Source organism: Vanellus vanellus, assembly GCF_965231255.1.
Source record: "Vanellus vanellus genome assembly, chromosome: 6".
NCBI lineage: Eukaryota > Metazoa > Chordata > Aves > Charadriiformes > Charadriidae > Vanellus > Vanellus vanellus.
In genome coordinates this window covers 7,840,004-7,984,182 of record NC_138911.1, presented here as the reverse complement: position 1 = coordinate 7,984,182, position 144,179 = coordinate 7,840,004, and the positions used below count along the sequence as shown (strand labels likewise).

Genomic DNA, 144,179 nt, shown 5'->3' with positions numbered 1-144,179 from the left:
TATAAAGGAACATGCAGAAATATATTTTCTTTCACACAGATTTGTATATGAGGAGCATCAAATGATGAATGAGCATGTTTTAGAATACAGATGCGAATTTAAGGCATTGTGCTTATCTTCTAATAGCCAAGCATTTGCATAATCAGGATCGTATCAACTTCACAAGTAATGTATGGAATCCTGAAGTCAGCTTTGACAGCTATAGCGCAGGGAGCTACCTCAATCTTTTGGGTTTGATGTGCCTTTATAGGCAGTGCTAGAGTATGCGATAATGATAGTGCAAATGAGCTTCTGTAAGACAACTTGTTCTTTCAATAATATCATCATTCAATTCTGTATAAACCGTCAGTAATTTTTTTAAGTTTCTTTTGAATTCTCTAAGGCCTTTATAAAACTGCCCAGGAATATGTTTCTGTTGACAAGGCTGAGAATCTGAGGCATAGCGGATGAGGGTCTGTGTCACCACAGCGCAGTGACAGAGCACTGCGCGCTGTAAAGCCGCAGACAACATTATCTGATTGTTTTTTTTGCCATTTTATGCTCAAAAATTACTCTTGAGAACTAGGAATAGCAGCACTTCCCTTCACAGGCACGAGTCTGAAGTAAAATTTTCCTTTTCCAAAACGGTTCATAGGAAAAAAGGACTAATACAAACTGATCGATATTTGGGGAGGGGGTAGGCCTGATGGGTTGCTGATAGGCCACGTGTCACTGGTTATAAACCGCTGGAAGCTGGTAGCCACTGCGCTAGTCATTCTCTGACAGCTTTTGATAGCTGTGTAAACCAAGTTCATGCTTCATTCAACTCTTAGTTGACAAATGTCCTGAATTTCAGAAACTACTGTGGTGGTTGTCACCAACTGCGATGCCTTTCTCGGTAATCTCGCACTGAAATTCAAGAATGAACGAATTACAGAGACTTAGGTGTTCCTTTGCTACTAAAGTTGTAGTGGTCCTCCTCTCTACAGCTGGAAGCGTCCATATGGATTTATAAAGATTCGTGGGATTTGAGCATTAGCTCTGTTAGGCTTGTGGTAGAGTCTCTCCCTTTACGCTTCTCTGCGCAATTTTCTTTCCCAGCTTTTCCTAGTGTGGGTTTACTGACCAACCGGAGACACTTCGTGAGACTCCATGTGGTCGCAGGAGCAGGACAAAGGTACAGCAAAGGGCTACAAAGATGATTAGGGGATTAGAATATCTCTCCTATGTGGAAAGGCTGAGGGACTTGGGTCTCTTTAGTCTGGAGAAAAGAAAACTGAGGGGGGATCTTATCAATACTTATAAACACTTAAAGGGAGGGTGCCAGGGGGACGGGAACAGTCTTTTTTCAGTGGTGCCCAGTGATAGGAGAAGAGGTAATGGGCACAAACTTGAACATAGGAAGTTCCATCTAAACATGAGGAGGAACTTCTTTCCTTTGAGGTTGGCAGAGGACTGGCACAGGCTGCCCAGAGAGGTTGTGGAGTCTCCCACTCTGGAGACATTCAAGACGTGCCTGGATGCCGTCCTGTGCAACCTGCTGAAGGTGACCCTGCTCTGGCGGGGGGGGTTGTTGGACTAGATGATCTCCAGAGGTCCCTTCTAACCCTGACCATTCTGTCATTCTGTGACCTGAAGCGAGCTGTGGGTCAGGCTGAGAGAAGGCCCTGCCTCCAGGCACCGTCCAAGGAAGAAAGGTCTTTCCCTCTGCTGGGCTTGCTCATGAGGGGAAATAAGCTGCTGCCTCCTTAGTAATTATAGGACCCACCACACCCACCCACCCCTTCTTCCTATGCTATGAGGTGACTGAGATGTTGAAGAAAAGCTGAAGTTCATTTCTTTCAGCCAGCATTGTGCCTGATATGGACGAGGAGATGTGAACCTGCAGCTGTAATTCCCTCTCTGCAGGTGCGCACCGTACGAAATGAAACAATGCTGTGGGAGTGCGCGGCCTCTGCGGGGCTGGGGGGGCAATGCGGGGAACCAACCTGGCAAAAAACCCCGCGCCCTCCCAGAAATGACAGAGAATTTACGCTAATACTGGGCGAAATGGTTCAGCAGCAGCAATATCTAGATTTAAACAGCGGCTTACAAAGTCAGTTCAGCAAATCAGAACTCAGTGAAAGGAAGGGTTTTGTAAAAATTTATTTTTTATTGGATGCACGATATTTTGAGACGATTAAAACTAATTCGGAACAGAATGCGCTACCAGTGAACGAAGCCTGTTCAGGAAGACCCACAGTCGCAGTTAGTCCGTGGGTGTGTTTCCCAACATGGCCTTTCACACACCGCAGCTCTTTTTTCCCTCCCGCTCCCCGTGCCGGGACGCAAGCAGTGATTGCAGCCCGGGCTGAGGCAGGCAGAGGCCCCGCATCTGCTCTCTGCAAAAGCTAAAGTAGTTCCACTTACTTTAATGGTGTCAATCCTGATTTACTGTGGCACAACTGAGCTTGTAATCTGGCTCTGAAATAATAAATTGATGCACCCTTGAAGGGGAAAAAGGTCTTATATAAAATCAGGAAAACGCTTTCGTTAAAGGACCGTGAGATGTTTAGTTTTGGTTTGGTTTGGTTTTTAATCTCTAGTATAAATTTTGGGTTTTTCCCAGCTCCAGCTTGTCCCATCAGAGTAAAATATAAGAATATATAGTAAATAATACTTTGGGCTTTGTGGAACTAAATGTAAACAGTGTATTGTTTATGTCAGTGAAATGCATGCCTTTTCCAACGTGTCAGGGCACTTCTGATACACTTGTGTTGGCATCATTATAGTGTGGAAGGAGGAAGTCATTTATTTATTCCCTTTTGGCATCCATAGGATTTAGAGATGAGACATTGCCCTTCTGGGTAGATAATCCAATTCTGATGCTTTCGTTTTTTCCAGTAAAACATCAATAATTTGATATGTTTCTATTGTCTAAAGCGGTTTTGCCTTGATGAAAGACATTTTAAGTGGGCAGCGTTTCGGAACAAAATTTCTCTTATGTAGCTTGTCATTATGTGTAAAATACGTAAGTAAATCTTATCTATTAAATTAATGAGAATGTGGGGAGAAGGAAATATTTTTTGATCAGCGGTAACCAAACTCTGAGAGCGGGGAGGAAAAAAAAGATGTGCAAAAAGCTTCAAAATACAGCGCCGCATTGTTTGCAAAAAGCCTGCTGTTTCCTTTATGTCTAACTGATCCGTGCCAGAAGCCCTCTTGAATTTCTACAAGAATAGAGCTTCAGATCATCTGCATTCAGTGCCAGAGTCATGGCCCTGGAACCGATAATTGCCTCTGACAGGATTTAATTACCTTCTCCAGGACCTTTTCTCTGTTTGATTGGAGACCACCCCCTGCCTCCGATCAAATCAGACAGTAATAACACGCCGCGGCGCCGGAGCCAATCCCGAGCCCGGCCGGCGCGGTGACCTTGCCGAGCCGGAGCCGATTGGCGGCGTGGGCCTTGTCGGCGGTGGCAGGCAGCCGTCACCGGCCGGCCACCGGGAGATAAGAGAGCAGCATTAATGCTAATGGAGTCTGTCAGCGTGCCGGGCCCCGGGTTGCAGTCGGAGCAGTCACAAGGGCTGCCCAGACCCGCGGCCGTCTCGGCGGGCTGCTGGCCGTTCAGCGGCGTTCCCGGCAGCCGGCCGGCCGCGTGCGCTTGGCGTGACGCCGTCGTTTTTGGGAGGGCGCCCGCTCCCCTCCTGAAACAAGCGGGGTGAATTTCCCGGGGTGAAACCCGCCGGTATTTTGTTCCGTAGATGGAGAACGTCGCTACTTGGTATGCATCGCACAGCCCCTGTTTTTAATATTAACTTGACACATGCAGTCACTATATTATTTATGGTGGTTTTAATGTGGAGTCTAAATGTACCCTCGGCTTTAAGAAAGAAAACTGCGTTCCTTTAGCAGTCGGCTTTCGGAGGCCTAATGCTTTTGAGGTGAAATGGCGGCAGAATTTAGAGAGCGGTAGCTTTTAGCAAATATTTTCTCATTCTCAGAAATTAAGCAAAATCTTTTGCCCGCACCTCATTTAGCAGCTGGATGTCTTGACAGCATTACTGCTTTGAGAGTTTAATTGGCCGGACTTCGACCCTAAGGTGCGCGTAGCAGCCAAGAGTTAACAGATATTCTTTTGTTTTTGTTCAAAGTTGTGTTGATCTTGGTGCAGGTAAAGGGCTTGTCCCTGCTCCGGCGAGGCCAATGGCCGAGCTCCTGGTGGAGCAGGGGCAGGTCCAGGCTCATTTCACGCTGTATTTGTTGCTTCGTCTGTTTTCACCTCGAAGGGAGATGTAAATGCCATGTAGTGAAATGGAGGGGAGGGGGTGATTTGATGTCATGGTAACTTCTCCAACTATCGGTACAGCCGTAACATAAAATCCAGCGCTGCTAGAGGCGATGCGTCTCATGGCATCTCAGACAGCAGCGGGGGGATGCTGATGCCATTCTTTTCCTCGCGGCTCCCCAGAGGAGAGCAGCAGTTGCCCCGGTGAATGCTTTGCCTCACGGTATCGCCCCCGCCGATTTGAGAGGCCTGGCAGTACAAACGGGAAAAAGGATCACAAACAGCGCTGCAGAAGCAGCGATACGTGGAGAAGCAAAAGCACAGAAGGGGGGTTGGTGGGGAGCTTGTTCTCTATTAGATAATCTAGCCCTTTGTGCAAACGCCCTGTCTTCGTTTGGTCTAGTGGGAGGTGTCCCTGCCCATGGCAGGGGAGTTGGAACTAGATGATCTTCAAGGTGCCTTCCAACCGAAACCATTCCACGATTCTGTGATTTTTCCAGTTACCCTGGTTTTCCCTTTTCCTAAGTTTCCATATAACTGAGGATCCAAGATATTTTCATATGCTCTAAGCAGGAATTACGGGGACGTAGGGCTCTCCTATCGCAAGGCTGTGAAACTTCCACAGGAGAGCATTGTTCAGTGAAAACAAGTTGTGTTTCTACCAAGCGGCAGATAACTGTGTGTGTGTGTGTGTGTGACTGGTCTGAAGGCCAACGTAGTTGGGAATTATTTCAGCCTTCTGTGGATGGTCTGGCAACCCAGCGGTCTTCTGAGGTGAAGAGATGTTAGAAAGAAAAAGGTGGAGGTGCAATTTTTGTCTTTTTCTTTGAAACCTCTGCTAGCGTGTAGCAAAGTATGCGGACTGCTTGTACGGACTGAGGCAGCCCACAAATGCTCTTAACTGCAGTGCAAAAGCTCTTCCCTTTTCTCAAAGCGAAGTACTGAAAGATCAAATAGACAATGAACCTTTCCGAACGCCCGTCCCTCCAGAAACACGGAGGGAAAATCCACTAACTCTGACACTGTAAAAGTTTTAATTTGTAGAATGGACAAAACCACTCAATTTTTTCTTATTTCAGCTGATAACAGAATAATACAGAGAGCGCGCGCGCGTGTGTGTGTGTGTGTGTGTGTGTGTGTGTGTTGGGGGAGGGTGGATGGAATCTGAGGCAAGTAGCATTTTATTTTTTTTTTCATTTGCCCAGACAGATTCCACTGTGAACATGTAATGGTTTTCAGTGAGGCACTGTGTTATTTTAAGGTAAATCTGCTGACTTCAGAATGCATAATCAGTTTCATGATTGTAATAAATTATATCACAGCTATCTCTGGTGGGAAAATGGAAGGAGATTCACAAAGCAAGAGTGCTAGGACAGCTTACTGGCTAGGATGCTAGCCTAGAACCCAGCTCTTTGTTGCTTTTTTTAAGCAAATAATTTTGAAAGCATCTAGTTCAATTAAAAGCTCATTTTGAAAGCATTGTAGGCACTCAGAATTTAAGTCTTTAAGGATTTAAGATATTTTTGAAAACGGTGCTGCAGTTCAGCTCCATAGCTGGGTATTGCAGCGCTTCTTGCAAAGGTGGTGTGTGAATAAATATATTTGAAAGAAATTGGAACAAAATAGAAGCTCTCTAAGGACCTAGGATAGACAGAGAGGCTACACAGGCTGTGGCACTGAGAGCATTTATTCACTAGCCATCATAGCTTAAGCAGCTCGGGCATCTATCCCCCTTCCTGGCGGGTTCTTCCCAGCTCTTGCGTTTGCTGCCACAACTGTTTGCACAGCGGTACAGTGAACTTGATGAAGGAATAGATCCAGCTGGTAAAAGATAAAATATATGCTGACTACATGGCAACACAAACGTCTGCACCAGCCAAAACACTGGTTGGCACATGGGGCGGAACGACGGCTGGGATGAGGGAGGATGGGAGCTACTTAAGCAACCTGCTGCTGAATGCAAAATCGCAGTCTATTCTTAATTTCCAAGTACCTTAAATGTTAATCTAGAACAGTAAAGGTTTTGTTCTAATGCGCAAAAAGGATTGACTGTGGTCTGATGAGAAAACTTGGAGATTTTTGTCACTGATTTCTGTACAAGCAAAACTGGCCTTCTGATTTATATACCAAAAAATATATAAAGTAAAATAAAACAAAACTTGTTAACGATGGCAGTAGCCCATGAAAGAGATGATTTAGGAGTCATACTGTCAAGTGTTATATTTTGAGTTTTCTGAAGAATTTAATAGAAAACATACAAATGGAACACTGCTTTTAGAAAAGACAGCTATATTTTTTATAACTTTTCTTAGAAGCTTGTATTGTATGTCTGCTACAGTATTACTTTTTTAATTACCACTGCCTAATTGTGAGATAAATCATTGTTGCATTACCCTTTTATATTCGAGACACAGAGATACTCATACCTCAGGTTTGTCTTTGCAGGCTTCAGTGGCGGTATACTAAAGATGAATTTCATCTATCCCATGTGACACAGGTTGTTTAACAGGAAAATGTTTTTATTAGAAGAGCTGGGTTAAGGGTCCATCTGGAACCAATTGAATTCTCTAATGGCCTAACCTTCTATTTCTAGAGGGAGAGAGGAGAAAAAGCAGGGAGGAAATTCAGGCTAACAGCATAGTTCTGCAATGTGAATTTAAGAACTTTCCCCTCTGCTCCCTCCAGCCTCTTGTTCCTGCTCTCTTGCTATAATTTGCCACGTCCTCAGCTTTGTACATACAGCTACTTCTATGACTTGCTGTAAATGATACTGTTCAAATATCTGCTGTTAAAAGTCATCATCAAAAAAGGATGGGGGGAGCACTTAAATAGGACAAATGAGGGAAGAGTAAATTGTGCTATGGGAAAGAAAATGAGTGTGGGTCTATGAGGGAAGACCAGGAGCTCCTCAAGCCATTATCACTTGATCCAGCCATCACTAAAGCCCCTGTGCCATACGATTACAGACTCACTCATAGACTTCTTTAGATTACCAAAGTATCGCTGCGTACCTCCCAGAACTGCATGCGAAGGCTTTAGCAATATAAGAAGTACTGTAAAAATAGAAGGCTACATATTGAAGCCTGATTTAAAGGCCGGTGACAATCCCACATGTCTTTCCGTTATTCCAAGTGGCTTTGGCCAGAACCTGTGTGCAGCATTTCCACCTGAGATGGGAGGAATTCTGCCCATCATGTGCTACAAATCAGGCCGAGCTGAAAAAAGGGGAAGAAAAAAGAAAACGGAGATTTGCAATAACATATCTTTGAAGAACTTTTTCGTATCAAAAGGACATTGAGGCAGCACTTGTCCTGATACTGTGTTTATAAACCCAGAACTTACCCAGCTGCCCGTTTTGCAAACCCGTTCTCGCATTCAGGCACAACATTAAGCAATCTCTTTCTCCAATGCAGGCAGCCTGTAAGACAGCAAATGATTGCTACTTGTCCAGGACAAAAAGGGCTACAGTACATACATTAATATAGGACGTGGGATTCTGCACTTTTTTGACTGCCTTACTTGTTTAGTTTCAAAGCGGAGCTGTAAGAGTCTTATTGATATATGACTGTGTTTGTCTCTGCTCTTTTGGCAGCGTAAAATAAGGTCTCTGCCCCAACCGCCTTAAAATTTTGTTGGTGAGTGATACAGAAAAAAATTCTCCATCAAGAAAATACTTTCCCTTTTTGAGGTTGACCGTTGAAAACATTTTATTTCTAAGTCATGTTGTATTATTAACTCATATCAGGGCAGACTGATAGCGAAACGTAGAAAAAGAATATCACGTTGTTAACAGAAACAAACAGCTGTGAAGTCTGAAGCTGTGAATTCTGTGTAGCTTGTGTTCCTTAGTTCCACATCCCTGGCAGAAACGGTGCAGGGTAGAGCATAGCTAGAGGAAATGAACATAGAAAGTGTTGATTGTAAAATATTGGTGAATGTATTTGTGTATGTGTTCGGGGAGGAGATAACTGCACAGTTCACTCCTAACCCCATCTGCTTAAGTGCACCGCACAGTTATTTGAAAAACCTTATAAAAAAGATAAAATCCTGAGTGCAAAGAGCCTAAAAATGCATCTATATTGAGAAACTGCAGCCAATTGATTATTCAGCTGGCAAAATGGAAATTTCAAGTTGCATAGACGGCTAATTGTGGCCTGCCTATGGAATGACAGGTCTATAATTTTTAGTTTTGTGCACATTCAAAGCCAGTCACCTTGACACTTAACAGTCCATTATCTGCCGGCCACCGACCATATGATGATATTCAAAGAGTGACAGGTCTTTTCCATTACAGAATGATAAAATGCACCACGCTTTATTTGGATAAAGCTGTCTTCACAGACAGAACAAACCAGGTGCTAATCTGATCCTTGCATGCAACAATGACATTGGGACACCTTTTACTTCACAGGGCTAACCTCTTTTTTTGTCACTGTTGTTCTTTTGGGATAAAGATGAGTGAAATGAGGGAAATTGGTATTCCCGGTATTGCTTTCTAGAACAGGTAAGTTGGCATTCGTATCTATGATTTCTCTCGGTATTAAATAAGATAGATTGCAGGAAGCCTTGGGACCCAGGTCATGCAACTACATGATTCATAACCTAGGGAGAAATGTTTATTTTTTTTTTTTTTTCATAGAAAAGATTGTTGTGTTTTCAGCATGAATCTAGAGCAAGGTCAGGAAACATGTCCCAGGATACTTGCTATCAAATAATAAAAAACAACAAACCGCCACAAATCAGGCTGAGACCTAGCATTTAATTCAGACTTAAGCAAGGGGCTGGATCCTTGGATTCCGCTGCACCTCCCCTGGATGTGGTAAATGCTTCCGTGGCTCTGTCCCTGGGCTGCAGCAACAACGCAAGACTGGTGACCATCTCTCTTTGTAGGAGAAACGTAGCTTGAAGAGCAGACGGTGCTTGAAGCTGGTTCTTGAGGTCGGGGAATTCCCTGCCTGGGCATCTCTTCAGGGGGTTGTGTCATGCAGGGAGGGCAGGGAAGCGGTGCTTCTCTTAACGGAAGCTCAAACCCCAGTGGACATAGGGGGTCTCTTCCTTGTACCTTGTTGTGCAGGGAAAGCCGTACCTTTGAGCGCTACAAACAATTTGAGCACAAGAGCTTGCGGTTTTCAGGAACCTAATGGGAGATGGGCCCGCGCCAAAGTCATGAACTCTGTCTTGGCCTCGGCACTGGTTTCTGTGCCAAATTGTTCTCAGCCAATTTTATTTATTTATTTCTAAATGTGAATTTTTTAGTTGGGAATTCTGAATGTGCCTTTAGGACGCCTGTTTTTAACTATTTCTGGAGTTTTAACAAGAGTCGGTATTGTTTTTCTTTGCCGGCAGGGCCTGTTTCAGCTCCCAGTGACATTAGCGCAAAGGCGCTCACCGATGCGTTGTGTGCTGGAGCAAGTGCTGCCCGAGTAAGCGCGCAGAACTTTGCAAGAGATAAGTTCCACCAACAGTTCATTTTGAAATGACCTTAAAATGGTGAAAATCCTGTGAATTACCAATATACGCAGCAATTTTCTCGAGCGTTTAGAGTTAGCAATAGAAACCTTTGCCACTGGAAAAGATGATTGGAGGATTTTCCAAATGATACAGAGCTGCCATTTCAGTGTTAAATATTATTCTTTTAGCTCCTTGCTTATTCAGTAATGATCTACAGTATTTCTGTGATTTTTTTTTTTTTTCCTGTACGAAATGTGCTTCATATGCAAACATTCAGTCTCCTATGTTCTCCTATGTACAGTACATTGCGTGTATTTATAGCTCTGGAGAAAAGGCTAATGAAGAGAGCATACTCTGAAGAGAACAGTCATGAGACTTCATTTGTTCCCTACGTGCTGCAATAATCCTAATGCACCTTTTACTCTGCAGAATGGCTTGTACTTGGGGAATTGTGTTTCATCCAATTTTCTTGCAAATAATGAACAAGTTCCCCCAGGTTTATTGGCACTACTTTGTGCGCCCTTTTTTGGTGTAAATTATTTATTCTACTAATTTAACAGCAAACAGTCCTGGATCGTGAGCTTAGTGAGGCAATTTCATAGATATTGGTTGTAGGTTAATTATTTAGGGGCTGAGATATCTCTGGTAATGCCAAATAAGTACAGACCTAATCAGAGAAAGCAATTGAATGTGTCTAGGTTTTCCAAATCTCAGATCATGCAACCATTATTTGATGGTCATTAAGTTTGGTGTGTTATTGCAAAAGAACACGGATGTGTTTTGAGGAAGTCCACAAGTTAACCCTTATAATTCCTATCACTTCCCAGGCGGTGGACCCTTTGGTCATTACGAGCCAGCTGACCAGAATGTTCAGGTCTACCTGTTCTGGAAATGGAGATGGTTAAGGATGTTTTTGGGTATGCGTCTCGAGGGATAGCTTAGCGGTTTGGAGGCTGTTGAAATATGAACGCTGAAGAATCTACAGATAAATCATATTTAAGGCTAAAATAAACATCCTCTGCTGATTTTTTTAAAAGGTGATGTGCAGCTACACAGAGGAGATAGTTTAACTGTTATAATTGTCACTACTTTCTTTTTATAGAGACATTTTGATGATAATCACTTGAAAAACACGAAACATCTCAAGTCCTATGTAGCATCACTACCCACTGTCAATTTAATGGGAATGGGTATTGTGTATTTTTTTTTAATTCAACGAGGAAAACATTATTGTTAATTGGTATGATTTTTTTTTCAGCTGACATAAAATAAGTTGGGCAATTCATTGGAGAGAATTGTAAGCTCTGAGTAGAGCCGAGGAAGACAATGAATGAAAAGCAGCGTGAGGAGAAATCTGTGAGCAATGCTTGGTGTGGATAAAATGTTGATGTTAAGGCATAGTTGTTTCCATTCTGTCATCTTTATTTCTACAACAAAATTACTGCTCTGTGCTGTGCTTGACTCCTTAAATGGCACTCAAAGCGGTCTTTTGGAAGGGCTAGAAACTCTTTATCCTACGTCTATGTTCTAGCACCTCCTTAGTAGTTGTTGGGGGGTGGGGGGGATTTTTTTTTTTTAAGATCCCCAAATCTCCAAAGGAGTAATCCGCTCCTGTAGGCTGTTTGTTTTGGTAGAGTTTGTTTTCATTTTCCTTTTATATTTGTTTTTTTTTTTTTTAAATACGCACGTGGATTCCTTTTTAATGTTAAATTTAAAGCAAGTTCCTAAAATGTGCCCTGAAGTTGGAGCAGATGGTGGGGAATATTTGAGATGATCCCTTTTTTTTCTAAGGCTGTTCATTCCACAGTTTTAGGTCAGCCTTCATGGAAGTGCTTGCTCCCTTCCAGATGAGCCCTACCTTCTTGCTTAAGAATCAATTTTGTTGAAGGAGTGAGTAGTTCATTGCAAAGCTTTAGGATTCACAGGCTTTCCGCTGTAGACGGTAGAGGATGTGATGGTGAAAGCGGGATAGTTTGCATTGTCGAAGGGATGTACTGAAGCATTCTGCACTAATTGAATTTTCTTTAGCACGAAAGCCTTTGTGCCAGATGTGTTGCATTGGTAAGACAGATGAGTAACCGAAGCCAGATCATTAACAAGCAGCATAGGCTGGAGTCACTTAGTAGCAGATTGAAGGAAGCCATTGGTTGCCACATAAGGGCATTCTGCTAGCAAGGATTTCAAGAGTACAACTAAACATGTTTCCCATTTCACGTTCAATTGATCTGAGGTGCATCCTAACAATATACTACTTTTCTCCATTTCAAAATAAATACAGTCCTTCAAGGAGGGTGAAAAGCTCCGATATATCAACTGTTCCCTGGTAGGAACACGTGGTAATCTGCAAAATTTTCCAGTTGCTGTGGGATTTTTGCATTTCTAAGGAAAGAGCTAATAAACCTCACGATTAAGTGAAGAAGATCAGAGAACCTTGGCTAGTGCTTTAATGATGGAGTGCTTCAGGGAAGCAAAGAGGAGACCTGGGGCTACAGCCTAATGGCCAGCTTCTGAAAAGAAGCCCCAAAAGATTGGTGTTAAAGTCTGTAAAAGGTTCTACGTAACTATGGGGTGGAATAAAGAGATACTTCCAGCCATGAGCTTAGACATCATTCAGCAACTTATATTTTATGGAACCATGGAAACTAAAAATTAAAAACATGAAAGGAAGACTGTAATAGTTGGAAGAATATATGAGGAATCTTGGCAAATGTATGAAATAAAACATTTACAGCTGTGTTAAGAAAAATATTTAACTCAATTTTAAATGCCGTGAGTCATTAGGATGTGTTAAAAGGCAAAAACCAGTATAGTATGGTTTTCCAGTAAAAACTAAGAAGGAAAGCTGCATCTCCCTTAATTGTAAAATGTTTTAATCGTGAGAGTATGTTGCATTTCTGCATAGGTGCAGTCCCTGTGCTTTAAAGTCCATCAGCTTAGAATTGTGCGATTACATGTGGAAGTGGAAACACAGATAATCAAAGGCTTCATAGTTACACAGGGTGAATATAGGAAGGGCTGAACGGGTTATGTGGAGGATTTGGAGCGGTTGGACGTGTTCTGGTTCTTGTTATTTTAGAATTTTATTTTGTTAAGGTGCCAATGACAAGTAAGACTAATGACTTTTTCATAATTCAAGAATTACATGACCTGGTAGGCTGGAAGAAAAGAAAGAATCTCTTAATATTTGGCTTCTGTGGACGATTCATGCAGTATAGCTATTTTTCCTACGAAGTTGAGAATGTGTAGGAAACTGAGCTGTGCAGTTTAATTCGAATTGAAGAATAGCGCATCTCGCATCTAATTTTGTGATACTGGTCTGGCCGGTGAGTGAGAGCGACAAATGAAAGACACAACTTCATAAGAGGAATGCTTTTCTGACTGTGATAAACCAGTACGTTCATTCAGTACGACGAAGAAAAACGGATATGGACTTAGAGAGCAGTGATGGATCGGTCTTTAAAAGCCTCCTACTTTGGGAGAAAAAAAAACCCAAAATATTTATTTTACTAACCTAGATGGGGACACTTTAGCTAGTCCAGTGCTAAAAGTTATGCCTGTATTACACATCGTGGAGTTCTGTAAGGAGCTACCTGAAACAGAGGTAAATGAGCAAGCCAGGTACTGGAAACAATCTGGTTTCTAATAGAAAGGAACTCAACAAGCCCTAATTTATGCTGTTTAAGGAAACATTGGTTTTAACTTTCCCAGTTTGTTGTTCTGGCGTATACGTTTTAAGTCGTCAGTGCAGGATGCGGTGAAATTAATGGGTTATGACGGTGTAATTTTGTTGGTTGTGATGCTGCTTCTGGATGAGTATTCAGTAAGAAACCCCTGGATCTGCCCCACTAGGTTCCTTCCTTCTGCTTTGCTGATCTGAGCTGAGACGCGCTTGCTGTAATATGACATGAGATCCAGCGCTGTATTTCTAGTGACAGGCTCCTTCGAGTTCCCCCCGCTTTTCGTGGCATTGACTTGAATTTTTGCAGAGAGGATATTGCAGACAGGCACAGCAGTAAGGATTTTTAATCTTTTTCAGAACAAAACTCAATGGAAATCTTCAGAAACTCAACATACCTTGTCTGCTAGGCTTTGTGCAGTAGTTACCTTTTTATTTCTGCCGAGAAGCAGTTCTTAAACAGAGTGCGAACCAGTAGGAATGGCCGTACAAAAGGTGCGATGCCTTTCATTTTATTACCGAGCTGTTTGCCAGTTTACTTTCTGGCATCTCTAATGGTGTGGAGACAAAGCTCGCAGCGTACCTACGTGAAAAGGAGGGCACGGAGCTGGTTTGGATACAGCCAAACTGATCGTGCAAACTTGAAATAAGAACACCTGACAGATTTCAGGGGGTTCTGGGTGGAATAGAGCCTTTAAAAGTCTCAAGAGAATAACACTTTGTCTTTCAGTGACATGTCTTTCAATGAGTCCTCTCATTTTAGCATTGTTCTTCAGTATGAAACGTTAAACACAGATTCCACCTGCCTGTTCCACAAGTAGGTCAGCATTTGATAACTGCATTAAAATTGGCCTTTCCTAAATCCTCTCTCTCACTGTAATCCTTCCTGTCCCTCTCAATTTTCCTACGTTCTAATGCTCCATTGTGGAGAAAACGTTGAGGGTTTTTTTCAGATTATTTCCAAACTTTCACCCACAATGGAGCTGTTTTGTTTTTGTTTTGGATCACATTTCTTCCTCAAAAGCTTCTGAAGGCAGACGTCACAGATAGGATGCCACACGGGAAAGACATTTTTTTTTTATGCTCATGCAAAACTCGGTGTCTTTTTCTACCGTTCTGAAAAGGAAAAAAGTAACCCCAAAATAAAAACAACCCCAAACCACCCCGTACTGTTTTGGGCTTGTGAAAATGTCTTAAAGACTGTATTCAGAATATTTAAATATATTTGGTGATTTCATTCTCAAGCCTAACATCCAGCTCATTTTCAACATGGCCTATCACTTCTGGTGTGACATTACTGAAAACCTTCTGATTAAAGCCAGCTCTCTTATGCATACTTTACCTCTGTGACCTATGAGTAGCTTGAAACCATTTGAACTCTGTCTAAATTGGATCCCCCTGGTTGTAAGTGTTACTGCATGTCAGTTCTATGTCAGTTGGATGGAAATCTTGCTGCAGAGGATGAAAGTTCACAGCTCAGTATTAATCTGCTGGGCAAACTACATCTAATGCCTTCAGTTTTCTTGAAATACAGCTTCTGATGACCTCTGACAGGTAAAATACAATATAGGATTTTCTAATACTCATCTTTTAGTGTAGATATTAAAAACGTAGCATGTATCATCCTTCTGTACCAAATAAATGCTACGACAGACAAAATTAAGAATAGTGACAAGTGGGTTATTAGATATGGAGACTTTCGTTAATAAAATACGTCTAGGTCCGCTACTTCACAGTTGTCCAGTTCTCTACACAGAAAATGCAAATCCCGGCTTCAGTAAAGGAGGCTGCGTACCCATGAACTGCTGGCTGGGATTCCCTTGGTATCTGTCGGATGAGACTTTCAAACTGGTGTGTGAAGAGGAGTTTAACGACAAAAATTCCTGAAGCTGCGTGGCTTCTGGAGCAGCAGCATAAATCATGGAGTGCCGGCGGAGTCACAAATGAGAACTTCAAATTTAGCACCGGCTACTGTTTAAAAGAGAATCTGTATAGATTTGTGCAGCTTAGATGACACCGTTATCAACATCCTGTGTTAGAGAGTGACACCTTCACTCTGCTCTTGTCAGTGTTAGGGGGTTGAAAATTGCAAGTACATTATGTTTGGGTTTGCTTTTGAAGTGACCTTTTGTACATAAAATTCCAAGGTAAAGAAAAATAAAAAATCTAATAGATGCAGGTTGGTAAGTCTGCAACTTCATCTCGCTTCTGTTTAAACTAGCAGTAAAATTCATACCTCTTTCAGTAGCAGCAAGATTGACTTTTAAATATTTGGTTAGTATCTGAAATGAAACTGATCCTGTGTTCCTTGCAAATCCCAAATTGTCTCTGAAAATAGTGGGATTTGGTAGGAGGAAAGAAATGGAAGATTCAGCTCTGGTTTGTGATGGGATGATGCTGACGCTGGTAGGGATGCTTTTTAGGCACTAGACATGGATCGAATTGTCTTTCTCAAACCCCCGCTCCAATCCTGCTGAGGAGAACTGAGAGAGTGTGCTTGTGCTGGCCCGGAACGGAGCCTTTGGCTCTTCGAGAAGCCTGTGCTTCAGCCCCGTGTTTAAAGGAGAAATTTTAGTCTAGAGAGCGTGTACCTAGTTGTTAGTCTCTTTTGAGCCCTTCCAACTCCTCTTATTCTGTAACTGCCGTTTGTTATGACAAAACAGTGCCATTTGATAAGTCAATTAAAATATCTCGCCTGATGACTCTTATCCTGTCATTCCTCTTAGGGAAGTACAAAATAGTAATAAATCAGTATGGGTATGGCCAGAGAGAGGTATTTTAAGACAGTGGCTATTGGATCTGTTCTTGGACAGCTTAGGAGCATATTTTCCTGTTGTTTCCATTTTTAAACCCAGACTTCTAAAATCCTGGGAGCCTGACTCGTTTTCCTGAGTCACACAAAGTAATAAATTTTTGATTACAACGTGTGCAGAGCCCAGAGTCCAAAACCTTGGAGTTCTCTTCCATCAGAGGCTCTAACACCTGCCATCAAAAGATATATATCAGAAATGAGTGAAGTTCCCTGTGGGTGCAGGGTTTGGGTCATGCTGATCTCTGGGAGACCAGAGCTCATTCAGCAGCAATGCCACAGAAGTTTTCTATAAGTACACATGCTGTATGTACACACGTTCTAATATAAATTCAGAATAACAGCATAGGGACTCTTGCAATGATGTAACAAGAACGAAGTATAAAATAAAAAAAAAAAAAAGGAAATTTAGCAACTTGAAGAAGATGGCAATCTTGTGGCTTGTGGGCTTTAATCATTGATTTTTGCTTTGTTAATTTGGCAGTATTGAACGTAGGTAACCCTAGCGTTCTGGGCCGACAAATATGTGGAAAAGAGCGCACTGATGAAAATCCATCAGAAGGTAAGTGAATGTTTCAAAGTAACATGAGTGCGCATAGTTAGATTCTGAACTGAAAGAATTAAAAGTGTGAACTGACAGCGGTGATCTCTTCCTTTACTGTTCATTGGTTCACACTATTCTTTTTAATAGAGACCCTCAGATATGAAGAAGCAATTCACCCATTGTAGAACTCCCATGTGCGGTACATTTTCTGTTTAAGCTTATAGGGTGCTTTATGATAGACTAAACTTGAAAAATTACAAAGAAACAAACAACAACAGATGAAATAGTATGGTGGGATAGGTTTTGCATATGAAATAGCTGGCTAGAAACCGCGTATACTTTAAAAAGGGCTTTTATATCAACAGTTAATATCTCATCTCAAATATAAGGGTCTGATCTCAAGGCAGGGCAGAACATCTGCTCCTTTCAATTTTATCAATTTAGCTAGAAGTGAAGCCAAGGATTTCAGTGGGATGAAGGTGATTCTGTAGCTTCTGCTCTCTGACCCAACAACATAAAGTATAGCCCTTAGTCTGAAGCTCGGGCAGAAGCTTAAATATACATTTGTCCAGGTGTATTCTAGATTTTGACCTTCTTAAGGTTAACGGCTTGTTCTAGACGGAAAAGAGTCATTGTCAGACCATTAGTTTGTCTTGCATCCGGGTAGAGGCATCTGGGGAAGTTTTGTGTCTGGATTTGCTTTAGAAGCTATAGAGTTTTGTAGGCTTAGCCCCACGCTTGGGGCTTGTGGAAAGTCGGGATCTGAACCCCTAGTTTTCCTTTGTCTTTTGCACGGCCATTTTTGTAGTTGTAATTTTTGTCCCTTTTCGCTTCTCCTTTCCAGAGGTGAGACATCTCCATGGATGGGGCTGCTACAAACAGACACTGCCACTCTGCTTCTCTCAGCTGCTGTCAAAGGCTACGCTGTGCGCAAGTCGGAACGCCCAACAGGCACCCACGGGAACCCTAGGTGGACGGAGAGGTACCCTGGTTAAATTCTCACTGAGATGTATAAACTGATTTTATAAATGGGTTTTCTTTTAGAAGGCATTTTTTACAATAAGATCACAGTTCTGAATTTGCAGTACTAATATCACAAAGGGCGGCATTGTGGTCAATAGGTCTGAGGGGGGGAAAAACACTTACAGAAGGAGGCTCCTCAAGTGCATAGTTTGGGTTAACAGTAACTGACAAGAGAAAATGGCTTTTTAACACGTAGGTTTTGAGATCACCTCATGGGAAAAGATGACATCAAAACCCGTGGAAATCACGCCTAGATTAGTTTAGAAACTTGAATGTATTACCAGAAAATCCTCTCAAGATTCCACTTACCCTTTTACTACTAAGCCTCCTATCTGTATACTTCCTAATAGAAAGAAGTCTTCTATATATTTGTTAGCACAACTTTCTAATTAGGCTTATTGATAATTAATCTGGATAAATCCACGTGCAGAAATTTCTTATTACCCTTCTAGTAAAGCATGATACAGGACCTTTAAGAGATGTTTGTCTACAGATATTTTCCATTTCATGGTTTCTGCTGTGTGCATGCCGTGGCGAGATTGTGGATGTAGTTTAGTTAAATTTCCAAATCGGACTACATTTTAAAGAAATTAGTGCTTGGTATCCACTGCTTGATCTTGATGATTGTTTTGTTGTACATGAAAAGGTTGATGTGACTGTAATAAATACCCTGACATAAATATTTTCATTTACAATAGCACGCTTTCTATCATTTCTGTGTCTTTTTTGTTTTGTTGTTTGGTTTGGGGGTGGTGTTTTTTTTGTGACTTCCTGGTTCTTGTTCAGCTCTACAAGCACACTGCTAAGTGGCAGGAGGAATAACATATAGCTCACAGTCCATCATCTGCATTCCCTTCGCATTAGGTGTAACACTGGCATGAAAATTGGAGCCCCTGCTCCAATTTTTCCAGCTGTCTCTGTCTCTCTGTGATCTTTTTGTACAAATTTTCTGGCAAGTCTTTGCATATGCGAGCTTATATCTCTTTCTTGAGCAAACATACACATGTTGCTATGTCAAAACACGGGTACAACTGAATAGAATCATTCGTGTTTTTTTCAGTAATTTGGGTGTGCTTACTGATGTAGGCAAATCCTTAAAACATACAACTTCTTCTTCCTTTGTCCTCTTGCTCGCAGATTTCTGTGTGAGTTTGTTTTGTTTTCATTCAAAATATATGAATAAAGCAATATCAGGATCTTTTCACTGCCATCTTCAGGTCTTATTTATAGAGTACTTTTACGGCTTCAGGAATTGTTAACTTTTAGGCAATAAATGTCATCTTACTTCTGAGGTTACGTTTGTTTTATTTTTCTTAGCAATATTATTGCTTTAAAACTGTAACGTGTTTTCTATTTTGGTCTTTTTTTTCTATTGCCCCGAGGGACTTGAGCTATAACTCGGATTTGCATTGGCCACGGTGCTGTTCTTATTCTGCACATGGTTACGGCTAGACAGGCGAGAGTGCCAGGGCCAAACGTGGTATTCTATTGGAAGGGCTTGTGCCAAGATTTGGGCTTGAACAATTTGGAGGAGACATGATGTCACTGTCTCCATAAAGTGAATTTGGACAGGAATGTTGTATTGTATTTTGGGCATGTCTTTCAAAAATAACAATTAAAAGAATACCTTGTCTGTTTCCTTAATTTTTATATTTACTCTCTGGTTTCACAGTCCTTGCCCTGCACTTCTTGTGTCCTAGTGGTATTTCTGTTTCATTATTTTTCAAGCAGAGTTTGATGACACTGATTTAGCAGTTTCTCACAGTTCACTGCTTCGGTTTTCATCAAATTATACTTCTAGTCATACTAGACACTTTCATCATCAATTTCCATATGCCTCAAAGACACGCAGGGACCAGTTTGCCAACACTGGACTCAAATGCTAGACAATAACTGGAATACAGGATTTTTTTCCTAGGGTGTCTGAGACAAAGAGGGTAGAATCCCTCCGTTCTTAGCAAGTGTTTTCAGCCGGGATTGATTAAAAATCTAGACAATAACTGCTATGGAATATTGATTTTAAAACGTCAAATCGAGGGATAAAAATCAACGTGAACCAGAGGCGATACCGTAAGATCTTATCCATTTCTTTCCAGAAGCCTGTCTTACGTTAGAGACCGCGGCATGCGAATTCAAGCTTCGCTCTTTTCACCACGGAATGGGAGGATTCATAAGCATCCTGACCTGTATTTTCTGTACGACAGCGTTTGATAATTATGATAGTTAACGCATAATAAAGATTTTGGCTGCGGGCTCTAGGTTTACATGTACCTTCAGATCAGCGGTGTCACCGGGGACATTCGAAGTGACAAGACTCCTGAGAATCACCATGAATGTCTTTTCCTTTCTTTAGGGAGTCTTTTTTTGACATCATGCTCAAACTGGAAAGATCTCCATGTTGGAAAGCCTGACCCCTTTAGAGGCTTTTTGTTACATTTATCTTACAATACCCTCCAATTTTCTATAAAGACACCACGCTTCTGACCCAAAAGTAATTTGGGACTTGGATGTAGATGAGCTGGTGACCATGGTTCTTATGTCTGTCAAAAGCGTAAAGTTAATTATGCAAGGCATGAAGTGAAGCTCTGGGGCCTATTTGTTTAGATGTAAAGAGGCTAACTCTGAGTAACTGTTGACAACAGTCATCATCATCAGATGAATTTGCTGTTTAAACCTGTAGCCTTCAATCTTCAAGATATCATAGGAGTAACGTTCCCTCTTCTGCACCACCATGTAAACTGCTTTACGTGCACTGTGAGTTAAGGTCTATTCCAGTTTTGCAATTTGCTTTCCTTGTGGAATTTTGACTGATGTTGAGAATTTCATACATAACTTCCAGTGCCATAGGGACCTCTCGGGAACAGAGAGGAGACTTTTTCTCTGTCTGCAGGAATTTCAATTTGTGGAGTCTGCCATTTGCAGAAGGCACTCAATGTGATACAAACCCACTTCACGGAATCTTCTGTCTCGAGTCAGGAGGCCATGGGTGGAGGCAGAGCGTAGGCAGGAAGCTGTCTGATATCGCTGTGACTTCTCAAAACTCATGGGGACGCAGTTCATCTTACATCCAGGAACAGAACTGTAGCGTGGCCGCAGTCTGCCACAGGAGGAGATAAACTATGTGATGAAGAGGGAAGGGAGTTGTTGAGCAAGTTAAAGGTCAAGGAGAAGAAAGGTTTGTAATACTCTTTACTGTAGTACTAAATGCCTGTTTCCTGACAGAACTGAAGTTTTGGAATTATGTGGTACAATGGGCTTTGAGTGCCTGAACTGAAGCTGAATTAAACTGCGGGTTTTCTCATGCATTGGCTTTGCTTCAATGCGTTGTAGACAAATAAAGTGATAAAATGATCACTTGAGGAAAAAGGCATCCACCTTCTCCTAAACCGGTAAATTGATATGCAATAAATAGGATGTTTGAACACCTCACGTTACTCCCACGGTTGTGTATTCCCTGCCACAGCTCATTGACCAGAAGGTGACCACCAAAAACCCTTTGTGCCCTGAGCCTTCAGTATCTGGGAGTTCCCGCAGTAATGTCTTTGCAGTAACTGCTGTGCATCGAACGACACTTGCATCTTTATGTACATACACAACTGCAGTCACTGCCTGCTCTGTTATGAAGGAATAAATCGCCCATACATCCTTCTCAACTCTGAAAAAAAGAACATTTGGTGGAAAGTTCAAAACAAACAAACAAACAAATGATAGGAATGGTTTCTTCTCTGGTACCTTGGCAAGCAGCGACACTGGGAGTTTTTAGAAGGGCAAATGCTTCACCTACAGCTGTTTTGCATCACTTTTTATTTCTACAGAGAGCAAGTAGGAAAGTTCCAATCAAATATTTAATTTAATTTAATAGGGGCAAGGCAGCAGACAACCATTATCCTGTGAGAATGTTCTGGTCCATCGAATATAAAAAGAATGCCCAGAGGACAACTTAGTGATATTTCCTTCAGAAGTCTTACCTGATGCTCTGTCAGCATGAGAATGACGTACTCCTCTCTGTCTGCGAATTTTGATAGGAGCCTCGAGTTTCACTTCCTTTTGAGAATTGTCCTTTTTCTCAAAAAGCTGGTGCGTTTCTATGGAGAGGCCACGGATGCTTCCTGAAGATGTAGTGTTTGCTGGAGTGTTGAACAGGTTAGTGTATGGGCCCGTATTTGTGAGAGAAAAAGTCAGATAAAAATTCATAACAGTAGAGATTACAAAAATCAAAAGCCACAAGGCTTTTTTATTATTATTATTATTCGATTTTTAGGGTTTGATTAGCTACTAGTTCCAGTTTGTGATTTTCTTAAGGGAAAGAAACTCTGAGAGCTAAAACACCAGTTTGTGTCTTCAAAATTGGAATCCTGGGGTTTTTTGGTTGGTTTTTACATCTAATACTATGTTTTTCTGTTGTTTTTGTATTGTTGGCCAGCATGCACACCAAATACTCCCTGACTTACAGGCCACAAATGGAGGAAGACGGCAATGGAGAACTTTGAATCTATCCGACTGTATTCTGCAAATTTGGAACGTAGTATCTTCTCAGTGGGGCGTGAAGCCGAAACTAACACAGTTTTCTCCATTTGTCTTCTGTTTCACAGTTACCGAAGAATTTCTACTTTAATGAGGAGAACGAGGCTGTTAAAATACAGTTTTTGGCAGAATCGCAGTGGTCTATTGGAATATGGTGAGTCCCGTGACTTTCAACCTCCAGTGGTTGTCCACTGGATCAAACTCCACTTTCTTGAAATGTTAACAAATCAAAATACGCATTATCTAGTACTGTAACTGTAGCGTACCAGCGTGCCCCAGTCTCTCTAGACTGAAAGTGAATTCTGTCTGCAAGACAAATGAGAACCCTTGATGCTCTGGTCTTAAAATGGCTAAAAATCCAGGAACTACATGTACAAACAAAATCCTTTGGATACTGTGTCCAAACTAAAAGGTAGTGTGAAACAGTGACCTAACTTTTTAGGAAATGATACTTTTTAGGAAATTATATACCCTGTGCCGGTCTTAGTCCTGCGCTGCAGGCTGTGGCAGTCCGTATTATGCCAGCACAAGCATTCAGGAGACCGTGCTGTGGACTAGACTGGGGAATTGATCTGCCTTAAACCACCTTTTGCCTTTTTGGAAGGAGGCTTTTTGAAAAACTGAATTTGTTCTTCTTGTGTGGTTTGTATCCCTGAAGGATGGGAGCAGAAGTAAGTGGCAGAGGAGTGGGGGGAGTTGTGGAAACACCCTTAAAGTAGCACTGTTGATCGTTTTATACAGTGAGACACGGTCTTGTAATCAGGTCTTCCTTCCTTTGGTCAAACGATGGAATATTCTTGAGACACCATACTCCGAGAGTACCCTCAATGAGCAACGTGCAGCGGACTGTGGAGCACGGTAATGCGCCGCATGATGTAGTACATCCTGACCAGGTAGCGTCTGTGTCAGGACAGTACTGTAATCGCACACCAATGTCATCATACACGGTTTGAAAGGGTTTTAGTTTTTTTTTAAATTGTTTTCTGTGTAAAATATCATGCAAAAAATCTTATTATTTAAGGAACAAGTTCTTGGAGGTGGACTTTAAACGATACCTTTCTTGTATTGCTTCACACATACTTAGGGAAGGTTCTCCCCAAAAAGAGCGAAGCAAGATGGGTGTCCGTGGCTCAGTCTGGACTGCCCTCTGTGTGTCTCAAAAGTTGTTAGCTCATTCATGTGCCTGGCAGAAACTGGACGCAGTGTATAAGAGATGGCATAACAGATTTTGAAGAATCTGTATGCTTTTTGTGATACTGTAGTGCATTATAACTTTTAATGTGCATCTGCTGCATCTGTACATTTGATGATATTCACTTGGGCTTTGCAAAAGTGAAAAAACGAATTCCAGAGCAAACTCTGAACATGACTAAGGTTTCATGTATAACATACACTTTTAACATTACAAATAGGAAGTATTAAAGTAAACAAAAGCTGCTTGTTCACTATTTTGAATTTCACCCAACTAGAAAAATCAGTCCTGTGACACTCACAATAAATAGCTTGTTTACTTTTTAAGTTTTCAAATTTATCTCTGAGATCCTCTTGTCAAGTGTGTATTAGTAAATACACATTCCAGCCAAAATAAAGACATTTTCTGTATTTACAGACTTGCATTTCAATGCTGTTCTTGTGAATTAGAGACGAAAGGCAACAAAATGCAACTCTCTTCCTCAGAAAACCCTTTAATCAATTTGAGAAAAATATTTTTTCCTTCTTTTAGTAACTCCAGGGCCAGCAGATTTCTGAAAGTGGGTACGTCTTTGGAAAGGATGCTGTTCTCGCAGAAACAGAAAACAAGTAGTTTGTAAAAAAGGAAGAGTTTTCTTATGTGCTCTTGACAGAAAACGTTTCAGAGTTTGTCAAGGCATATATTAAATGCAGTGCTCCTGGTGGCTGTATTACAGCTTGGTGGTGTTGCTGAACTTCTGCAATTATCAAAAAGATGTGAGCTTAGAATCAGGTCCCACTTTGGATTCACACGAGCAAAACCCAAGTACCGCTAACTTTCAGGCCACATTCCTTGCTTTATGTAAGGACTAGTGAATTAGGTAAGTGCTTATTTCGGTATTAGGACACTGAGACGCTGCGGTAATGCCTGATTTGTCTCTCACCATACAAGTATCCGAGAGAAGGTCTGGGTCACCTACCCAGGCTTCTACCCTGTTTCTCGCTCTGTGATAAAAGCTCATTTTTGTTACGCTGGGGGCTCTAGATGTGGCATGAGGACACAAATACAGGAAAAGTCCTTCTGCTGCAACTGCAGAGAAGGGATGCGGCAGGTTCAGGGTCAAACCTGCTCCTCCTCACCCCTCTCCATGTTTTTATATTTAAGCTGGCAGCGGTACCAGTGAAGCTATCCTGTCTTCTTCATGTCCCCAGTTGCTCATCTCGCTCCCTGCCTTGTTCCAGCGGAAACATTTGTGCAGTTATGAAGTGGATCAGATGAGGAGACTGACCCGCACCAAAACAGACTGCTTTTCCCTCGTGCTCGCTGGATCGGTTTCCCAGGCGGGCTTCCCCATTCTCACGAGGGCTGGTGCAGGGACAGAAGTGGGGTAAGTGGGCTGAATGCTGGATTGCTTATTTTACAGCAGTGTCAGAGTAAGTCAGCTAAAAATCTTTGTGGAACTATGGCCTCAGACTCCATTCCAGGCAAACATTTCCTGGAAATGTTGCTTTGATTAGGTGAGGAGGACGACTCACCAGTGGGTCATTTCGTCTGAAACAGGAATTTTCCTTTGGTGATTCACAGTGCGTACTTCTATTAAAAGGGGAAATGACAATAGTAAAAAAAAAAAAAAAAAAAATCAGACTGAAAGGTCTAATATAAAATTAGACCTTATGCTATTTCGTCTTTTTTTTTCAGGTTGATTTTTCTTAATTTGCTATGCTTCTAAACAGGACAACCCATCCTAGTGGGTTTCTGCCTGGCAATACTGGAGACCCTTCTCATTGTTTTCAACAACAAAGAAAAACCTGCCTAGTTGCCGTGCATATCCAAAGGTTGGCCAGAGTCAAAATTGCTTGTTTAAAATACGTAGGACACTACTTACTCTTAAAGGCCTGCTAGAAGCTTTTATTTTCTGTCAGCTCGATTATTCCAAATTATCTGGAATTCTTTCCTCCTCTTTTTTTTTTTTTTTTCTCTCCATTGTAAGGGTATGACTGTGGAAGTCCCCCCTTGTGTTTGCTGTCTTGAAAGTAGAACAAACACCTCTCATCTTTACTTTGTTACTGTTGTGGCTGTTGACACAATTGCTGTGGGTTTTGGAGAAAAAAAAAAAAAAAGACAACAGCAACCTCTCTGATACTACCTCTCCATAGGAAAGCCCCAATTACCCTAAGAAAATGTTCAGCCTCACAGGCTAACCCTACAGTAGTGTTTCTTTATGTATTTTTTTTTCCTGGTTGCTGAGGGTAGTTTATCTACAGAAGGAGCAGAGCACTGCATTGATACCTAATGGTGAAAGGTGCGGGAGGTGGGAAAACCCGTTTCGAGGATTATTTATTTTTTATTATTATCATTGTTGCTGTTGTTATTTATTTATTTTCTCATTTATGTAGGCAGGGGAAGGGCCGGGCGGCGATGCGCGGTGCCGGGCCGGCCGTGGGTGCGGGCTGCGGGCCGGGGGCTACCCCGGGGGTCGGGGGGATGGTGTCCCGGCGGGCTCCCGGCACTGCCCCCCCCCCCCCCCCCGCTCCCCCGGGGCTGTGGCAGCCCCCCAGCCCCCCCTTGACCCCGGCGGGGCGGCAGAGCCGCTGGTCTCGCCGGCTCGGGGGGGGGGGGGGAAGGCTGTGCCGCACTTGGGAAATGCAGCAGCGATTGCTCCCTCCCTCTCTCCCTCCCTCCCTGCCCGCCCGGGGGGGTGAAGTGCGAGGCAGCGGGAGGAGCCGTGTGTGTGTGTGTGTGTGTCTGCGAGCAGCGCTCCGTGGCCGCCGTGTTTCCTGGTGCCTGCTCCCTGACCCCAGTGGCAGCCCCGCTCACTGCACCGCGCCCGCCGCCGCCCCGCACCCGGCCCCGGCCCCGGCCCCACACCGCCGCCGCCGCCGCCGCCGGGCACCGCCGCGGGGTCGGGCGCAGGCTCTGCCCCGGCCGCGCCCCCGCAGCCCCATGGAGCGGCCCCGCCGCCCGCGCTGAAGGCATCCCCGACCCGCCCGCAGCGGCAGCCGGCGGAGGGAAAGGTGAGCGGCCGCCGGGGTCGGTGCCTCCGTGCCGGGGGCGGGCGGGGGGGGGGGGGGGGGGGAATCCGGCGGCGCACAAAGCGGCGGGTTAGAGGTGCCGTGTCATGGACGAGAGCGGGGGGAGAGCGGGCGGCAGCTCCGGCGGCGGGGCCAGCCTCCTGCAAACAATAATAAGGATAAAACCGGCCGCCCGCTCTGCCTGCCCTGCCTCCCCCGGCGCGACCGCCCCGAGCCCGCTGGGTCGGGTCGGGTCGGGTCGGTGCGGCGGCGGCGGTGGTGGTGGTGGCGGTGGCGGCGCTTCCCCGCAGCCGCGGCGGCTTTTTTCGGCGGCGCTGAGCCAGCCCGCCCTGCCCTCCTCCCCCAGGCCGTGCCCCCGCTGCCCTCCGCCGCCGCCTGGCTTCTCGGCCGGGGTGGGTGGCGGCGGTGTGTGGGGAGGGGGGGTGCGGGCAGGGCTGGAGGTGGGCTGGGGGCGGGAGGCGGTGTGGCGGCGCGGGGGTCGGGGCGGGGGGCGGCGCGGCGGGGCCGGGAGGGTAGGCCGGGGAGCATTGTGCCGGCCGGGGCCAGCGGGAGGGCGGCAGCCCCGGCGGGGGGGACGGGGCTGCCGGTGCGGAGGGACCCGGAGGTGGAGAGGGAGGGAGGGAGGGAGGGGGGGGGACACACGGACACGACACACGCCGCAAAAGTAAAGAGGGTATCGCGCGTTGCTTTGCCGTTCCCCCGGCGGAGTTTCCCCCCTTCTCCGTTTCACCGGCGGGAGAAGCCGCTTTGAAACCGTGATCTCGGAGGCCTCAAGCACTTGGAAGCGTTCCGGGGGTGGGGGCGAGGTGCGGGGGGGCGGCGCGGTTGGCACTGCCGGAATAAAAAGCAGCGGGCACCCCCCCCCCCCCTTCCCCCCCGCGGTGGAGTTTATTGCATCCCTCCCCCGAGCATCTTCTCTTGCCCCCCCAAAAAATAAAAATCACTTCGGTTCTGTGGCTGGGGGGGTGGGGTGGGGGGGGGTGTTGTGATGCGAACTTTGTGCGCCACGGCACGTACCGCACTAAAATTGCGGCAATGCCCCCTCGGTGGCAGACCGGGGACCGGAGGGGGGGGGGGGGTACACCGGGGCGGGCAGGGGGCGCGGGGCGGGGGCTGCGGCACACGCCGGGACGGGGCCGCGCCGGAGCCATTGGCCACCAAGAGCCATCAATCACCGGGGGGGGGGGGGGGGGGAGCGAGCCCGGCGCCCCGCGGGGCCGCGGCCGGGGCGGCCCGGGAGGCGGCGGCGGCGGTGGTGGGGAGCGGCGGGGAGCCCAGGTACCGGGGGTCGGTGATTTATTTTTGGGGTGTCGGGGTGCAGCTCCCCCCGGCAGCCGGCGGGTAGGCTGGAGCCCGGAGTTGGCCGCGAACTGCAGCGCAGCATCGCGGGGGCTGTCGGGGCAGTTGCGAAACGACCCCCCGGGGGTACGGCGCCGGGGGCACCCGGAGGGGGGGGGGTGTGAGTGTGTGTGGCAGCGGCCGGTGCCCGCGGTCCGCCTGGGTGTAGCGGGTTTTGATGGTGTAACAGTGTCGGGATAGTGGATGTATCCGCGGAAGGTGTTGACACGCAATTAACCCTTTCCGTCTCCCGCCTTTCAGCGTTCTCTCTGACAACGCCGGAGCAGCCGGGAGGCAAATTGCCGAAATTCAGCCGAGGAGGGCGTATAAATTTTATTGAGGAGGGGAAAAGCGTGTTAGTGTGTGTGGGTTTTTTGGGTTTGTTTTTTTTTTTTTTTTTCGCGTGCCTGTGTGTGCGTGTACATAGGTAGAGGCTGTGCGGGCAGCTCGCCCCGGCATGTAACCTTGCGCTTTAAAATTACGTACCCGCGCTTATTTGGTGATAAGTTTTTTTGATACGGCAGTACTAGGGCGGTTTAAAATCAGCTGCGCGTAAGTTTGTGTCAGCCCTTTTGTGAAAAAGTGCGGGTTTATACCCGTAAAACGGAGCAGATGTATATACAATAGCATATCTCCCGTTTCCCTGTCGGTACGAATCCACGCTGGGAAAAGGGCTGTTGCTCCCAGGATAACAGCTCTGTTTGGGAGAACAGAGGGTGCTAAAAAAAAGAATAAAATAAAATCTTCATTTAGGTTTTTAATACAGTCATTCTTACTCAAAACTGCCACATAAGGCATAGAAGATATTGCACATTGTTTTACTTGACAGATGTGAAAAATAATGCAAGTTTTATTCTTTTGTACTCCTCTCCTGTATGTGATCTTCAAAGAGCGATTGCAGTTGGCGAAAGAAGAACGGTACTGATTCAAAGTAGCCTTTTTAATTTTTTTTTTTTTAATCTTGGGCCTAAAATAAATTTGTTTTGAAAGTTTTGAAGTGTTCGGCTCCTTTTGGATATTTTCTTCACAGAAGTTCACAGTAAAGAAGGTAATAATTAAATACTTCTGGTAGGTGAACTGTAGTACTCTGTAGAGCCCTAAACGGAAATTAAAAGAATTGATAGAGAAGCCAGCTTCAAATTTTACTTTTTTTTCCAGTCCAGCATTTGTTGTTGAACTTCATTTTAAAAGGATGCTTTTGTTCGGCTTTGTCTTAGTTTAAGTATAGAGATTTATTTTTAAGATTAAAGATTGGAACAATGGGAAGCGATTGCAGCTTATATACTTATAATCTTATTGTAAGTCAACTTTAAAGTATTTAATACAGCTATTCAAGGATCCTCTTATCATTTGTTTTATGCCGGTTAGTTGTAATTTCTTTCTGTAGCATGGATTGTTATAAACCTTGTAAAAAAATGCTTATTATCTTTATGTATAATTCACTCTCATGAACAAATTGGATTTTTTTCCATGAGTGAACTATAATATGAAATTTAATGTTCTGACCTTTCTTATGCTAGATTACTGAAAATAGTGTGATTTAGCTTCTCTGAGAGCCCAAGCATATTTTTGTTGGTGATTTAATGTGTTGTTTTATATTGTAGCTTTTAATTATGAAAAAATAACATTAGACATGTAATTTTCACACTACTACTTAATTTACGCAGCCACTGAAGTTCTTGTTGGGTAAAAGAAAAACTTAGTTGTTTTGTGTTTGGTTTTTTTTTTTTTTTTTTTCCCTGGGAGCTTTGATGGCTAGTATTCTTGTTAATGACAGTCATTTCTCTAACAGGAAGATGTTTTCATTTGTCTTTACTTTTCAGTGCAGGGCAATTATGCTGCTCTGTGTTGCACACTCTTGGTAGTTCCTATCTCAAAAGAATTACCGTACTTGGAACAGGACTGCAATTTGAAGCAGGTGTTGTGTTTTACTGTTATGCAAAATAACACTAAAATATAATTGTAAGGGAAATTAAGGAAACAGCTGCAAACTTGGTATGGTAACCGCTACATTATGATTCGCGAGCAGTTGTTGCACGCATCTTACATCACTTCTAACGCAGCAGAGATTTGGGTTAGTAAAGCTCACCGTGCTCATTTTTACTCCTGAAACTATTGTGCTTATTCTTACGAGGCAGGATCAGTGCAAAGACCAGACCATAACCTTAGTTACGGAGATGTGCTGTCTCACTAGTGACTCGGTTTTTAAATGGGAACTTTATGGTTTCGTTTCTTTTCTCTGTTTGGTTTTTTTTTCCCCCTCCCCTCCAATGATCAAGAAGATGAAGGATAGAACCCAATTACTGGAATGAAGGTTGCAGAATGTCTTAACCCAACTAACATATGGAAGCCTACGTAGGCCTGAGGTTGTAAAATAGTAAAATAAATGGCCTATAGCAGGCCATCTGCCATTTGCAGGGCATTTTGATCGGTCTTCGTGCCAAACTGGAAATTAGTCTTTGTATTAAAAATATATTTTGAATACAAATCAAAGATTCCAAACGCTTAACGTTACACGTGGCAAACACATTTCTGTCTGGGAGCTAAGAGAAGTCCAGGAAAATCACACTGGAAAAATACTGCGCAGTTTGGTGCTCAGGGCTTAAGTTATTCTCTTCTCTTTCGATCTCATTGTCTTCCCAGTAAGCAGTGGTTTACGTTTGTAAATTGCACACTGGATACGAAAAATCTATGGCGTGTGGCAACTAAAGGGGTGATAGCACAACTGATGCAAAGCGTCATGGTTTCGTGTAAGTCCTCGGAGCTGGGATAGCGTGCCCCAGCTGAGGCTCTGCCTCATAAATGGCTTTTAAAGAGTTGCTCATCTTGAAAGTGTTCTTCAAACATCGGCTGATCAATTTTCCCAAAGTCCCTCTGAAAGGAAGGCAGCTGAGGTATCCTCGGTTTATTGATTGAAGAAATTGAAGCGCAGATTCTGTGCGGGGAACTCGACAGAGATGAGGTTTGGGAAGTTTCGGGCTATTGGGCTTACGCTCGTGTTATAGAATGCTTCCAGTCTTAATGCAAAATATGTTTAAGAGCACTTTGAAGAAGTGAACGGTAGGAATGCCTAGAGAGGGAAGAGCATATTTCTTTCATCTTATGCAGAAATATTTATGCAGAAAATTGCACTTAAATCTGTCAGATAAATCATTACTTACTATCTGGTGATGAATCCAAACCAGTTTCATTGCTAGCACGCTATAACATGGGCATTTTGATAAAGTTGTCTTGATACTAGGCTTTTTCTGGCCAGATAAATACTGTGATTCGAATGTCTTTGGGTGTACCTTTTGCTATGCAGTTGTAAAATTTTCTGCTTTGCATCAGCTTCTTATAAGTCTCTCAGATGTAACATTTTGTAAAGCTTAAACAGGGCCTTGAAAACAAGCGTGTGTATTTGTGGAAAGCCCTTTGTCCTTCAGGAAACTGGGTCCACTTGTTATTTTCCGTGGTCGCAATTAGCACAAGACGTTATTTAGAATAAAGAATAGTAAATGTGGAGGTTTTAACTGGAGCTTTCAACACAAGTTGTTTGGTTTTTTTCTGAAGGTAGAGCATTCATCCTTTGGATGTATTTAATGATGGTGGAGTTAAATGATGAAGTAATTAAAGAAAAAACGTGAATAGTAACGCTTAGAGAGTAGGGCGATGGGTACATCAAAAATACAGAAAAAGATCTTCGGATGGAAATTGGGAGAGGATAGAGGGATGTGTCTCTGTGTGTTTACATCTCCTTTGAGTTGATGGCAGCGTGTGCTCTTTCTCTCCTGGCAGAGGTCCGCGGAGTAGATGAGGAGCTGCTGGGAGTCGGGAGCCGCCTGGAACACAATGCCCTACCCCGCTCCTGGCCTTGGGAAGTTGTGAGCTGCTCATGTCCATAAGGAGGAAGGATGGCTCATGGAATTCCTTCACAAGGCAAAGTTACCATAACGGTGGATGAATACAGCTCCAACCCAACACAGGCGTTTACACACTACAACATTAATCAGAGCAGGTTCCAGCCTCCGCATGTGCATATGTGAGTATTCCTGACGTCGCCTGCGTGTGTGCCTGCGTGTGCGGCTGCCTGTGCCTTGGAACCGCCAACCGCTGCTGGCGGAGCGGGTTGAAAACTGGTAACCGAATTGGTTAGTCGCGTTAGCTAATAGGCAATGCGGTCATCGAATTTCGTACGCGGCGTGTTTGAGGAACACTGCTCCATCATCTCCTGGCGAGGATGACTTGTGCCTGGGGCTTGGGGAAACGTGGCCCAGCGATGACTAATAGGGGACATTTTCTGAAACTTGTCACATCGCTGATCTCACATGAGCTCGCCGGAGGGTCCCATTGCTTTAAGATTGAAGTTCCCTTCCCCCAGCCCTTACACTCAGCTGCGAAATAGGCCTAATTGGGACTAATTGTGGTCCCCCCCCCCCCTCCCGATCACTGAATCCTTTGTCCTGCTGGTTGCGAGTGGAACGTGTGCCGCATGCTGCCATCCCCGCTCCACTCGCAACCCGCCACAGAGGCGGCGGCGGGGGCTGCCCGGTGCTTCCTCCCCAGAAATACAAACCCCTGGCCCGCGCTTAAACCAACAAAAGCCTGGGAAGTGGGGAGCTGAGGGCTTCTTCCCTCACCTGCGCGTTCCTGGGGATTGGGTGACCCGCGGGATCTGCCGCACGCCGCCCAGGCACAATGGGTTGCCCTAAGAGCTGAGGATCGGTTTGAACGCCGAATTTCCGTCCCATTGTTTAGTTAAGTTTGATCTTTATCGGTTATTTCTGCTGAGGTCCTTTTTCTTTTAAGGTTAGTAGACTGAAAAGCACGTGAGACTAAAACAAAGGCGACATCTCTTGACCTCCTGCCTGCCATTGTTAGGCAGGATTTTGAACGATGCCACACTATTGAATTTGATAAGGGTTTTGCATAATAAGGGAGGGAAAGTTGTATGGTACTTCATTGCATTTTTGTTATGTAGAAGCTTGCCGGAAGAGTCACAATGTAGGAGTTCAGCACCTTCTAATAGGATTTCGTGTGGTTACAATCTTCCTAAAAGGCAACTTTCCTTTCGGAAGGATGCCGAAGAGCGCCTGTTGTGCATGTGACTTTTCAAGGTGGAAAAAGTTTTCGTTAATTACACTCCATGTATGACTACAACGGTGATGTAACTCCTTTTAGAAATGTTTCCATTTCTCGATTCACTTTTCAGACCTTTTGTCAGCAAATTTCTGTTGGGCGTTTTGCGCTCCAGACTGCACTTCTGACTGACGTTAAGTACGTGTCAGAACAAACAAAAGAAACGTAGAAAGCGGTTTTAAAGAGCCCCTTCTTATTGACATCGATTTCAGTGGGAGCTGATTTGAGGACCAACTGAGTGTGGCATTCAACATTGTAGAAATTGCTCGTGCTTTGTTTCAAAAACTCACAAACAATTCCACAGCTACTTCGCTACTAATTTGTGTATTTCTTAAACCGTATTGACTTGGCAGATGTTTTCAAAGATATTTTACTTGTTTGGAGAAATTGTGTAATTGAAATAAATACTGAAACGATAAAGTACAATACAGTGACGGTATTTTAAATGCTTCTTAACTGAAATGCCGCAGCTCTCTTAAAATCAGTAATTTGGTTTCAAGGAAGGGTGTGGCATACCAAAAGGGAGATCCAAATTTAGAACAATCGGAAGGGGATTGATTAGTCTCAGATTTACCATGGACGCAAAGAAAACAGTGTTGCAGTGCGGGAGGTGAGTTCAGGTGTGGGTCGGGATAGCAAATGATGGGGTGTACAAAACCCGTTGAGGAAAAACTTGACAGGATGCTGCCAGGTGTGTGGGGTTGTGGGTGGGGGAGAGCGAGGAAGGGAAGGTACGGCTGTGGGTTTGTGTGATGGTAAGAACAGTAGAGTTATTTCTGGGGAGGAGAGACTGGGTTGCGTGGTGGCTTCAGAAGGGTCCTTATTTGCCTTCCCAACACGTTGTAATGGAAGCGTTGAGCGTATTTCTGAAAGAGGATAATCAAGCAAGAAACCTGGACAGAAAATTGGTAAAAGCAGTATTAGCAAAGAAAACATGATCTTTTTTTGCCATGTTGTGTCTTTCTGGTGTCACATTGCTGTAGCTGCCAGGATTGTTTAATTTGATTTGCTTTTACAGCCTGCTTTTCTTTTTTGCTATCTGAAAGTAATAAGTGCTTTTTTTTTTTTTTTTTTAAGAGGAAATTTGAGGAAGTTTTATTAATTAGTGAAAAACTTATTTAAAAAAATCATGGGATGATGAGAAATGAGTAAAGCAACAGGGGAGCTGAGCGATATGGCATGTATTTGAATAGCGGGGCAGTATATCGTTACAGGGCCCTGCTGCGTACCATAAATCAGTGGCTGGGTGCAGCTTAAGGAAATATTTCCTAAAGGAAATATTATTTTTTTTTTTAAAGCAATTTCTTCATGGGTATGCATCTTCACGTGCAAAAGTGAGATCCGTGGCGTACACTGAGCCATTTCTGGTTCCAGTATCCTCTGGGCCCAACTCTCGGCTGGAGCAGAGTAGATGGAGAGTCTGTGGAACATCACCAGCATAAACCTGCTGGTTAAGGCTCTACTGGCGTTACTCTGCCTGTTCCGTGGGACACGCGTCCTGTGCTTTCTCCCGCTTTCATTTTGTGCCTTTCATGTGATAGTGTCATGTAGTTCAGTCAGCAGGGATACAGTTCTCTTTTATCATCTTTATATGTATTTTTACACCAGCACTTCTTAGTGAATCTGTTTTAAGTGTACTATTAGGTAAATTACAGTGAATTAAAGCTCCCTTTGCTTGGGCTGGCTGCGACAGCAGCTTTGTCAGTTACTTAAGCTCTGGTATAGTATGACTTTTCAATCAGTTTGTCCTGTCTTTGTATTTTATTTCTCTAATAATTAATGTTTGAACAGGTGTTTTAAAGACATTTTTTACTGTACGATTATTTTGGATAAAGGGACATCATGTTAAATATTTTGTCATCTTGAAGCAATGCTCCCACCCACAGGTTTCACTTATTTTCTGAAGATGCTATGAAATTCCTGTATTTGAATGTTTTGTACAAGTCACGTTTACTTCCAGTTAGTTTTAATTAACAGCATCGCCTTAGTTCCTTGCTTTAAAGGTCAGCTGCAAAATAGTAACAATTATAATATGCCTCCCTTTGCGTCTTAATTATTATTATTGTTTTGAAAGTCTTCATGCTTTCTTATTTTTTGTCAGGAATCGTGACTTCAAGAGACAAATGCTTCTTGTTCCTTCAGTGTAGTGCTGCCAAGTATTATAAGTTGGTTTGTTTTGTTTTGGGTTTTGGGTTTTTTTTTTTTTTTTTTTTCGTTAAAAAAAAGAGGAAAGGAAAAGCTTTTAATCCTGTTTAGACCCTAGAGATGTTGTGTATGAGGCTACGGTCAGCGGTGCCAAGGATAGCGGTGAGCAGCAGTAGGATGCAGCCGGGGGACAGGATGGGCGCGCGTGGGAGGAGCTGGCGGCAGGTACGCCTTGAGCGGCGGAAGGCTTCGTTCTCTGAAACTACGGCCTCAAAGTAGAGAGAGGGAGAGAATTTCAACTACTGTAAGCAAACCGTAGGAAAAAAGTGAGAGTGACTAACCTTAGAAGATAATTGAATTCATCAGGTATATACGTCATTTGCTTAAGGTGTACTTTTTTTTTTTCTTTTACCTCTGCAGCTTTACAGTAGGTCACCACAGCGGGTCCTTAAACCGTTTTATTTAACGGGAATTACTGAGGCTCGGTTTTGCGGAACCTTCTCGTCTCACCCTTTTTTCTCCTCAGACCAATGGAAAGGAGCTGAGAAGGAAATGGGACAAATCCAAATGGAAAACTATTTTCTTAGGTTTTAACCAGAGCAAAAAAATTCTTCCCCATTTACTCTCAGGGGGAAAAAAAAAAAGGGGGAGAGTGAGATAAACTTAGTGTCTTTCTTGTGGAAAATGCCGGTTTGGACAGGCGCAGCTGGTGAGGGCGAGGGGGTTTTGTGGGGCCAAACTAATTGTAGCCCGAGCTGCCGCCGGCTGAGCCTTTTGGGGGAGTTCATTGCCTTTCCTCTGCTCCCACCAGAATGGCACGGTGGCTAGTTTTTAGGGTACCTGAAATACACGATAAAATGCTGGTACGGTTTAAATTCAGTAGTAGGGGAATAAGAAAGAGAGAGGTTCCTGTGCCGGCGCGAAAGTCTTCTAAATGAGTTTATTCATACCTGGAGATACATTGAACAATCTGTAACTATATAATTTTACTGCCTTTTCTGTACTGGAGTAATTCCCTGTGTGAATATTCTTAGTTTAAAACAAAGAGTATAAACAGAGTTTTATATCAGTAGAAATATATATGCATAGTTGAATAAAGTATTTAAGTGTATAAGTGTGTATAAATGTGTATATATAATAGTGGTAATATAAAAATATAGCTGTATAATCACAGAAGGAAAAACTTTCAACTGTGACAAAGCCTTAAATTGTTAAAACACAGAGATCTTATTAGACTACTAACCTTGAGAAATAGGATCTTGCGTATTTTCGTTTTTTTCTTGAGGAAACCATCCTACATTTCATGAGCTTTGTAAAATCCCACTGAGATTAGAGGGAAATCGTCCATTTGATTTGTAACGTTCTCAACTTTTGTTTCATATAAGGTGTGTGATATCTAGGGGGAGGGGGAAAGAGTTGGCAGTAGTAGAATATGGGGGGGGGGAGAGTGGAATTGGGGGTTCCAGCAGAAAGGCGGGAGGACGACAGCTGTGGGTGAGAATCCTTACAGCTGTCCCCAAATAAACAGCCCCCCTTCAAAAAGAGGACCGTCAGCTAATTGCGTTTTCAGATTCTCCTGCAACAGGACACTGGAAGATGAGTTGCAAAGAGGCTAATTTTAACTGTCATAAAGAAAACTTTTACTGGAGCGTGTGCGTATGTTTGCCTGAGTTTAAATAATGAAAGATTTCTACTGATCTTAATGATTTTGTTACTGATTTTGCAAAATCTAAGCATAAAATAAGTTCTGAACTTAAATTCTACACGTAAAATGAGAATGGCAACTTTTTCATGAAGATAAATTTATATTTAAAGCGTTTTGAGATGCTTGAGTGGAGCATACTGAAAGTAAAGTGTTCACGTAGTGGTGATACACGGCTTGGATTGCAGTTTTGTAGTAGAATTTCAGATTTCGGCCCCTTATATTGTGTTTGTGCAGTGTAGTTATGTTACGCCGAACTCTTTGCTGTAAATTAGTTAGAAAAGATGGATATACGTTACAATCAGGATGTTGTACTGTCACTGGAAGCTTGTCGTTTCCTCTTTTGAAATATGAGGGCAGTAGGGATGTTGTTGCGGAAGCAGCAGATTCTTGATTTTGTTCAATGCTTGAAGGGCGAGAGTGCAGTCTATCCCGTGAAACAACTCCTAGAGCGTAGATTTCCAAGCAGGGAGTTAATGCAAGCCCCACGCTGCAAATCCCATCGTAGAGTTTTTGACCCGTGATTTTCTCCTGGTGGCAGAATGGGGCTGGTCCTCGCTGCCAGCGGTGATGACCACGCGTGGCTCCTGTGACACGTGGCCATTCCAAGCCCAAGGAAAGGGCTGTGCCTACCTAACATGCATCTTGTTATTTTATTTCACAAGTCCTTGGTTGACTATCTCGTTGGACAAATGAGCAAAAGGAAAGCCCGGTAAACAAATGTGGATTTAGATGTCTACGTTAAATTACTATATGCGGCTTACTTCTGTTTGACGCAGGACTGAACATCGATTCTGTACTGAATGTTGCACGGTAACTTTTGGGGTTTACATTTCCGATCTTGAGCTACCAGAGTGGCTTAATTTACAAGTCAGTTGCCTAACGTTGGGTATCTATGGAAAAATTTAGAAATGGAGGGGCCAGCGTGTCATCTTCCCTAAGGAGCACCTGACGAGTTTTGTTTTGAATTCGGTAAAACATTGTGGCACAACTTGAGAAAATAAATGTGCTTAGGCGTAGTAGAAATACAGCGAGGCAGGGAGATTTCTTTAAAACGTGCATCTCCTACTGCAAGCTGTAAAGTTACTTCTTTGAAGATACGGTAGAGGTTGGCCCAGGGGTTGGTTACCGGCATTGCCCCAGGTGGTGGGTACTGGCAGAGAAAGTGGGGCGCCAGCAGTGGGTAGGAAGTCCCCTCGGTCTCGCATGGTAAAATCATTCGCCTCTTAATTCCTGCCAGGTTTTTCCAAGTCCCTAGAAAGGATTGGAGCAAATTGTGAGCTTTGGTCTTTGAAGCCATGGCTTCTCGTTTCCAGTGGTTTCAGGTCATACTTGGCATATGCAGTTGTCGATTCCTGGATTTCCTCGTGGTTGGTTGTGCTCGCAGAAGGTGGGATACTGCCTTTCTCATCTCTTCTGTGATGCGCACGTGCGGAGCAGTGCAAAACAGGGGAAGGGGGTAAGCGTGTCTGCATATATACCTGCACATCTTTCATAGACCATACTTCAGAAGATATAAAGAGTTTGCTGTTTTGATGGGATTTGGAAATTCAGGTCTTGCCCATTTATTTTAAGTTTTGATGTGGGCCATCGAGATTGCAATTTTTAGGTTTTATTTATTGCAGAGAGCAAGTTTTGTGATCCTGTGTTTGGTTGTTGTGATAATAAAATGAGGAAGCCGGGCCAGACCGTGTGTGTGTGTGTGTGTGTGTGTGTTTAAAATGCTGAAGTCACAGCAATTCTATCCGCAGTAAATGCGAATAGACTTCATTTAATGATTTGTATTTTGATGACTTTTTCAAATGAAAAGACAGCGCGTGATAGTCTTGTACCCGTTAGCGTGTACGGTAGCCGGTAACGTGCCTGGAGCAGTACCAGGTGGTTAGAGCAGAGAACAGCAAGTCTCATTCCAAACAATAAACTTCAGGTACCCGGAATTGCAGTGCTTTTATTTCTCTGCTGAAGAGTTGACCGTGAAGCTTGGTCTTAACCTCCATAAACCCGGAGATTTCTCCTACCACGTCGGCTGGCCCTGCGGGATCTGCTGCCTGAAGGTTGGCTGAAACAAACCGCTGGTGGTGGGTGAGCGTTGGTGTTGGGTGCTGCTGCTGAAGCTTTCGGGGTGGGGGCAGAGAGGATGGTTAGAGAGAGAGTCAACCCCTAATCCCCAAATACGGTTGTCCTCTTCATAGCTCTGATGGATGAAGCCCGTGTCGTGTCTTTCTCTTCTCTTGTAGATTGGAATGCTGTCAACAGTTCACCTGTGTAGACTCCACTGACAGGGAAATGCTTGCCCCTATTTTTATACGTCTTATTTTATAATGGGCAAGTTTTCTAAATTTAAATCATTATCTCGAGGGGAGAGACAAATAAAACAAAAACCATCCCAACTCTCATGATTATTTAAATAATTGTGCCGTGTGGTGTCTTGCAAGGTGTGTTTTTGTCACAGGTTGTGGATTTCGTATTCCCAGCCCCTCTCTTCCTTGCATGCTGCTTGGCATTAGGGCTACAGAGATTCCACGGGATGTTGACAAGGAAAAAAACCAGTACTGGAGGCTTCCTCGCAGCAGAGTCCCCACTTACTGTACTGGGCATTAACTTATATCCAGCGCATTAGACTTAAAAGCACACAGCCATTAAGTGTAGCACTCCTTTCCCAGGAGGGCAGCAGATGGAGAGAGAATGGGGGAGGGAAGGAGAAAGGAGTATGATAGAGGGACTTTATCTGATGTATTTGTAAGCTAGGAAACTTGCTATTTACCACGTTTACAATTTCTCCGGTATAAGGAATTGAGTGTAGTGACTGGGAGCATCAGGGTCAGCATATTACTCCGAAATGTTTAGCTATTGTATCGGTTTATGAGAAGAAAAAGGTGCTAGTCCACTATATCTCTTCCCTGGTGCTCCTTTTATATAGGGAGCACAAAGAAAAAAGTCATTACTTTTTAATTACTCTAGGCTTCTTTGTTTCTTAAAGCGCATTCACTTTTGGCCAGCAGTGGGAATTACCGAAGGTTATTTTCTTTCCCGTGAATGGTGAAGTAGTAGTTTTGGGGAAAATCATCGTTCAGAATTAAAATTTCATGTGATTCAGCATATTTAATAAATAGGAGCCTTGTCCTATACTTGTTAAACGCAGTGATTAGTGACACTCTTATTGCTTCCAGTGGGACAGACCAGTCGCTTAGAGATGCCGGATTAAGTGGCTCCCTCAATTTTAAGCTATGATTCTTTCGGGGACTTCTTTTCTCTGGTTGTTAGCAATGTACATATAAGATGATGATAATTAATAGATAGTAAAGAAGAGGGAAACTTCATCTTTATGGTTTGTTTATTTTGTAGATTTCAAGTCAGCCAGGCAGTCGCTTTTCCTCCTGGTGGAAAGGAGTGAATAAATTAAAACTAAATAAATACGTAATTGTACATAAAAAATTGTCTAGAACTCAGGTGTAATCTTTGAAATGACTTGATTTTTTTTTAATAAATTGTTTTCATTTTGATTATATTTCTCTTGACATTAGTTTGATTTTCCATTATATTTTGTTTGTTAAAGCGATGTTTGCAGCTTTGAAAGGAAGTCGTGTTTAGAAGAACAACAAATTTTGTTCTTCTATAATTATTATTCTATACCTTGAAAGTTTCCACTTTGGACACCCTCTTTGGGTTACTGAGGGAGAGTTATGAGTCATATTGCAACTCCTGAGATATTTGGAGGGTATTTAAGTGTTTGCACAAAGTTCTTAGATGCTTTTTTTTTTTCTGCTAGAAATGTTGTCAGTATAATGAGGCTGCACAGATCAAATACTGTAATATGAGTTTCAGACACCCTCTGAGAATTAAAATGCTGATGATAATCCTCTAGGGGTGGGGGTGGGATATGATTTTTTTTTTTTTTTTTTTTTCCTTTTTGGCGCTGTGACCTTTGGCGGTGTTCCGCTCGGCTACTTTGCATTGCTGCTTTGTGAGAGTGCCGCTGCCTTCATGGAAGGATCACACATACTGTTCCGCTCAGAACCTGATATATCATCTTGGCAACAAAATGAAGACCTTTAACTCTTGGAGTTTTCATCATTTGTTGCTAGTTATCTATTACCATAAATTCTATGCCTTGAAGAAAACGGGTTGTTTTTTAAATATATACAAGTTAGAGTAGAGCCTTCGTTTTCTCTGAGCCAGAGGAGGAAGGAAATCCTGGTATTGGTTTCGAGGAATTTAAATGGTCTGTGCTTAGGGGGGGTTGTTTTGTTTTCAGGCTCGTTCATTTTAGATATCATTAATACAGAGTGCATTTTGCCAAGAAGAATCTTTACTTTCAGTCTAGATTGGCAAGAGCGATATTAAGTTGAAATTTAACTTTGGATCACCTGGCTTCCTTGATAGGCTGTTCACGCCATCATTTATTACTCTGATACACAAGGGTCATTATTTTCAGTCAGTATTTCTCTTAGGTTTTAAGGTATCATTCTACAGAACGGGAAAGACCTTTTATGAATCGTTTCATTCAGTGCGGAGTTCAAAGGTATGAACTGAAACAGAGTCAGGAAGTTGGTAGAGGGGTTTATTTTTGATCAGTTAGTTCAGATTAAATGGGAGGGGGGGGTCTGTAGAAGATTTGGTACAACAAGTGGCAGTTTTCTGGGTATCTAGTTATAAAAAGGCAATGCGATTCCTTTAGGGTTCAGACACTTGTCCAATAGAATGCAAGAGGAACGTCCTGGAGGTGACTAACACAAAGCAAATGGGAGACGAGAAATGGATAAATGACCTCAAATACCCAGACGTAACCAGAGATAAGGTGTTGGCCTAAAGTATAGTTCTTGGCACGCTTTGCCCCTGCAGCTGTATTTCATTTGTTACAATTTTACTGTCTCCGTGCGTATTTAAAGGCAATCTTGCTCTAGTGTGAAGCGCAGCGGTAATACATAGCCCGTTGCTGCTGCAGCAGTAGTGTCGGAGTCCGTCTTCCAGTTAGTTTTGTATGTGTTTTATTATTTTCCTAACAAAAGCTTTTTTAGATAGTGAGCTTCCAGAGTTATGCCTCGTAGCTGTTCGCAAGGGAGTGTGGCAACGCTGACCAAGAGGTTGTGCCGTCACGTCCTGCGGCCAGGTCATTTGAACCTCTCCACGCTGTGCCCAGAACCAAACGGCATTAAAGGCACGATTTTTTTTTTTTTTTTTTAAACAATTTTTCTTCTGTGGGCCTTAGCGTGCTTGTGAGCCATGTCAGACAGTGCGCCGGGAACAAATCCTCTTTCTCCGCGTACGCACGCAGAGCTATTGTAGTTCCTGTCAGAGCTTCCCTCATAAGTTCCCCACAAATGACTGTCCTCTCTTACCTGTAGGGACTTCACGTGGAACCGGGAGGGTAGATTAGTCTCTGCCTCCATTCAAACCAGAGTTTCTTCACAGAACGCCAGTTTCCGTGGTGGTCTTTGTTATGTGAACATCTTTATAGGAACTAAAGCAGAGTCCTTTGTGGTTTTTTTTTTGGTTTTTTTTTTTTTGTTGTTTTTTTTTTTTTTAAGGCACTAAACAGCTGCCGGGGGTAGAATTTCTGTTTGTTTAGGGTCAGATTAGACAATGAGCTCTAAGTGAAAAATCGAGTATCCTGCTATCTGTCCCCTGAGCCATTTAATTTTGAACTCTATACTGTGCATTCGTAGGGCATGAACGGTGCTGGCAAGTATGTTCAAAGAATTTATGGATTTTTTTTTTCTCCCTCTGTTTTCCAAACGGAAAAAGGCAGAGAACTAAGAGTTAAAATGTTGACCCGCTGGTGGTATAACTTTAGTATGTTCTGTATCAGCCACGTGGGTGGCGGCTGGAGTTGCCATCCCCAGCCTTCCCATTTTAGCACCCTCCTGAAGGCCCTTATCCCGCAGAAGGAACAATTGAACGGTGCATGCAAGGAGGCATTTCCTGAACTGCCTTAGTTTGCACTTCAGTATAATACTCTAAATGATGATCGCCTCTAGTTTACTTGAATACTTTGACTTGAAACAGTGATAGTCAAGAGCCCCGCTATGTGGGTGGCTATATCTAGAAGCATGGTTAGGCAGCGCAGCGTGGACGATGACACTCGGAAGCAGCAGTGCTCCGAGTACTCGCATACTCACGTTGCATCAGGCAGCATTTAAAAAAAAAATATGTTTTAAAATGTTTACCTAACTTTGGCAGTCATTTTTGGTCCAGTACTGTAGGAGGGTTGTGTTACTGTACGTGTGACTACAGATGTGACTGCCTGTGTTCTTTGAGCATGACGGAGTTGAGGTCTGTCTCCGTGAACATGGTGTCATTGCGTTCTTTGCCAGTCTGTGGTGTTCGTACTGGAGTATCTGCTAGTTGTAGGAGGCGTTGTGGCTACTGCAGCAGTTGCAACTTGAGATTTTAGTGACGTTGGTTCAATGGTTTTTGCAGATCTCGTAACTGAAAGGGCTTTTAAAAGCAGGTGGGTATAGTATTAAAGCAATGACTACATTGCTTTAGCAAAAAACGTTTTCTATTTGTCTTACCCATGCTGCTGCCTGTGTCTTTGAAATAAAGTCTTCTGATCCGTTACACAGCTACGCTTCTGTTTTCTCTGAGGAGCCTTATGACTGTATTTTGGACACGTCTTCTGCAATGTGTGATACAGCTGCCAGTGACCTGGCAGCTTAATCAAGTTAGGAGTTCAACTGTCAACTGTACGAAGAAAAAAAAACCCTCTTCTTCATTAACCCCCATGTATCTTTTTGGTAATTAGTACAGTTGGTACGTGTAATTACAAAAAAGACTTGAAGGTAAATTGAGACATTTTGGTAGGTATTTCCCCCACTGTGAGAATGTGGCTTTGCGATGGCATGGGGGGACACCAGTCCACATGTGCAATTTAAATAGGTCTGGATTCCGCATTATAAATATGCGCCGGATGCAGGGGAGAAAACCAGCACATTCTCTCAGGATGCTGTTAGGGCCAAGCGGAATCTCATTAGGGACAACTTCAAAGATCGGTTCCTCGTGTCCATAAAAACAAGTGTAAATTATCTTCTGTGAGCCTGCTGTTAGCAGTTGCACTGTTACATTATGCATGATTCTAGACTGCACACGGTATGAACAAACCGCACTATGTTTCATTAGTGTTTCTCGGTTTTATGCTAAGCCTGGCACCTTTGCTATTTATTGGGGGTGTTTTGGCTAATCTACTATTTGGCTTAAAATTTCCTCTTATATTAGCTGTTCGTAGTGACGCAGTGTCGGAAAAGGACTCTTAAGGTTCTACAGCGCTTGTGTTTTTTGCCGAGGAGCAGCTCATAGACGACTCCCCGCATTGACAGGTTTACTTCTTTCTCATTCTTCTGCTCCCCGCAGTTAGTAAGAAGGAGCTGCTCCTGACTCTCTCGGAGTGAATCTCGAAGGAGCTTTCTGTGATGCTGCTCTGCAGCACTTGACCTAAATGCTTATGAAAGTAGTGAGTAGAACTTCGATAACTTGTGTTTTCGTTGAGATACGTACCCCGTCATAGACATCTGAAAGGCCGGTTTGTAACTGAACTGTTGCTGGGAAGATGTTTTGAAACAGTGAAGTGCAACCTCTGTTTTGGCATAAGTTTCAGTGAGATCAGGGGGTTTGAGTTTTAAGTCCTCATTATCCTTGCAGAAACAGTAAGATGCTGTGGAATATTTTCCTAAACTGAGTTATATTGCTAAAAAGGGCAAAATACCTTTTTATAATTTTTCCTTGTGGTATTTCTGCCTTTTTTTTTTTTTTTTTTATATGGCTTTTAATCACTGATGAAGCCAAGGTAGGAGGGCATTCGCTTGCACACCTAGTCAAGGTTCACCACTGCCTTCAGGTGTGGTGTGAAACTCCCAACCGGATCAGCAATCTGATTTGCACTGTGGCTTCACAAAGAGCTGTGACCTGCGGCTGCCTTAAGCTGCTCAAACCAACATCCCTTGTAACACCCACCGTGGTTTAAGAGCTTGTTTAAGTCACTGCTTGTTAAATTCATAATGACGACGAGTGCATGAAGCTGTGGTTTTATGAGGGCTTTTTTGCCCCCTGTTTTTTTGGGGGTGCTGGTACTGCCAGCTCCAGTAGCCCTCACGCCTTTGCTCTGCTCTTCTGTTCTCCCACGGGTGTCTGTGTTGTACGTGTAACCTAATGGGGAATCCGGAATAATCCCCTGGAGTGAGAGGGAGAGAAACTCTGTGTAGCCCAGTTCTGTTCTCCAGTCCTGTTCACCGTCTGTCCCTGCAGACAGCTCTACTGGCCCAACTGGGGAGAGTGCTGAGGCAGGAACCAGCCACAGCGAGCGGGGACGGGGAGGTGCGGAGGCCGGCACTGCTGCCAGGTTATCAAACTATAGACCCGCACTGATTAGTAATGCTTCCGAGGTTGATGTGTGGCTGACGTCGCTGTTCTTTGCAAAAGTACTTTGTGAGATGTAGCTATGAAGTTGGTGGTTTACGTGTCTTGTGTTGGATGGTTTAAGGGTTCAGCACGTAGGTGAATTGCAAAGCCGGAATGAACCCACGTGAGGCTTTTGTGTAATTTCCAAACAAGGAGTAAAGAATTCCCCAGCGTTGTTGAAAGCTACGAGTATAATCCGAGAGAATTTCTACATCCTGAAGGGCCTGAGTGTACCTGTGGAGATCAGTGGGAATTTCAACTCTCCGCAGGGCCGGAGTAGTGCTTCAAAGCACGGGCAGTGCTGAGCTGCCAGCTCTCCTGCCTGCGTTGCCACGACGAGCGCGGGTGCAAGGCACCGATGCAAGGGTTGAAAAGAGGTACCCCGTGTTGAACGGCAGGAGAGCATCTCTGGACCTTCCCTGGTACTGAGGCCTCTGGGGCGCTGCGGGCGGTCAGCGTGGTCCCACCTAAATCTGCCCTGACTGGGCGGGATGAATGAAGAACGGTCTTTCTCACGTGGAACCTTGGACAAGATGTTCTTCTCTCCTTGAAACCCCTTAATCCTCATTTAGAGCTCCTACCTGTGGATCCCCTGGAAGAAAGGGCACTTGCTCTGACAGCCTGAACAGAGGCCAAATCTATTTTAGTGAAGTTTGCTGGAATAGTTCTAATGTTAATCATGTTAACAGATCCACCTAATGAGGACACAGATTGTGCTGGTAAAAAAGCTTATACTCTTGACAGCAAGCAGCGAGATGGAGGAAAAGCTATGGAAGCAAAAGACTTGCTCCTTCCTGGGTTTAGGGTTTTTGTTTAGTTTCATGTATACCAGATCTTTTACTGTTAGAAAAACATTGCGAAAATAATTTTTGCTAAGTGACATCATTTTCTAGTGCAGAGTTGTCTGCATTTTAATGAAATTAAAAAATTTGGGGTTCTTTACTCTGGAAAACTCCCAGCCGCTTCAGCTGCCTTTTAAAATCTACTGGGCCAAAAAGCCTCCTTAAATTTTTTTTTCTGCTCACCAGGTGTAACAGAGGAGAATTTGACTGATCTTTTTTTTTTCTCTGATGAAAAAACGGAATCAAGAAAGTCCACATGGTGTGTGTATTTGTTTCTACATGTGTGTATGTATGTACATATACATACAATTGGTGCTTACCTGTTTCCCAGAGAAAAGGTTTACATGCAGCAATAGCTTTGCCATTCTCTTGGCTTTGATTTTTAAAGCCTGGAAAACCCTGAAGTGTTTGTTTATTTTTTATTTTTTTTTTTATCTCACCAAGGAATGATCAGTTTCATTAGAAGTTCAAGACTGCATTGGGAGGAAGTCTTCATTTGCCATCATTGTTTAGGTCTGGCTCTTTGTCTGACCATAGCAGACAATGTTTGAAACGGCGATAAGATAAGAAGTGGCAGTGATAGCCATGCTGCAGGGTTACTGGAAGGGCACGAAGCAGCGTCTGGCCATTGGACTTCAGAGGTCTGATTCTTAGTTGTAATGGGTGATTGAAATGTTCTTCTCGCAGAGTTGGCAGTTAATGTGGCATTCATGTCAGTGCGCCCCTCGGGGAAAAAAATGAAGTGGTTGTAGGAAAACAGAAAAGAAAAAAGTAAAGTCTGTAAAACTGGGCAGAGCATTTTTCATATACAGCGTGGGCGATGGCTGCTTTTAAAGTTCAAATAAATACATGAGACCATGTAAGGATACAGTTTTGTTCGAGGAAAACATATATATATATATATATAAAAGAGTAACAAAAAAGCATGGATGGTTGGGACTGAACCTGGGAAAGGAAGGTGTGAAGAAGGTTGTGAAACACAGCCCCTTAGCACAATAGAGAAACTCCAGTCAGGGCTCTTGTTATCTCAATATATTAAAGTTAATTGCTTTTTTTTCTTCTTCTTCTTTCTCCATTCATTTTGTTTGTTTGCTTTTAATTTGTCTGTTTAGGAAGTCTGTTTCCCGTCCAAGTCTATTACTGTCTCTAACAAAAGGAGTCATCTAGAAGTCGAACATATAAATACATATAAATATAAATAAAGATAAAAATAAGCAGCTCCTCGGTCTAGTGAGAGTTTTCTCTATTCCCAGACGCAGCTTGAGGGCCAAGTCTGTGCTTGTGTGTTTTACGCTGTTAGGCTGCGAAGAGCGGCCTTTACCAGACCTGTGAATGGGATGGATGGTAAAGGCAAGCATCTTGATAGGCCTCCCGATACAAGTTGTTATCTCCTGTGAGTCAGAGCTTGGTGGGGCACTCATGAAAGAGAGAGTCATAGGCTGGGAACCACCGGGGAAAATCCAGGAGGAGGCAACAGGTCCTCATGGTTCACAGTTTCCTCCGTTTTGCTTAGTGGTGTGAAAAATCACGGCGGAGTTCATACAGTCAGTGGCACTTCCCTGCACTTACTTCAAAATATAAAAGTGGCTGTACGTTGAGTTATCCTCCGTGCGCAGCTCTGACATCTTGTTAGGCTGGGTGGCAGGCCACACCTAATGTCCCAGGGCTGAATTCCCTTTGTACCATACCGCAGTTGTCCCTCCGCATAGAAGCATGTCCCCATCACGCTCGGATTGCAGTTGCGTTTTTGCCACCGGGCTGGGAACTGAAAAGTGAGTGGCACATGCCAGGAGTCAGAGACCTTGTTAAATTCCCGTGAGGCTAGATTCCCGTCGGATAGTTGGCTTCTCCGAGTCGGGCGCGGCGAGGCAGACCCCTGCTCGCTGAGGAGGTCTTGGGGCTGGCGGTACGTACACCTGGCAGGTCGCCTCATACTGCGAAATAGTTCAACGGCAAGTCTAATTCGGGCTGTTCGCTGGGCACGGTTGTTTAGCAAAGGTCAAGGGCAGCGCGACTTACTGGATCGCGTTTGGGGTGTCTGCACGGCGGGCGAGTGGATAAGGAAGGGGGTATCGTGACACAGTGAATGTCATCCATCTATATGGAGGTGATTGTCGGCCCCTTTAATTAGCTGATTTACAAAAAATATACACCCGGGCTTGTTAAACTAAGTCGTATTTGCTGCGGTCTTGGTGGCACGCCGTAAAGGGTGTACAGGCGTTGAATCACGGTAGCAGCAAAGTATCACTGCAGTGAGGAGTGGTCTTTGGGAGATTGTGATGCTTCAGTCAAGAAAATGTCATTTGTGTGGGCACGATCAGCGTAGCTTTTTGGAACTGCTCGATGTCCTCTTCATCAGTTAAAGATGATCGTCACTTTAAAAAAAAATAATCTAACGTCTTATTTAACAAGGAGAGAAATATATGCGATCCTTGTTACTATAGGTAATACCAATGGGAAAAAAAGCGAGCGCTAGAGATGCTTTCTTGTGCAAAAATAGTTGCTACTGGAAAGCTTCTGAGTGTGTTACCGCTAGGTTTCCACAGCAGCCTTCAGACAAAACCATTCTTGAGGAAAAGCTCAGAGCAGTCGATTTTCCAGAAGGCAGATTGACCAGAGCCTCTTAATTCTAGAAAACGCCGGTTTTGCCCTTTAGGGGTGTAGTTAGTTTAAAGTCTTCACAGTCTGCAGAATACGAAGGAGCTTGGGATTTCGTAGGGCAAAGTAAGCCGGTAGAGGAGAACTAGATGGAATAATCAGTTGCAGAAGGGATTTCTGGAACAGACTGAAGTATCTTGCCAGTTTTGCCCTTAAGGGCAATATTTGTTATGAAACAGTCTGTAAGTCTGTTCTTGATTGCCAAAAAGTTTGGGGGGAGGGGAGGAAGGAGGAGAAAGGTTGCAGGAAATTAGGCACTTCAGTCAAAGAACTAAGAATCTTAACTGCTAATTTTGTTTCATACAGATGACTCTTAAAGTATTGATGTGAACCGAATAGCTTCACTTCGCTCACATTCCTGTGCCATTACGGTCGCTGTGAACTTTGACTTTCCTGACTTCAGTAAGCGGGAGCACAAGCCCTTCGTGCTGTCCAACTGGAGATTTCGGTGGCAACGCCAGAATGCAGAAATGTAAAGAAAACTAAAAAAAAAACCAACACATGGATCCAGATGTAAAGGAAGAAATGGTTGACAGCTGTTCCCAGGTTTTAACAATTGCAGGGTTTTTTTTTTGTCTCCTTGAGCAACTTAGTGAATGAGCCCGTTTCCTTACTTAGAAAATACCCAAACAGTTACGAGCGTGTCAAAGATAGTGGGAAGTTTTAGGCAATATCTTTCACAGAATGTTTAGTAATGATTTTTTTTCTGAAAACTCATAGAAACTTTTTTGGTTTTGTTTTTAATTTGCAATTCCCTGTAGCCTTGCAGAGCTGTTGTGGAATTCTATCGTAGTCTGTCCCTGGAAGGTATCTTTTCCTGCTCCGTAATGACAAGGAAGAGAAGTGGCATTTCATTTGCACGCTGAGAAAAAGTACTGTGGATGCGTAAGTGGGTACAATTTTACACATATTCTTAGAGAAAAAAATGGGTTTGCGTGTTAAAAAAAACCAAAACAACACAACAAAACAACCCACCCAAGTTAGTATAGCAGACGATGAGTGCGCCCTGATGTTCCATATATTTATGTGTTTTGGTTTTGCCAGTTTGTCAGTTTTACTGTGAATTTTCACATAGCTGAAGCTTTCCTTATTTTTTTTTTATTATCAGAATATATATAAAAAACATTTAAGATTCTTTTTCTTTTAAGTACTAAGAGGAGTATGAAGATGAAAACCAAGACACTAAGTGTGTATCCATACAGGGAAACTGATTCAGATAGTTCCTACAGAAAAGGCTGTTGTGCAGCTGGTACTCTGAAAGTCCTTTTGCTGTGGATACTCATATTCTCCAGGAGAAGTGCTTAAGCTAAATCAGAAAACAGAGAAAACAGGACTGTGCCTAATAAATAGACCCCCTGGGGAGTCATATAGGAAAAGCTATAGTACTTTTAATTCGCGTAGCCTGTCCTACTTCAGAGTAACCTCCTCGTGTTCTCAAGCTTCAAGAAACCAGAAAATAAATAAAAACATTGAAAAAGAATCTTTTGCGTAAGAAGAGTTGTGGGGTTTTGGTTTGGGGTTTGGTTATTTTTTTCTCTCTGGTTAATTTTTTTTTCTGTTTGTTTGTTTGGTTTTTTTTTTTCTTTTTTTAACTCATGGCTTGGGGGATCTGAGCTGTGATTTCTCTGTCGTGGTTTAGGCCAAAATCCACTACTGGGGACCCCAGATGGGGCGAGCAGATGCTGCCCTCTACCCCTCTTCAAAGAGAGAGGCAGAGGAGGAAAAAGAGACTTATGAGTTTAGAAGAAACTAAAGGACTTTAATGAAATATTAATAATAAAATAAAAATAAATAATGAAATATATTCAAAACCGTATCAAGCTCCCGAGATGACAATCACGACACCGGCTGGCACTGGGGCAGTCCCAGGCTGGACTCAGTGATGGACGGGAACTGGATTCCGGATCTGCATTCAGGATGGGGATCACAGGCAGATGAACAGAGTCCTCCTCAGACGTCGGCCACTGAAGGAAGAGCGCTGACCCTTTGATCCCTCAGCTTTTATACCGAGCATGAGGCAGATGGGATGGAATACCCTGTTGGTCAGTTTTGGGTCACCTGTCCTGTCCGCTCCTCCCTGCAGGTGGGACCCCACTATGCTTTTCCGCTTCCGACCCTCCAACGGGGCACATGCCAAAGTTGGCTGCCCTTGGGGGTTATAGCACTGAGTATAAGCAGGAGCCTCTCTGCATACCGTGCCTGGGCATCAGCTATAGACATAGGGCTTATCACTCTGGGAGTGAACGCTGCCTGCACGATATGCAGTTAATTGCAGTAGTTAGAGAGGCCCAGCTAAGAAGCGAAGTTACTGAACAAAATTGGTTCTGTTTTACCTCAAACCAGGACATTACCTTATCAATGACAAGTTTGGTGGAATTCATCTCTGTGCATGAGACCTTTTGTACCGCCGACTATGTGAGCTTAAATGTTGCGTTTTTCAGTTTATCCCTTACCAACACCCGCCACAGTAGGATGAATTTCACCCACCTTAGTTATTCCCATCTAAATGTGAAATGATGGGTTTTATTTGTTCTGCTGCAGGTAGGATGTTTCATAATTTTTGCCTGTCTAACGCATTGGTTGAAGTAATGAAATTCCCCCTTTTGTTTTGAAGTGTAATCAGTGAGACGGCATTTGCATCCCTTGTAACTGAATCGCGTAAGTGAAATGCCATGGCCCACGTCTCATTTTGGATCGTAAAATGTTATGTGGTGCAGCTTGTTTCCCTCCTTCCTGGAGCTTTTCATGGTGATATTCTTTCTCTAAATTTCAAAGCTGAAAAGTAATTGATTTTTGTATTTGGCATAGAAATTATTTTCTGCAGTGCACTATTGCCTCAGCCATGTGAACCAAAATTTTGATAGTGTGCAACACAGGGATTTGGAAAGCAGTTAGTTTGTAAAGCTTTCAAGGTCTTGTGTTCTGTTGCATATTAAGTGATTACTAAGTAGGTTTGTGCAATTAGCAACAACCTGTGAGTCATACATGATACTACCTTACTACTATTCCCATATAGAAGCTGCATATTGAGGGGGTTTCAGCTTATTTGGCTTTGGAATTGACTTGTAGATAATACTGAAATCAAAATGATTCTGTTGTTTTTCCCTGTTTTCCCCTGCCTTTGTTACAGGCATAGAAGCGAAAGTAAATGTATTTTTAAATTGAGTTTTCTAAAAGTATCCCTCAGGTAGATTTCTGTCTTGACTATAATTCATTTTTTGATTTATTTGATTTTTGGGGATACATCTTTGGAAATAAATGGTTTAACACAGCAAGAATAATTGCTAACTGCAGAAGTCAGTAACAATTCTGATAAATATGAACGTCCCGGATACTCCCACTGAGGACTTTTAAGTCATTAATTTTTATGATAGGAGTATAAGCAAAACAAAAATGTTCTTAGGTAACCTATAACACTGTGGTTGCCCACAAAACCTCTGCCTCTTAACTACATTACTGATAAAACCTCCTGATCGTATATGCAGCAGCGCTTCTCATAATATTGCATAAATGTGACGTGTGTCAAATAAATGCCACAGAGAAGTTATAGTGACGGTGCAACAAAAATACTCGGTGCTGGGTTTTTTTATCCGTAAGGTATTTTTTTTTATTTTCTGTAAGAAGGCATTGGTGCTGAGTTCAATGGCCTCTAATATATATTATTGCTTAGGAGAAAGTGTGTGAGGACACCAAATAATAAGAAAATAAAGGGGGGAAGAAAGTAAGTCAGAATGAATTGTGCATTTCTAAGGCGCATCTCCAGCTGAAGCTACCTTGGTGCAGTGTTCTGCTAGTGCAGACGTGAGATTTTATTTCTCCCCCTGCTATGGCTTTATCTGCCAAGCTTTTTCTCCCCCGAACTGATGTTTGTATCTCGAAATACTGTGGAATGCGTACTATTTGACCCGCGGTTGCCTTGTCATAAGTTGTAAGAGGGAGAAAGCTATCTGGTATCATCTTTTTAGCTGGGAATGTATTTGGCACAATCTTTTACGAATAAAAGATCCCACTTTCGGTATCTACGGTACAGCGCACCGCGGCCCAAGCTCTCCAAGCCAGTCACCAAGGAATTGCGGCATTTTGTTGACTGAATCCAGTTCTGTCCGCGACTGGCTTTCATGTTAGACGTGTATGTCAGGGAGACGGTGTTAGCTGTAATGAAGACGATTGCGCTAGAAAGATAAAGGATGGAAAGATAAAATTGCAAAATTCTCTCCAGTAGGCTGCGGTGCCCGAAGTCTCTTATGTTTCCAGCAAAGATACTGTGGGGGGTTGAGAGCATATCTAAGAAAATTATACGAAGTAAATACGTGTTCTTCTGTACATCCTGAGACTAATTCAGATCTCTCACTAGAATTCAGGTTGAGCTAAAGATGACTGGTGTCAAAATTTGTGGCAATGGGCTTACCAGGAGTATAGAAATATTAGGCCAGCTGCGTGACTACGCAACATGAAATCTTGCGTCATTTCAGTCAGCCGTTTTAACGCACCGAGCTTTTGGGTAACCTGGATGCTGAGCAGGAACCTGTATTTTGGTGTTGGCAGAAGCTAGTTAATAATCTCCTCTCTCTATTCCTGTTAAAAACAGGAACTTAACTTCAGAAGGAGAGCTAAATTGCCATCTATATTTTATCATCTTCCCTGCAAAAAGCTTCTTAAACCTTAAGGGGAGCTAGGGGCTGAAGCCTTTGAAAAGGGCTGAAATAATTCATATACGGGAGACCGAGTGGCAAAAGGCCTTTAAAGACAGCATAGCTGTTGTGAAGCCTTTTATTTATTAGGAAAATAGTGTTAGATGCCCAGATTTCGATGGGAAGTGTTTTATTATTAATATCTTCAAAAAGTATTTTGGCGCTTAGATGCAGGAGAGAATATACGCCCTAATGGAGACAGATTTTTAAACTGGTTCAGATCCACAAATGGATTTTGTAGAAAACATCCAGTGTCTGCCAATTTACTTCCTTAAAATAGTACCTCATGCTGCAGGAATACTAGGAAATTTCTTTTTATTTGAGTTACGTGTTCCGCTCTGTTTGTTCACCGATCTCCTGCTAACATCAGTGACAATTTCATAGGCATGTTGATGGCACTCTGCGCCCTTGGTAACTTAAAAATGGGAACTGGTGGCGTTTTGCCCAGCAGGAATCGTCCTTCCTTTGAACAGATTTTTTTGGACTGGGTTCCGTCGCCCCTGTGAAAGTCAAATCATAAGGCAGAGCAGCAGAGAGACCCGTGATTAGCACTGTGTTTAGGAGAGGGCTAACGCTTTGCTTGCGCGGAGATTGAGTTCCATCTCATCCCCGGAGAGGGTGATACCGTCAGGTCAGAAAGTAAAGCGATTGAGAAGAGTGCGGAGTTTCTTACTTGCGCTGTATACTTAACTTGTGGATTAAAGAACACCACTTGTATTTCCTGAGCTGCAAGTCAGTAAAATTTCAAGTAGTTTCTGTACTTCAGACCAAACGTATTTTGGGGAAAACAAATGAGAACCGACCTTAGGTGTTTCTCAGCAAACGCTGTAGGCTCGGTCCTGTGGGTATCTAAACACTGAGTATTTGTTTCCGAAACGCGAAGATAGATTTTTAGATTTGGTAGCAAATTCTAAAAGATAATCAGTTCTCCTCAAAATTCTGTGTGCCTTCAAGTCCAGTTGCCTTATTACATAAGATTTATTGTCTATTGCTGAATTTATCATCTCCAAGAAAAAGTATTGAGTTACACTTATGAATTCTGTACATTTTAGGACATTGTAGATTTCATCTTAATACAAATGGGCATAAAAAATGGGAGTATATGCTGCAATACGTGCTTATACAATTCTTTTTTTGACAGAACCTTATGATAATAAATCATCTCATTAGTTTTCTATATTTGTCCCTCTGACCAAAATCACCCTAATTTCTGAGAAATACGGCTTTTTTGATGTGTCAAGTTAGAGTGAAACCAATTAAATGTAATCTGTCCTAGAGATCGGCTTTTATTTTTTGGGGGTTGTTTTGTTTTGGTTTTTGGTTTTTTTTTTTTGCATTACAATTTGAAAAACTGCTTTACTATTGAAGCAAGGGCTAAAGCCTTCTCTGTATTCTAGAAATAAGTGAGCCCCATTTTATGACTTGTGCAATTGAAATAATTGGAGGGATACCATGCATTAATTTAACCTCACTCTTGCTGAGATACCAAAATGTGAATTTTTCAAATCTCGTTGTCCTTAAATTAAAATTGGATCTAAATTTACTTCTCTTTGGGGTTTGGGATGCCAGATTATACTTTGAGTATACTTAATCAGCCAATGTTTGTAGAGTTTATAGTAGGGAAACAAAAACCAGCCTTTGGTGTAGAGAGCTTATTGACGTACGTTCCTGGTAGGTGTGGTTTTATCAGCAAATGAGTTCTTTCAGGGTGGAGGGAAGGCGTAATTTATAGCAGCCCCCCAACAACAACAGCAAAAGAATGTGAGAAAAGTGCTTTTAATGACTTTTAATTGAAACCATACCAGCACAAAAATGGCAGTTTATTGTTTCATTTAAAGGAGGAACTTTTGCCCGGGCCATAGAGTGATGCTGATACTGGTGTTGATACTGTTTTCAGTTCTGTTTTGCTTCTCTAACCTTTAGAAAGCCACTTATACCTTCTAAAATTTGGGTATTTCATTGACGGAAAAGAAATCTTGTCTGCAAAGGGATGATTAATAGGATTTTCAAAAGCACTCGAGCAATTCAGTTTCTCAATTCCCATTAATATCAAAGGAGGTTAGGTCCTTCAGAAAAAAAGACCAACTGACTGTTTGCCCCCAAAGAACACCATAGAAAATCTGGATTTTACTTCTTTCTGGTTTTATTACTGACCAGAATCTGGGATTAACGGAGTTTGGACTCTTAATTAGTTGAGGTTTATATCAGGCTGAGAAGATGTATTATTATAAATTCCTTATAAAGGAGGGTTTTCTTAAGTTTGGCCAGATGATGACAGTGGATAATACAGGTCTTTTCTGTTTAATCTCATAAATCTCACTGGAAGTAAAACAACTCCAAAACCTGTAATAAAAAGATCCATCATTTCCCTGCAGCTATAATTGTTGGAAACGTTTGCAGTAAGCTGCTGAGTGGTGCGTTGAATCCTCCTGTGTGTTTGTAAATGTAGTTTATTTTTTTTTCCCCACATTGCACCGAGACACACTTAATGCCATTTCTGAAATAAATATCAGACCTCTGTTTTACAGTTGCCAGAGCTCTGAGGATTTGATGGGTGACACATGTACCTGGAGGTTTCCAGAAGAGGTGTGGCTTTCTAGGTAATTTGGGGTAGTCCATTCTTAAATCGTGTGCTTGTACAAATAACATCTACTAGTGAGAGTGTTGAAAGGTATTTGCATCCCTTTCTTTTTAGTCAGAGAAGAAACCAGATGTTTTCTTGGTGTTTGGCCATACTGGAAGATGGAGTCAAGTTAACAAAAGCACTAATATGTATGATTTAAGCAATTAATGGCTGACAGCGGCCAACTAAAGCAATGCTATATTTTGACATTCATTGTGTTTATTGAGAGGAAATGAGTATTTGGCTTTGTGTCATTTAGCATGTGTTGTATCACAAAATCAGCTCTGTGTATGTGCATGTGCGTGTTTTTCTGGCTGGAGATGTCTGGGTATCTATACGATGCGCTGAATTTATGCTGTAAGAATTTGTAGATAGTCCACCTTTCGTTGGAGGGCACAACGTGATCAGACAACCTGCCTGTCCCCTTCATCACGCTTCTTGCAGCTTCCCTTTCAAAATCAGGGAGTCAGTTACAAACACTGAGAAGTTAATCTATTTGCCAATATTTGTAGGTGTGGGAAAGGAGCTTCTGGAAGGGGAGGCAGAGATGCCAAGGTGGCCCCGTGGAGATTGTTGACTTGAGGTCATTTTCTTACCTGGTGCGTTGGCTTTTGCCTCTCCTTCCAGACTGCAGGCGTCCGGCTGAAGCAACCATTGCCACCTCTGTGGTGTGCCGATACTGGGAGCGTTTGCCCTGCTGGATTTCCTTCCAGTCCCACCACCCCACCTGGCTTTTTCTCCAGTTTGTTTGCTACCCTGTTGGCTGAGGAAGGAAAGCCGTGGTAACCTGTGGCGTCTGGCTTTACTCATGGGTACTAGGATTTCTTAAGCAAGAAAATACAAATAGCGATTGACAGCTGGATGTGGTGTTCTCCTTCACCTCCTCCCCCTTTTCCAGGCGTGTACTTTTTTTTTTTAATCCCTTTTGATCAGTTTCTATCACTGGGCCCTCATCATGTAGAGTCTCATTTAGGAGCGCAGTCTGCAGCCATGCTTGGGAAACCGGCATCTACCCTGTGTTCGAGGGCAACCATGGTGAGCTGACTCAAGGAGATAAAGATGCTGGGCCCTGCTGGACTCGGGGAGCTGAGCCAGTTCAGGGAGCAAAACCAAACGGACAGAGCAGCCATCTGCTGGGGCTGCATCACTCCGGGCATGGGTGGCTGAGCCTGCGGCAAAGGAGGGACAGCCCTGGATGAAACCCCTGGGGCTGGTGAGTCCTTGGGGAAAAAGAAAACAAACCCAAGGTCTCAGTCCCCACCCCAACCAACAGTGTCATAGCCTCCCTTTTTCTGGCCTTTTGCCACCCAAGAGCCTTGGTCTTGACTGTGCACTGCTGGCTCTGGTGCGTGCCCAGCGACGGCCTGTTCTTTCGCTGGCGTTCCCTGGTGGTGGGCCAGGGGAAGCGCTTGCTGGGCCTGGCCGGCCGTGGGGTGTCGCGGGTGGGCAGCGCCTGTGGGGAGGTTGTCCCCGGGCACGCTGTGGCTGCCGCGGCTCTGGCTGCCAGCAGAGTTGAAGCGTTGGGTGTTGAGCTGGGTGCTGTCACGGTGGTAACTGTAAGACGTAAGAGTGCTTCAGTAGGGGGAAAAAAGAAAGGGCCTGGATCTTCCAAGCTGCCTTACAGATTTAGGGAACCCATCCAGAGCAGCTGTGGCACAGGGAACCTGCTGCCGTGTTGCTTTGGGAGAGTGAAGCAGCTCAAAAAGTTCTGAGGAAGTTTTCATCAAGGAGAGGGGACTATATCTGTTCCACACCCGATGCTGGAGTTTTGGGGTTTATTCTGTATGAAGTCTGTAATAACGTATCCATGTTCATATCAGCCTGATCAACTTAACGGCACGACAGTACGTTTTAAGACTTACATTAATGTTTTGAGCTGAAGATTTTAAACTCGGATGTTAAAATTTTTGTTTCAAAATGTGGACATATTTAAAGTTTGATTTTTAATGTAGTCCTTCTGGCCTGGGGCATTAAAAACTGGTTCTAAAATTATGAAGTTGGCCCCAATAGTCCTGAGATTTTTTTAAAAATGAGAACAATTACACATCTTTTATTTTCATGCCATTTCTTGAACATCTGCAGGGCATACAGATGCATTTCATGCATTTTTCTTCAAGTGAGAGACTTAGTGATATATTTTGACAAAAATATTTAAACCACAGGTCCCATACGATCACCCAGTTCCAGGAATTGGGACTGGCTCTACAAGAAATAACAAATATCGCAGTATAGCTAAGCTGTGAGATTTGGCTACAGTAACAAATATTTTAAGAACTGTAGCAAGGAGTTTTCACAGAAATTCCCGTTCTTCTCTTCTCCTGAACTTCCCATGCCAGAGGGAGCATGTCTAGAGTCTAGGGGCAGAGGTGTGAATTCAAAGAAAGAAGAAGTTGAAGGTGCAGAAAATATATTGCTTTTGTTTTCCGGTTTCAACAAAATCAACTTTTGTTGTCTTAGCTGAGGAGGGGGAGCTAACAGCACTTAGAAACAAGCTTTTTAAAGTGGTTTTTTTTTTCTGAATTTTTTTGTATTTTAATCCTGAAATAAACATACCAAGCTAACTGGCTCTTTGAAAAAGTATTTGGGTTTACAAATTTTGAAAATGGGAGTAGCAGGAAGAGTATGATTTTGCAAGATTTTGCAAGATTTTGCAAGAGGAAGCTAAACTGTAAATAAATAAAACTGACTTCATAGAGAGTATGAGTAGGTGGTTTTTTTAAAGGCTAGTAATATAGATATGTTTTTAATTTAGAGTAGTTACTAGATAGCTTGTCTCCAAATGACTCCCAAAACAGCAGAGCAAGTGCCAACAAGACATACAGATTTTGTGGTACACAGACTTGAAGTCTGTGCTTAAATAGATGAATAATGAATACTAATTTATATGTCATAAAAAACAAACACACAAATTCACAGATGTAGCCCAATGGAGAAATTATTAAGCGATGAAAAGAAGCATACGATGTGACAAAGTCTGGGAAGGACATGGGCCCGTATGTCACAGGGCTGTTTGTGCATCTGCTGAGTCTGGGAAAATGTAAAATTAGGTGGCCTTCTGCACTGGCCGCTGAATTGTTCACCTGTACTAAATCTGACAGAACCAGCTTAAAAAGTAGCAGACTTGTAAGCTGTTGGAGTTGTAGGGTTTGGGGGGAACATCTGTCTGCATCTGTAAGTGTTTTGTTCGGCATAGGTGCTGCATTCATCAGAGTGATTTATTCCACTCAAGGAACTGGAAATTCTTCCTGGCTTAATGTTTAAGATTTTTGTTTAGTTTTCAGGGATGAATTGGTTTCTTGGGAATTGTTCTATAAGAGGGGGATTTGGGGTCTGCATATCTCAAACCCCAAGAGAGCAGGGAGGCGCAGAGGCGTTCCCGGGGACCGGCGAACCCAGCCGGAGCGCTGCCTTTTCAGCAGTTGAACTCACCCATGCAGAATTATCCTCTGCAATCAAAACTTCTCTTTCTCTCAGAAAAATGGCACTCGTTGTCTTTTCTAAATTTTCTTTGGAAACAGGTTCCCAGCGTAGTTCTGCCTGCGGCTATGTCTCTTGGAGGGCTGCACAGCCCTTTCTGTCTGGGAGGTACTTTCTAGCGCTGCTGATTTATGAGACATCATGATGAGCAACTAGCGCGAGCTTGGGCTGAAATACACAGCTAACATGTCTGTTCCCTAGCATGACATCCTAAATCAAGTCCTCTGCCTCCGTGCAAGTGAAAGACCCGATGTTGTCCTCCACCGTGAGTTTCTGAATTTAGCCCTCCTACCTCGCTTGATAACTTCCTGCGTTGCTCGTTGTTACTTATTCACTTAATCTCCGCTTTTTAAAGCACAAAGCCGTGACCAAATTGTCTGTCCGGTGGATGAGGACAGTGTACAAGCCCAAATCCGCGCAGTCCCCAGGAGCAGCGGCGGGGCCAGGGCCAGCACCAGCACCTGGCTGGCTTAGGTACGTACAGGGCTCCGCTGTCTTGGAAGTGCCATGGTAACCGTGGTTTTGGAGGAGGATACCGAGTAACGATAGCTGAGCAAGCCAAATCGGAGCCTGGTTTGTGTTGTCGTTTGATTCAGCTGCAGCAGTATGTGCGGAACGGTAAATTTGAGGTTGGTACCTGAGGGACAGCCCTTACTCTCAATGGAAACAACTGGTGGTAAGGGCAGTTTAGTAAAGCCAAGTAATTATCTGATAAGCCAGGTCCTTATAGAACTGTATGAAGATTACATTGTCCCTTCTGATTTCTAAACCCTTGTCATAAACGCGTTAAATCTGACAGATCTTGCATTACTGTCGTGATCTTAGGAAGTAGTCATTGCTCAGCTGTCTTACGGGATTTCATTCTGCGTCTTACATAAACTTTTGAAAAAACACCTAAGTGCCCGATTTTCTAAGGTGCAAAATGTCTTAGGATTTATAAGTACCTATTAACAGCTGTCTGTAAAGGAAGTTAGGTGCCCAAAATCATTTACTAACTTAAGGCAGAAAAGGTCCTCATTCATTTTGGTACTTGGCTGTTTTGTTAGGCTGTTTTCCGTTTCCCGATTGCTGTAATAATCCTAATGTATGACCATTTAAATTATTCTGGAATAACATTTACTGCATCTTCCCATGAGCATGCTTTTTTCCCTAATGCAGTCATCAAATAATCTCTAAAGCGTTTCAGGCCGCTAGCTCAAGAACCAAGTATCGGTGGTGATGGAGAGTGTCAAAGTTGGCTGGATGCACTGTGTCTGGCGCAAATGGTAAAGGATATGTTGGAATTTTTAGGTATGTGCTCTGATTCAGCAGAGACTGGTGGTGGGCAGGACCAAAATAATAAGGTGTGTAATTATTACAGAGCTTTTAGAAGTGTCAGGCTGTAATCCCCAGACGGTGGGTTGTGAGGTGAGCAGACCGCCAGAAGAAGGGATGATGTTCACAGCCCAGGTAGAAGCCTGCCAGCGAGCCCTGTGCCACCAAAAGCTGTGAAAGGGTATCGCCTTGCCTGCTGCGGTAGCTGATCTCACGAGTTCAGGGGCCAGTCCTCTCGTGGTGTAGTGGAAAAGAAAAACCTCGCGTTGCTGTTTGCCATGCTATAGCTGTGGATGAAAAGAAAACTTGAGCCTTTAGGCCTGTCAATAACTCGGCTTTTATTAAGTTTCTATTGAAGGACTATTTTGAGTAGGAGAAATTGATGGGCTGAACACAATAACCTTCGGTATCTCACTTTCAGATACTTAGTAGGCAAGCACTACTGAATAAGAGAAGAAATTAAGCTAAGATGTAGAAAAAAAAGGTTACTTGGCAACATCATACTGTTTGTAAAGAGGAGAAAGAAGGGTCAGGAATTTAATGAATTTTGAGTATAGAATTTTCTCTAAGTCAGTCATTGCATGGATAGAAAAATCCTAAACCAGATTTTGGTGTCATAGTCTAATAGAGATTGCCTAAAGCAAAACAGGGTTTGTTTTGAAACAAAGTGCAGAGAATAGCAAAAGCGTAGCTGCTGTGTAAGAACAAAATTGGGCTCCCCAGAGGCAGGCAGTGCTGGTCATAGCTCAAGCAGAGGTGATCTGAACCAAGGTATGTGGTACTGGTGGAAGTTGGTGTTCATTTTTTGTGTTGTCTGGAGCAAATGTACCTGGAAGTGTGGAAATGCTGATTTGGAGACCCTCTTGTTTACTGTGCGACGTACTACTAGAAAAGTTTCGGCTCACTTTCAGTAATTAGGAGGAAGACATCAAATACAAAAGCTCTATGGACTATAATTACGGTTCCGCCCAGCTTGCCAGTATGATTTGAATGGGTAAATGAATTTCCCTCTGTAATAATAACCTTATTAATGTCTGACCCTTGCAGAGAAGAATCCATTGATTGTCGGAGTTCATATTTTTGCTGTGGGTTTCTGTACTGGTGGTAACCAGTTGTATGGCTCAAATAATCTCACCTGGTGCTTTGGTGAGATACCAAACCCAAAAGTTATGTACCAAACTGCTCCTTCCCCTCCAGTGAAATCTGCAGTAAAATTTTACTTCCCTGCAGTAAAATCCATTTTTAAAGTAAAGACCAAATTAAAGTAAATATTATCTTGTAGGGCCTGAATTTTTCAAATTAATTCAGTGGACCATGGCAACCAAATGTGGTACATTTCTGGTAAATACAGTTTGATTGGAAATACTTAATTATGGTACCTAGGAAAATGCAGTCTAACAAATAATATCGCTCCCCCTCTGCCCCTCGTGCTAAGATTTTAGCTGTTAGTAAGCATTCTACCAAATTTAAAAAACTCAGTAAAATCTTGTTAGTAAGTTGTCCTGGTTTCAGCTGGGAAAGAGTTAATTTTCTTTCTAGTGATTGCTGTGAAAGGAATGTCAATAATACCTATTGTTTTTTAGTTGTTGCTAAGTGATGTTTACACTACTCCAGGACTTTTTTCAGCTTCCCATAGAAGCATAGTCAGGAGGATGGAATGGTCGACGGAATATTCCATACCATAGGTGTTATGCTCAGTACATAAATGGGGGTTAACTGGGGGACGGGATCACAACCTGGACGGTGCCAATTCACCGAGCGGTGAGTGACCCGTATCATTATTGTTGTTGTTGTTGTTATTTTTCCTTTTCTGTTATTATTCCTATTAAACAGTCTGTATCTCAACCCATGAGGTTTTTTCCTTTTTTTTTTTTTCTTCTTTTTCTCTTCCTCTCTTCCTCCCCACCGTTCTAAGGGGGAGAAGGAGAGGGGTGAGTGAGCGGCTGCGTGGTTCTAGTTGCCGGCTGGGGTTAAGCCGTGACATAAGTGTGTTCCCGTGGACATTTTTCCATTGGAGACCAGCACAGATCCATACGGAGTTTGATTTCTTGAACCACGATAAACTCCCCGGTGGAGGGAGCCGAGTTGCTCCCTGGAGGATGCTTTTGGTCTTTCTCACCTACATCGGGAGCTGAAGTTTTCACACAGTTCAATGTATAGTAAATACTAAATACTAGTTTAGTTTACTAAAAATAGTAAATACAGTTCAGTAAAGAAAGGCATACTTCAAAAGTGTATATTTTCTTAGGATTTGTGCTTTATTTTCTATTACTGATTGTACATCTCGTGACAACTATGGGGATTTAAGAAAAACATTCCCAGTGATGTGTGCTAGTTACTTGTTTTTCTTTTCATTCAGTGTGGAGAGCAAAACTAATCAAACCTGTTTAATTTTCTTTTTACTTTCAGGCACGGATTTTTGAATGTCTGTTGTGCCAGTTTGCTTAAATAGCATTATTTTGTGGGTGCTTTAAAATACTTAGAGCTTGGTTTCACTTTTCTGATGATTTGAGATCTAAGTGGACTATTATTCTGACATAACTCCTAAATACCTCAAAATTTCTAGCTGAAGCTAAGCTGTAACCATGATCAAAGTGGCACATCAATGGAATGGGCTGAAGTTTTGTGGAGTTGGGATGAGGTTTTCTGTGGTGTTAATCCAGCTGCTGTGCTATTCAAATGTTGAGTAAGTTGAGCAAATCAAATTCCAGTAACTGCAGAGAAAGAATTGCTATTCCAAAGTAGGCAATGGGTTGCCTTTTGTATTTTAAGTTATTCTGTTACAAATTAGAACTTCTAACCGCTAAGTATGCATAAAGCACTTCTCTTCCCCATTATTTTTCTCCGCTCTGCTTAAATCTATGAAAAACAAAAAAGAAAACACCTCAAAACCAAACTTCTGTGATGGGTCACATATAGTTGATGATTAACAAATTAACAAATGTGGCTTGCGCATCACCAATTGAACTAAAGTTTTCGCATCATTGGCTATAGAAAAAAAATGTTTTATCTGTGGTTGCTTAGTGCTCTACCACATCAGTTCCTGACTTCATAGATTTTGCGAAGATGAGCTCAGGATTTTGTATGAGAGAAAGAAGTTGTTATGAGACTCAGTTCTGCAAGTTCCAGGCTTCATCAAAGCACTCCTGAAAGGTACCTGATTGTGTGTAAACAAATATTCCTGCCGGAATCTGTAGGCGTGGCTATGCCTTTGAAGAAAATCAGATGCTAAGCTGCTCAGCTCAAGCGAGAGCCTGTTGCTGGCCCACCTGCGAGACCTGTTATTTAATGGCCCGTGTACCTGTTCATGTGTAAGGCAGATGATGGAAAAAATCCCTGACTTCAAAGTCTCTCAAATTCAATTTTTTTTTCCAACGTCTAAATTACTTTAGGATGAGGAACTGGCCCTATCTGGTGTATTTTTTTTAACCTTCCTTCCTTACCAGGTAAGTATTTGAGAAGCACTGTGGTCCCTTCTGGATTTTTGGCAGCGTCGCGGTACAGAGTCGTCTCGTTCAGCACGGTGTGTGTAAATGGATGTGTGTGTGTGTGCGTGTGCGCTTATGTACAAAAAGAACTGAAATAATAGATGTGAGGGTTTTAACCTTGTAACTGTTACGAGATCTTTATGTGTCTGCTTTAGGGTCGACCCTATCCCATATGACACTCCAAAACCAGCGGGCCACACACGATTTGTCTGCGTCTCAGACACACACTCCAGAACAGATGGCATCCAGATGCCTTATGGGGACATCCTTCTCCACACGGGCGATTTCACCGAACTGGGACTGCCCTCAGAGGTTAAGAAGTTTAATGACTGGTTAGGTAAGGAATTACTGCGTTTTGGTGACCCCAATTAACCTCTCCTGTCCAAGTGTCAGTCATTGCCTCCTAATTGAATTAGAGCACTTGAAAATCCCCCCCTACCCTTGCTTCGCTTGTCCTCATGTGATGTGCTGTTTCTAGCCTCAGTATGATTCTGTTAATTAAGACAAATGTAGAGACTTTGTTGTATTTCTGCGGTATCTTGGGGGAAAAGATGCTGTCGTTCCACAGCAAGGGCTGTGTAGCCTTCTGGGTCCGTTGGGAAGGTGGTGGCACCTGGTATGAATGCATACAGCGTCCTATTAGTGGATGCTGTGGGGTTTTATGTCCACAGCCGAAACTATTGCTCACTGTATTTTGGGTTTATCGTAATTTAAAGCCGTGCTGAAAGGTGCAGCATATTTGGAAATTATGGAAGTCCTTATTCCCACAATATAGTATGGCAAAATCAAAAAATATTATTTGGAAGAGGAGAATTTTTTGGGGGTGGCGTTCACATGATTGCCCCTTGGAGTTAGAGTACTGACATTTTAACTTTGAACACGTGCACTCAGCGCCTCTTCGGTAGAATGCCTTTCATACTCTGCTGTATTTGGTAGCAGTGCCTTGAGAGTGTGTTGCTACAGTTGAGGGCAATTAAATTGCAACAGCGGAAGACCAAAACAAAGGAGGGGAACTCATGCAGGATGCTGCTGTTATAAATGCCACTGGTAGGCTGGCTGTGTGCTGCCATCTCGCCACTTCCACTAGAAATATTCAGAGGTGGAGGTGTCTCGGGCAACTGATCTTCAAGAAATGTTAGAATGAATTTACAGCATTATGTAAAAACCTCTGAAAGCATGGCTTTGCCACCATGCTTTACCTCCACCACTGCACTCTCTCTTGCCTGCTGGGTGATGGCCACACTTCTACACGCCTTTAATAGCCTCATTTTATTCCGTTGGAGTTCCTTGGCTGACCCTTCAAGAGATAAGTGAAGAACATTTGGATTTATAAAAGGAATTTTTAAATAGAAGAGCTTCCGCATTCTCCATCTTTTCACCCTCCTATGCATTTTCTCCACACTGTTCTTTTTATCTTCCTTTTGACCTCCTCTGATTTCTACAGCCCAGTTTTAAAGAACATTTTTCCTTTTTATTGCTGTGCATGTGGGACTGGGGCTTCCAGATACTGCCATATTACTGTAATTTAGTTTTATAATTCTTACTTCTAGAAAGCAGTAGTAGATTTTATGGGCTCAAAACTACCCCTTTTCTAGGAATGCAATTGCAGGACCGGGAAGTAAGAAGCGGTACGAGAAGTAAGTGGATATGTACATAGGTTGAGGGAAGAGACATAGTAGGAATAATCTTCCTCGACTTTTGTGTGTTCTTTGAGATTACCTGTAAATTTTACCGTTGAGGAGGAGGAAGAGGAGCAAGCAAAATAAGGGCAGTGGGAGGCTGCACAGCTTCCCTGGGAGCGGGTGGTGTGGTCCCACTGAGCTTCAGTCCTGGCAGAGAAGCTAAGCAGCACTGCTGTTCCACAAGTTTCGGTTGTTCCAGACGCCAGGCATCTCCAGGAAAGGAATTGCTTTCTGGAGAGCGTAGACCTCTAAAGTCTACCCTGAACACACTGCTGAAAGCAGTGTCTGGTTGCCAGAGTTCCTCTCTGGACCTTGGGTCATTCCACATGTTTTGGTACAGCCGGAGCCCGTGCCCAGTGCTTGGCATCTGAAAACGCTAACTCAGGACTGCCGAAAGCCAAAACAAGTGAGCTGCTCGTGTGTTTTCAGCCTTTTGTAGGGAATCTTAAAGTATCAGCAGCCACTTGGCCATTCCTTGTATTTAACAGGTGTTTCACGGTGATGTTATTTTATGACATACGTCCTTGGTTTAACGTTTTCAACAGAAGAATTATAACCCTTTGAATAGGTTTTGTTCCAGCCTCAGCATTTTATCATGGGGCTTTCGTAGCATATATAGAGAGTTCTTGTAGAAGTCTATGGTATTCATGTGAGAAGGCAGATTTTGCATTCTTTGGCAGTCAGTGTTGCTGAAACTGGAAGCTTTGACTGTGTGAGGACCTACTGGCTTTGGCCTCGGGCTTTCAGGTACAGAGAAAACTTCTTTTGCTATTTCCTTTTTTTTTTTTTTCTTTTTTTTTTCTTTTTCTTTTTCCAGGCACAGAGTCCGCTTGCATTTTCATATATATAACAATACCAGTTACTAGGTTTCTGGCATAAGGTGAGGCAGCAAATTGATTCCTCTGTGGAATCTTGTCGCATTGGTGAATAGTTAGAATCGTAGAATCATAGAATTGTCTAGGTTGGAAGAGTCCCTTGGGGTCATCGAGTCCAACCACCTACTCTACAAAGTTCTCCCCTACACCATATCCCCCAACACCACATCCAAACGTCTCTTAAACACAACCAGGGCTGGTGACTCAACCACCTCCCTGGGCAGTCTATTCCAATGCCCGACCACTCTTTCTGGGAAAAATTCTTTCCTAATGCTCAGTCTAAAAAAAGTTCAGTCTAAAGTTGCCCCGGTGCTGTCCTCTCCTCATCTGGAATCAAAATACCATGAAGTCAGGCATGTCCCTTTGCCACTTTGTTTCAGACTCCTGTCTGCAAAATGGGAGTAATCGTATTTTACTATTTATTATGTATATTGTGAAGATTAATACAGTCAAGGTTGTGAGGTGATGACATGCAATAGTATAAAAAGTCCATACCGGCGGCAGGCAGAAAGAAGCAGGATTCCTTTTTCTTCTGCCATATATTGGGAAGCATCTTTTTTCACCGTAGTTGGCAGGAACCTTATTCCAAAGCAATGCGCTGAGAACTCCCACCAAATACAGCGTTGTCCTTCTAGAAAAGGGGTTTTTGCATCTTTTGTGTGCCTGGTTTCTCCCTTGGCAGTTGTGTTGTGAAGCAGTAGTGAAGAGAAGGCGTCTGCATCGCTTATACCTCGAGGGAGAGGAGCGAGATCACAGCTGGGCTTCATTCCACAGCCTATCCCACCTTCCCTGTGGTAAAACAACAGGGCCTCATCTCCACTAGAATTGTAAAACGGGGTAACTAAGACACAATAACTGTCCATAATTTTCTTGGCAGTAGACCCAAGGGAAGAGTTAAAAGATGATAATTCTGAGCCCCCTGCCTGGCTTGTACTTGAGTGTTAACATATGCCAGAGTTGCACAGGACTGCAGGCGCCTCCGTCAGCCCTGCCACTTTGTCTTTTGTGGGCCTTGCGTCCCTTTGCAACTCTCCGGGCGTCTCACCTGAGCGGTACGTTCAGCACCCTGTCCCTCCATCCATTTCAGTAGCATTCATCCTTCTTCCTTGTCCCTGCAGCCGAATCACAGGACACGCTTTCCACACCCCCCTCCTCCCCGCTCTCAGCCCTTCCTGCCACTTTTACTGGTTCTTACGCTTTTTTTTCCCTTTGGCTGATAAATTTTCATTATTGGTTTTGCATGAAAGTCGGCTGGGCTCGTACATTGAATAACCTCTGTGGTCACTTAGTGATTACATGCGCTGGCTGAGGTAATTTATTCACTTTGTTTTGGTGTGAACATGTCCCTCGGGTCTTGTAACTGCTGTAATCACTTGACCTTGGTGACTGTTAAATGCTTTAAACACAGTTATTTTAAATTTATAATTGTTTTCATTAAAAATCTCTTATAGTAACTTAACTGACCTTGCAGTAAACACAGCATTACGTGCTGAGGAAGAAGTAAGACGTTACTCTATGCCCAATATGTCTCTTACTGAATGTTTCAAGATACTATTATTATCACTGTTCATATTTTCCCCATCCATTCTCATTGTCATATATGGGAAATGAAATACAGGAATATCTAATTATAGCTCTGTCTTCATAGTGCAATATTTCCTTTCCTGCGTGATGGGAAGCGATTGAATAACTCCTGAGAACTGAAGAGAAAGCAAAGAGAAATTCAGGCAGATAGATCTTTAATGAGTGACGCTATGTTTATTGTGCTCAATTAGTATGGGCCTGATTGAGCATATTCGTACTTGTGTGAATAATTTGCATCTGGTTTAGTCATTTTTCTCAAATAGCCGGTTTTGTTCTTCAGACTTTTTTGTCTAATGGTTGTGTCTTTTGGCCTGACTGTGTTCTGTTGAGGTGGGGGCGGCGTTGGTATTTTGTTTTTTTTTTTTTTTTTTTCATGCAGTATTTCTAATATAAGGTTTGTAACTCAACAAATTGGGGAAAATTCTACAGTGGTAGACGCGGACAGATCCAGTAGGTGAAATCACTGCTGGTTAACATCTGTGGAGCTGAGAATAGGTGTTTCCTGAGTTGTTCTGGGATTTGGCAACTTGACTGTTTCATGTTTTTTCCTTCATGCCTTCCTTTTGTTTTGAATGCAAATTTTAATTTCTGTGGGATAGTGACTCGAGGAGATGTGTGAATAGTGGCTAAATGTACATGGGTTAGTGCTGGAACAAATTTTTCTTTACCTGTAATGTATCCTTGCCTTTAGTATAAACATTGTTGATGGAGGTAAAAGAAAAATTCAGCTTTTTTTCTGTGGTGTGGTTCCTCCATCATGTTACTTAAAGTGAGAAGAAAAGAATGATTGTACTGTTTTAACGTGGCGATTTTCTTGTTACGCTTTGCATATGTGAATGTGGCCCTCAAATGTATTGCCGGTTCTTTGAAAGTTCATTTTTGTGTCAGTGTTATTGAAAATAGCTGCTTCAGCTTGGAATTGCTGGCTGTTAGGTGGAACAGGCGACAACATGGGAAGAGCACTGCAAATGGGGTGTTGCTCTCGGAGGTATGGACAGACACTTGGTTCCAGTCTGCACTTAGATTTCTGCATTAGTACTGAAGAAACCGGAAATTATATTCAAAACTGTAAGCCAGGCGCCTGCCAAAATAGTGTTTGATCTCAAAGATAGTTTAAATTTATCTGAAAAAAAAAAAAATAAATAAAAATGAACTGTCACAAAATAGTATAATAGTAAGATCAAGCTCTTTGCTTATCACTGTTTAAAAATTCAGGGTCACATTCCTCTCGTATCCTTTCTCAGTTATTTCCTCATTTTATCTAGGCTTCACCTCCTCTCCAGGCGTATCTCATTCAGGGTTTTGTGTGACCGTGTTCCTCTTGCTAATGCACACTGAAAACAATTTCATTGTGATGAAAGTATTTGTTCTTGAGAACTTCTGCTCCTTAAAAGTATGTTTATGATGTGAATTATTTTAGCATCTGACATGACACTTTTATAAAAACAAACCAGTAAGCTCTAATTTTCTTCAAATTCAGAGGGGGATTAGCTCAAAGAACTAATTTAGAACCAGAAGGAAGCTTACGAATATTTTAAAGTAAAATTATGGCAATAAAAACAAATCTCTTCTTATTTTTATAAATTGATTTATTTCCGATTTGTGTCTTTACCATCTGGAGCACATTTTGAACCCTGTATTGCTCTACTTGTTAAAGCTAGAATGAATAATTGACTAAACGTAAAATACCATTTTGATGAACAAAACCCTTAGCCCTTGGAAAAAAAAAGAATTGCATTCATTGCAAGTGAAAGAAAATGCTGAGGTAGCTTTAATCCTCTAAGTGCGTATGAGTTTTGCACAGCTGTTCTGGGAGAGAGGGAAGCGACTCCCTGGAAAAATCTATGAGTCTGATTTTGAAAACAGCTATGTCTTCTGTGAGTGACTCTGCCGAGGAGCTTCTTTAGGCTTCAGGCACGGGAATGGGATACACCTACCTTAATAAGCGGTTGAGCTGGCTGCTGAGGACGGTTGACTCTTCTGTTGGTGCTGCCGTTGTGCTGTCCATCCCTCTGATGCCGGTAGCAGTTGCCTGTGACGTGCAGCATCCAGACCGCGTTGGCTGCCTGTCTCAGAGCTCATAGAATTGTTCAGGATGCTCCGAACTGGAGAATGTTGGAGACCTGAAGGTGCACTGGCAAGCCTGTACAGACAGTGTTGTTGGGTCTACTTGCTTATTAATTCTAGTTGCTAATCGATGCCGAATATGATGAGTTCGGAATGTATTGATGCAATTTTGTTAAAAAACAAACAAACAAACAAACCACAGTTATACAACGAAAACGAGAGTCTTCAAGTTTTTTTTTTGGTTTGGTGGGTTTTCTTTACTTGGTTCTCTGGGGTATGTACCTCACTCTGTCTTTATGGTAAAGGTTATAAAAGCTTCTTCCAAGCTTATTTAGATTTTATTGCAGTATCACTACTTAAGAATACTTCCTTTGCTTTTGTTCTAACTTGAACTGTGTTTAATGTCACTATTAAATTTGCATTTGTGCTTAGTTTTAAATTCCCATATGGCTTGACTAAATTAATCATCAGTGCTCAGCTTTTATTTGCATGCACCTTTTTAGACACATTAATAATGATTTTAATTATTTTTTTTCTTCTTCTCAGAGGAATAAAAAAATAATTTGAATGTTGCATTTTATTGTATTTATAAAATAGTGGGAAAATACAGCCATGTGGATTTTTGGTAATAGGTTGAATAATGTTTTCCTGATGTAGCAATCCACAGTGAAATATGAAAGCAAAAGGGGAAAAAGTGCAAAATTCTACTTTTGTGCTGTGGTTAGAGCTGCTTAGTCATCTTTATCCTCTGCTCTGAGTCAGATGCTTTGTGGAAAAAAGAACCCTAGAAGTACAACTTAAAGGGTAAAATAGAAATTGTATAGAAATGTCAAGATAGTAAAATTTCCACTGACTAAAGCGGAATGTGTGCATGAGGAGCAGTGTGAGTTTATTCATTCTGATCAGTTGTTTTGTGTTTTGCTCTTGTTATTCCTGGCAACTTTTCATATTAACAAGAAACTGTTTTTACTATCTCTTAATGGCATGCAGAGAAGCTTTGAGCTTTTTTTTTTTTTTTTCTTACATTGTAGCCCCGAACTTACTAGAGATACAGTGTGAAATTCTCTATACAAGTTGTGTACTGCCTGCCCTGATCAGACAAACCAAACATTGAGGTGTTATTTGACAGCCATTAGAAAACTTGGCTCAGGTGAAATGTGCTTTCAAAGAGAGTAACGTTCTGGATTGAGCGGCTCTTTATATGTTTAAACCTAACATAGTCATTTGGTAGTTTTCAATGAAAGAAAGGAGCCAGCGAGCACTGGAAAGTATTGCACAATTCTTGGACAGGACTTTCAATCGCAATAATTGCTCAGTCGTTTCTTGGATCTGCTTCCCTGGACTGCTGTTGTCTTAAAAGGGGGTCGGGATGATCAGGTTTCAAATAACAAACCATAACCAAAACAAATTTATAAAATAACCAAAATAATTATTCCTTTCCATTCCCTCTTTCCCGCAAATCCACTTTAAAACAGACCAGAGATTTATGGTTGTTGTATTGACCAGGCATGACATAAGTAATGCCACCCAAATAGAAAGTTTTACAGACATTGTCGTCAGATTCTTCTTCCAGCTTTGCTGGCGCAGCCGCGTATTGTAACACGAGAATGATTTAAATGGAAAGCAGTCAAAGTATATATTCTTTGTACGCCATCAATTTATTTTGTCACTTACAAATTAAATCGTGCATCAAAAATACAAAGTGCAAAAATGCCTCTCTCCTAAATTTTCACATCACGCATACCATATTAACAATATCTAATTAAAATAAGCAGTCTCTCTGCTGGTAGAGCGTCACGTTCCTGCTTAGAAAGAACAATGGTTTCAGGGTGGAGGAGTTGCTTTGAGCAGAGAGAGGTTGGGGCTGGGGGGAGAAAGCGCTGCAGATTTTAGTATAATGTGTAGTGTTCAAAGAAATTTTATTTCATCATAAAGACTAGCAGGCTGTGTAATTCAATTTAAAGCTGGTTGGCAGTGTCCTGTCTATTATAAAGTCGTCTTTTTTTTTTTTTTTTTAATCACCACTGGGTTTTTTTTTTATTTTTATGTTGTATGCGACCACAAAACCTAGCAGACGGCAGGAATGATCTTTGGGTTTTGTGCTTCCCACCCCCCTTTCCTCTTTTCAGTCCTGCGTGCTAGGAAATGTGTGAGATTACCTTAAACCGAGCTGAAAACCAGTATCTCGGTGAAATGCCGTCCTGCATTTTTTTGGCTTGTATAAAATGATATTTTTTTTTTTTTCATGGCCAAACAGCCACTGAAAGTGAAGTTCTGCTAAAAATGTGTACATTGAGGGGGGTTGAATCAAGCTTAAAACTCAAATGTTAGCATTTATTCAGACTGTTGGGGACATTACTATGCCGTAGAAAAGCAACGTGCAGCACTTTATGTTAATGCAAGACTGGCAGACCTTTATCTTACAGTAATTGCCCATACTAGGGGGTTAATAAATGTTCCAAGGATTACTGACTTCTTTTTTTTTTTTTTTGTTAGAGAAAAATAGATTGTTGCTCCTTGCTGGCTATAACCAGCCTGCATAGCTTGTTAATTAAACCTCTTGTTGCAGTAGGCTGAAGCCGAGTATTTGAGCTCGGACAAATTCTGCATGCGTTTTATGTATCGGGAACGATGTGTCTTGGCACAAAAGGGCTGCAAAAGAAAGGCCAGTGCAACTCCACGTCTCCCACTCATCCCCCTCGCGCCTGTTAGGAGAGCTCGAAACCTTTATTGGCTGTATTTAGGGGAGCATATTGATTTCGGAGGATGGGTGTTACGTTCTTGGGCAATCTGGTACCACTGGTGGGGAGAAAAAGGAGAAGACAAACCCCTCTCCCAGAACTAAAGGAATGTGCGTTTTCTTTGTCCTGTTTTGCCGTCCTGAGCGTGACGGTGTGAGTACCGGTGCTTGCTCCGTGGGGTGGTTACAAGACCCACAGGCAGCGTCTTCTCTCGTAAACCCCACTGCGAGGTTGGGGTGTCCCGTGGCGCCGGGCTAGTCTGGGCGTTCGGCTCATGTGCGGGACGGTCCGTGGTGGCCCTTCCACGGCTTTGGGAACTGAGTTTCTTGGCACTTGAGATCGCGTCGAGGCTCAGGTCGCTTCAGTGCCTCGCTTCACCGGGCTGGGCTGGTCCGGTCCCTCTTTTCTCATCCTGCACCCCCAGGTGGGGGTTACCAAACCCGCGCTCACTGCCGGCGGTGCAGTTAGTAGAGAAGGAACAGAGCAGCACAAAAGGGGACAGCAATGTAAGGAGAGCCACAAGAAGATGCTAAGCCAGCACAGAAGAGGACAAAACAACATTAAACTAGGGGAGGGACAGCGGCTGGAAAAGGAGGGACAGACAAATGAGAGCAAAGGGGTGTAAAGTAGTGGAGATTTACTTGCTTTTTCCAGAGCTTCATTTCTTCCCAAGTTAATAAAATGAAGAAATGAGAGCTCGGGAACACTCTGGACTTTGAATTTCCTGTAACTGTTGATAAGCGAACCTTAAAGATCTCAGAATTATGTACGTCTTTTCTGATGAAACAGAATCTTTAATCTTACAGGCAGGCTGAGTATCAGAGCGCAACAGCTCCATTTCTCCTGAATCTTGCCATTAAATTTTCTTCTTTTTTTTTTTTTGATGTGACCAGCCACAGAAACATGGGGAGTTCTACTTTAAAACGGAGCTGTAAATGCCAAGTTACCCACATTTCCTTACTTCTACCTGAGCTGCTCTCCCCTGTACATTCCTCTTCGGTCTCCCCGCTCCCTAAGCAGCATTTGGCGTTTGTGTTCGCTCCTGAGAGATGAGCAGAAAAACTGCAAAGCGAACGCTGAGGTTTCCTGCGTTTTTGTGCAGGAGATTTCTCCTGAGCGCTGTGGGGAAGGAGTTCGTTCCTTCTGCTCTCCTCTGTCCCTGCTGCAAGCTTCTATGGTCGCTGGGAATAAAATAAAAGTAGCGATGCTCGTGGTCCTGAGAGGAGAGGTCCTGGACTACCATCCCCTCTCCCAACCCCTGGCAGAGCAATTCCCAAGGGTGGCCACCGCTGTCCCTGGGGCCGGGGGGAGGGAGAGCCACTGGGCTGGTGGCTGACAGCTCGGGCTGGAGATGTTGGAGCGGGTCCTGGCGTCGGAGCAAGTTCCTAGGGAGGATGCATGTACAGTTATAGTGGAAGCAATATAGCCATTCATAAACAAATGCTTCCGTGAAGCCAGCTGTAAAAACAACGCTGCTTGCCTTTGGGGTGAGAGGGCAGAACCTTAGCAGAAAGGAGTATAAATAAGAAATAAATTGTTACCTTTGTGTAAGTGACTGAAATAGCTATTCTCTTAGCGCTTCGCCTTAATCGCTGGCTCTGATTAACTGTAGCTGTCACTTTATTCAGCAAAACTTAAGGTCTGCATATCGTGCTTTTTTATGGTAGCTCTTTCATTCCTTTTTTGTCCTTTTTTTTTTTTTTTTTTTAAGTCTGGAAACAATGGCTAAAATGGGTAAGTCAAGAGACACCCCGCTCTGCAGAAAGCACAGTAGATGAAAAATTGCAAATGCTGCATGCCCCAACAGTTAATGGTAGCATTTAATTACAGAGAAATAGTTATTCGTGTACCGGAATCCTGGTACACAAAGGGAAACTACAGCTGCTGCATCGTAGAGATTTTGCAGCATCTTGTTGAAAATGTTACTGTAAATTCAAATGCACAGATACAGGTACCATGAATTGCACATGTCTGTTTAAGTTGGCTTAAAAACATTTCCCTACCGTAGTAGGTTAGGTGCTTACTATTGTCCTTATTTTATTACGGAGCAGAGATGGCTGCAGCAGAGGTCCTACATACTTGTAGTAACAAGAGAAGAATTTCACCTGAATTCTGTCAGAAATAAAGCACGCAAACTCTTTATATCGCAGAATGTTGTTTACGTTACATATATTATTTTTCATTTATCTGTTTTGTCTGTCCTTCCTTTGGAAGGACAGTTAGGAGCTATTTCAGCACACAGGTTTGCCCACTGAAATTCAAAGAGCGGTGCCTTGGATTTTTAAAATACTTCAGTCTGAACTGTCTGTCGTGAGGTCCTGGGATGCTGTAATATAAATAATTTGGTAATTGCAATTCTGCAAAGCCAGGAGAAGAGAGGACGTGGTGAGAAATAGTAGCAGAGGTGAGACTTGGAGCTCGGAAATCACTGGCACCAATTTCCATACTTACCACTCTAGACCTTTATCAGGCTTGAAGTTTCCTTCTCTCTCTTTTTTTAGTGTTTGGGGTTACTCTATGTGCTTAAACTTACAAGGAAGGTATCTGAGGCTATGTGCCATCCTGCTCAAGCAATTCTAGATGGCTAGGGGGAAAAAAAAAGCCGCATAAGAGGAATTCAGTTCCTTGTAATAACATGGTACAGCTGGAGTGATTTGGTTGTCTCCTTTAGTAGCTAAGAAACCTCTCTGTGGGCTGGGTTATTAAAAGGAATTTCCTTACAGGGCTCAGGAGATTCCTGGTATCCAAGTTCATCTTGAAAGACTATAATGGAATGTTTTGGTTTATTTAGAATAATAAATTTAAACGTGGGCTTCAGAAAATAGTACTGGAGGTTCATAAAGACCTGCCTGAATATATTTGGTTGACTTTAATTTCTCTTTGCTTTTTCTGTGTACTTTCTCTTATTGACTGTAAAAATTTCAGGAAAGGACCGTGGAGGTAGTTCTGAAATACAGTACCTAGTGCTGTCAGATGGATATCGAGCTGCTTCTAGAAGGGGAGCTTAGTTCAGGTTTTGGATTTCTCCTCTTCCGACTTAAAAAAGAAAGAAACAATGCAGTGCTCCCCACCTGGAGTACTGCATCCAGCTCTGGAGTCCCCAACATAAGGACATGGACCTCCTGGAGCGTGTCCAGAGGAGAGCCAGGAGGATGATCCGAGGGCTGGAGCACCTCTCCTATGAGGAGAGGCTGAAAGAGTTGGGGCTGTTCAGCCTGGAGAAGAGAAGGCTCCGGGGAGATCTTATTGCGGCCTTCCAGTCCCTAAAGGGGCCTACAGGAGAGCCGGGGAAGGACTTTTTACTCAGGCATGTAGCGATAGGACGAGGGGGAATGGCTTTAAACTGGAAGAGTGCAGGTTCAGATTGAACATTAGGAAGAAGTTTTTCCCTTTGGGGGTGATAAGGCACTGGCCCAGGTTGCCCAGAGAGGCTGTTGAGGCCCCGTCCCTGGAGGTGTTCAAGGCCAGGCTGGATGTGGCCTTGGGCAACCTGGTCTAGTGGGAGGTGTCCCTGCCTATGGCAGGGGGGTTGGAACTCGATGATCTTCAAGGTCCTTTCCAACCTAAACCATTCTATGATTCTGTGAATTACCAACAAACATCAGCACTGCCATTGGAAAATATGTTTAAAAACACCTTTGAATACCAAACTTGCTTCTTATACCCTAAATGTTTACAAGTAAAAGCACAAAACATGATCACAGGGTAAAATTTCAAAAGCAGCTAATTTAAAAAATATTTAATCATATTTCTTCTTTTTGCTTTCACTTTATTTTCCTTGTCATTATTCCTGGTGTCCCTGCTTATTATTTTTCCCCTTATCATTATGGGAATTTATCCACGTTACATTAGTATTGGTAGTCAGTTAAGTCTGAGCCCCAGTATGTTTTGTAGTTTACCAATCATATACTTGCAAGTTATAGTTTTGAAAGGAAGCGTTTCCGTTCCCTGTATAAAAATTGAGAAGTTATGTAAAATATACTGTATTATAGAAAGAAAATTAAAACAGTTATCGGAAGTTTCTCATTTATGAATTTGAGATTTTTCTTGTCAGAAGAAACGCTCTGATCACCTTCCTGGACTACAGAAAAAAAGGAGGCATTTGGAGGCATTTTTTTAGAAATACTGACTGGGCTTTACCTGCCTGCGGGGTACAGGGAGATGTGTGCCTACTGCTTTGTGCATTTGTTAAGCCTCAAAGACTTTCATTTCAAAATAAGAAAACAAATAATGGGAACAAGTTCAGCGAGGAGAGAAACAGGAGAATGTTTTTGATGACTCTGTGTTTCCTGATTGATTATTTGTTTATCTTAAGATAGGTAGATATTGGAAGTATCCTGATAGAGGTGTGTCTTTCAGTCCTGTGGACAGAAAAGGAAGTTCTGCTGCTCACATAATGGTCCCTGTCAATAAGGCAGAAAAATTTGGGGCAGGATCTAGATCTGGGTCCTGTATTCATAATTTCTATTTCCTTCAGCAAGCAGTGAAGAATTTAGTAGGTTTTCCTTCAGTAAGTAGTGAAGAATTGGTATCCAGACTTGTTTCTCTTTTAAATAAAGATTTTACTTTGTCTGGAAAATCTTGTCCTTAGCATTTGCTGGCCTTTTGCAGTGTGAACATACATGTACATGAAAATACCAAGACATTGTCTGTGATAATTATGATTAGCTTAATTACTTTCTGTATAATTGTTTCTCAAGATGACCTCCTTTTTGATGGCTTTTATTCATTTATTTTAGAAAAAAAAAAAGACTTAATTGGAATTGTAAATTAAAGAGACAAAGGGTGTGTTATGGGAAGTAGGTCCAGATCTGTTTGTGTCAGACAGTCACTGTTGGTTTTTATATTCTTAAGATGCATGAAGAAAAATCATTTAAATTGATACAATATGTGCGTGCACAAGGTAATATCAACAACCAATATATTATTTCAAAATCTGGTGAGTTTCTTTATAGAGGATTAGGTTATATAGTGTGGAGACTCCAAAAAGAAAATAGGATTGTGTATTGATGCCTTTAGAAATATTATTTGAGGGCAATAAAATGTTCCCTGAAATTCCCTCCTGAGTGGAGAAAATGGAGTTTGTTTGCAGTAATTGCATTTTCTAGCATTTGCTTTCGCACTTTCCAATATGAGTTAAGCCAATTGGAACCTGTGATTTCGTTTTGCTTATTGGCAAAAGTACCATGTAAATTGATCTGTGATGCATTTATAGAGAATGCTTTGAAAATTTTGAAATAGAGATGGCTTTTTCTTATTAGATTTAGATAGTATTAGGGTTCATTTCTCTATTTTAGCCTAATGTAATAGTAGCCAAAAATGTTCCTTTTCAATTTAGTCTTAATCAAGTTCAAGGAGAACATTTCTACTTAGCTCCACTGGCGATGGGAAGGCAGAGTTTATGTTCCCATTCTCAGCCTTGGTATTCAGAATTCAGGATCGGAGCCACCTGAAACCACACCGAGCTGAAATTGATCTAAAACTTGTCAGCCGTGGTACATTAAGATCTTGATCACAAGAGAAAAATGTAAAATTCTGTTGGACAAAACATAGCATATTTCAATATATTTGCAGTATACATGCACCATAGAACTTAAACTACAGGGGACTAGGTGCAAATCTCATTATGAGTGTAAATATGGGGTAATTCTGTTTAAAGGAACGCCCTTCAGCTCTGCCAGACAAAAAAGGTTCTTGCCTGAAAACCTTCTATATTTTCCCAAGTGAGTGCTATTTCACTTACAGAATCTCTCTGAAAGTGTGCACATGACACCAATGCAGTTGTGGTAGTCATTCATGTATTGCTTTGCTATGGGGAAGAGAAGAGTGGCAGGAACTACCATTTCTGCAAGAATTTTTTTTTTTTTTTTTTTTTTTTTAATAAAAGAGGAAAAATAAGGCTATTGTGATTTGCAAGGAGGGGGTTGTTTTCAGAATTTTCTAAATTTAAAGGGAAACTTCACAGCTGTCAGCTTTTTCATGTTAGGTGATTTTTAATTTTTTTTTTTTTCCTCGAAAGCTCCATCTTTTAGGTTACACAATTCCAAGCCTGAAAAGAAAGCCTTTCCAGGGACTAGCAAGCAGAGAAATCTGTGCTGCTTCTGTTTCAGATTTCATAATTTTAAAGTCAATTTGGGGGAGACTTTTTACACCTAAAGTTGGCAGTGCTGTGAGCTGCAAAATCTGGAGGCTTTTCTGGTTGTGAGGTTAGACTAAACAAAACCTTCACATTCTGTCTGTTTCAAAACAAATAAGTGTTATGTATTAATTGATAAAACTTTAGGGAAGCTTTCCGTGTTTCAAAAAAAAAAAAAAAAAAAGTTTCATTAACAGTAACCCAGTGGAATTCAAAACAACTTTGAGATCAAACCCCAGCACATGCAACGTCAGAATAACGTTAAGGAAGCCGTGGAATGCTGAAGGGAAACAAAAGATTGTCGCTTGTGTTGTGCTACGTTTTTTTCTTTTAACAGGGAGGAGAAGGATATTAATCACAAACAGTTACATTAGAATAATGTTATGGTTGAGACATAAATACATAAAAGCAAGGAGTTGTTACCAATGCAGAGCATCGTTACATCAGACCCCTCGTTAAGCAGGTTGTGCAGCGCGCATGGCCCCGTCGCAGGGTTCGTACTGTGCGTGGCGGCGATGTTACGGACCAGCGTTGTGCAAAATTCGGGATATTCACCTACGGGAGAGAGGAGGAGTGGAAGCACTCGGTATTAGGTACCGCTGATTCTGCAGTGTCAGACCTCTCCGAAGTGCCCCTATGGGTTCAGTAGGACCTGGATCTGCGGTCGCCGGGAGAGGACCGTGTTTGCTGCCCTACCTCTGCACCGTGTGGCTGAGTTAAAGGTGCTGAGGCAAGATTCACTCACTACTTCCTTGCTTTCATGGGTTTATGACTCAACCTTGGCGTTATTGTAACGTAGTTTTTTGTGTTTAATGTTTCTTAGACTTGGTTTTCCATTGCCAGCATGGAAGAAATCCTAATGCATGAGTTTGAGAGGAGAAGGTAGCAGTCTCAACCTGCTGTGTGGCTCGATCCGCAAGTGTGAGTATTAACGCTAGAGCTGTCAGGCCTTGTGAAAATTAATGAAGCCTGACGGTTACAGAGTGAAAGGTCAGAGGCAGAGCTTGCACTTACCTAACATTTCTGTTTTGTTGTGTCTAACAGCATTTTCAACAAAGGGGAGCTTTAATGTACAAGCTTTAGATTTATCACAGGAATTCGAGGGTCTCAGCCTTTGCTTCTCCCTGGGCTGCGGTCTCATGTTTTCTTTGCATAAAGGCAAAACAGTTAAACTTCCATTCATCTACTCCTCTTGCTGTGTTGCCCGTGTGTGTTTTGCCTCTGTTTTCCTTTCCTTCTCCAAAATTTTCTTTTGGAGGAGGAAAAAAGAAAGAGGCATCTGAACAAATGATAGTTTAGAAAGCTGGTGGAATACTTTCCATCAAGAAGATTTTGAGAGATCTTGTACTTCAGTTCTTTATACTTCTTTCTTTAGAAGCATGTTCTAGTTTTGTGCATGTTCTTTTATTTGCCTGCTCTTTTGCTTTTAGTGGTTTCATTCTGTAGATTTCGACAGACACAGAGGGGTAAAACTCATCAAAATTTGTGGGTTACGCTTTCAGCCAGTATGTTCGTTGACATCAGTTTTAGCTATTCCATTGAGGACCTTTTGTGAAGGCTGTTTGATTAACACAGCCAGGATATTTTCACAGTCAGTTGTTCAACATCATCCTAGAAAAGATGTTCATTTTCCCTGCCTAGTTTTGGATCTCGGTACCTGCAGTTGATTGTTGGTGAGATAAGCTTATCATTTGAAAGCTTGAGTCTATATTACTGTATTATACAGTCCCTAACTCATCTGTTGCTGCCGAAGGAGAAATTGGAACCTTTGAGATACTCCGTTGTCGTTTAAAAAGCTGACAGGGGCCTGTGTGTGTTGCAATTGTGCTGTAAATGCTGGGAAGAGAGAGTAACCATGGCCCTCAAACGCAGTGGGCGTTCCATGAGAGACCTCTATGAAGAGTTATGGAGCTGCTGACCAGTAGCAGGTTCTGCTGGTTGCCCTCTCCTGCTGCCCCTGGGTGGGCAGCTTGGGTAGCTGCGGCCAGACACCTGATAGCAACCTGTGCTGCTCTGGGGAGTCAAGTCCATAGGAACGACACATAATCTGCTCCTTCAGTGTGTATCTCTGGACATGTACATGGTTGGCTATAGGTGAATGCTGCATGACCGGTTTTGCACTTTTGAAGCGTGTATGATATACCATAAATTCGAGATGATTCACTTGCACGGGCAACTCGCGTGTACAAATTTCCCTCGTTTTTGAAGCGACTAAGATTTGTACTTCAAGGTTTCTCAGCCCATTTCTCAACATACGGCCAAAAGGTCTATGAGGCGATGAAATGGGCATGAAAATGCTTCACGTGTTGTGTGGTTTGAATAGTTAATGCGTGCGTATGCATATTCAGAGCTTCACATCAAAAGCACTTGTATAGCATCTGTATCCAAATGCAGGTTCTTACCCCACTATATAGACAGCTAGTATCACATTATTTCTTATTACCCTACTTCCCTGTGGGTTTTGTAGGTAACAGTAGTCAAAAAATAATGTGATTTCCTATTTTTATAGGGACTCGGCAGTCAACATTCATTGCCAGTCAGACTCCTTTTCATGTCTGGCAGCTCTACAGAGCTTGGGGTTGTGTGACTAAATTGTACTCGTATGAAGCATGCCATTAAAATGGGAACAGTTGTTCAACAGATTAAGGACTCGTTGGATCCAGTACTTAAGGTGAACTTAAAACCCCAACAACTTAAAACAACTTAATAAAAGAAAACAACAGCCCACCCCTCCCAGCTTCCCCCCTCCTCCCGTGTAATAGGTGTATTTGAAGTCAGTCTGTTGCTCAGCTAACACTTTAAAGTGATGTAAGTGGTTGCAGCCAGCAAAAGAAGTCCTGCCTTACTAGCGTTCACAGAGCCTCGCTCCTTTTTTGTTTTATCAGTTTTCAGCTGGATCAGTTTCCTGATCCACTGTGCTCTGCGGCCACCAAATCCGTGTGTTGGCAAAGAGGTGGGGTGGCACAGGAGTGAGGGTGAACGCGGGCGGCACACAGGTACGCGGGGCTGTCGCTTGAGGGTTGATTTGTTAAACAAGAAGTCACAGAAATCTTCTGAGACTCCCAGATTAATGTATTTACAGTAAACAATTCTGTTCTTACAAGTTATTCACTGTTAACTATCTTTGCTTTTATTTGAGCAATACTGACCTTTTGCCTTCCAAAAGAGAACAACTTGTCTAATTGCAGTGTTTTCTTGATCAACGATTACACTGTGCCCTTGCTTCTACTGTGGAGGACAGATGTTGAAAAACATCTTAGCCAAAATAGTATAAATGTATTGAAGATACACACGTGCGCGCACCCCCCCCCCCCCGTGTGTGTATACACATATAGGATTTCAAATACTCCACTGAGTGACTCTACTTCACAGACTCGGTGCCCTAATCATTTTTAGTACCTATAATGTTAGCCTTCTGAGCTCGCCTGTTAAACGGTTAAGTATTTTTAATCTAAACTCACTTATTACCCTGGGAGTTGATAAATAGGGGTTTCTGAAGTCCCAGCAAATAGATCAAACTCTTTTCCTAGTTTGGAAAGTGATTCTGCTATCTGTTTTCCAGCTTCACAGTATAAATTAGAACACACAATATTACTGGTGCACGATGGGAAATGTAATAGTTGGGAAATGCGGCTAATAAAGACCAAATGTAGCTAACAAAAATTTAGTGAAGGAGAATGAGGAAATGCCTTTCAACCTGGGTATTGTGCTACAGCGTCTCTCTCTGTCCGGCCAGCAGGGATGTGGATATGCAGAGATTAATCTGGTCAAGATGAAACTGAAATACCACGGAGTAGGAGATTTTGTGTATGACTTTATGCTCCCATATTAAACGCAGAAGGTCAGCAGATTAGAGGCAAAGGGCAGGACTGCCAAAAGAAAACACGCCAAGATATTTCATAAATCGTATCACAGAGAATGAATGTTGTGCACTGCCACAGGGCCTTCCAGGAAGGCAGAGCCTGGATGTGCTGAATAAATAGCTAATCTGATTGCAGGTAATTTATTACTGTGATTAGTGCTATATAGTCTTCCCTCAGGGAAGAGGGAAGAAATGGATGAGACTTCCTCTGGCTGCCCCCCTTTGCTTGGCTCTGGTGTTTGATGTGTTTGCGTTTTGATGAGTTGTGTTGCCCATCGCTAGCTCCCAGGCCGGCTCCGGGACAGGAGGGCGAAACGTGACTGGTTATAACGTCAGGGAACTACGTGGGGAGCCTGGTCAGACCCTGGTGCCCATCCGACAGCAAATATTAAAGTATGTACAAATACAGAGCAAAGCACATCTCGTCTCGTTGCTGGATGAGGGACATGGCTCTGCAGCCATTACCTCCCCGGCAGCGCTGGTTACCCTCCAGCTCGCAGGTGCAGTACCGCTCAGCTCGAGCTTACCCGTAGATGTTGACGAACTTTGGTCCCCATGTGGTTTCTCCTCTGGGGCTTGTTTTGCCTTATTCCTCAGTCCTGGTGTTGGGTTTCATTGGTGTGGCCGTGTCCTGAGCTCCCCGGCGGCCGTTCCCCCTTCCTGGCTCTCAAGAGCTTGACCAAGCGGACTCTCTCTATGTAGTCTTAATAAAATCAACGGCTGTCTTGACACCGATTGTGGTAAATACCGTTTGGTTTTCCTTACTCACTTCAGGTGCTTATATAACATGTATAATGTTACATTTATGTGTTTTAATAATCACTGATGCCAGCGCTGGTTTGTCTTTTCATGTCCTGTGCGCTTTCAAATTACGCCCTCTCTTCAGGGTGTCGAGATAAAAAAGCGTTGACTGCAAGCAAGGTGTTCAAGACTTAATTGGACATAATATCATCAAAATGCGCCGATTTTCAAATCTATCGAAATACGTGGGAGAAAGTGCAAAACCCAAACATTTACCCAGTAAGATGAGGAGTTTTCTCTGCTAAAACTGGCAATTGTTGATAACTTGGTAGAAACCCGAATTTAACTTGTCCAGCCTACTTCTCCAAGAATTTAATCACATCTAGCTTGTTTTGGGGGGATTGATAGTTATGACAAGTGTATCCAATTTCATGCCAGTGGTATCTTTTATGTTTCCTGAGAGAGGAGAAAATAGCAATTTTACCTCGTGCCCAGGAGTCACAGAGAGCAGGAATTGTAGGTACCTGCCACATCCAGGTTTTAAATAAAAATGAATTGCAGAGCAGCATGTAGCGGGGATGGGAAGGGGGAAAGGACTGAGGCATAAACTGTAGAGGAGCGTTTATTGCATTCCCCCAGCTTTTAATTCAAGGCAGCACCGCAGAGAGTTATGAATATGTATGATCTGCGTTTTGTTCAGATGTGAGGTGTCTATGAAGATGTCTGTCTGTTTTTTTTCAGGGGATTTATAGCTTTTTGTTTTTCTATCCAGAATTAACTAATTTTGCAAAGATGATGCTTATATACATATCTCATGTAATTCCTGTTTCCGTGCTGTAAATGTTGAAAAGCAGAGGGTTTTGACTGGTTCCTCTTAAGTCTTATTTAGGAAAGTTAATCTTGTTGTAAATACTTACAGCTTTACTTTGAAACTTACTTTTGAAAAAAACCCACAAACCTGAACAGTTTTGAATGTTGAAAGACAAGTTTTAAACTAGCAAAGCCACATCTATTGAGGAGAACTGTATTCAGGATAAATACATGGATCCAATTCTGTGTTCCCCGGGGGCAGGTGTTGGGAGTGCCAGAACTGGGAGATGGACCCATAGATTTTCACCTACATTTTTGCTGCCTTTATGAAACAAACGAAACAAACCCAACCTTCTCTAAATGATTATTAGGATTATACACCAAAATGAATGATTTGGTATAAGACTAGGAAATCAGGCTTATGGTGAAGGCAGTAGAAGGGAGATGCGAGTCCGGTTTTAGCTTTGATGGAAACTTACATGTGATGTTTGGCAAGTCACAGTGGGACAGATTTTGTAAAAGAAGTTTTGTGACACCACAGTATGGGACCATATTTTTAAGGGAGGTCAGCACCCAGTAGGTTTATTTGGAAGATCTGGCACTGATTGTTGGTACCAAGTACTTGAAAATCTGGCTCTGAACTCCGAAAATCTGGCTCTGAACTCCAAAAATCTGGCTCTGTGGACCTGATCCTCGTTCCAAACAAGGAAAACAGTTGCCCTGATTTGAGGCGATCAAGTCTGTACTCTTTATCTGTGACCCTCACGGTAAATGAATGAACCACGTTTCCTTTTTCCTACCCGATATCCTACTTGCTTGAGTTTCGTGCTTTCTTCTATGTGGGTACGTCTTACTGAAATGAGATACTACCATAAACCGAATTATATCAATAAAGTGAAAGTCCACTGGAAGTGAATTGGAGCTTTGAGGAGCAGGCTAGGTCTGGAATAAATGCCGCTTCTTGTTGGGTTCCGTACAAACTAATCCAAATAAGTGCCTAAGTTAAAAACCAACAGCACCAGCAGCCCAATTCAGCCCTGCGGGCCTGGTACCCTCACGGCACACTCGCGAGGCCTACCGCAGCCTCTGCTCTGCCCACCCACTCACACCCCCGGGGGGTCTCGATGCAGGTCACTCCCGTGCATTAGGACTCGGGACCACTGACCGTGGCCCAGTCCCGTGAATTCAGCGGTTGGACTCGGAGTCACACCTAAATCAGTGTGTCGTCAGTTGAAAGCAAGGCAGCGGTGGCGGTTTATGCCACCACCTTTGGAGCTGGTTTGCCGCCTGCCAGCGTGTTTTGTTTAATGCTTTTTATTGTGACATTGCTTTGTGTGACGTTACTGTACATTTTAACACAGTTTCATTCAGCGGAAGAGAAGCGGTATTAATAACTTACGCTCAGCGTGGAGGTGCACACAGATCTTGGGTATTTCATTCTGTCACTGCTAGCTGTCTACTTATTGTGCCGGCAATGCTGGTGTGGGAGGAAAATGTGCTAATTAAGTCCTCTTTTTTGTTATTTCAGGAAACCTACCATATGAATATAAAATAGTGATTGCTGGGAATCATGAACTGACATTTGATAAGGAATTCATGGCAGACCTTGTTAAACAAGATTACTACCGCTTTCCCTCTGTGTCCAAATTGAAACCAGAGGACTTTGACAATGTTCAGTCACTCCTGACAAATAGTATTTACTTACAAGATTCAGAGGTAACAGTTAAAGGATTCCGAATATACGGTGCCCCGTGGTAAGTCTCAATTTAAACTTTCTTTGCTGTTTATTACTTGAACCATGAAGCTGCTTTGTTGCGTTGCCCTGCAGAACAGCGTCAAACTTAGCTGTAAACCACTCTGAAACAATTGCCACATTTTTTTTGTGGATAAACAGGCTATATTTAGCCATGTGGGTGAAATACGAGAAAAAGAATTGTAATAATTTCTGTTCTGCCTGCTGAATGCACTTAAAAAATTGTGGACTCAATATCCACTCTGTGTTTGTGGGTTACCTGGAGTGGCATCTTAGTACGTATTAGGGAAGGAACCTCCATTATATTGTATGCTGCTTAGCTATTTATGTCTGCTGTGCTAATAGATTAATATGGCAGCATTTAACACCCGCACAACACAAGGTTCAAGGCAGCAGGTGCTTTATAAGCATTATTTCTGATCAGTTCTGGGCATTTTTTTTCTTTTGTTTGCAAAGTGGTGATAACGAAGTTTCAAACCTGTTTTGATCTCATTCCACCCCTCTGCCAAGAATACGCAGGAAAAATTGTTGCCCGGTTTTGTACTAAGGAGACTCTTCCTTGTGTTTTCTACATGTTGTTTAATTGTGATGCCCGATACCTCTGTGTGGAATCTTGGGGAGCACTTGTTTTAAATTCTCATACTAACAAGAGCCGCGGTCCTTTGAGGCTCTACCAGAAACCTGAACTTCAATGATGGTGATAATCATTATGCTGCTTGGCATTCTCAATTGTCAGCTGAAGCACTTAGATGCTAATTTATGCACACCTATAAGAAGGGTTTATTATAAGCTTAGAACTTAGATTTTTGATGTCAGGCTTGCTTTAAAGGTGAAAGTAGAAGAGGAAGGGGGAATGACGGGGAATGAACCAAAGAATGGGGTAAACCTATACAGACATTAGAAATTTTCCCCTTCATCTCATCTCTATTGACTGTTCGCTTGGCCCCCAGGCCTGGGTGATTCATACAACACACACATTGATGCTTCTGACAATGCTTTTTTTGTCACATGTGTACATTCGTCCTGGCTAGAAAACTGAGATCTAGCTCTGTATCTCACGTTTTTGACTTAAGCTACCGATTTTTTTTAATTTAAGTCGTAGCCTTTAGCTAGCAGTTTAAATCAGCCTGACATTGCTTAGCTAAAAAAAAACCCACAACTCTAAATCCTGCAGTATCACCTAATTGGGAAAAATGATCTTAATTAATGTTAGGAATCATATCTTAAAGACATTTCAAAGTATTTGTTTTAGTATAGCAGCATATAACACAGAAGACAACAGGGGACGTAAAGGCCTTGGGTGGCGTGAGGTGGATTTGAGACTCGCTGCAAGGTGAGCGGCTGTGTGAGCTGGAAGGTTACCTGCTAAGATTGAGATTGCGTTCAGCTTCTTTCATGTGTGTGTCTCAGACTCAGAGGGCTTGTATTCTGCAGGCATCCAATGATTATGAAGTGTAGGCATCTTTTTCAAATTTATTTGTGGCAGATTTACCTGAACTCTGCTACTACAGACCTGCTGGAGAGATCTGGAGAAGATAGAATCCAAGTCTGGGGAAGAGAGAGCTTGGTATTCTGAAACGGAAAACTGTCGTATGCCTTTACATTTACATTTATATGTACTGGCAAAACGCAGTGATCTATTTTCCCCTCTTTTGCTTCCCGAATCCGTAAGGGCAATCAATGTTTTATCCTTCTGTCTCCAGCTGCATTTAGAAGGTCTTTCATTTTGCAGGTAGACACATGGATTTAGAATGTTTGTTCTGAAATACTAAGGGATGCCACATCAAGGAACTGAGTTGTTTTAACCCTAACAAGTGAACGGCGTATGTCTTCTGACCTCGTCAGGGAAGAGGAATCTTAATTAGTCCTCCCTGTAATCCGTTGATAACTGGATTTTTCCAATTAGCGATCAACGGGAAATAAACCTAGACTGCTAGAAAGGCACTCTTAGCTCCAACTGCAGACTTCTCTCTCTCGAAGAATGTCTCATTGGTGTTCAGCTGTGAAAAACTGTTGTCAAAGCACGTTTTGAGCAACTGTTGATGTGGAGTTGTGGCTATCATTTTGAATACAGCTTTTTAGTTCAGCTAGTCTGTGCTTGAAGCATTGAGATGCAGTGTCCTCTTTCCTTCTCTCTCTCTCTCTCTCTCTCTCTAATGACAGTTCCTGGAAAATGTGCAAATTCAGCTAGTTTCCTGCATTTTAGTTGATCTTGGAGTGGAAGGAAAAGTCACATCAGATACTAGAAAAATCTGTTTCAAATCTGTTCTGTGCCTGGAAACGGAGACAGAATAATCAGACAAGCCTGTTAGCACTTCTTAATTTTTTTCTCCTTCCCCTCCAATCGCATCGCACTCTACTACTGTAAATCTTTGGATTACCCCAAAGGAAGAGAAATTGTGGGGGTTTTGTATGTATTTATGGTCTCCTTACCCCAATTAGTTCTGCCACAGAAGTGGAACACTAGTCATTAACCCAGAAGATGCTCCAACCCTAAAATGAGATAAGTTGGCATGTTCAATTTATGTGCGTTTTTGTAAGTATTTCCAGAGGGAAAAAAATTCTCATTTGCTGATAAGGCTACTGGTTTTAATTTAAAAAGAGGGATCAAACCAAGAATAACAGCTGTGATTCTGGAGGTTTCAGCCTGTCAGGGGTTTCTAAGAAGTAATTGCCAGAATACTGGGAAAACTGGCTATAAGTTATCTATTTAGAAAATGTAAATTGCCAACTCAGTGTAACTACAGAAAAGAAATATCAGTCCATATTCATTACATGTTATTACTCATGGTACGTCTGAAAGCTTTCTAAAGACCTAAGAGAATTCAAGTAGTGCCTCCTAACTTACGCTTTAGTAGAATTTGTATGTAGAAAATAACTTACAATACACGGGAGCATTCATGTGTATTTGCAATTGGAAAGTGCGGTGGTGCATATCAACAGCCTCTAAGGAGCAGAAAATTTGAATTTAGCCTGATGGTTCTGAGAGTATTAAATGGCCTTAGCTGGAGGGGAGTTGAAAACAAAAGTATCAGCCCCTCAAAGAAAAAAGAGCAAGGGGCAGGACATGAGTCATGTTGGGAGCTCGAGGTGGAGAACGTAAGGGATATATTCACACCTGAAAGAGGAGATTCTTTGATGTACCTTGAAGGAGCAAAATGGCTGAAGATTTCCATTTGGTCTATAGATAACGATCCACAAAACCATTTCCCTCCTTTCTCTTCCTTCTGACTTTGCCCGATGAACCTGCCTTGTTTGGTGGGGAAATAATTGATAGTTTATGCAGTCAAAGCTCTTAAAGATTCCAGTGGAAACATTTTCTCCTTTGGAAATTTGAGATTGAGGCTACTTATTGAACAGGACCGAAAAATGCAAACAATAATGGATATATGAATTTTTAAACCTTAAAACTCCCTTTGTGAAGTGTACGCAAGCATAACTCATACTGATGGATCTGTAAAAGGGGAAGGAGAGACGGTCTGTTTTTACTGCAGCTTCGGGTGCTGAATATGTATAAGTTTTATTTAAATTCAAATGTTGTGATTTTAAAATACGTGTGTTTTTTTAAATTATATTTGAAATTGTTCATCCACACCAAGGACTGAATTTACTATAGTATGCTACAGACCTTTGAATACAAATATTCTAGCAATGTCTGTTTTCTAATGAAGCTTTAAAAGCATTCAAACCCCCAGAGAACTGCAGTTAACTGGAGCCAGAATTTGTTTAAACCACGTTTTGACAGAAACAATTGCTCAGGGAGAATATTTTTCTCTGTTTTATTTCGTTCTGCCGTTCAGCTCTACAGGTAGCTTTTTTGGTTTGCTTGAAAGACAAAAATAGTTAAAGTTTATCAGAATACTTTTTAATTTCATTTTGTGTGCCTAGAAATTTATGGTGGTTAATTTAATGAATAACGAGGCAATAAGCTTATTTATGGATTTTAAATTCTGTTCTCCGTAAAAATTCCACAAAAGATGTTGCAAGCCATAAGTATAAAATAATCTAATAAAGCAATCATTTGCATTATTTTTAGCTATTCAAATATTTAGGCAAATTCCACCGATGTCTAGCAGAGTGAAAAGTAAAACAGCATATATATTTGTTTAGATAACTATAGCTGGATGAATCTTTTTGAGGGAAGAAAACGTTTAATGTGAAAGCTAATTTGATACGAATCAATGCGTTTTAATGGTTAACGGAATCAACTTTATGGAGATAACTGAAACGCACAAACGTAAAAGATTAAAATTGATTATTTAAATAATGACTGAAATCTGCGATTTGCATCATTGTGATGAAAATCAATTTGTCCTGAATGAAGCCGGGAATAAAGCTCTTCCCTCCCGACAGGAACAGCAGCATTGTTCAGCAATATCCTGCGCATTTGTCAAGTTGTAGCCTGTTCAGGTCTCGAGAACAGAAGCACAAAGCTGGCCTCCCAGTTGCTTTTAATGAATACTAGTGGGTTTTTCCTATGTCCAAGAATTTGATCTGTAGGGTGATCCAGAGGTCAAGAACAAACGGCTCACTATCGCTCACCTCTGCGAAGCCAAGGCTTTCATTTGCTTTTTTTAGTAACTCTAGAGGAAGTGCCTTAACTCTGTTTCAGAACCAAAATTTTAATTGGCATAGATAATGCAGCCGTAAGGAAGTTTAGACAGGTTCAGGCATCTCCTTTAAAAACGATGTTTTGTGCATTGGTTTGTTTTTTTTTTTTCTTTCCTTTTTAGCCCAGTGTAAATTTGGGGGGTTTCAATGGATGCTTTTGCATCAGTTTGAAATTATTTCTGTAACTCTCTTCCTTTCCCTGCTTCGTTTGCAATCATATTTTAACACAAGTAGCTCTAAGTTAGTACCTCTCCCTTGTTCTGATCAGTGTTTTCAGACTTTTGTTTATCCTGTCAGAAAAGCATCATATGTTGGTTTGGGTTTTGTTTTTTTGTTTGTTTTTTTTTTTTTTCTTTTCAATTATAAGTTTTGTAATGCATCACGGATTTTGCTGACAGTCTTCAAGTTCTTGAAATAGCAAGCAAATTAACAGCAGATACTGAGCGTGAGGACTGGAAAACCAATTGGCAACTCACATGATCGCGTTCAGATATACTGATGGGTTGGAACGGATCTCATTTCTTTTATTTTCATACTTTTAGTTGGCAATTAGCTTGTGCCTGGAAAAGGGAGGAATAGAAATTGGACTACTCGGCAGTAAAGTTCTTCATTGCTGTTTAGCAGTGAGGCAACCAGGGGCAGACTGGACAAGACTGTTGGTGTTGTACCAGTTTTTTTTTTCAGGAATTCCGGCGTTTATGCAGCAGAAGGCAGCAACTGAGAAAAATATTGGCAAAGACTGAAATCTTCTGTCTGTGTGTTAAACAAACACACCACCACTGTAGCGTGGTTGTGTTTAAAGGTGCGGGCTTCTGTTTCATTTTTCTTGGCATTTGTCCTTCCAAGTCTCTCATTTTAGGATTGAAGAATGTATTCCCCCCGGTCTAGAATTGCAGCGGTTTGTTTACATTTTTTGCCTCGTTGGGAATGTCGCTGATTTTTCTTCACTCTCTTTGATATCAGATTCACGTCCAAGAAAAAAATTGTCTTGTATGCTTTTAAGAGCTTGCTGTTTTGTTTTTTTTTTAAATGAAAATACAAATAGTGTAATGTTTGGGATGTTAAATATACTATCTCATAAGTCATTTTTAATCCTGTGATGTTAACCTGTCCTAGCTATTTCTTTGGAAAGCTCTGCACCCCGGCACTGGGGTAAATCATGAAGTCTTAGCCTTTCCTTCAGCCTTGACTTCAGCAGGAATAACAACTTTAGAGTATTCGTTACTAATGTAACCCACAAACTGTGTCTGTTTGTGGGTGGAAGTCTAGCCAGTTAAAACAGAAAATGGTGGCTCTCCTAACTCTTTGGAATCTTTCCTACTGTGGAAACAGGGATTTGAACTGCTGCAGAGCAGTACGACACAGATGATTGTGGGAATCTGCTCTGTGTCTCTAATTCCTGCTCCGTTTTCCTGGAGTTCAGTAGGTGCTCCGCAAAAAAAGCAAAGAGCCGGAATGAACATGAGCCGTCCTTTTGAGGGGCTCGTCATTTATGGTGGTCTCCTGTTCATAGGTTGAAGTGTGGTTTGCTCAACAACGAGGTCCTTTTGATATCCCAAGTTGTGCAAACAAAACCCGCAAGTTATGCTTGTCTTTGTAGTTTTGCTTCGGTTTGGTGTGGTTTTTTTCCTTCGCTTGCCAGCTGTCCAGGAACAAGAAGTTTGCTTTCCTTTTGCTGAGCACTGGAATAACACACCGTGGTCAAAGTGGCATTTGTGTGCACTTGAGCTCTACAAAACTCCTGAAACTTTCAACTCGGCTGCGCCGTCTTGGAAGGAGGGCTGAAAACTCTTAGAAAACGGGAGCTGGGGAAAGAGGAGGGAAGGGGAGAATGAAGCCAAATGGGGAGATAAGCTCTTCCTTGACAGGATTGCAGTCAGTGTGGTGTGTTGGTGCTTGCTTGAATAAATAAACTCTTCCGTGGGGCTTCTGCACTTCAGGACTCCTACTTTTCCATTTTGTTCTACCTATACGTGTGCCATTCCTCTTTGCGGTGGCCTAGTGCAGAAGGGAAGAAAGACAGCACTGAAAATATCATGCTGTTAAGGTTAACTGAAAAATTATTTCACTCGAGGACAACCACCTTCACAGTAGGAGAGTGGAGAAGTAAGAGAGGGGCTTGAGCTTTGGCGAGCTGGCATCAGGGCAGATTTTTGCACTGGATGGTGCTCTTCAAGCCCCATTACTTTCTTTCCTTCGTTGTCCCTATGTGATATACCCTGAGCAGGAAGAAGTAGGGAGCAGCCGGCTGCTCGGAGCGACAGGCGAAGAAGCTGCTGGAGGACATTTGGGCAAGTGCGAGGCAGGGCCTGGCTGCAGGACCGCAGAGCAGGAGGAGGTTCAAGGTCCTGTGGAGGAACTGGTGAGCCAGAGAAACCAGGACTCCAGCGAGGAACTAAGTGGGAGACCAAGACTTTGCTGTAGGGACTGTGGGGCTACGTGAGGGCTGTATCACTGGAAGGGTGAGGCCCATCCAGCCCAAAGTGCGTGAACGTGTGCGTGTTTCCAGCAAGATATTTAGATCCAAACAACACTGATTTAAAAGCACTGGATGCATGAATCACTTCTAAGGCAGGAATTGTGGCCCTGAGTGAGAAGAGACTACGTGGGGCGATATCTGCACTGTGCAAGCGTCAACCCCCACTGGAAAAATGTCGCCCTGAACCCCTACTTCAACAAGGTAGCTAAATGTGCCAAGTTTGGGACATGGGTAGTTTCACTGACTCAGTGAGATTAGTAATAAACTTTAATTCTTTTTATATATGTATACAAATATATACAAAATTATCAGTTAAATACAGATATACGTATTAAGTGCTTTGCTGAATTAAGTTGGAAAAAATGGGGATACTTTCAAGCGTCTTTAGATGCGGTGAAATGAATGAGATTGGGAGGGGCAACAGGGGAGAAGGTAGGTCTTGTCCTGCGTACTGTCAGGAATGTGAAACAGGTGTCTGTAGGTGGCTTATTTCATAGTTCATCTATTCAGGACAAACAGGAAAAAATTTGGAAGAATTTACAGCGCTTCGGGTGCAGCTGATGATGAAGCTCACGATGTGGTGGTGATAATTTCTCTTCCATTTCTATTGCATTTTACATTTGAAAAACTACTTGGTTTTAATACAAAAGTAAGTCAATTAGCAAGTGACTAGATTTTGTTAGCTCCCAGCAAAAGATAAGATTTCTCATGACTGTCTTCAAGATGATATGGGTCATATTTATCTAATACCTATTGATCAGAATGCTAACTTTACCCTGACATGTGTATAAAATGCTTAAAGTAATTCACAGAGGCTATGAAATAAAGCAAAAATTGCACAAGCACTTCAAATAAAGAGAACCCTGATGGTGAATCTGAGCATAGACATAAAGGTCAAGATTGACAGCTGCATTCATCAGAGTTTCATGAGAATCCGCTCAGTAGAATGGATCTGGCACCTTATTTCAGAAGTGGTCAACACTCATGGATTCAGTAGAAAATCAATGAGACCGCTGGGTATTTATAACCACCCCTAAAATGTTTAGGTGCTAGTCTACATTATGGTCGCGTGCATCTAAAGGATGAGAGTTGCTGACATTTCTGACTCTACTAGTTAAATATCAAAATCTTAACATGGCTGAAAGCTATGTTTGTATACATGCACCCAGAGAGAAGGCGGAAGCAGTGGTTTACAAGCGGGAAGATGGCAGCAGCTTATTGCTGTGCCTTCACAGATGTGGGTTGGTTGCATACACCCTTGAGTAAGTACAGAAGGGCCTCACAAGTTGTGATTCCCTGCGACCTCCTCTGTTAGTTGATTTGGGTTATCCAAAAGTGCCTGCTCCAGCGCAGCTCAGTTCATGCAACACGGACCCAACAGGTGAGCACTAAATGCTCGTTATTGGGCAATCTCGCTATAACATACTCTTCTTTTTTAATGTACGGTCAATGACGTTAATATAAAAATTACATGCTAAACAAAGTTTGTCCCGCATTCCTCGTTTGCCCGTCCTCTGGGTAGTATGGAATGAAAATAATCACAAGGATAAGTTACAGTACACGCTATAATTTTTGCACAATTAAGGACATTGTTTTATGATCTGCATGTGCAGCGTACCTGGGAAAAAATAATGGGAGTTGCCAGGTAGTACGTCCATTCTGTATTCCTCCTCTTTAGCGTTTCGTGTAAAACCTTCTCTGTAAACAACCCAATATCCTTTAACGTACAGGCTTAGCTGGTGCCTTACATACTGACGTGCACGTCGTGCTTGGGAACCCCGTGCCTGTGGCTACTTTGACAAAGGAAATAACGCTTCCTAGGAAATGAGCACGTGGTGATTTGAAATCATCTGACAAGTGTGTCGTCATATTTCTTTTGCAAGTAATGTTGTGAGTGCTCGAGTATCGTATCTGCAGATCAGCTTCTGGAGAGCTCTGGCTTTCCGTTTGGATGCTCCAGCAGCATTTGCTGGATGGGTAGGACTGACAAGGAAGTTGTATGGTGCGGTTCCTCAGAAAGCCAGTTTATTTCTGTACGCGTGTAAATAACTGACAAAAGCTGATATTTGCAGCTGCTAACTGTATTGCCCTCTTGAGTAAGGTTTAGGAGTCTGTACCCTGAGAATAAACTTACGGATTGTGTATCGCCTCAAACTTTATATAAGAAAGCTTTATGTAAGAAGGAAGGATGAATCTTTCAATCTCCTTTTCCTGGCACAGATTTTAATGCATCTCGTTTCCAAAACTGGGAATGTAATAAAAAGAAGCGGCGAGAAAGGTGTTCGCTTTAACACCTCTCTTGGTGTTCCATCTGGGCTGCTTGGGACACTTCTGTGTCCTGCATCGCAGGAAAATGGAGGAGAAAGGCAAAATGAGTGCTAATTCAAAAGTGGTAGTCATAAATAGTCCCCATCTTTAATATGGGATGCCCCCATATACTGTAATCCCCAGGGTTGCGGGTACCTGAATTTGTTTTTTCCGTTCTTGGTGAGTTTGTCTCCCTCTTCTGTTTGTGAATATAACACAGGTTTTATATTCGTTGAGAAACCTGCAAAATTCATTTTAAGAAAGAATGTCTTCCATTGCCTAACGTTCTTTTTACTAAACGAGGTTTATAAGGTTCTAGAATGGCATCGCTTGTGTTCTTGTGTGTATAGCGCTGGAAGAGGTTGAGCTTTTGGGAAAGCTTAGAGAACGTGGAAATAACTACAAATCACTCTGAAGTATATTATTTAATATATATTAAATATATATGTTATTGTCAGTATATTGTTTAATCTTTCTGTAGATAGGGAGGTATTCTGAAACATCAAGGATGAAATCCATCCTTCCTGGAGTCAGAAGGACTTTTTTAGTTCATTCAGGATTTTGGACAGCAGATCCCCCGTGTTTAATGAAGCACTGGTTGCGAGTGCTACCTGGGCTGCTTCTGGAGCTCTGAAGCACATTTCGTATGGCCAATGAAAATGAGTACTTTCAAAAGCAGAGAAATAGTTTTCCCCAGAGGCATGAAAAAGTTCCGTCATTTCCCATATGGTGTATGTGTAGACACATATTTCACGTATAACTTCTAGTTGTTGTTGAACAGTACCAAAACTCCAGGTAATGAAAAAAAAAAAACACCTTTGTTATCTTGCATTTTGTTTCAGAGGGGTTTATTTGTAGGACTTTTCTCTGGCTGAGTACCTTTTCCTCGTGCGGTGGAATCCTGCTCGAGGCCAGCAAAATCTGCTGGCCGGGATGGCGCGGCAGGAGCAGCACACCTCCGCGCAGGGTCAGATACGGGATATGTGGGATCTCTGCTGGGTCTCAGCATCTGCTGCCCTATCGCGGTGGCAGCAGTGTTTTGAGTAGCGGTCATTTATTATATGCCAATATTGTATTTGCTGATCCGCGTATGTGTAACTGAAAAGTGTAGTTCCTGCAATTTTTTGTAATCAGCTCATCTCAACAGAAATTTAAGTGATACTTGGAAGCGTGAGGTGAAAGCAGGCTTTGTTTCAGAGAAAGATTGTTGTTGTTGTTGTTGTTTCATGAATTTTGGAGTTAAAATACAGATAAAACATTCCGAGATGCAGAGGCTGGTAGTCCATCTGGAAGTGAGCTGTTTTAGCACAGAACAGCGAGACCTCGCCATAAGGATGTGCCTTCAGCTGATAATTACCAGCAGTCAAACTACCTCGAGTGTACACCTTTTCTTATTTATATTCCAGTCCTGTAACCTTCCCTATTCTCTCGTGCCTTTGTTCTATTAATCTACAAAACAGGGCTCGACTTGTGATTAGTCCTTAGAGGTTGTTTCTATTAATCAGGCTGCAAAACAGGTCTACGTGGATGTTCCGTTGCAAGTGCTTAATGTGCTTTCCTCATCAGTCCGCGGCACAGAGCTCCTCGGGTTGTCTTAAATGGCAATGAAATCAGTGATGTGTCTGCTGCGCTCTCTTCGTGTTTACGTCTTGATTGTGTTGCTGGAGGAGGGGGGGAAATAATTGCAGACCTACAGAAAATTGCTGAAGTTGGTGACATTTGTGGCTCCAGGTTGGGCGGCCGCTGCAGGACGGATCCTGGCACAGCACGGCTGCTGGTTAGGTACGTTTGGAATGAGAAGAACTTGCCCCGTCTTTAAACGCGAGGATTAAAATTCACGCTTTGATTGCAGATAGGGGGCTAAGTTTTAAACTCTCTTATAAAGAGTTTTAAAGATAAATCTCTCCCCGTAACCTTCAGAGGGTCACTTAAGATGGTGCGTATCTTTCTGCAGTAGGTAGAAAGGCAGACAGATTTCTACTGATGTATATAACGGAAAAAAAAAATAATCTAAGATTTGCTGAAATAGAAACAAAAAAGCCCAAACTGAACTGTTCTGTAACGCTCCCGCTATTAGAACTTATCGTAAAATTTGAACAATAAACAGCGTATGTAGTGAGAAACTAATCTAGTTTCATTATAGCAGATATTACTAACTATAAAAGCGTAATGATTTATGCTTCTAATTAAATACAGTATTTCCTCCCTGTAGGAGGAAAGTATCTATTTTTGAAAACTATCAGAGGAAACAAACCAGACCCCTAGTTATTTCTTTTTTCTATACTGTTCCTTTGGTTTTACCTTTTTTTTTTTTTTTTTTTTTAAGTTTTTGTTATGTTGATTATATATTTCTTCGCCAGCTCAATAAAGCCTGTCGCTGAGCTATAAAGAACTTTTAGGCTGCTGTCTGGAAAACCAACCCTGGCCTGAGGCAGCAGGGTTTGTCTCAGCCGCTGTGCTTGCCTCTCCCTGGGTTCAGGCCCCTTTTTCCTCTGTTCCCGTGGCACGTGCACCAGCTTAAATTACCCGCTTTTGGAAAACTGGCCCAGGCGTGACTTCCAGGGAAGTCCACACCTGAATTCTTGCTGGCTCCGCTGAGAACCGCTCGCTCGCCGCTTCGTGCCGTCGTGTACACGCTCCTCTGAAAGGCTTTGTGCTGCCTCACCCCCGGCTACAAACCGCTCCGTTAGCCCGTGGTTTGTCCAGTTTGACCTCCCGTGGCCTAAAGAGCGGAGGGAAACGCTGGCGTGCCACCTCCCTGGGCTGAGGCCGCGCGGAGGGAAAGCCTTGGGCCGTGCCTCAGCGCTGGCGCGGTGCTGACACGAATGGCCGAGTGAGCGGCTTAGGCGCAGCCAGGCAACCCATTTCACAGCCGTTAAGGAGAAGGGGTTCCCAGATGTGACGTGCCTTGCAAATTCATCACGCCCGCTCTGCATTGTGTTGGTTGAGGAGGAGCACCTTCCTTCTCCCCGCGGCAAACCGGAGGCGTTAGAGAGGGTTAACCATTGGAATGGCCCGTAAAGCCATTTGTTCAGAGGTTTGCGGGCTACTAAGAACAGTCCTTAAGCAAATCAGGAACAGCTTTAAGAGTTTGTACTGTCCAAGGTGATTTTCTTTCCAATTCTAGCCATCTTTGGGTAATGCTGTTTCAAAGCCGCCACTGTGAAATTTTCCATGTATCGTTCTTACTAGGGATTCAGAAGAAATACGCTCTCTAACGTGGTGCTTTCTAGTCTCCTTTTAGTAATTTAATTTTCACCGGCTATTTCTACTGGGTTTTTGTCTTTCTTCTTTTTTCCTCCTTCTTTATCATTTCCCCAATTATCAGAGAAATTGCTCTTCCTACATTGATTCATTTCGACCAGAGTCTGGAAGGCACAGAGAATCAAATTAACTAATATTTTACTTTTGCATGTGATTAATGCTAATGCTTACAAAGAAGAAAATACTTTACTGTGATTTAATTTTCATTCTCCGGTTGACTCCCAGTGATTTAATTTTGCAGAGCGTCGTCTCTCTGCTTACTGTCTTTTATGGAATCATTGAAGTTAGAGATGGAAAAGAACTATTAAGTCATTCTGCCATCACAGCGTTGTCTCCTACACTGTATTTTTGAATGTTTTTCCTAGTTTTAATGAATGAAGAAAAGAAGGTTTAGTTAATACCTTTTGAGACTGTTCCTTAGTGTAGTAGGTGTTACTAATCGGAACCACTGTTCTGCTTATATTCTTCCTATGTTTGTTTCATTTTTAAAACAATCCAAATTGTACTGTATTTGATGAGATGAGCCTAAAGGTTTCTTGTACCTTTCGTTATGTGTATATTTTTGTCCGTGTCAGGCCCTGTGTCAATTACATTATCTACTCAGTCTTTGCAATCCTTTCAGATTGTTTTCTTTTGCTCTTTCTTATTTCTGGTGAGGTTTTTTGATATTCCTGGGTATTGGGTTTTGGTTGGTTAGTTGTCTGGTTTGTTTTGTGGGTTTTTGTTGGTTTTTTTTTGTTTGTTTTATTTTGTTTTGGGGTTTTTTTGTTTGTTTTTGTTGTTGTTGTTTTTTAATTTTCACGAGTGGCTCAGAACCAAACTCCAGTATTCTGCGTGGATGTCACTAACGCACTGAACGTTGAGTGAAGGTACTTGGCTAGTTGAAATACTGGTGTAGTATGGCAGCCATATGTTTCAGTGCTTCTGCAGAAAGTCCAGACTTGCGTCACACCGTCTTTTTGATGTCTTGTGATACGTTCGTGTGTGTAGCCCAGACCATTTTATTCTTTTTCCCATTTATGTTGCAAGCTCATACATAATTTGCTGTCAGCTGCCGCCCCTGCGTCTTTTGTTTTAGCTTAACGGCTTTCGGGTTTCTTCCTCTTACTGATTATTTACGTTTTTTTAATTCATCTCAGATGTGTTAGTCTGCATTTTTTCAGAGGGAATCCCGTTTTCTTACTTCTCTTAGTGTTTCTAACCCCCTTTTGCATAATTTCTTTCCCCACTGTCATGTTTATAACACCTCTCACTATATTGAAATCTGTGAATTTAATTAGCGTACTGTTTACCCGTTCTTCCAGATCATTAATAAAGATGTTAAATAAAACTGATCCTAATACCATTCCCTGTGGCTATGCACTAGCACCTCCCATGTGCTGCTGCAATCTATTTGTTTATAGCCCTTTAGTCACTATTCATTTGTGTGATAGTCCTCGCAGGCAAGCCAATTTTAGGTTTTTGGAAAGGGATTGTATCACATTTTGCCCAAGTCTGGAATGATACAATCTACTGCATTATTTTAATCTACTGGCTTGGCTGAATTTAATGTATTTACAAAAATTAAATGCGATGAAATGGAGTTATGGTTTTGGAGCACTTTGAAATCTTAGCGGCTGAGTAGCTATAATTCTCCTTTCTTAAAGCAATTACACCTCCTCCACCCACACCCACCACCCACCCCAATTACACCGTAATTTTATTCTGTGCTGAATTTAGACTTACTAGGAGGTAATTCTCAGTATCGCTCCTTAATTCACGGCATACAGATCAGCACCAGTTTCTCACTGCTTCTCCAGGATCGGACTTTAAAAACCAAAGTACTGCAGATAGAATTCTTCTGTTAATATTTCAGGCTTTTAATTGTTTATTACTTGTTTGCCATCAGTAATCATAGGCAAAGCTTTGCTATTTTGTAATTTTTTATATATATATGTGTTTATATGTGTGTGTGTGTATATATGTCTATTTGAAATTTCATTCACCTGTTTGCAAAAGCGACAGCAAACTCTTGCCTTAATTTTAAGTGCACACTTTCGTCCTTATGAAATTTGTAAGATTTATGTGTTTGCTTAAGTTCAACGTGGGTTTAAGTGCTTTCTTGCTGTGCGGCTTGGGGGCATGTGTCATTTGGTTAGTAGCCCTCTGAATTTATATTTCATTCAAATTCAAAGGTATTTTAAATTGCAATAGGAAAACTCTTTTGCTTCATGACTTTTCCCATTTACATTGTATGCATCTGTATGAACTTGAATAACAAGTTGTGTCATCGCCACTTGAATAAAAACAGTCTTGGGGGAAATTTCAGTTTCTTTTACGCATGTTTGGCTTGATTTTACAAGCTCCGTGCAAAAATCGATTTTTACATTATAAAGGGTAGTGCGGAGAGTTGGTCTGTCCCAGCCTGGTTGGGACGGCACGCTGTCCACACCACAACCGAAGCATCATAACCGGGAGAAGAAAAGGTATTTTAAAAAGGTATTAAAATATGAGTCGCAGCCCTGATTTACAACTGTGCTACCCATGAATACAGACTTCCTCCAGGTCGGGCGGGTTTCCGATTCATTCCCCGGGTTTCGGGTTCGTCTCCCCAGGGCATGAAATAGGGAGTGTGTGCTGACTGCAGAAGGGACGCGGTTGGGCTGTGTCCTTCAGTTTGGGCTTCGCATTTTGAACCGGCCAAGATTATACTGGGTGAGTTCTTTGCATCTCGTTGCTGCAGTGCTTTGGTTTGGGTTTGATGGAGTTTTGATGTAGTGCCACGTGCACTGAAATGGGATTTACTGTCTTGTTGAACGATGACTTCATAACAGAATTAGCACTTCAGTAAGATCTGCTAATAATGAATAGTGAGAGATAGAGCGTGTATCCTTGTACTGCTGTAAACGTAAGGCTGTCCCATTTGAATTAAAGCGCTTTCTGTATAAACCAGGTAATGGAAAGTGGCGTTATATATTTTCAAGCAGTGTTACTTGGCTGGCGTGTGGTCTTAGTGTGTTGAACCCCTGGGGAGGAATCCAGTAAGACATTACTGTGCCCTCCCATCAGGAAGCCATGCGATTTGCGCTTGTGCGTGCACGTGAAAGGCAGTTTCACATAGGTGACCGCTGGGAAATAATTTTTTTTTTTCAGGCTTTATTTCTTTATTTCTGAAAGACTAGCGGGCAAGAGGGAGGTGTAATAAATGCACTGGTTTCTTCAGGAAGTGAACTGTTGGGTCGTGGGTTCTTGGTATAGAGGAGAGAGTGTTCCAGAAAGGTGTCTGTAGTTGTGAGAGCTGGTCACATACGCGTGTCAGAAATGCCTTTGATATTAATAGTGAGCACAGTTGTTACGCTAGTAGAAGAAGACATATCTTCAAGGAGATGTGGTCCTTAGAAGAACACATATCTTCAAGGAGATGTGGTCCTTCTGCTTCTTGGATGATACTGTGCTGGTTATGTACCACAGTTTAGTACTATGACTATTTTTAATTATAGTATTTGATCTATATTAATCGCTGCAGACTGTAGTAATTGGTGGAACTGAATTTTTAAAGTTTGTGTGCAGAGCTGCAGGCTGCCAGGTGACTGTGCTTCCGGCTAGAGCGTCTCGTGGATGCCAGAAGGATGGAGCGTATGGGCGAGGGAACAGGGAAGGGGGGTCCCAGCTCTGACACCGTCTCGCCGTACGAGGACCTGGTTTCTTTGCCTTAATTTCTTCATCTACAAAAGCAGGCTCTTAATATTTACATGCTTTCCTCGCCGCTTGCCGTTTGGACAGTAGTTTCAGCACGTGAGGCACTGGGAAAGTGCCAAGGATTGGCGTTAACTTATTTTTAGCAGGATGATCCAAGGAGGTACCGAGCAGAGGCAGGCTTGCTTTCCCGAATGGTTTCAAAGGAGCCAGCGGGACTGTTTGCTTGCTTGAAGTTTGTGTACTTGCTTAAGTACTCGGCCGGATCCTTGGGCTGGAAAGCTAAGTAGGTGTCTATTTTTTGCGGGATAAGAAGGGGCGTATTTGAGATACTGTTGAAGTGGAATAGATAGCTGTGTTACTTGAAGTGGGAGCTGATAACGTGTGATTTCAGGACACTTGAAGCCCTCTTCTCCGAAAAGAGGGAGGTTAATAAAAACTGTGCACTGAGTTTACTCCCTGAAATGTCTGTTGAGGATGGTAGATGCATCACTCGTTAATAATTAGTTTATTACGAAAGATTAAAAGAATGCAGACAGTCTGTACTGCAGTACAATGGAGTGAGGGGAAAATAATCTGGAACTGTTTGCTGGAGATACTGGGCTGTCTTGTTGCTGCTATCCAAACCCAGCGGTGGACCGGCTAACGCGCCTTTGCTGGAAAAGCCCTTCCCCAGACTAAGTCTGTGCCCGAGCGCCCGTGTGAGAGCCGCTTCTCCCGAGGAGGCGGCGAGTTGTCAGAGACCCGGGCAACCCCAGCCCTCCTCTCCCCACCCCAAACTCCCCGTCCAGCCCATTTGTTTTCTGTGGAGCAGTTAGGATGTTGCTTGTTTTTTCCCATAGGCCCACCTTGGCACAGAGTATCCGTGGGGAAGGTATTTAGACTTCAAAGGAATTCAGGCTTTCATTTGAACTTGAGGGTGGGCCACTCATCAGCACCCGTGGGAAGAAATGCACCTTTGTGCCTTGCAAAATAATACTAATATTCATTCTTACTTACTAATTACTACCCCCCGCTCTATTTAAAATGGGACTAAAAGTAGAAGATTCAGTCTTCAATCAGAGGCGCTTCCCAGGTATTTGGGAAGAGAGTCCTGCAGTCCAGGCGGTGAAAGCCGACACTTCTCCCTACCTTCTATCAAAAGCGGTGTTGAAATGTAGGGCCTGTTATTGGATATTTATTCAGGCATCAATCACAATCAAACCTCCTTCTAGTTCATCTGTAAGGGCATTGTAATCCTATTTTTATCAGTTCCTTCCTGTACATCAGACAGTTAAAATAGCACGAGTAGGGGTCAGGAATATCTTAATGGGTTCGGTTCCCAGAGATATCGGTGACCAGAGGAAGAGTTTTGCTGAAATTTCTTCCTGAGCCGATAAGGTAGATAAACGGGGGCAAGGTGCAGAGCGAGGGCACGCTGTGGGAAGTGGAGCATTGGATGGCACCGTAAAGGAGCCGCAGAAAGATTAGGCGGACAGTATTTATTACTTGTGGAGAGACCTCGGGAGCAGATGGAAACGAAATGTTACTGTTTGCGAAGTTACCCGTTCGTAAAAGAAAGCGTTTAATTTTTTTTCAGGTGGGCCGGTTTAACTCGAAGTGATTTTTCTGATGAGCTTTACCCTTGGTTTTGCTGTTGTACTTCTTAAAAATCTACGAGTGATTATATATTTGAAGAAAGTTGATTGTCACTGATTGGCAACGTTTCATTCTTGTTAACTTTGGACAGTATGCTACTGACCCATTTAAATAACAGCATAGCTTACTATACATTAGAGTCATTACCGTTTTATTTTACGTTTGTACACTTAATATTTCTTTGTATATGCATTTACAATTCTTCTCGTTATAAAATGACGAATTATGCTTTTTAAGCTCCTTCTGCCATTTGTTCAAGTTGTCTTTGGATGAAAATTATTAGAATTTCTGAATGAACACAGAGAACAGTTTAAAATTTGTTCACTTACCAGAATAAAACTACCTTAGAACTTCTAAATACGTAAAGAAAACCAGAGTTCATTAAAGCAAACTTTATCTTCTAAGACAAAGTGTTGCCTTTGTCTCCGTTTCTAAAACTGATCTATTGTTCCTGGTCAAGCTAGTCTTTCAGGATTGCAGAGATAATGGACCTAGTCTTTCATACTTAGTTTTTATTCATAAATTGTGGGTGGTACCTTTGATTTTCCGATTCCTAGTTTATTTTTTTTATTTTAAATTTTAATCAAACATTAATATAAGCTACTTTTATAGGCTAAAATAATAAAAAAAAAATACATTTATCTTCTCCAAAAGCAGAAACTAATCCTGTAAAAATCCTTCAGCAAACCGTGATTCTAAGAGCTTATTTGGGGACTTCTGCCAGTTCAGTGGCTTGACTTTTAACTTTAGGAGCAATTAAACATTGCTTACTTTTTAGGATATTAATGATTTTAATATATTATTGCGTGGACTTCATGTGGGTACTTACAGATTGAGGGTAAATGTTAAAAATAATTAGCTGTCCAAAGCAGTAATAATGTACTTAATATAACCCCGAATTCATTATGTAAAAACTCAAAATAAAAATATCCATGTTAATTAATGCAGAAATGTAAGTTTGTCTCCCCGCCACAATTTGTTGTTTGAATCTTAATAATTTCTGCAGCAGCTCTGTGGTAAACTTGAAGAGAACAGAGAAGCCACACGTGTCAAGCCGCTTTTCAACTCGGTCGAGTCCTTTCCCCCCTCCTCCCCCCCGCATCGTGCTCGGGGTTGCAGCTGCTTGTGCTACTTGGGTTTATGAGGAGTTACACAATATGAGAAGGTTATGCTGACGATGCGCTGAAGATTTTGAATGGCGTTCCACCCTCTCTTTATTTTCATTTTAGTTGTTGATTATTCTAATTGTGTTTTCCAAAATATCCTTTCCCATGTAAACTTATTTAAAGTAAATTGCACAGAAAGCAACCGAACAGTAAAGAAAGCAACCGATCAGTAAAGTCAGGAATATTTTTGGAGACTGAATGCCTTTTGCAAGCAATAAAAGAGTGAAGAAATCAGCATTTTTCCATCGTGAATAGCGAAAACTAGCAACAAATAACAAGAAGCCGTGGCACTCGTTGCAAACTAAAACTGTATGCATAGTTAGCTAAACTTTGGGATTTCTGAACTTCTGGTGTCGCGTGATGCTTTCTGGAGCACACCTAACACGAATGGAGATGAACTTGGTAACCCTGTGTAGAGCTGCAGCTCCTGGAAAGCTGTTCGTGCTCTTCACGGAGTCTGCAGAAGCTGGTGGGGATGGGGGGCGCGGGCGGGTTCCATCGGCCTCTTTAAATGACAAGGAGGTAAATACTGACGTGAGCAAAAGGTGTTATTCTAGTTGGAATAAATAGAGGGGGCGGAGGGGTTTGTGACTTTCATATCACAGCTTTCATGCAATACTTCTGATTCTAATTATATTGGACTCTCCTCTCACCCTACTGTGATGGTGAGATTTCAGGTGAATTTGTTTGACTCCAGCAAAAGCTTACAAGAAAGGGCAAACTCGGTAAAGGTATAGAAACCGCTCGTTCTTATATTCTGTTCCAGAAAGTAGATTTTTTTCATTAGCGTGGTGGTTCTTTAAAGCGGCCGCCCTCAAGGCAGCGGAGCAGCCCAGGGAGCTCCCCGGGCTCTGAACAGAAAATCCGTCTCGTGCTGCTGCTCTGTGGCTCCCGGTGGGATACACGGCACTTGGAGCTGTTCAGGATTGAAAAGGCGCTGTTCAAACTTGAAGCAAAGAAGTTAACGAATTGGTTTCTCTGCTTGGCTTCTCAAATACGCGATGAGGCTGCTGAAAGTAAGCAGAGGAGTCCATCCCGCAAATTTTGGTGTGAAAAACTTCCTCTGCTATATAGGCGGCTCTGCCGAATGCGTGTCACTAATTCTGCGTGTTTGTGGAAACGTGGTCTTACTTCTTGTCCTGCGTCCTCACTGTGTTTTCACCGTTCATGTCTACTCTTCTACATTTTATTCTATGGGGATTTTGTAGAGATAATCAGTAGCACACCTCTAATCCTTTGTGTAAAATTTTGCTGGCTGTAAAGAAGATGGCGCTTTGTGAGCAAGGTGTGATCCAGAGCTCACTTCATCTTTCCGTTGATTTCGGCGAGCATTTGGTCCGGTCCTTCTGATTCCACCTTCATGGATTTCCAATGCTCTAGTATATCATCATTAATGAAATATGCTTTGCCATAAGTCTTCAGTAAAGGCCTTGCCAATAGTCACCTCCTTAAATCTTGATACAGTTTAAATCAATGGGCGAACTTCTCCTAATTTCAGTGGGAGATGAAGTTTCCGTCCCCGTAGACGACTGTCAGATCTGGGATGAGAAGACAGAGGGCCCTTGTTCCCCCCAAGACAGGCAGGGACTGACTCTGGCTTGACATATTTTGCAGTCAAGCAGAAGTAACTGTATAAACCTTGCATTGTATGCCTCATGTTCTCCAGCTGAAATCAGACATTGTGCTTGTTAGAGGCTTTGGTAAACATATGTTTAAAGGTTAAATGGTAGATTATAAAACATAGAAAATGGCAAACCCTATTTACCTGTGTGCACACACAGCTCTTGTCAGAGCGCCGACTGACCTGGGTGGCTTTGGACGAGGAAATTGCTTGCAGCGGCCGTGCAATAGTGATACAGCAGAGAGAAGTGTGTCTGGATTTTAACAGGGCTGGGCTGACAGGTTGCAGTGATTTTCAGTCTGCTTGTGCCAAAGGGGGCTTTTTCGGCTGTGAAGTTGTTTCTGATTTTGGTACCAGGTTATAAAACATGGCGCTTATTATAAATAAATCTACTGTAGTCATCATAATGAACTATCAAATAATTATCTCTGATAGTTACCCTATGTGAACTGGTTTTCATAATTTAATATCTTTAAATATGCTAAAGAAGTATAGCTGTTTCCATGAACGGTGTGAGCACAAGGCCCTGATAATTAAGTCATTTTGTCTTTGGGAAGAACGGAATTACCATCTAAAATATTTATAGGAAATATCTCAATGACCATATAATGTATCAAGTCCAGTTTGAAATCACCATTTCCTATAGCTTGAGTTCAACAGAAGTTAAAATATCTTTGCATAACACGAGTAGAAGTCAAAAGTATTATTAGCTCTATTTTATCCTGAAGTTCTATTGTCAAGGATAAAATTCCCAAGCGTACCAAACAGAGGGTGGAGAAGGGAGGGCAGGGGGTAAGGAGAGCAAAAAAGAGGCACCAGATTTCCAACGAAACAAAGAATAAAGAAAATGTCTGATCAGTACAGTTTGGTATAGTAATGTAGAAAAGTTGAGTGGAAAACTAAGATAACTGGAAGTTTGGATGCTGAGCTAGCAAAATTGACGTAGTTCAACTGAGAATCTGTTTTCAAAATCCATGCGGAAAGCACTCAGTCATAAAAAAGCGTCTTCAGCATCTGCGTACAGGCTGCATCGCGTCTTGGAAAACTCACTGGATGCATTTAGAGGCCCCAGAGAACTTTCTGACTGTGGCCCTCTGAGTCTGATCCAAAGCTTATTGAAGCCAATAGGATTTTTTTCCACCGATCTCAGTAGGCTTTAAATTATGTGCTTGATCCTGAAGTTCTTAGACCGCAGATGAGAAAAATTTAAATACCGTGCTTGGAATTCTGCCTGATGAAGGGTTGCAGATATACGGTACGAAATACAACCGTCTCTCCATCTTGATGCTACCTTTGGCATATAAATAGCTTAGAAAAATATATTGCAGTCTCCAGGCCTGTAAGAATTTGAAAATGGCGTTTGCTTTATGCCTGCAGAGTCCTTCATTGCAGCTGTAGTCTGAAAAGTTATGTGGGTGCTGTGTTTTCCACAGTGTAGATATTTTCCAATATTTCAACGTACTATTTTAAGAACTTCCTGGCGTTGAGCAGGTATCAGTTCGTTATGCAGATAAAAATATAAGATTAGGGATGAAAGGCATCTCCCTTTGAAACCTGTAGTATTGGTTCCTCACACCTGTAAAGCCAGGATTTCGTTTTAAAAGTTAGTTCAGAAGACAAAAGCCTTCCCAATTAAAGGCCTGGCCAATACAGTTTCATACCAGAGGACTAAATAAATAGAGGACCCGTATAATTCCAACTGCTTTTCAGCTGTACTGTTACTTGTTGGCGATGTAAATATAACTATTTGAAAGAGTGTGTTAAATTCTTCTGCATTTCTTTAAAACTATTAAGACTTTCACTAAACAATTTTAATGCTGAAAAGAAATTGGTTTAAATTTTATTTTATTTTTTTAAATTTAGATTGTGGTGCAGTCCAGTCCTATCATGCTTTAAAAAAGCAGATGGGAAGGATAAGGGAAAGCATCTAATCCACACACCACCTTTATAATAACCCTATTTATAATGCGGGCTGAAAATGGAGAGCTTTTTAAGTTAAATTGTGTGGACCTGAAAGCATCAATGCTGAATATTTTATGTGAAGCTTGTCAAGGGCCCTTACGAAAATAGCTTGAAAGCAGTATCACAGTTGCCTTCTTAAAAGCATCGCACACTTTCAAAGAAGAAACATGCTGAAGGGTTTTCAGTATTGCCAGAACTTGGTGTATATATATATTTTTTTTAGGTGACAGATTTTATATGCTGTATATACACACGCACGCTCATGTGAACAAACACCTTTCCCACCGTGTTTATGCAGAAGCTTTATTTTATAGAACGCATGATGTTCCTTAAGGTATAGTAAATTTTCTTGATGTTTTGGGGGTTTGGAAATTTGATTTTTTTTTTTTTTTTTTTTGTGCTTAAAAGCTGAGAGTTGAAGCTAAGCAAGAGTCCTTGGCTCCCTTTTCAGTTAAAGGGGGTAGAAAGCAGCACCTGCAATCCATCCCAGCTGCTTTCAACATCAGCCTGTGGACAAGTTGAATTACCTTTTGCAAAGGCTTGTCTCTCTCCGTTGGCCATAAAAAGGAGCCCAGCTAGCTAGCTTGTACCAAACATTTGACTTTTGAATGGCTAAATTTAGCTGACAAGGACTGTATTATTAATAGACTCCCATTCACTGTACCTAATAATAACAGGTCATGTTTGTTCCTGATGCATTGTAAGAAATACAGCTACAGCAGCGATAGACTTACTTCAGTTACGGGTATCGTGACAGTGATTTAGACACTGAAACATGTTAAGCATTGTGGAAAACTCATTCCTGATGACAGCCAGCAATAGCTTGTATTTTAAACGCTTTGCTAATTCATCTCTCTGAATACAAGTTGCAGTTAAGCAATTAGACATTGAAACAGAAAGTTAAATACTGCTCTCCCTTTTAAAAAATCCTATTTGCAGGCAGAAGTTGAGCTGCTGTAAAATCTGATGAACAAAGTTTGATAAGGAGATGTATGTTTTGATATGCAACCATGTCAAACTACTTTAGCATGCCAAATCATGCTCACTTTCTGTGCACTTTTTTGCTTGATTATAATTGCATGTAATATAGCATATCTTGTTCATACATAGCTATGAAAACATATGTATGGAATATACTATATACCTGTGCGTGCGTGCATGGACTTACTGGCCTTGCCTGTAGGGGATGGTGAGGCTATTCCTCTAGTTTTTTTGGTTGATTTTTAAGGAGTATTTAATTCATGTCTCCTGAATGAGGAGGACTTTCTGAGGATGTTTTTTAACCACTAGAGAGAGTATTGAGTAAACTGAAGTCACCATCCGCAGCCTTCTGGTTCCCTTCCCCCTTCTTTCTCCCAGCTGTAGCAGAGGCATGGTACGGTAAGGAGGTGGCTCGGGCTGTGGGTCTCCTGGGGACCAGTAACCCCATCCCTGGAAGAGGAAGGTTTCAGATGCACCCCGCTATTGAGCTCTGAAAACACATCCCCAAAATATGGTATGTCTCACTCGTATTGTCTCAGTCATGGAAGATTCTGATCATTTGGGGCCTCAGTTGTGTACTGTTAAAGAAAACCGTTGTATAGATTTACAGCTGGAGGGGAATGTCGCCAAAATGTGGTGCAGAACCCTGTTTTTACCCTACCTCTACTACTCAAAAGTTTGTTTCCTAATGTTTATAAGGGACACCATGAATACCTCTGATTTTTTTAATGTAGAAGGTATTGTGATAGTCAAAATAATTTCAAAATGATTCAGTGAAGGCTGAATACCAGCTGGTATCAGAGAATGGATGGCAGTAGGGCCTTATAAATGGGGTGGGATGTGAAGTTTTAAAGTGGATGTTCCTAATAGAAATGCACCTCTTCATATCTTCTGTGCTTCCAGAAGCAAAGCAATATCAAAGAGCAGAACAGCGAGAGATGACTTATTGAAAAATAAATCATGGGTGAAATTTTTGAACATCGCCTTCGATGAGAGCAGCATTTCACAGGCGTTGATACGGGTGCTGGGTGTTTCTAGATGGAGGTTGCTGCATACAAATGCTCACTGCTCCTTTTTTAGCGTTGCTCAGAAGGAGTCATTGAGAGTAGCAAATCTTCCCATCTCACTGAGGTGAGGTAAACGGGAGTGTTATTCTCAGTGAGCAGTTACTCAAACGGAAGAGAGAGAGTAAGCAATATTTAGGTGTTAATTGGCAATATAAGCCCATCTATTTGTCTCCTAGACATGAGCAAGCCTGTAGAAAGAAGTTGTCTTTTAAAGGCAGAAGATTATGCTTTCGTTACAGCAAGAAAAGAGAAACCCAAGTTCAGAGTTTGATCTTGAAGTTGTCCTTAGTACAATAGTAGAAACACATCAGGTAGGGTAATGATAGATGTTACCATGGTCTTCTCCTCACTGTCACTGGCAGGAAGTCTTTGCAGATTCCGAAATCCCGGTGAGCAGGAGGCATCATCTTGTACGCAAAAGTTTTCTGAAGGATGTTTTCCTTATTTATTTTTTCATTGATTACCATCCAAGCCTCGAGTCTGTTAATACACATAAAATATGTTTTATGGCCACTTGGCTCAACCTTCTCTATTACAGGGGATTTATTGCTGTCAGTCTCTCATTAACCTTAGTGAGATGACCTGTAAAAAATATTTACCCGGAAAGTAAAAAAATATTTTCAAGATGTGGTCCTTAGTGGTGGTGTTTCTTTTTTTTTTTTTTTTTTTTTTTAATAATGTCTGTATGTATGTACGTATATACATACCAAGTTTTCTTAACCACCACGCTCTATTTCGGCCTCCATGAAGTCCCGTTGCAGAGCTTACCTCTGTTACCATTAATGCCTGGGAGTGGACCGGCAGCAAAAGTAAATTTTCCCATTTGCCAGGCATGGTTCGTTGGAGAAACCAGCTCTGTTGCTTCCTTGTGCCTTTGCTCATCTGTCATTGTGGCAACGCATAGTGACATTTCAAACTGCTAGCATGGAAATAAGATAAAAAGTGCTTGGGACAACTGGGAAATTTCATTTAGACAGAATGTCAGACCCTAGTCTCCGGTGAAAATACTGTAGGTTTACCATGTCCAGCTTTGCGATATCATTTGATGTGAAATTAAATCAGAGGCCAGCCGTGAAACAGGAAAGCAGTTGAGCCTGTTCAGTTTTAGTTTGTCATTCTGGTTCTCCTGATCTCCATTCCTTGCAAGACGAAGTTACAATGGCTAACTGTTTATAAAGGTATTTTGAAAGCATGATTCCTGCAGAAATGTCTTTTAATTCCGTGCATTAGCTTGAAGTTTGAAAAGTTTGTGAAGTCTCTAAAAATGCTGTTCTGGCCCTCATTGTTCTTGTGGATCGAGTTCACGCTGGCTAACAGATATTTCGCTTTGCACAGTAACTTAACACTGATTTTTCGGGACAAATAGGCACCAGCGTGGCTCCTGAATGGGTGAGTTACATGTATTCATAAGCCATTCCATTCATTTCTCTGACATGGAAAAAAGGGTAGGGCGGCTTTCATCCTGCTGCCAACCTTTTTATCTCTAAAGAATCAAATTTCAGGAAACCTTGCTGCCTAGGTCAAAATTTCAAAGGACTCCTGTAATATTTAAAAAGTTTAGCATCTTAATTCTCCTAATTTTAAGGGGAATGTTTCTTTTCCCACTGAGAAGACCAAACAAAGCTGCCCCCCAAAACAAAACAGAAACCAATGAAAAAAACCTAAAGCAAAACACAGGTTTGGAGATGGGGGGGATTAGTAAAAATGTGATTAGTGTTACTTCACTTCCTACTATTCAGGACAGCGCATTGTTAAAACTGATGCAGTGTTTATACACATTGTGGTTATGGCTACAGTCGGGGCTATTGTTGAAGGATGTTATACAGACATTTATCATAGTACGTCAGTAAACCCATTGTAAAAATGTCCTAGTAGTTAAATGAGGCTTAGATTTAATGAGGCTGTAAGAAAGGACCTTTTTTTTTTTTTTATCATACAGTAAATAAGGTTCCTATAGCAATGTCATTGGGATTAACGTGCTGAATTCCTTCTTTTTTTTTTTTTTTTAAATAAGAGCAATACGTCTGTGAAGTTAGGCAAGCAATTTAAAATATACACTTTTATAAAACCTTTGAAGAAATAGTTGCTTGGTCATACTCGGACTACACAATGATAATAAAAGAAGGTGTGACAGTCACCACCACCCCAATAAACTAATAGTACAATCTAGGTAATAAAATCCTAACACTAATGCTGTGTTAATGGCTAAGTAATACGTTGTCAATGCAGAAAAACCCTCTTCAATACTTTTTAAAAAGATACTCACTTAACATAGTCCCATATATTTGTGCTACTTCATATGCTAATGGTGAACTGACTTTAATACATGTTTTTAACACTGCTGCTACGGAGAAATATAAAGGTGAGGCTTGTAACCGTTAAGGTTTTACCCACCAACATTTATTTTTCTTGTTGCTGTGAAAACAGCCATCTAAGACCAAAATTACTACCAAAAGTTAGTAATTTGGACCACGTTTTAGCTTTCTGCATTTATTTTCAATCTGACGTATTTTCTGTGACGTACAGGGGGTGTGCCCTATGTTGGTTAAATTAAAAAATATGTAACTGTAAGGGGAAATAAATATAATTTTAACCATTTGAAAGGACATTGTCAACAGCAGAAGGTTAGGAAGGGAAGTGTGTCTTAATTATTCTTCATCTTTCTTTTACAGTAGGAGTGCATTGTTATCTTTAAAGCTGTAGTATGATGGTAAAGCTTTCGGTGAGTTTTGCCATCAGAGAATCAGCTCCTGCCCTGAATAACCAGTCCTGAGCCCGCTGCTACTATTTTCCAGTCCTGTATTTGTGCCGTTGCAGATTTGAATGCCGTAAAGCCAAATTACTGAAAAGATCTTCCCGTTTTTTTACAACATGGGTGATGTCAGTGACCCCATCTCCCTCTGGGCAGTACCGGCAGAAGGAGCGGTGCCCGTGGCGCGGAGGAGCAGGGAAGGCACAGGAGAGGGGCAGAAGGTTTTCCAAGTGGGTTTTCCGACCAAGAAAATACCGTTGTACACCTTAGCGCTCAGCCATCTAAGCTCCAGTCAAGATGGGTAACAGATAAACATCTCACTCCAAGTGTCGCTAGTCTTTGTCGGTGGAATTGCGCTAGCCCACCGGCGAGGGGCCGCTGGCCGCAGCGCAGAAGGCAGGACCACCCCGGGCTCCTGCCTTTCCGCCAGCCTGCTGCCAGCCCGCCTGGGAGGCTGACTTACCCGAGCCAGAGGCACAGAACTCAGTTCTGCATCGCTTGATTCCAATTTCAGTATCGCTGGCTTTAAGAGGAAGATCCAGACAATGGGGTATTCTCAGGGAAAGGGGGAGAAAAAAAAAAAAAAAAAAAAAAAAAAGAAGATCATTCAGGATGAGGATATTTGGATCCATGGCAGCAGCCATAAACACAACAGCTTTCCTCTTCCACCAAGAAAGATTTTGACCTAGCCAGGGATGGACGTGCCTGCCCCATCGGTGTCCAAGGTTCCCCTTTGGCAGCACGTTTCCTTTCGGCTGCGGCATTCTCTGCTTAAACCTTTCTGGGGGCATTGCTGGGGTGTGACTCCGAGTGCTTTATCCTACGAGAAAGAGTAGGTTCCTGCAGCTCTCTATTTAGGGGCTATTTAATGTTAGCTCTCTGTTCATTTGGAAATAATGGTGTTGGGGAAAAAATTTAATTAAAATGGCTTCAGAAAGTAGTTAATTATAAAGCCTACCATGGCTTGAAGTCTAAAATACATTGCAGACTGCGAAATCACGTAGGGGTGCATTACTAAAATAATTAATTTAAAATTTTACATATATCACCCACACAGCAAATGCCGTGGCTGCTGCTAAAACGAGTCCAGTGCCCTTCAAAAACTGCGCGCATCTCTTCTATCTCCCACTCACTCCCTTTTAGATGTGCTTGTTTTCTTCTTTATTATGGGCGTGCGCTTTGTGTCAAGAACATGAATTTCGCGGAAGGGCTTGGGGCAAGAGGTGAAATCTTCACCTCATTTATTTGAGCATTACCGTCGTGTTTTGCGGGGCCGGGGTTGTCCCCTCTGAGGCGGGCAAGAAGCGCGCAGACCTGACTGCGCCCTGTGCCCCGCGTCCTTCGCCGGGCGCAGCCTCTGCGTTGGTCTGGATCAATCCGTGTCAGCTGCTGAACTAGTCTTGGACCATTTATAATCCCACCGGTTCCCTTAAGGGACAGGAGATGTGGGCTGCACCGGCCTGCGGGCCTTACATCGCCGTGGGATCCCATCAAAGCAGTCCTTTGAGTTCAGCGCGGTTGTACCAAACTTTGGGCTTTTCTGTGCTAGGGCCGCTGTGTTCGCCTATATATGCCAAGCGAGAGTTAAATATTGCAAAGCCTCACCTTGGAACGCCGGAAAAAATAGATGGTGGGGTTTGGTATTTGGGGGCAGGGAGGTGGGGTGGGTGCGTTGGGGGTTTGTTGTTTTTCGGTCGTGTCGGTTTGGGGTTTTTTGGTTTGGTTTTGGTTTTGTGGTTTGGTTTTTTTTTCCCCTTTACTTTTGAAGAAAAGAGAACGTGTCTTGTGCAGGTTCCGGTTTTGTGATCACATCCAAAGCGTACCTGCTGTCCGGTGGCCATCAATACGCTGCGATTCTTGCCTCTTGTCAGTCTAATTTCGAGTTGGGGCAGGTTCTTGCCGTTCAGCGCTTTATCAAACATACGCTGCCTGGCACCTATTACCACTGATCTCAGCATTGCTAATAAACAGCAACATCAAGGCCATATTTTCTGGTTCCTGTCAGACCACTGCTTTCCTGGGTGAAATAAAAGTCCTATTAACATGCTCCTCCTCATTGGCTCTGACAGTTTGATTAATTAGGCCCCCTCTTTAGATGACCTCTGCACTGACACGACAAGGAGGTGAATATAAAATGAATAGTTTGCCCACATAATGGCCTACTGCAAGTTTCAGGTTTTTATCAGATCAGACTGACGTCCGGGGCCTGTGTTAAAACCTACAGCGTACAGCCATGTACGGCTGTGGGTTGTGAACCGCAGGCTTTACAACACGGTTAAAGAATTAAAACCAAACCAATCCTAGCCATCCTGATATATTGACTTCTCGAATTAATCTTTCCTTTACTCTCTTGACCACACAGTACAAATCTCATTCGTTTACGTGATCAAATAAAATGACCTTTTGTTTTCAACAGATTTTTTTTTATTGCCAGAAAATACAGTATGTTAACTCTGCGGTTATTCAGCCTCCCATAAAATACTAATATAAAGCCATTATTCTCATGCCACTCTATTTAAATGTCAGTCTGCCCTTCTATTATAAACCACCAGTTCACAGGCTTGTAACTCATCGGTAAAAAAATTTACTTCAGGTGAGAACTTGGAATACGAGCTCACAGCTTTTCTTTGGAAGTGTATTTTTTTAAAAATATGAGTGTATGTGATCCCAAGGGATAGATATGTAATTGTGAACCTATATCACGGCATTCGTACGACCAGAAACATCCGACTGTGCCAGCACGTTGCCCACGGGAGGGTGCCCCTGACTGGGGCTGGGGCCTGGCGGTCCCAGGAGCAGCATTTTGGTCAGCCAGCCATGAAGAGGTTTTGGAAGTACCTCGCAGTCCAAGTCGGAGGCAACTCGGGCTTTTCATAAAACCTGGAGTTTCGACTGGTGGTTGATGAGAGAAAGACATTTTCCCTATGTCTTTTTTTTTTTTTTTTTTTTGCTGCTGCTTGCTTGCACTTAATTACGTTCCATTATCAGTCTCTTGAGGGGAATCAGATGTTGCATATTGCCTTGGAGACATGTGGGTGTCAAAATCCTCTCTCTCCATCCAGGTGCGAACTGGAAAAAGCATGAATAGCATTTTTGTTGATCAGGTGGAGTCACTGATACTGAGGTAAATAGTCTATTACGATGCTTTCTAATTTAAGCTTTCTTGTTAGTTTTTTTTCACCAGAAGAGTCAAATTGACTCTTTTTCAGTCTGTAGTAATCTGCATCTCCCACAAACCTCTCTGAAGGGACAACACGAAGGGGGGGTGAGCCTAAAATTAAACGTTGCGTAAATTGACCTGCGTGTAATCTGAGCGGCTTGTTTAATGATCTTGAAGCCAACAAAAGCAAGTGACCCATGCTTAAACAGATCCTTTTCAATTAAAATAATGCTCCTTTTACCTCTGCGATGCTGAATGCTCTCCGCCGTCTTTTCAGCAGCTTCTGCTTCTTTTATGACCCTCACGTGGTTTTTTTTTTCCTCAGTCTCTCCCGTCATTTTTTTGTGCGTTCATCTGTTGATTAAGTAACTGCATTACTTTAATTGATTTACTAAATTGGCTCATACATAAGACAGCTCCTCCAGGTAATAACCTGAAAATGTTAGCTTATATTACTGGGGTCATGCTTGAGTGCTACAGCACTCGGAGTATTCATTGGTTTGGGGAGTGCATTGTGCTATTTCTTCAAGTTATTTGTTGGACTCCTTGTCACAGGCAGAGCAACAGGAGATAAATGTATTTTTATACATATATATATATACACACACAGGCACGCACACGTTGTATGCACGCAATATCAAGTATAGGATTTTTGTATGTGTGAACTTTGTTTGCATACAAGTCTCCTGAGGTTGCCTGAGCTGAGAAGGAGGTGTGATATGCATTTGGAGATCCATGATCACCCTTTTCCCCAGATGACTTTTTTTTAGTTTCTTGATTGACAGAATTTGACAAATTAAGTCGCGGTGGTTTTGGATGAAGATGGGACAGGAGCTGCTAATTTTCCCTTCCTGCAGACTCCAAAGTAGGATCACAGTTTTCAGTAAAAGTGCGACTTTGAGTAGGCCAGATGTTAAATTTCTGCACAAAGCAAAGGCTGTAATAAATGAAGAAAACGAAGCAAATCTGCATATCTTCTAAATAAATGACACTTCCTAAAACTTATAATTAAATAGTAAACCAGTAGTATTGTTTGAAGTCCAGCCATGATATTTCATACTGCACCTAAAGGCCAAAGAAGCACGTATTGTGGCACTGAAAACTCTGTGATCGTTTTGGCTTTCCAGCTGGTTCGCGAGAGTGACTGACTTTACACTGAGCTTCAAGAATAAGCTGCAACGGAAGGTTGCACAGCCTTCAGACAAACCAGAAAGAAATGCTGGGAGCATCCTGTCGCCTAATTATAACTAACTGTTTCCATTCTTTGGGGTAAATTTTCAGAAGATTATGTTACGAGTTCCCACAGTTAAATATCATGGGCTAATGGTATTTATTCACTAATACGCGTGAACCTGCTTCGGTTTTCCTACCAGGCGCTCTGGAAAGTTTCGGTTTCTCCTTGAAGAATGCGAAGCTGCGTTTTGAGCAAAACATAAATAAAAAAAGTGGTGGTATTTATAAATAAACAGCACCACCTGTCAATAAGCAATCTCGGTGTCTGATTTTAAATCACTGGAATAGATAAGGATAATTGGCCTATTGGTAAATACTAATAGTGAATATCGTGGAGGGCGGCGGTCTGTGTCTACCGTCTGCTTCACTTTAAGCAAGTCACTTAGGAATATATTCTGGCAAATTTATTTTTGGTGTAGTCAGCCTAGTTCTACGCAGTACCTCTATAAACAGTGCTCTATCTAGATTGTTCTGAGGCTAAATTAATTAACTGTTACTTGTAAAGTGCTTGAAAAGAGTTTTTGAAAGCCTTCAGGTCCCTGTGATTGTGACGCAGGTTTGTGCTTGGTGGGGTTTTTGGTGGATTTTTTTTTTTTTCTTTTCAGAAACAACAAACCGGTTTATTAACTCTGGAAATTAGATCGGGAAAAGCAAGGGCAACTCAGACATCCAGAACATAAGGGAACAAAGACCAAAATCTTTCCTTCTTGATTCTACGTGCTAGAGCATGGAAGTGTGTTATATGGAAAGCTCTAAAGCAGTGCAAAAATGAGACCTAAATTTGGCTCTGATGTAAGCCCGCTGTTTGAGAAACTTTCTAACTCAGGTTAATTTTGAGTCCTTTTTAGGTGTGTACCAACCATAGTTTCCTTGTGACGGATTAAGACTGCTGGTGATGGGGTTTATTCCTAAGGTGGCTCAAAACATGGATGTGATATCTGTAGGTATTCCTGTAAGCATAAACCGGCAAGTCTCTTCTGTTTTCAGAGGATTATCTTCAGACAGAGAACAGCAGAGTGAGAAAAGTTATTCTTTCAGGCAGCTCAGCTGTGGCTTTTTCCTCCCTCGTCCGTGGCTGGGGTTTGTGCCGTGCCTTATAGGAGCAGTGGGAACATCTAGTGTTCTCTTTCGTTTGTTAGTCAGGATTCAAACAGATGGGACCTGCAAGATCTGGAGCCGGAACAGGAGCTGGTGAGGGGTGTATGGGGGGGCCGTGGCCCCTCTGGGCAGCAATGAACTGGTACGTTGGCTCAGCAGCTCTTAGGGAGTCCCCAGCCAAAACTAACCCCCCTCAGGGGGAAGGCTCAGCTTTCGTCTTGGTGTCATTAAGTTACATATATTAAGAGCAGCACGAGGCGCAGAGGTAAAGTGATGTAAAGGTGCTGAAGCACTACATAAAAATACATATCTGGAATTCCTCTGGTTTTGGCTTCGGCCTTTATTAATGAATAAGCAATCACGTCGTTCTCTGACGAGCGCAGCCTTTTGGAGGAACGGCAGAGGCTCTCTAGCAGTGCTGAAGAATTCCATTTTAAGTAGCATTCAAACCCATGAAGTTTCCAGAGGCTGTTTCGTAGAAACAAGAACCAAATTCACCAACAGGGCAGGCAGGCATAACTTCTTTTGAGTGTTTTATTGTTATACTAACTTATATCTGCCAACTTTTGTTTCACAGTTTACTGAAATGTAGCTTACTTGTTTTAAAGGCAGCCATCTTTCAATTAGTATTTTCCAAATGCCACTTTTATAAATATGTAAAATATACAACAGATGCTGCTGGATGTAGTTACACCTATACAGATTTTACTTTTTTACATGTCAAACACACCATCCCAGTGGATCAGCACAAGTAAGCGTTTGTCAGAGAGGTCTTTACTTCCCTTTTGCTTTTGCTCTCCTTTAATTTGTGTTGTCATTGCAGAAACGGGGCTACTAGTAAAACCCTCTTCCAGACCTACCTGGGGTGGAAGCTTTGTCAATTTACATTTCCTGCATAAGAGGCATGTCAAAAACTAATTTAAGATGTAATACAACTAGCGTATTATGGTCATGTTTACTAGAAGAAACCAAGCATCGTTCTGTAACGTGCACCGTTGTTGAGCAGGATTGAATCAAAATTTCAGCCAGCTGCTTTTTTACCTTTTCTTTCCTCTTTTCTCCCCGGCCTGTCCCCTCAGAGTGGACATTCGATATGTTGTGGTGAGCTTCGGGGCCAGAGCGCTTCTTCCCCTGGACAGATATTCTATGATTCTCTGTTTCTACAAAGACCACAACGTTCTACCGTAACAATTTGAGGAGTTCAAGCTCTTTTCAGTACCGCAGCATCCTTTGACACTTCCAAGGGTGCGGGTACCCTGCACAGGGACGCAGTGTGGGAATGAAGGGCGGAATGCGCCCACTCGGGAACGAGAGGAGGTTCTGCACGTCAGTCCGGTGTGGTGTTTCCTGGGCTTGAGCTGCTGCCGCGGTGCTCCCATCACCATGCGGGGCGATGCAGTGGTCTTACAGCATGGACTAGCAGGGGCTGGCGCCGGCTTAGACCAGGTCTATCCTTCAAGCCATCCTCAACCGTATGCGGCACAGAAATATGCGAGGTCTAATGCTTGCTTTTATTAGTAGGCCTTTGTAATTCTGTTCTTTTTAAAAGTAGAATGAAATTAGCCCTTGAGTCAAGTTTTGAATTATTTTCATATTTTGGGGATATTAAAATATCTCCCAGATCTCATTAAGTAAAGCCCTAAATAAAATAATTGCAATACAGTTAGGGATTGGAAAACCTCAGAAGATTTGGAGGAAATTTCCTCTTTGATGAGTAATTCAGACACTTAAGCAAAGGTTGCCTGAGTCATAAACTTTAAAAATTCATCTACTCCCTTCCTCTCCTCTCCGGTACCCACTGGCTTTCTGGTGTCGTCCCCTCCTCTGCCTCATTGTATACTCTTTCTCCCTGTCCTCAGAGGGCCCTGCGCTCTGGGCCCTGCTGTCCTCCGTGTCTTGTAATCCTCCGTAACATCGCTGGCATTTTAACCTCCTGCCTGTCACCTCCTTTGGCCTCAAGTTTCTTAAACCCTGGCGTGCGTGTGTTTTTAGGTGTTCCTTTACACAGCTTCCTTCTGTTTTCTCTTTTGTTGTTTTGTGCTTGCTTGGTTGGTTGGTTGGTTGGTTTTAAATAGGTCTTCCCCACAGAAGATGAGTTATGGTCTCAAATACTGTCTGTGGTGCTGTGGTATTGTTCACACAAAACATGTTGAGCTGAGCAGATGTTTTATGTTCCTACTCCAAAATGCACCACTAACGATTCAAGACACAGGACAGAATATGCCAGTGGTTAGTATGGGCCATCAGAGAAACCAAATACTACACAGAGGTAGTAGGCTGCAGATTTGGGGACCAAAGCTCAGTTACCTGTCAAGAAAAGTTGGGGCGGCAAAGGCAGCGATGGGCAGAGAGTGAGAGAGGGAGGAACTGCAAGATGCATACGGGAATTCTTTTCACATACCATTTTCCAGCCATATGGAGGGCTAAAGCTGCACTTCTGTATCGGTGCCTGTTTTAGGCGATAATCTGGTCCCGATCAGCACATCCGTGGAATGTGCTGAATGACAGCAGTTGAGTTTTATCGTCCATACCTCTCAGATCCAGGCAGGGGTCTCTATCTGACAGGAGTCTAAGCTAAAACCTCCATTGCCCAGTTTGTACAATCTGAGGTAGGCATTGAGAGCAGCTTGGTGTGAGGAGTACCCCAGGTCACCCTAGCTTGCGGTGATGAGGTGGTTGCTGCAGCTTTTCGTTGTGGAGGACTGCTTTGTGGAGAAAAGGCACCGTGTGGACTCTTTCCCTCCAACCACGGTGGGGGGGTGGGGGCTGCGTTTCTCAAATGTGTTGTCATTTAGGCCACCAGCAAGTATTTAAAGGTTGTGGTAGGTTGAAAGAGAGAGATAAAACCTGAAAAAAAAATTACCAGCATCTGGTGAGGCTTCAGGTTTTTTTAACATTGTAAAAATAGGAGAAGTATGTTTTAGAGACTTCCTGACTTTTGTGCGGGTCAGTAATAAGGAGATACATACAGTAACCTGGCGAATATAATCACAGTATTGGTAACCCACTTTCACGAGAGCTTCAGCTGTGTAAAGGCGCAGGGTAAGCAAAATCCCGAGGAACCAGACCCTGTGATGCTTCTTTTGGCTGTGTGTTATTGTCCTCACCTTCTAAATGGGGCACCACGGCGGGTGAATGCTAGTGGGAATGAAATGCAGCTGGAGCCACCAGGCTGCCTTTTACTGGTGTCACAGCATCGCATGTCATGAGCACATTTAGGAAATCATTTCGCCTTTAAGATTACTTGGTGGTTGTTACGTCATGAAAAAGCATTTGAATATTTACTAGAAGGAGGAGCTTAACTATAATTAAAAAAAAAAGGTTTTGTAGCACAGAAGGCAACTTTCAGAGAGCTTTTATAGAAGCTCTTCTCTTGTAAAACGTGCTTCCTTAACACCTTGTGCCCTTGCCCTGCTCAGCCTTGTGTTTCCATGATTACACAGTCTCTTCCCCTTCTCCCTCGCCCCACACTGCGGTCCCTTTCTGCGCGTTCCCACGGGGCACGCTCTGGCCAGTGACTGAATGGAGTCGGGCACGTGTGTGCTGCTCTGCCCTGGCAAACAGTTGTGCGCAGCGTTCGGGGTGGAGGGAGGAGGATTGAAAGGCTTTTCTTTTCTCGGCACAAAGGTCACCTTTTCTTTTTTTTTTTTTTTCCTTTCTTTTTTTTTCTTACCCCTTCTGCAGTTTGTTCTGTGTGCTGCAGCTTTCGTCTAGGACTGTAATAGATCCGCTGGGGATACGTGTGTGGGCTAATCCTGTAACTGAACAAGTCCAGGGATGCACATCGGTGTCCGGTCCCACCGTTTTTGTTCTGTGAATGGAACTGTCTCTGTCCCTCGTGAGCCCCGTTCGATTTGAATGCTGACAAAAATAAAGAGCATTTCATTATGGTTATCAGTTGTGTAGAAGTGCTTCTTGCTCACGACCCCTTTTGGACACCTTTCAGAAGGACACAGACTGAGATTTTTGCCTCCTGTGCACTTTACTCATTGGATTAAGGCTAAAATGGAAACTTGCCTAAAAGACTGGGTAGGCGTAAAAATCAATCAGTACATAAGATTAAAAACCCACGAGAGAATTTATTTTTTCTAATCCTATTTAGAAGTAACTATTGAAATAAATGGATTTACTGGTAGAGGTAAAAGGAAAACCTGAATCTAGAAGGTCTCATTGTACATGTACCTTTTGAGCTGTTGAACTCTGAGGATCAGGTGATTTAAATTCATGAACCAGAGAAGAGATGAAAGTAGGTAGTAGGAGATATCATCCTTTAAAAATGTTAAAGTTCCAGAAGGAGTTGAAATTCCTGGATGACGTGGATGAACTTGGCCATGGCCTTGTGTCTCCTGTTTTCCCTGTGTGACGGTGTTGCTTCTGAGGAGTACACACCAAGGAGCGGTTGTGATTTTGTGTCATAAAATAATGCTCCGTCACTGCTGCTTTTTTTTTTTTTTTTTTAAACGTAATAGTATAATCGTAAACGCTTACAAAGTAACTCGGGTAAAGGGAGATCCCATCACCTGCTGAAGAGCCTTTTTAAGGCGCTCAGCCTGAAAAGCAGATGGATTTGTGTGTCTTGTCAGGGAATTCTCCCAGCACACCTGCAAAGGCGGGTGAGTCTTGTCGCGAGCGTTAGGATCCCCTCCTCCTCGGTATTATGTCAAGTGATGTCTGCGTCTCTTGCAGCGCAAGGCGTGAAGGTAATACGCAGCCTGCTACCGCAGAAGCGTTCTTTTAATTGCAGAAAATGTCACCTCCAAAGTGCCAGGTTTTGGGGGGGGGGGGGGGGTCTGTGGGGATTCCCGCCTAGCAATGAAGAACTGGAGAGAGCAGCGATGGGCCAGGTGTCTGCCTTTGATGAGGATATTCCCGGTGTCACATCTGGTGCCAGCGTAACTGCTATCCCTAAATGACAGGGAAGCTTTGCAGCCAGGGGAGGGCTGAGCTGTCAGGCGAGCCGGGGATCAAGAGTTATGGTGACGGCTTGATGGCACGTGAAGGATGCCGTGAAGTGCAGCGCGGTTGTGGCGAGCGGAGGCTCAATTAGGTTCTGCCGGACACGGGCTGACGCGCCGGGCAAGCGGGACCCGCGTCACGCCGTGCTTCGGGTATGAGGATGTGTTCTGGTCCGTCAAACGTAAAATGACAAAATCATTTGTAATCTCTCATTACTAATCCCTGTGGTTTTTACATCCGCGCCTCCCTCGTGGCGTTATTCAACAGCTGATCGCTTTCTTTTCTCGCCAGCTACTTAATAATCAAGTATATACTCTTAATGCGTTTAGGAGTTAACTGAAATCTTTTACTCAGAACTTCACGGGAAACGAAAATATGTCAGATCTTAAATACGGTTACTAATGACTAAGTAGCCTTTACTAATTGTTTGCACCTGATTGCAACTCACCGCAGGTGGGTGCAGCCAAAATTCGTTGCAGAAACTTCTTCCTAGATATGAGGTGGTTTCTCCCAGTAAGTAACGAGCTCCAGAAGGTGTGTAACTACGTGCACAATTTTTTCCCTCTAAATCATTTAGAAGTTGAGCGTGACTCTTGTTTAACTCTCACATATGCAAAAAAGGGCACTAACAGGAGTGAAATATCCCTATCCGACGTCCCTTGATAGGACACTGCCGACCGACAGTGCGGGCTTTGTCTTTCCCCCACGCGTTTAAAGTTTGCTGGGGGTAAACAGCTATTCATCTGCCCACTCCCGGGATTCACACTACATCAACTCCCGTTTTGTCTGCGCTGCAACACAGCGTAGTGCAAACGTCGGGTGACCTTCCTTGTGATCTCATCTAAACCTGAATCTGTGCCATAAGGCCGTTTTTTCTTACCGGTGGTGTTCCGAACACGTCCTCTTTCCTCTTGGCTTCCCGGCGATGCCCGCGCGCGCCGCCTCAGGAACGCGGGGACTCCGGGTTTGTGTCGTCGGGGCGCAGCGCGGGTTCCTGGTTTAAATGATTGAAACCTAAATCGGTAGCCCAGTTGTTCTTCCGGTCATGCCGGCTGTGCTCCCCGATTTACTCATTTTGTGTGAAAATATTTAGTATGTTAAAGAAGTACTTGACTTTCTTTTTTTGTGTGTGTGTGCGCACATGCTGCATAACGGGGAAGGTTTCTCGAAAGTTTTCTTACAAGTGGATTCCCATGTGGTGCCTGTTAGTCACAGCTAATTACAGGGGCTGGTGAATGAAGAATATATTGGAGCTCAGGTTCCCCCCCTCCTCCTCCTCCCCCGGTGCTTCAGAAGAAAATAAAATAAAAAACCTGCCGACAAATCCAGGGGTTTTTGTGGCTGCAGTCTCCAAAGAGCTCCAGAGAGATCGCAGATGTGGTTTCACATTTCAGGTTTAACTATGGTGTAATAACTACAGTATTATCTGCAGGAGAAATGCAAGTGGGGAAAGAATCATTAATTGACAGTGAAAAGTTCAACCTATGCTGCCGTGTGTTTGTTTTTTTAAGCAGCTGAATGTTTAGCCAAACCGTATTTTAGCTTTTAACTGCAGCCCTGAAGGTTACGATAATCTCGATACGTTAAAACCTAGCAACATTATAGGGAGGGAAATTTAGATCTGTGTTTCAGAAAGGTCAATTGTAGAAAAGCAGAAACACTCGTGATTTAGCAAAAGAAAGCGAAGACACGTGCTTCAGTTTTAGTTCAGCTGCATACAAACCTCCTGTGAGGAACACTGACCTTAACTTTACAACGTATGAACCTCTTTAAATGTTTCAGAGGGTGCAGAGTAAGGCAGCAGCGAGAGGTGAAGTTTCATTGCTATGCACATTAGGAACCCGTGGCTTACATAAAACGTTTAACTAACATCTAATTTTTTCTGTCTTGTTAGCGTTCATCCAGCATCCGGGAAGTCTGCTGGGTTGAACGAGTTCCTCTGGGTGTGCAGGAGAAGTATTAGTCCAGTAGGACTACATGGGATGCGTCTATTATTTGTTACTAAGACACCAGTGACCTTCCTGCTCCTGCGTTAGCAGCGCCTGCTGTTCTCCCAGGCTGCCGATTGCCGGGAATTCAGACCGTACATATAACGGGGTATAATCCTCATCGGTCAAATTATTGTCCCTGGCAAACAAAATACTTCGATTAAAAAAAAAAAAAAAAAAAAAAAAATTAGAGGTGTAATCTCAGCAGGAAATTTCCACTTCAGTGCATGTTTGAGGCTGAAATATGTATAATTTAGAGGGTGCGGAAGGCAGATTATGTAATGAAATTATGTACAAGTCTTAATGGTCTCTCTCTTTTTAACAGATACGCTTTTCCTTATGGCTGGTTTGTTTGGGTTTTTTTTTCCCGGTTTTTATTGTCAGAACTGCAGTACACAGAAGACTGCAGGAGCAGCTTGAACTCTCAGAAGGGTGACCCCAAATGATGCCTAGGGCTGGGACCAGGAGTATCCGACCTAGAAAATGAAGCAACCCGGTCCAACTCGGTTGCCTGAGCTCTAGGAAACACACCTATGGGTGAAAACTCTTAAAATTATTGTGATTCTGACACCTGTATAAAACGTTAGTAACAGGTGTAAATATACTCTCTCTGCAGAACAGTTGCTGGGTGGACCTACCTGATATGCAAAGGCTTTACTATAACACACCTGCATCAAACCCATTCAGTTTGGCTGTTATACACTGAAAAAGTACTTCTAGAAAGTCCACTTTTCATCACCACACGCCTGGCTTGATGGATAAACCAGTGTCTCAGAACAACGCTGTGCTGTGAGGGTGGAGACTGAGGATCTCCGTTTTCCTTAAGAAATATTAAATGAATTTTAAATTCTAAGATCTATTGAAAAAGTCACCGTGAGGCCGTTGGGCTTGATCACCGTTGGGTGATCAAGACCTCTAGGAGCCTCGGGAGGTCAAAGCCAAGTTATGTGACAACGTTCTGATATTAAAAGTGCTAAACAAAGCAAGTTTATGTTTAGTGAAATGTCATAGTACAGACGGAGCTTATAACCATGGCATCGTACAGCCCTCCTCTTGAGCCGTTGCCCACTAGCTGCCTTTTGCTGTGAGAAATCGTCTCTTGCCTCCAAAAACTTAGGAGAATTTTGCTTGTTTAGGTAGGTAACATGAACAAGGCGTTCTTGTGTTTGAACATCCCCAAACTCTGGCAAAAAGCTTTCGATTAAGTCTCTGATATTTTAATTTTTTTCCCTTTCTTTAGTGGATAAACGCCGCCGGGCTGAATACTCTTGTACAAAAAGAGCATAGGATATTAATCTAAATTCAGCCGCATAGATGAGTGTATGTATGTATGTATGTATGTATTTGAACCATTTTGTTTTAGCAGCGTCCCCTTCAAAAAGGCTGTCTACAAGTGATCTCTGAAGTGCGGAAATTATTTAGTTCAGAAAAATTGGAGAAGGGAAGACATTTTCGTTCTATACTGATGCAGTTCATCTTTTTTTTCCCCCCAAAGGACACCGTGGTTTAATGGATGGGGCTTTAACCTACCCAGAGGTCAGTCTTTGCTAGACAAGTGGAACCTTATTCCTGAGGGAATTGATATACTAATGACACACGGACCTCCCCTTGGTAAGTGAACCAAAAGCTGTGTGTGATTTTTTTTTTTTTTTTTTTGCCTGAGAATTTTACTTTCAAAATGAGCAAAAATAATAATGCTGTAAGCTACACTGTAACTGCACCCAAACTCAAACCCGTGAATTAAAAAGCCTTTTTGGAAGAAGTGTGAAGTGATTATTATTAGGCTTAGCAGATGCGTTGAGCTTCCTTGTGTTTCTTAATAAAAATTAGATTTTTTGTTTAACTCAAGCTAAGCAAGATCAAGTACCTGATTCTGTAGCCATTAGAGCTTTGCATTTTATTTAAGAACAGTATTCATCTGACAAACAGTTTCCAACCCCATACAATTTTTTAGAGATTGACTAGAACTTTTAAAACATTTTTGCACGACGATGATGTGTTTCCTTAAGGTTTTAGAGTATGCGGTCAAGAGCTGAGGAGTACGTAGCCACATAGTTATTCTCCTTGATAATTTCCTTGGAAACTGAGAATATGTAAAGGTATTTTTAAAGATATTAATTGACTGATAGCAAATTTGTGAAGGAATAAATTTATGTTCTCAGGTGGTTATTCCTTACTCAAGCTAATGACTGGTGAGTACAAGTATATAAATGCACAATTTGTTTTTTCATTAATTAGTTGAAGTTTTTGATTTAGTTAAATTTTTCCTGCCTTGTAAATGTGAGTAATTCAGTGATCCCCATTTTAATTCTGAGTTCTAAACTAAGTTCTGGTGGTCTGAAAAAGACACTAAGATGATCATTCAGCAGAGGCAGGAACACTCCGATTTGGCATACCTAAAGTCATTAAAGACCATACTAAAACCATTTGCAAGTTCCCACTGTTTTTTCCCCTATCCTGTACCCCACAAGACAGCATCGCACATTATTTACTGCTTTTCTTTAAGACACATGTGGCAAGCAGTCTAGGACCACGCTTTAGATATTTCAGTTGGTTTTACAACAGCTGAGCATCTGTCTTTTATAAATTTGGCTTATCAGGATGAGAAAGCGTATCAGTCTCTTCTTCATTACCGTTTTTCTTAGTAGACTGTGATTTTGTCGGTGTTTTAGTAAGCTCTTGAAATCCGAGGGATCAGATCATCACATGATCACGTGAAGTCGCTGACTTTTGGGATGGCAGTGAATATAAAGAAAACTTCCCAGATTTGCAAGGTGCCGTTATAAAACAGCATTGAAGTGCTGCCGGGCTGGCTCAGTGCGCTCGCAGAGCGTCTCGGGGAGGAAGTCAGGAATTAGTGCCTGCTTATGTTTTGTACCACAATTAAGTTAAGAGTCAGCAATCTAAGCAGAGCTAATGCGAGGGGGGGAAGTCCAGAAGGTTTCTGACTGGCAACGTACCTGCTCCTTTATAACCTGGTCATTCTTTTAATACTACTTAGAGAATGTTGTAAGACGATCCCCAAATTCTCTTTAATCTTACTAGAGCTACCGGCATGCTGCTTTGATAAAGCAGTGATGCGCCATCCTCTGACAGTGGATCTTGAAAACCGGATATTGAAAACCAACGCTTTGAATAGCGCTCTTTTAATCTGTTTGTTTTCCCAAAGAAGCAAAAAAAAAAAACCCCACAAGCATGTTTATGATGTTTCGTGGGTGCTATTTTAAACGGGTTGCTAATCCATCTGCTCTGAATTGGGTTCATGCAGAAATACTGTAACGCTGCAGACACTAATGAATGCTGTAATTGAATAAGCGTACTTAAATTTTGGGTTTGATGGAGATAATGAAGTTCAATTTCCAAAGGTTGGTAGAGTATTTTAACTACAGGCACAGATTAGGTGCTAGTACTGTGCCTAAAAGGAGGGGGTCTAGGTCTCAGTCTGCATGATAATATTGGCAAAATGCTGCTTTTTAAATTACGTAAATATTGAGGGAGGTAGAGCTGTAACTGGACTCTTTGTTCTCTCCAGAATTCAGTCAAGTTCATGTCACAACATGTTTTTACTACCTGGGATAAACTTGGCACAGGGTGTAATTACTCTAAAGTCAGTAGAACGGTGCTGCAGTTGGATGTGGCTCCAGATTTCCCTTTTCCTCCTCCTCATTCATCCTGCCCCGCTGATCCTTATCAGTGCTAGTCCAGGCAGCAGACTTCTCTGATAGCTGATGTCGAGTTTGGGGCGTTTTTCCGTATTATCCGTAGGACTGAGTGGCAGCGTAGTCAATTAGCCCTAGCTCCTTGGACGCTCTTGTGCTACGTTGCCTGTTGGTGGTGAGCGGGGACTCAGGAGTAACCTGACGTTTGCAGACCTCTGGAAGTTGTGGGGGACTGCGTTTTAAAGCTTTGCGGTGGCAGAGGTGGCAGGTCGTAGAGCAGCTGATCTTTCAGAGGTATTTTGGTCCTGGAGTAACCACCGAGCTGGCTTGGGAAGGCGAGTGCTGTGGGAGCCAGGGGAAAGGGAAGAAGAATCTGCAGCAGTGCCGGGAATAAATGTCCCAGGTTTTCAAGGTGGAAGATGAGTTTAAACCTATAGTTTAAAAACCCAAATCACATCCAGAAAAATATTAATGCAGATGGAGGGAGGAAATCTTAAGGAAGACAAAGTGACGGTGAAACATTTCTTAAAAGCCATTGTGTGCTTTAATGGAGAGGTTACGACTACAGATAATGTAATAAACCTTCCATGAATTATGACTTCCTGAAAGACTACGTGAAACCTTACCTGAACGGAGAGAATTAATAGTATTGATTGCTTTTTGCCTTCAGGTTTTCGAGACTGGGTTCCAAAGGAGCTGCAGAGAGTGGGTTGTGTGGAACTGTTGAACACAGTGCAGAGGCGAGTAAGGCCCAAACTCCATGTCTTTGGTGGGATTCATGAAGGTAAGGAGCAGCGCTACTCCCCATTTCGATCTCCGGCTGATTTCAACGCAGCACGTTTCAATGGTGTATTGCAAAGGATGGGTGACGGCATATTGGACTAAAGTAGGGAGGGAATTGGGGGAAGTGATGGCGCGCACAGTGCTTTTGTAAATTTATGCTAGAATTAAAACAGACTGTTTCAGGAACGCCGCGCTACATTTAGCCACCTCCATCTTTCACTGCGCAAAGGTTGTTCCACACAGGTTATTTGAAAGCAATTCGAATTTTGACAAACTTGGTTAGAGAAACAGATGAGGTTCTCCACACTTGCAAGCCAAAATGAAAATGATCCCCATTATTCCAAGCACCGGAGCCAAGAAAGGTGCCAGGGAAAAAAAGGAAAAGCGAAGGCAACTTACTGTCTCAGCTCACCTCCCTCAGCGTATGAGGAGAAGCAGAAAGGAGGGCGTCTCGAGCCAGACATCAGGAGGAGAGATTGCCAGAACTCACTTTGCATACGTTTCTAAAAGCATCCCGTAATACAGTTTGTACTGTGTGTGTTACCTTCCAGCAGTCTCATGGTTTAGAAGAGAGATTTCCCCACTGTCAGTACCAGATCAGGCAGAGTGTGAAGCTTCAAAAACAATAAGCTCAGTTTGTGGCAGTGGAAGAGTCCGGGAGATTAAATCCGTTTTGGAGACGCTTAAATATTTAATACAATTTTGTAGCTTTCATGTGGCTGAGAGACAAACACTAGGAGTTCTGCCTGAGAGAGAGTGTAAGACTTTGTGACCCTGGAACTCGAAATTACACATTAAATGCTTTATATTGTCCCCCCGGAGGTTTCTCCATTGACTCTAATTAGGTTCTCCGTAGGCTTAAAGGTATGGAGGACTTCATAAAAGAAAAATAAAAAAAAGGACGGCTTTCTCAACTAGTGGTGTTTTTTCTGAAGCCCTTGTGACTTCACGGAATGAGTTTTATGCCTGGTGTCTGTAAATAAAGAGTTTATAATGGAAATACTGACATGACCTTAGGTATAGTGGCATGAAGAGCAGTCTTTTAATGCCCCCAGAAAAAGGCTGGCTATTTTGTATAAATATTAATCCTTGCATATTAAGAATAAGTAAATACAGCAGGACTTCCAGCTAAAACATGTAGATTGTCTACAGCCTTTGTAGAGACACTGGGTGATGAAACTTCTCGTTGTAATAGCGTTAAGTAACGGGCGAGGAAGGTATTCTGTCGTACGAGATCAGTACTATGAGAAAGCCCCGAGGGACCACATGCAGCACCTTACGTTGAAATCTCAAAGGAAAGGTGGTAGCACATATTGAAAGTGAACGTTCAACTACATTCTTGGAGGAATACTAACAAAAGAGTTAAAATCCTGTTTGCTACTTATGCGGAAGATGGAAGAACAGCTTGTTTCAGTGCAGAAAGAAACAGCCAATTGTTAAGAGCATTATCTTACAGTGCAATTAATTCTCATCCAACTCCAACTGAGGTGAACGTGCACCACATTACATTAAATCAATGGAGGCATTACACACATTTTGGTGATGCAGGTTTTTTTTTCCTGGTTGATAAGCAAGGACAACCGCAAACAAGGTTTTTCCCACCATGAGATGATCTAAATCAAAATTGCCAGTCTAAATAAATAAAGTAATACCGGCGGACAGTGCAGCAATTCTGAAGTGATTATTCTTTCTGATAGACACTGTGGGTAGCTGTATTTATCTTAGCTTTCAGACAGCGGTGATCTGTACTGTATCATAATGGTTTAAAAGAAAAAGATTTTTTCCCTGTGGGTTAGAGATGGGAAGTTCTCTTCCTCCATGAAACTCTGGTTTGTGTTTGTTTTTTTTTTAAAAGGTGCATTTGGTGCCACATTCTTCGTAGATTTTTTTTCTAGCTTCTTTGTTAGCTCTTTGTGGATGCCAGCTGAAAACAATGGCAAAGCTTTCACCTTTTGCACTGGTGGAACTGGAGCCCCTATCTCCCTATCCTTGAGGGAATGTAAGAGGAGGAGACCTCCTTGCCTTCTCGGTATCTCTGCACTTCTGTCATCCTTTGTATTCTCACATCACACTTGCTGAGTGAAGGCTCAAGTGTGACTCAATCCATGGGTCGCTATAGTTTGCTCCACTTGCCCAAAATTACCAGAGTGCGCAACTCTCTGTTACGTCCTATTCCCGTACGGCCAGTGGGAGAGCAGGTCGAGGCCAGCAGAGAAACAGCATTGCTGCTGGTTCCTCGGGCACACTCTGAACGAGAGCGTTGCTGGCCAGATGTTTAGAAGATGTCTTCAACATCCTGAAACGGATGCCATAGTGTTACTGAGGAGTCAAGTCCTTGGCATGCTGAAAAACCTGTGATTAATATTCACTTCTTGCTTTTTTTTATCTGGGAACAAGTTATCAAGGTCTCTTCATAATGAAAAGCAGTCACCTGTTTAACTTTCACCCCAATTTTTTGCTTAAACCAGGACTCATCCATTGACCTCCAGTGCTCTGTTGTGTCTATAGCAGGAGATTCCTTTCCTTAGTCATGATTTTCACTGGTAAATATATATATATACACTTACATATGTGTGTGTATATATACATATAAGGTAAATATAGATGTACGTATGTTTGTAACCTGCTAATGAGTTTCTGAGGTTTCCCAAGGCAGCGTGAACGCCAGCTTGGCAGGCCTGTGATGAGGAACTGGTTGATGCGGGCTAGCGCGGGGAAAGCTTACCGGGTTGGGTTCATTGCCCACAGAGTAACCAAAGTTACTTCTAAGTCTTTTTCTTATGGCAGCCATCACAGGCATGCAAACTACAGCTCGCTAATTAAGTAATTAGAAAAAGTACGTTTGAGATTTTGTCTCTGTTTCTGCTGTATCCAATTGCAACGGAGGATTTTCCATGGGGGGGAAAAAAGTTCGTACATAAACCGAAAGCATCGGGTCTTATTTCAAATTCAGTACGTTGTATTTCTTCAATCAAGCCTTGTTGGCAGCTTTCGAGGGCTTCTACCATTTTGAAGGGATTAATTCAATTTTCTTCCAAAGCACTGATCCCACAAGAAGCTTTCAGTGCAGCTGCCCACGGGCACTATCGTTTGTTTATATTACAGTAAGTGTGACACGTTCTCCCTACAGGTTATGGCATTATGACAGACGGTTACACGACGTACATCAATGCTTCAACGTGTACAGTCAGCTTTCAACCCACCAACCCTCCAATTATATTTGACCTTCCAACCCCTCAAGGATCATGAAGCACTGCTGCACATTTGGAACTGGGGAAGGTCTATAAACTGCCATTTTCTAATTATAAAACTTACATTCTGTTACATGTTTATTTCAAAATTGGGGGGCGGGGCGTGAGAATTTGCGGGAACCAGGGGGATTTTGTTTTGGGGTGGGGATTGGGGTTTTGGGGTATTTCTTTTTTTTTTTTTTTTTTTTTTTTGTAAATTGCTGGTACAAAAGAAACAAGAAGAAAAGTTAGAGGTTGTGCTTTTTGGAAATGCAGCGTTCATTTTAAATTGATAAAGCATTGTGAATTTGTAAAATGAATTTTGTTTTTCAATAAATTTGCCATTGTAAATTGTTATAGTGTTCTCAAAAGGACAGCCAAGCTTTCTTTTAATAAGTGAGAGACCTTATTTTAATATTATATTATAAGCTAAAAAATAGGCAGCATTTAAAAACACCCAAGTTTGCACAACTTATGTTATTGTCGGGGTTTTTTAAGTGTCTTCTTTTTCCTTAGGTCTAAATGTTAGCTTTTCATCTCCACTTATATCAATTTTTTTTATTATTATTATTTTGTTTAGTAGCACAAACAATATTTTGGGGTCCATTTACCTCTTCATATGTGTGCGTGGACTGAAACTTGTTTCTGTTAACAGTAGAATGCAGCAAGGGGCAAATAGACTTCTCAGTTGTTTGTCTCTACCTGCTTTATACGTTAAAGACTGATATAGATAGCCACAGCCTGTATGTGATATCTACCTTTTATTGTTTGTTTTTAAATTATTTTAGCTTTAAAAGACTGGGGGTGAAAGCTGCAAAGAGCAGGTATTTCATGCAGTAAAAAAAAAAAAAAAATGTAAATGCGGACTCCTTTTAAATATGAATTTATATATATATGTATTTTTTGTGCATTATAACTAAGCTAGGATTTAATATTGCCAGTATAGCATCTGCAAAATTATGCTGTACAGCACATCTAAATTATGAAGGATGTGACACGTTTTCCAAGTGCTCAAGGCCTTCAAGAGCCCGAGTTAAATCTTTGTCGTAGTTCAGGCGTGTATAGAGTCAAACGGATACAATCAAGCCTAAGTAAAATAAGGCTTAGTTGTCCTTTATATTTAAATATTCTTCTTGTCTTTTTATTTCCTTTTTCTTATTTTGCACTGTGTGTAAATGCAATCTCGCTAGCACAAAATATTGTTGCAGATAGTTATTTCTGTTCTACCACTGTAAATGCTATTGAGCTTTGTTCTATTTTATGTTACCTTGTTAATGGAATTTAGAAAAGCAGTCGTTTCTTTAAATTTATTGTGATATTATATCTAGCGGCCTTTATATGCAAATAAAATTGCGAGATTTTTAAATGCGTGGTTTAAGGGAATTTTGCATTTTTCTGTGGCATTAACAATTTGGGGGGCAGTGGTAAGGGTAAGTAAGAACTTTTCTACTTCTCAATAAATTTTTATTGCTTACCATTCGTAGGATGTCAGTTGGGTCGATAAAGCACTCAGACTTTTCCTTCCGTTTCTCCGCCATCCATCTTTCCATTCCTTTCAGACAGATTTTCTCTTCAGGTGTCATAATGCAGTGCGACCAAGTTTGCGCGGTTAAGCCTCGTAGGATGCTGTTCCAGACAAGACGAGGAAAAATTGATTAGGCGGTGACCTTTGTACTTCCTCGCTTGGTCATTAGCGCCGAGCTGCAGGTGCTTTGTGCTCATCCGCTGCGGGTTAAGAAATGAATAGTCACCGATGGAATATATCACTTTTTATCTGGACCTCTTCGCAGTTTTGTGGCTACAGCAGGATGCACCGCTGGCGAGAGAATTGCAGGGGAGTGCGGTTCGGCGTACGCCAGTGGAACGGTGAACGCGACAGGACCTGCTGCTGTTGCTGCAATACAGTTAAGTATATAACAGAATCTCATTCAAAAATGGAAGTTAGGGCTGTGAAAATCCGGTTTCAAACGTGAGCAGATAAGGCGCTGTTTTCACGAATCTGCACCTGCAGTAACCTGAAACAAGAGGTGGAAAGCCGCAGAGTATTCCCATTTAGCATAGCAGGTTGGTAACTTTTGACATTATTTTAATACAAAGGTTATAGACAACAAATTTTAGGCTCTTAAAGCAGAGCGCTACTCAGAGGACTGCTGCTTGTGTGTTTTGATGCAGTGCGCGTTACGCACAACTGTGGAGTTAAGCTGAACTTTTCAGATTTATAAGCTGCTATACCCAAGTCTTCTCTGGGAAAGAGGCCGATGGAACTCTTAAACCTCGTTCTTGTTTTCTTGTGGAATTTCTTGTGAGGTTTCCTTATGGACTGGACAGGCACCTTCACCCTTTAATGATACCTGCCCTGCTCTGCTTGCCGTCCTGGTGGTTCTGGCAATTGAGCCAAAGGGAAAAAAGTCAGCAAATACCAGTCCTTCCTTTTGGATGTGGGTGCAGGATCTGTCCTGCGGGTGTTTTTCACCCAGCAACGGGAAGACCAGGGAATTGGGTTGGCAACCACAGCTGTTAACTGGCAAAGAGCACGGCTACATTTAAGATAGCGTTTTCTCGGAGCACATAGAAATCATGTATATAGTGCACCTTAGATCGTTCTCTTCCACTGATCTGTTGCTCGCTGTCACTGCATAAGGAGGAAAGATCCATCACCCGGGATGCTTTGTAGGGCCGTGACCTTCCAGAGGAGCAGAGAATAGTCGCTGCATCTGGAGTGCTCTCCAGCCTTCTGAAAGACCTGGTGCCCCTTCACTAGCTAGGACAGGTACACTCCATGGGACCAGTCTGTCATTCTCCAGGTAACCGCCTCTAGTGAAAACTGGGTTGTTCCTAACGTGAAAATTTGAGGCCGGCAGCGATGTCGCAGGATTTGAGCGGCGCTGAAGCCTTCTGGCGGCAGACGGAGCCAGACGGGTGAAGGCTGGCACGAGTTCAGGCCAGGAGCCTGCCTTGGGTAAGGCTGCTAGTGAGAAACTGCCACCAGCAGTGCCTCGCGGAAGCAATAAACTATAAACTGGTACGTGGAGCTGTAGGTAGCATGAAGGCGTGTGGCTCTTGGTTTCAACGCTTGGCCAGGCGGCTTTTCGGCGGGTGCGTTACCAAGTGGTGCTGCACTGGGGTAGGAGGGTCTGGGTTTGTAACAACGGGCTGAGGCTCTCCGCCGCCGGTTAGGCGGGCGTCGAGGACGGTCGCTGTTTTGTCACCTGTTAATGTTGGTGCCGAATACAGCTGTTAATTTAGAGAAATAGCTAATCTTCAGGGGTAGTTTCTAAGCGTGCGTTTTCTCCTCTGTTTTTTCCCTCTGGCTCCGCCAGCCTCACCTTGCCTACCGCCGGTTGCTCAGCACGGAGCTGCTGCCTCTCCAAGGCGGGATCTTTCCAGTTTCATTCCCTCGATTTCCCACTCGTCCTTTCAGAAACGGATCTAGCTTTTCCTCTTCTGAGAAAGCTGTGGTTTTGGCTAGTGGCGATTACAAAAGGGCCAGGAAAACATTAGCAGTTGGGCACTTTTTCTTTCTGTATTCTTTAGAGGTTTTGAAACGTATACGTGTCTGTCTTTGCTGTCACAGGCAGGTAATTTTCCTTTGCTGGATGTCAGCCATATCTGACAGTCAGGGTAAATGGGACACAGTATGATTTGCAGAAGCTTGATTTCACAGGGAGGCAAAAGGGCGATGAATCTGCTGCTTTTCAAGGATCCTTCAGTACTAAAAGAAGCGCAGTATCTGTATGCAGAACAAACCTTGGATAATAAGTCTTTCTCCGGGGTCCGATCCAAGCCCATCGAGCTCACCGGGAGTCTTTCTATTGACTTCAGCTGGCTTTGGATCAGACACCTGGCATCCGTCTGGATTGCGTCTCTGTCTGCTACTCATCCTTCAAACCGGAGGAGATGGTCCCTGGTTAACATGCAAGAACCTCCTGGCAGGAAGGGGGACCTACCTATTGTAAGTGCTGAATCTTTCCAAGTGATTGATTAACAGCAGCGTAGTCGATTAACCTTTCTTCTTCTGAGAGCAGCTTTCATCTAGTCATCTCGATAAGGCTGAAAGCAGTCAAGGCCTTTATCAGGGGAGGGCTGCAGAACAGGATGTTCCCCAGAGGTGATTGGTTCCCAATTCTCTCTGCATAGTGAATTTAGTGAATTCAGCAGACCTTGAGGTCAAGCATTTATTAGGCTAAGAGACTGTCAAATCAATCTGGTCTACTCCAGGCAAGTTCCACCAGGAGAATGGGTTTTGCCAAGACTCTGTCTAAGAAATAGATTGATGGCTAACTCCTGGTTGAAGCTGCCTTTCTCTTTTCCATTTTCCGTGAATCAGATTTTTTCCCCTCACTGACACCAATATTTTCTCCCTAGACAAATTTTATTAAGGAAACTCCTGGAAACCATCTATAATTTAAGTTGCAGGGAGACTTGCAAACTCTGTAGCCCTTCCATTCTGTGTTAAATCGACCCAAGGGCTTTCTTTGAGACCTTGCTTTTGACCACACCTGATTGAATTACACTTCCGGAATTTTCTTTTCACCCCTTCTCTCCCCACCTCCCCTTAATTTTTTTTTTTTTAAACTAGAGGGTGTTTTCTAGCAGTTATAGACAGGCAGGGAGCCTGATTTTTCCTGTCCGGCATAACTTCTTCCTGGAAAGAGAAATGCATTGTAGAAGCTGCAAGGGACAAAGCCTGCAACACAGAGCAGTGTGTTTTGTCTTGCCTCTGGTTTGAGGTACAGATCCGCACTTCCTTGTGGTTTCCTCGTTTGTGGTAACCAGTCTTTTATGCACCATTATTGTTTCTAATTGACATTCACCTGCTCCTCAGATAAAATCACGTTATGATCAGGCTCAGACGTCTCTGTCAGCCCTTGTAGGACACCCAGTGCCCTTTCCCAGGAAGTCACGGCCGTCCAAGCACTGTCTGACCCGGAGAGGCACAGAGAAAAGGACTCTAATAAATGAGTGCGGCCTACGTGCGACATCGAAGGCTAAAGACAGGTTTTAACATTTTCAACTTCGGTTCTTGTCAGCCTGATCAAGAGAAAATGCAAGAGAAGTCTGAGTGAGTTTTAGTGCACCAGATTGTTTTTTCAGTCATCCGTATTGATTTATTTGTTTTCCCCATCTAGTTACCGCTTTCCATACCTCCATCTCTGGCTTGAGCCAGCCAGTTTTGTAACGATTCAGTTATGATACGCCTATAAGGATACATCTCATTTTGTTTTACCAGTTTTTCTCAGGCTCCGTTTGCTTTTTGTTGATTACAGAATAGAATCGAGAGGAGTCCTTCATTCCTTCGAGGCCGCGTTTCCCTGCAGTTCTCGCTACACAGTTTAGTCATTTATTTTGTACCTAAGGTTTTATGTTCATGGGAGAGGGTCCAACAAAAACAGGTACCTCGGTTTAGGATAACCGAATGAATGGCCTACATTCATCCCGTCCTTCTTACAGTGGGTAGTATTTATCTAGGTGGATGCCTCGGTGGTACAACGGGACTTGTCAGCTTTACAAACTGAGGAGTTAGGACTGTGAGAGTCCTAAGAGAGAAGACTTTTAAACGACAAAACATTCAAAAGTGGACTTGAAAGCGTAGACTTAAAAGTATGAAACAAAAGACTTAAGTCTTCCTCAAATCCCATTAAAACGTGGGTTTGTACTCCTGTTGCTATCCACGTGGCTCAAACGTGTCGGTCTGTTGCCAAGGGCTTTCAGCGATGGACTGTTAGAAAAGGAACAACCCAACAAATACTGAGTTTTTTGCACACTGTGTACAAGCGTTTTCAACATTCAGTGGCATGTGAGTATCGCAGCAAAATACTTTACCTTTTCTGGCTGCTGAGAGTTACTGCAATTGGAGTGTAACTTTGCTTTTTCGGTGAATTGTCACTGTAGGTACTATTGCCCAAAGTCGGCGCGCAGGTGGTTTCTTTGGGAGCTCATTCTGCACGTAAGAAGGGCTCTCCCGTGCAAGGCTGATTCTAAAGGGACGGGGTGCTGAAAAGGTAGGAGAAAAGGAGTCTCTTAAGAGGTTGAAAAGTGTCCGACTTGCCCCAGATCACACAGGAGATTTCACAGTCCGAAGAACTGAACCTGCACCTCCTGAGCAGTGTTCTGGCCCTTTAATTACAGTTTTCCTTTTTTATACACTTCCCTTTGCAAATAGATGGAGAAACCAATTCCTTTGTTACCCCAAGAACAAAGCTGCTGTTAGGAAAATCACGCCAGGAACCTGGAACACAGGCTGGCGTGTGACAGGGGAGCCTTCCAGCTAGACAGAGCGCAAAAATCAAAGCCAATTCTTGCATTTTTAAGCAAGCTGGAGTAGAGGGAGGATAAACGGGTAAAACCCCAAGGTCTCGGTAACAGAACAAGCAATCTCTATTAGACGCACAGCAAAACCTTTATCAGTCGTCTTAAAGCGTTAAAGTGCGTGTTATGGTTTTTTTTTCTGCAGGCAAATAAGTGCTGGATCAGCATAGTCCAAACTCTCTGAAGATGGTCACTAGCATAGATTCTTTAGAAGGTCTGAAGCAGGTACAGAATCTTTACATTACTGTAAGAAACAGACTACAGCTCTGTCAGTAACGTCACATTGTTATTGGCTTTGCCTTATGAGGTATCTAGAGAATTTTGGAGACGGCGTGTTTGAGCATCGTATCGACAGTGCAAGGCACCTGGCTCGAGCCCAACTCAGGCTGGGAGAGTGCAGTTCCTAAGAGGAGCTAAATTGTATTGATTAAGGTCTCCTAATCAACAGAACAACTTCTAGTACAAAGTGCTATTGAATTTATTTAAGACAGAAAACTACAAAATACATAGGCTTCTTAATCAATTACACTAGATATAAAACTCTGGAATTCAGTAGCTACTTCAGCTTAAAGTGAAACTCGAGTGGTTTATTTTTATCTTTGATTTGGGTTTCTATTACCAAACGGAGGCCAGATTTTCATATATCTTTACGTTGCCAGAAATCTTTGAAAAATCCTGTTGGACACCCCATCACTTTGCTGGCATTTAAATCCATCACCTTATGGCATCTAGAAACATGTTGAAAAAATCCAGGTTTGTGACATGTCCTATTGCAAAAAATCTTGCCCGTTGCCCCAAGATTTCTTTGGAGCTATTACAGTTACCAGTTAGACTTAAGCGCAGGGGATAGTTGCAGATAAAATTTACAGTTCTTAGTATACTGCCCTACGGCAAACGATCAGCTATGCAAATACCCGCTGGGAAAAGCTGTGGCTCTCATTTGCGTGACAGCGGCAGTCCAGGCAACGCTAAGACCTTCTTGACTTGGTGTCACGTGTCCAACATGATAAGAGAGTCCCTTTACGGTGAAGCCCAAGCCAAGCAAGAATCGGGGAAAGCAAAAAGCCAGTAGCTATGCTATTCTTGCTGTTGGAGAATCAGTGAGACGAAAATGAGGGTAATCGGCCACAGTCACACCAGTGACCTGTAGCCAAACTAAGGATTGAACCCGGATTTCCCGGTCTGACGGCTTGCTGCTGTTCCGTTCCCCACAGCTCTTTATTTGGAAAGATCTTACAAGGAGAACGAGCCAGCTTCCTAATCCTAACTCGGAAAAAAACAAAATAATGTAAAAACTCACAAAGCGTTTCACATTAAAGCCATCATTTGAGCCAATGGTAACCAGTAGATACCAGAAAGGGCATTCTAAAGGCATACTGGATTTCCAGGCTTAAGTACGCAGGCTATAACTACCGCAGATGTTAGACAAACAGTATTTTGTTACTCATTTACTAAAATCTTTCTTCTTCTGATAAAGCTTACGGTGGCGTCTGCCCAGGACAGCAACAATTTTTAAACCATCCCACCTCAGATATTTTGGGGGAGGAATGGTTGGTTTGGGGTTGTTTTTTTTTGCTTTGGTTGTTTTTTTTTTGGGGTTTTTTTTTTTTTTTGCGAAGTAGTTCTCAAAGCATCATTCTTCGGGTAGGGTTCGTTCTTTGTTGCAATCTTAATCCCAGTTTAATTTTTGGCAGACCAGCCAGTTGGATTTCTACGCGCCGCGCAGTAAATTTTTTTTTCTTAAACTGCTTTTTTGATAGATTTAGCTGCTGGCTGTAAAGACACCCTCGAACAATGGGGGCAGGTAAGCAGCGTGGTTGCGCTGATGGTTTAGAGGTTGCTGGCTTTTGTATGGAACAAGAGGAAAGCTGGTCTGCTGTCAGCAGTCATTACCTTCCGCCTGTGATGTGCTTTCCCGACGCCGTGGCACTTGAGAGGCTGCTTTGGAACTACGTTACTATGAAAACAGCCTTTTCCCAGGGACGAATTATCTCTCTGGAGTGTAGTAACCGTATGCAGACAACCCCAGCTGTAGCTGTGGCTTTCGCTAGTACCGTGTACAGGCCTGAATATTTGTATAAATGCCAGTTCAGCTGCAGTAGCGTTACTCGTCACAGAAAGCTTGGCCGTATAACGAAAATACCTCCGTTTCTGTTGCCAGACGATTTGAAGAGGACTTTTGCTGCAATAAATCAGTGATTACAGTGATTACAGAATCGCAGCAAGTAGTTTCAGCGTTTCTGTGGATCTGGTTTCGCGCAGTTGGCGATACTGCTCGTGTGGGTTAGGGCCGCAGGACAGGGTGCTGGGAAATCACTGGCAAAGCAGCGAGGCCTGAGGGGTTATAAGAAGAGTACTTCTATCTGGCGGAACGACCTTAAAGCTCAAGGGTATGGCAATGGAGGAAATCCTGGAAACGCATTTAGAAGGAGATAACACAAAATTTACTCCCTCCCCCAAATATACATTCAGACAGCAACATCTTGTCCCAAGTAAGTTTGACCAGCAGCAGTTACAGCACTGATTTTAGAAATGAATATGCCTACGTTGCATGCGCCTATGAATCATCCTGCGTATTAATTTATTATATGTTTAGTTACTGAAATAGCTGTCCGTACTTTCCTGGCCCCTAAAAATGAGCGTGCGGCCGTGCTATTGCGTTTTTGTTACTATACGCTCAGGCCAAGACCGCGATGACAATCTGACACGTGCGCGGTAAGAAGCGGGTGACCTGCCATCTAGGTCAACGGGATCTTTTTCCTCTGAGACAAGATAGTAGCTCTTGGCAGCAAATGAAGCCTCTCTAATCTCCAAACATTGTCCATTTACACATGAGTAAATAGGTTAAACTGTTCGTAAAACGACAGAATCGTACCAAAGAGTAATGCAAAGTGGCAGCAGCAAAACTGAGCAGCGGTCCATTATATTCTGCTCTGGATAGTACCTGCCGACATACTGAAGACTGAGTACCGTATTGGATAGCGATCGAGTTAATGGGTACGGGGAAATTCGGTTATTCAGGAAAGAGTCGTGCCCTCGTTCCTCCTGCCGGGGGACACGGGCGCTCTCGCGACGGCCCTCCAGAGCTCAGCGCAGCAATGGACCGGTTTGCTGCGAGTGAGGACCCTGCCCCAAGGACGAAGTGGCCATGAGGGAGTAAAACGTGCCCCATTTCGCTACAATTGCCTCACTGCAGAAAAGAGCGGGGAGTTTCATTACATCGTTCATTTTTTATTTTCCTGCCTACTTCTTCGTGGTCCGGACGGTACAGTGTCCTTTCAATCACACATCACGTTTCCTCCTGCGCAGCGGTACCTGCGAGGTGTGCTCCTGCCGGCCGTGGGGCTGGGCGCTGGGGAACGCCGCAGCTTTCCTTCGCCTTCACCCACCGCCCCGCAGGACTCCCCTCCGGCAGTGGGAGTGGGTCTCCGAAACGGGCAGGAGAGAGAACAGGCGGTGGGCAGTAGCAACATGTTTTACAGTGTGTTTGCACGCCCAGCGGCGTGGTGTTCCTCTAGATATAGATAAGCATAAAAGAATATCAGTATTACTGATAGCAGGAACGATTAACTGAGCTAGGCACCTTCCCAAGCTCATCGTCGTCCCTTACCCCCCAGAAAGCTGCTGTCATCCTATAATGATCACTGGACGTTATCTTTCCATTTGGGTAGTTTGTCCAATATAATTCAGGCAGGACTTGCGGCTCATCCCTACTGTAAT

The 144,179-nt window shown here is 42.6% G+C and overlaps 1 protein-coding gene across 2 annotated transcripts; it reads left to right on the top strand.

Annotated features, from left to right (window-relative positions):
* The first annotated feature begins 26,363 nt into the window (after positions 1-26,363).
* MPPED2 (metallophosphoesterase domain containing 2) lies at positions 26,364-134,273 on the top strand. Of its 2 annotated transcripts, XM_082485807.1 has the most exons (7): positions 26,364-26,461; positions 31,595-31,838; positions 64,425-64,606; positions 86,296-86,521; positions 127,974-128,089; positions 130,808-130,921; positions 134,051-134,273. In XM_082485807.1, exons 2-7 carry the CDS (start codon positions 31,711-31,713, stop codon positions 134,167-134,169), a joined length of 885 nt encoding a protein of 294 aa, XP_082341933.1. In that variant the 5' UTR covers positions 26,364-26,461; positions 31,595-31,710; the 3' UTR covers positions 134,170-134,273. The 2 variants fall into 2 exon arrangements, with proteins under 2 accessions (XP_082341933.1, XP_082341934.1); XM_082485808.1 differs by lacking the exon at positions 26,364-26,461 and having other exon boundaries at positions 31,561-31,838.
* The last annotated feature ends 9,906 nt before the right edge of the window (positions 134,274-144,179 follow it).

Coding starts and splice junctions, on each gene's coding strand:
- MPPED2 (XM_082485807.1), top strand. CDS start 31,711: ATGGCTCATGGAATTCCTTCACAAGGCAAAGTTACCATAACGGTGGAT. Junction 31,839..64,424: donor CAGCCTCCGCATGTGCATAT/GTGAGTATTCCT, acceptor TGTCTGCTTTAG/GGTCGACCCTATCCCATATG. Junction 128,090..130,807: donor GACACACGGACCTCCCCTTG/GTAAGTGAACCA, acceptor TTTTGCCTTCAG/GTTTTCGAGACTGGGTTCCA.